The 111,715-nt window shown below is 46.4% G+C and overlaps 2 protein-coding genes across 3 annotated transcripts; one reads left to right on the forward strand and one right to left on the reverse strand.

Annotated features, from left to right (window-relative positions):
* Nucleotides 1–6,285: 6,285 nt before the first annotated feature.
* Nucleotides 6,286–104,818, reverse strand: WDFY4 (WDFY family member 4). The gene is made up of 62 exons (XM_087967700.1): nt 104,730–104,818; nt 101,286–101,578; nt 99,606–99,720; nt 98,938–99,044; nt 97,751–97,906; nt 97,020–97,209; nt 93,395–93,578; nt 91,449–91,609; nt 89,887–90,339; nt 89,155–89,259; nt 87,908–88,098; nt 83,687–84,288; nt 79,783–79,876; nt 76,936–77,150; nt 76,293–76,438; nt 75,770–75,965; nt 73,818–73,894; nt 72,518–72,736; nt 71,312–71,490; nt 68,902–69,133; nt 68,156–68,301; nt 66,750–66,861; nt 65,595–65,782; nt 64,128–64,280; nt 63,013–63,086; nt 62,202–62,363; nt 61,520–61,611; nt 59,822–59,921; nt 58,786–58,991; nt 57,783–57,952; nt 56,477–56,602; nt 55,539–55,700; nt 51,619–51,726; nt 50,956–51,070; nt 50,041–50,198; nt 49,216–49,445; nt 47,950–48,059; nt 47,098–47,289; nt 46,490–46,590; nt 42,553–42,630; nt 41,062–41,259; nt 40,168–40,222; nt 39,285–39,436; nt 38,560–38,708; nt 37,979–38,102; nt 37,228–37,313; nt 36,069–36,119; nt 26,156–26,198; nt 23,996–24,115; nt 23,729–23,846; nt 23,250–23,359; nt 20,106–20,259; nt 19,448–19,539; nt 18,922–19,134; nt 15,610–15,751; nt 15,235–15,392; nt 13,530–13,688; nt 12,623–12,802; nt 11,349–11,531; nt 9,848–9,932; nt 8,534–8,648; nt 6,286–6,937 (listed from the first exon to the last, which is right to left on the reverse strand). Exons 1-62 carry the CDS (start codon nt 104,758–104,760, stop codon nt 6,871–6,873), a joined length of 9,483 nt encoding a protein of 3,160 aa, XP_087823826.1. The 5' UTR covers nt 104,761–104,818; the 3' UTR covers nt 6,286–6,870.
* Nucleotides 27,068–32,056, forward strand: LRRC18 (leucine rich repeat containing 18). Of its 2 annotated transcripts, none has more exons than XM_026688548.2 (2): nt 27,068–27,161; nt 31,069–32,056. In XM_026688548.2, exon 2 carries the CDS (start codon nt 31,155–31,157, stop codon nt 31,923–31,925), a length of 771 nt encoding a protein of 256 aa, XP_026544333.1. In that variant the 5' UTR covers nt 27,068–27,161; nt 31,069–31,154; the 3' UTR covers nt 31,926–32,056. The 2 variants fall into 2 exon arrangements, with proteins under 2 accessions (XP_026544333.1, XP_087823784.1); XM_087967658.1 differs by lacking the exon at nt 27,068–27,161 and adding an exon at nt 29,332–29,394.
* Nucleotides 104,819–111,715: the final 6,897 nt, after the last annotated feature.

Consider the following 111,715-nt stretch of genomic DNA (forward strand, 5'->3'; position numbering starts at 1 on the left):
CACCCCAAAGTGCGGCTTGTGTGACAGAACTGCCTGCTCAGCGGTTGGCAAAAGAAGGAAAATGCGGAGGTCTCTGGCCTAGTCCCCTCTTGACCCCCAACATGCAAAGATGCCCGCGGGGGTCACATCCTGCCGTTGGAAATGGTCAATCGGCACAGATCAATTTCAGGAGCACTTTATCTGATCAATGTCCGATTTTAAAATGGAATCAGCCGGGCGGAGGTGTAGAGGGGAAACCTGGCAGAACCAAAATTATGAAAAAGGGAAACCTGTAAATATATATCACAGGAATTAACCTGTCAAAATATATAATTTCAATATTGACATGTATATTGTCCACACTTACAGATGAAATTCAATCTTGCAAATCATGGATGGATGGATAGATCTTCTAAAGTAACTTGAGTTCACCCGTCCTACTGCTGTGTAATTTATCCTTCCAAAATAGTCGTTCTTTTGATTAATCCCAAAAAGTATGAAAGTAATAGTAATTGATCACATTTATTACTTAAAACAGAAAATAACAAATACAGGTAAAGATGTAGGGGGGAAAAGAACATATAATCTCTGGTATTAGTGACATTTAAAAGGCCAGCAACTCACATAGTAGCCTCTACACTGGACCCATCCAAGCAATGAATTAAAAACTGGTCTGGGAGTAACTTAGGAATGCTTTCAGGAAAGTTTCATAGCTTTACAAAATTTTCAGTAGTACATTTTGCAGATTCAACATCATCAAGCTTGCTCGACGACCTAACAGGATATTTAATTTATATTGGGAAAGCCTAACTCTTTCGGACCTTGACTAAATCCCCCGGGGCCCATCCTTCAAGATGCCACTGTCTCTTGCTCAACTTTCAGCTTGCAAATCCCTGTTTACAAGTGTTACCTACATGCCCTTCAGGTTTCTGTCACTTTTTAGGAAGGTGGTTTTTTTTTTTTTTTTTTTTTGTAAGTTGAGGAGGATCCAGCTATTGGTAAGGTGTACCTGATGCCAGAGTGTACTCTATTTACTTATTTTAAGGGTCAGCAAACAATGATCCAACTTCAACCATTTAATTAACAATATTTGTGAGGCTAGCGAGATATTTCTGCTGTCCTTGTAGTCTTCAGGCAGATTCTTTGCAAATAAACAGGGCAAGAAGTTATGGCCCAGATTTTGCTTTGAAATGCATCCTGCCCTAGGAAAAGAGGTGGGGGGGAGAGAACTTGGGTAGATGGAGCTGCAGGAAGACAAAACACTGGGGTGTGTGTGTGTGTGTGTGTGTGTGTGTGTGCTGTCGGTTTATGCGTAGGATAATTGGGCCATGCAGCAATCAAATCTTCAGTGTGGTCATTGTCCAGCAGACCATCGCATAATCAACTCAACAATTTAATAAGATCAGAGTTTAGAAAGATAATGGAACAAGACAAAATGCTTATTTCCACCAATGCTAATGACTCTTGCATGGAAAAGCTACTCTGTTCAAGTTTCTCTGAGCAGCGCAACTTTGTAGGGTTCCAAATGGGTATTTTGTTCTTTTAGGGGAATCCTCCTCTGCCTTTACTTCACGCCGCGCGCCGGTTCCTTCCTCCAAGGGGGCTGGGGGGGGGGGGAGACAGGCAAAAAGACGCAGACAGAGAGGCTGTTTTGCCATCAGCAGAATTGAACCACCTTTGGTGGGTGTTTTTCCCATCAGCCAATCACACGCTGAAGTGGGAGGGAACAGAAACAGGATTCAACCAATCTCGTGTCTGATGTCAGCACGGCCCCCATGGGGGTGGGGTCGAGCGCGGGAGGGGGGAGTCTTGCTTCGACCTGGGGAAGGCAGGGGGGGGGGCTTAGCTGAAGGGGGAGAAGGGCCAAGTCAGGGGTCAGGTGAGAAGGCGGCGGCAGAGCCCCCCTGCCTTGCTCCCAGGCTGCACTCAAGCCCAGGCCGGGCAGGCGACCCCTCTCCCTCCTCCGGCCAAGTTGTGCGATGGCTGGCCCCGTGTGGAAGTGGGACCAGGCTCCGCCCACAGGGACCCTCCAGTCCTTCTGGCCCCCAGAAAAACCCCAGCCGCGTGTTTAAACAGCCTCAGGCAGACTAGATAGGGGGGGGGGCGGGGGCGGGGGGGGCTCCTCTAGGCGAGCTCAGCCGTCGGCGGGACGGCTGCGTTGTGCTGCTTCTGCCCATCCTTTCGCTCCCACTCCGGCCTTTATGGTTAGTCTTGCGTGTCCCGCCGTTGAGCGAGTTCAGCCTTGGACCTCTTTTACCGCTAAATGCGTCCTGTTCTTCCACATTAAATTTTACCGCCATCTGCAAACATCCTCAATCACATCAGTATGTCCACTTACAAGTGTGTGCGCGCACTGTGGGAGACAGGAGGTATCCCTGCCATAAAAACTACGCTGTGGTGCGACTGTCTAATAGGTTCGTTAGGCGTGGGAGCCATTTTGAGGTCGATGTAAGTGTATTTATTCATTTATTAGATAACTCTAATAGTCTCCTTAGGGTTGCCTCTATTAACTTACAGCAAGCTAGTATCTTATGAAACAGGATTCAGAATTAACCCAGTTAAATGTGGAGTTTATTTTCCTTGTCAATGTTGATATAGTTTTCCCATATTATATATCTAAGGAGTGAATTATACCCATTCAAAATGGGCATAATTATACTATTTGTAGTATAATAGTCGATACCATGAGCAAGGATAGGATTCTGCAAGAAACCTAACAATAAATTGGACCTGTCCTCTCAGATTGTTGATCCTAATCATTTATTATGGATAAAATCAGCTATAAAAATAATGCAAAAAAGGCTGGGTATTTTTGCGCATATAAAGGCCAGCGTGAAGGAGAAGAGAAGATGGGGAGGCAGAGAACTTTTCAGCATTTAGGGACTGATTGATCAGATCAAGCCAAGGCCCCAGCTGGCTGTAGAAACCAAGGCAAAACTCTCTGGGAACTCTGTTTAGCCCCTATCTCAAAATAGGATCATTTTAGGTAATGTTTTGCCAGTAAAATCACATTCTGAAGGGTCTGTGGTATCTTCACAGACTGAGTGATAGTTGGGTTGGTGTCTCGTAATACCATACCTGATCATTCTTGTACAGGCAGCCCCTGGACCACTTCAAGATGCCTTCTGGCTTTGAGGACACCGAATTCGGAGCTCCCAGGAAGGACGTCCGGGGTCATCTCTGGATGGAGGCCACCAGCTCTGTGTAGGTGAAGTGGCCTCCCCAGAAAAGTCCCACAGGGGTTAAACAAGAGGGAGACAAATGGCTGCGCCTCGGCTAAGGGAAGCCCCACCCCGGAGAGGTTAAGCTAGGAAGTTGCACCTCTGACACCTTTCACCTGCTCCAGCAAGGCGGCCAATCCAAACGCTAGAAATCTCAACAGGGCCACATTTCCTATCTCCTTCCAGGGAAAGGCCATTCATCTTAGGGCCAAAGCCGTGTCTGTGCAAAATGCGGGTGTAAAAATTGGTAGAAAGATTTGACATAATCTATTTTATCCACGTTAGTTCTGTTGCTGCACCACCATCTTCCCCAGCTTGTCTAAATATAGAATAGTGGACACCGATCACCAGTTGTTAACGTTGGCCGGATGGTAATGGCTTCTTAAATCAGGTAAGTGGCCACAGGAGTCCTGGCCAAAGAAACGTTTCTTGCCGTTTGCTAAGAAGGAGGAATCCATTCTACCTGGCCTCTGGGGGAGGGGAGGGGAGGGCCAGCCACTTGCAAGGAGTTTGGCAAGCCCAGTCCATAAATAAAGTGCCCATGGTAAACAAGGGAGACGAGGCGCCCCCATTCAGACAGCATGATTTGCAAAATAAAACTCAATCAATAGGAGCATTGCACGACGTGCGAATCTGAGGTGGGATGCCATGAATTCAGAGGAAAAGATTCCCCAGAACCGGAAGTCGGACATCAACTCAGCATGTCAGCTCAAGCAAGAAGGTGGTTAGTCAAGGCACGGGCCTCCCACAGCACAGGCTCTCCTTTGCTCCCATCCACACCTGGGATTCAAAAGGACCCAGCTGTTGGAGGCAAGGAAAGCGGGAAGGGGGTTAAAAGGGTGGTGGAGATGGCAACGTGGCCTCTCCAGACACCAACTCCGTTTTCTCTTCTGGTTCTCCCTTCACGTCCAATGGCAGGACAATTAGGGCTGAGGTGCTGCTGACCGACCAACCAGGACCCCCCCCCCCCAATATTAGGCCTGGAAGCGGAGGGCTGCACCCAGTCTGGCCCTCACCTGGTCTCCTAATTCGGGAGTGGGGGGGTGAGGCCTGCATTCTTTAGCTGCTGTAAGGCCCCGGGAGCTCCCGGCCTTTACACTCCTGGCCAAGGCAGGAGGAATCTCTTTGACCCAGAGGCGTCATCAACCACCAGCTGCAGTCGGTGCCTTTTCGGTGCAAAGAGCAGAGCTCTGGTTTCCCCACTGGCAGAAGCAGGCAGCCCTCCTGCCCCCAGAGCCAGAGGGGTGTTTCTCAGGGGCGCTGGGCAGGGCATCTACTAATAACATTTACCTTCCAGGTGCAATGTGGGAAGTGACTCCTGGCTGTCCTAGCCGTGGCCCCTCCCCACCCTCCTTTGGAAAGCCCAGTTTGCCCGCAGGGGGCGGCCACGCTCGGCTTCTGCACCTGGTGCTCCTCCTCCTCCTGCTGCTCCTCCATCCGGCAGAGGATCCAGCTGCCACAAGGACACGCGGACAGGGGGCGGCTGTCTTCTCGCAGACACCAAAGCCTGTTTTGGGGGGATCTGTGCCTGTCTTCCAACTACCCAGCTCGGCTGCCCCCTCAGTGGCGGGGCTGGAAGAAGAGCCGGCCAAGGAGGGCAGCTCCTGCCTGCAGGAGGGAGCCAAAGGCCTTCCTATCTCTCTCTATAAAAAATAACATTAATTGGCATGCTCTGCCATTTCCTGAACAACCCATAATTAGGTTAGATAAGAAACTAGCAGTGTCTAAGAGCTATAAATGTCTAAATTAAGTTATTTTGAAAGTGCCCAGCACTTTGGCATTTTGAGAGTTCACAGTAATTGCGGTATTGAGATCAAATTGCTTCTGTTATTTAAAAGGTCATTATTTTCTTCACTTAGATAGATGGAAACTATTTTCCACTCTAGTGAACCGTTGTGTTTGGGACAATTAGGCAGGCTCCAGTAGATTTCCCCCAGCCCGACTCCCACTGATCACAGCTCAGGCCGTGACACACACAAACGCTGAGAGAGAGAGAGAGAGAGAGAGGCAAAGGAGCCAATCTGCATTCCACTCACAGGCCAAGACCACCACCCGACCAACCGGATTTCCAGGCGGAGGGAGGAGAGGCTAAGTAACCCCGGGCAGCTGTGGAAGGATGCAGGTCAGCGGCTGGCTGGTTGGCTGGCTGATCAGCCCTTGTCCCGCTCCAGAAGAACAGCCAGGAAAGCAGGGACCAGCTGGCAGCTGCCACGCTTGGCCTCCCAGTCCTCCATGGGGAGACGGAGTCGAGGGGGCTCCCAGGGCCACCACTGTCTCAGCAGGGCTCCAGGGAGATCCAGCAAGGAGGCCCGGAGTGAGCTAATGCGAGAATGCAGCTGGGGACCCAGGACAAAGGGCGGGGGCTGGGGGGAAGAGGCAGGCACAACCTGCAGGAGTGTCCCTGACTTCTGACACAGGAGCCTTGCTGGAAGTCTAAGGATCAAGCTGGACACCTGCCTGCGGGAGGACTGCAGAGAGATGCCTCATGGCCACAGCCCAAATCCGCACCAGGGGCCAGAGATTAAAAACAAACAAACCCCCCCAACACGATGCATATCGGGCGGCCCCTTGAGGTGAGGTCGCAGCCTGGCTTCTTCTCTGGGCCTCTGGGGTGCCTGGGTGGCAGAAGGAGCCCCCGTTGGCTTTCCCTTCTGTGGACTATCGCAATGAACAGTTGTCGTTCAACCTTCTTTTTGCTGACAAGGCCATCCGGTCATCTACAGGCTGCCCAGATCAGACTTGGTGAGCTCAGTTTATTTTCCATAGCCAAAATAGCAACCGCGCAGCCTCTACCGAGAATCTCCCAGGGAAAAGCACCGCATCCAGCGCTAAACGGAGGTGCAGCTACCCCTGGGAGCTGAAGTGGGCTTGGCTGGGCAGAGAAAGGTCAAGACCGAAGTAGGGGCAACCCCAGAACCCCAAGGGTGGCTTTCCCGTCTCTCTCTCATCCTTCCCAAGAACCATTCTGGTGCAATTCAGTTTGGTTCCTGCTTCTGGTCCAGGAGACCGGAGTCAACTCAGACCGGCTCCTGGGCAAGCAGAGCAGCCACTCTGGTTGCTATTAGTCAGAAGAAGAAAAAAGGCCGAGTGGAAAACTTTAATTCCTCCACACAAACTCAGCAGGGTCTCAGTCAACATCTGTGGTTGTGTGGCCTTTTTTTTTTTTTAAGGGAGGGACAAAAGAAACTGCCAGAAATTCAGATATCAGGATGAATCCTGTGAAACTTAATCCTCCATTGCTAAAGTTTCAGGAAAGCAAAAATATTGATAATAAATAAGACCCAGCGTTATTCAATAATATTTAGGTAATACTAGTTGAGCTGAGCATTTTCATAGATTAATTTGTTCCTTGGTGCTGGGGAGGGCAGAAAGAGGCTCTCAAAGATCGGAGAATTTTCGCCCCTGTCTCAGTTGCCAGTTCATCACCGGAGAAATCGGGGGCCCCGATCCCCTGGGCCTGGGCCCTTCTGAAAACTCCAGGGGGAACTTGCTATCTCAGCCTGGCAAGGCCCCAGAGGAGAGGCTTTGGGGCCAAATAGTCCTGAACATTTCTCCCACCTGCCCTACCCAAGGTAATCATTTCTTGACTAAGGTGAGTCAGATCCATCCCATCCTTGACTCGGCTAAGGAGCTTTTGCTGGGATTTAAATTTACGCCGTACTTCTTCCTTCTACTCATCAATTGACCAACAGATGATCTTCCCGTCCTCATTGCCAGCCAGAAGCTTGGAATAATTCCTAGGGAGGAAGTAGAGACAGAAGAGAAAAAAAAAGAATTTTAGGAGTAATATGGCTGAGAGCACTGCAATCGCCTGGGACGCTTCTGCCCAAAATCATTACTACAATGGGAGGACGATGCCATCCATGACATTTTAAAGTCAGATCCATATTTGAAAACCTCTGGAGCAGCTTTGGAAGAAATACTAGCTGAAATAATCTTTAGATTGTAGTATCTCCCCTCTGTTCTTCAATACTTAGTCATATATTCTAATCCAGTCCATCTTGAAAATACTTATTTGGTAAGAGGTTAACCAGAGATGCAGCTCAGAGGCGCTAACCTTTCTGTAGAAATGGGGGACTCCCGACTTTACAGGAGAGTATTGTGTTTGCATTCTGGTGTTTTCACGAGGTCTCATAATATCACAGGCCATTTGTGTTTCTTTGAAAAACTGTTTTCACCCCGACTATGGTCAAGGACTTCCAGGCTCACCTTTTGGGAGTTGTTTTGCTTTGTGTTGATAGCATATTTGCATTTAAGAAGAAACTAGTAGGCTCAGATAATTTGGGGGCTGTGGCTCCTAGAATGGAAACTGTACAGTAGGACGTGGTTGCGTTCTAAAGGGGTTCCCTTTAGGTCAAGTAACACTTTATGCCTTAATTTGGAGATAGCTGATTGATTTTGAAAAGGCTAAATAAGGCCAGTTCTGTTTAGCATTTGAAATCAGGTCTAAATCAGGTTACAGGCTAGACTGGGGAAAGATAATGAAAAATTATAAACAGAAAATAAATACCAGAGACAAATTGTTAGGCTTAAGCATACACATAAAAATTCAAAAATCACCACAACCTCACAATATCTCTGTCGTTATTTTCCCTATGATGGCAGAGATCCCTGCTAGGTGGAAGCAGATTTCTCCGTCCCCTCCAGAGGGTCCCTGGGGATCCGAAGGCCGCTGGGCCGCTGGAAGGAGCCGGCCTCTCCCCTCCGCCTTGGCTCCCCGCAGGGGCTGCCCTGCTTTCCAGAAGGCCGGGCAGGAGAGGCTCCTTCCCCCTGGAGGGCCCGGCCAAGGCCTCCGCTCAAAGCCACGTTCTGTGAGACGGGTGGCCGGATGCATCCGTTAAGCGGGTCAAGAAGAGGTGGGAGCTGGGCTTGCCGGCCGATTGACTCCATTGCGAAGTTCAACCGTAGTTCTCCTCCTGCTCTAAAACCCCCATTTTGCTTTTCAGCTAAAAAGGCAGCAAGGCTTAAAGGCCTCCCGCTCGGGGCGGGTTTCTCTCACCCGTCAGAGGGGCATCTTCTTGCTTGCTGCAAGAGGCCACGGGAGGCCCTGGGTGGACCCCCTCGGCTCCTTCCCTATTCTTACCCAAACTGCGGGAGACGACGGGGCCGTCGAATGGCTGCTGTGGGCTGTTCCCATAAAGGGGAAACACTCGGGGAGGGGGGGAGGCTCTGCGGGGGAGGGGGGGGGCTGGCTAGGCCCTACTGGGCAGCCCCCCCTTCCCACTTGCGGCCGGCTGGGGAGAAACACCAGCGGCTTCCCCGCCGGAGCCGCTGAGGGTGCAGCTCGCCTGCCCTCTAGCGAGCTGAGCGGGTACTGCAGGGGGAAGGCTTACCTGGACGCCGCCAGGGCTGTGACGGGCGAGGCGGGTCGCTGGGCTCCCTCCGCGGGGCTCGTGGGAAGCAGCAGCTCTCGGTGCAGGACAAAGGCCGCTTTCTCCGCTCGGCCGCCTGCCGGGAGGATGGGAAGGGAACGTGAAATGAGGGGGGGGGGGGTCATTTTGGAGATGAGAAGATACTGTGATTTATAACCCGTTAACCAGAGAAGCAACGTGTTTCATCCCCGCCTGCGTGGCTGCCAGAAGGGCCGGCCGGTCCCGGTTGAATCTTCAGCCCGTGATACGGGTGCTGACGGGGGCTGTGTCAATTGTGGCCAAATTGGATTTGTGTATTATTGCTTTCTAAATTGCGTGCCTACTTCAGCAGAATTCTTCGTCAGCCCTGACTGTTTCAGGGCTTAAGAAGCTGTCCCAGAATCCCTGGCTGTCAGGTTATGATGCAGCCCATAATTGCCCGGTTAAAACACATTGCCTAAAGTCCTGGTTATTGTCAACCTACCTAAATCTGCTCCTTGAACAATCAGTAATTAAATGCCAAGAATACTGTGCAAATAATGTAATTCAATCATGGTTACTTCAGCTTTATATTTAGTGCTCCTGTTTAGGACCATCCTCTTTCCAGTGTTGCAAAACAGAGGGGTGGATGTCCGGCTGCGGCCGCGGCTGCTGCAAATCCCGCAAGGCCACCTTGCTTGGATGAGGCCTGCTTGCTATTCAAAGATGCACCCGCGCCATCTTTGGATTGGAGGCCCGTTAAGAACGGGTGGTCTCCGCAGCGAGGCAAGGCAGAGGCCCGGCTGACCGCTGCTCCCCGGCTGAGCCGATCCTAAACCTTCTGTAGATGCTACGCAGCTGAGGAAATGAGCCTCTTCTGAACAGGGGCTGAACTTGGGCCGCAAACATGAACCGCCGCCATTGATGGCTACGTGTCGGGGGCAACTCTTGGCAACCACACAGATAGATTTTTCCCCATGAATCTCCAGCTGACCATCTATGTTCGTTCATTCACGTGTTGTGGTGTGCACATTTGCCTTGCGGAGGGGGGAGGAATTGCTTGCTGGAACGGGCGCGATCAGCTCCCAAACAGGCGTGCGCATGCGTCTTAAATAGGCGACCGCCCAGACCCAGCAGTCCCGGTTGCGTCTGCGGGGCCTTGCTTGAGGCCGCTGCCTCCCCCCGCCCCCCCCCCCAGCCTTTCCCTTGGCGCGGAGTGGGCAAAACCTAGGCCGAGGGAGCCCCCTGCTGGCCGCTTGCAGGCCGGCAGCCCTCTCCTCTCCCGCTAAGCTTCCCGCGCCTGGTTTGTGCCCTTACCCTGCTGGGCTTGGCGCTTGCCGGCCTCTTCGCCCACCGGCTCCTCTCCCGGCCTCTCTGGGGAAGCGGCGTCGAGCTTCCAGACCTGAAACGTCCAGGAAAACCGGTCACAAGTGCCAATCCGGGGCATAAACCTTTCCATAAACCTGAATAGATGTTAATTCTCAGTTGGTGAATTGTGTCAGCCGGGAGGACTGGGAGCTGCTGAAGGCCACTTTTAAACACTGCTAGGCGGGAGGGAAGAAAAGGGTTAAGTTAGCTAAAAGCACTTGGGGGAATCCGCCGGCTTAGAGCCATTTGTTTAGTGACAGTTTGAACAGCATTGAAAAAAGTGATTTGCAATTGGTCCTCACACTTATGGCCACAGTCACGTAATCGCAATTCAGATGCTTGTCATGCATTTATGACGGCTGCAGCCCCCCGGGTCACTTTTTGTGACCTTCCTGGCCGGCTTCCAGCAAGCCAAGCCAACAGGGGAAGACGGACTTGCTTAATGACTGGGTGATTCATTTTACAACTGCAGAGAATCACAAAAAAAGTCATAAAATGAGGCATGGCTCACTTAACAGCCACCTCGCTTAGCAAGAGGAAGTCTGGTCCCAATTATGGCCATAAGTCAAGGACTACCTGTGCTCTGAAAATGGAGGACAGAGAAGGGCCCTGAAGGAAACCTGATTCCCCACCCCCACCATGAGGCTTGGATTCCAAACACACGCAGCCCTCGGAGGGAGACCCCCATTGCGGTCTTCATGCCTGTCCTTTAAAATAAGAGTTCAGCAAAAGAAAGCCCCCCCCCCCGGATTTCAGCTGGGTGGGGTGGGGGGTCTGGCAGGTGGGCCTCTGCACCTTTCCCTGATCAGGGCAGGGATGCTGCCAGGGCGGCCTTGCCTGGTTTCTTCAAAAACTCCTTCCCGATAAATCAGAAACACTTAAAATACCTTCCCGATTTTAAACCAATTCCGTGAGTTAGTAGAAGGAAACGCAACGCAGGCTGAGAACGTGCCATTGTGTGGAATTTCAAGGGCAAAACTCTGCATCCTCCTGAGCGGTTCTACTCAAAAGGGTGGGTGGGCTCTTTTGGGAGAGTCATTGGTCAGACCACCAGGGCTCCCCACCTGGCACTTGGAGGAGGAGCCCCGCCCGACCGACTGGAACTGGGGGGGCGGCCCCCCCTCCCAACACGGCCTTGGTGGGCTGAAAGCAAGCCCCCCACTGGGGAGGAGGAGGAGGAGGAGGAAGAACGCTCCATCCGGTCTCCCCACAGAGACAGCAGCGTCTCCAGGTCATCTTTGGCTTCAGAACCCCCAGCCCCCCCGCAGCCCCTCCCCACCTAAAGAAGAGGAGAGGACAGGGAAGAAGGTGCCCTTGTCCAGGCCTTCTGAGGAGCTGCCCCTGCTGTGCTCCCCTCCCACACAGGCGGACGCCATCTCTGCTCCTGGGACAGAACAGGGCGTTCCTGGAGAGGGGGGGGGCCTTTCTCCCGCCCCTTGGAGGGTCCTACCTGCACGCAGCCACCTGTGTCCCCCGTGACAAGGAGACCCTGTGCGTCCCAGTCCTTCACCTCGAAGAAGCAGCAGCAGGAGAGGCTCCCTCCGGGCCTTAAGGGGGCCCTTCCTTTGGCCAGGGGCTGCCCGTTGACGGTCCAGAGGCTCAGGGTCTCTCCAGCGCACGAAGCCACCTCGCCCTGCAAAAGGCCCCCAAGCAGCTCAGGCCTCTCCATCGCGCACAGAAGGCCAGGCGGCCAGCCTGCCCGCAGGCGGGAGAGAGGGCTGGGTCATGCGGGAGGAGCCCAGGCAGGGGACACAGAGGAGAGGTTGCCCCCAAAGGAAGAACTCCACGTGAACCCAGCCTGCCCCTTTCAGGGAAGGGGGTGCGGGAAGCGGGGTGCATGGCTGCTTCGGGGGCCTTGGATGAAACCCCGAGTCCCTTCCAGTCAGGATTCGGGTCCAGGTGTGGGACAGGAACAGCCTTGGTGGCCCCTGGCGAGAGCGGGATGGGGGGGGGCCCACACCGCACCTGTCCCCGTTCTCCTTGGCCTCTTAGCAGCCTTTGATGTCATTGACTAGGACGTCCTTTGGGGGGCAGGCTGTGGCGTTTGAAGCTGGGGCTGGGTGGCAGAGTTTGGGACTGATTTGGCTCCTTTCTCCAAGGTCGGTCCCCGTCGTTGTTGATAGGGAGTGAGAGGTCCGATGGATGGAAGGGAGGACTAGTGGGCCAGTCCTTCCCCTTTTGGCTCCTTCCCAGCTCCAAAGCCTCTGCCTCGATCTTCACTGGTTTTATCCACCCCAATCACTTCCCTGCAAGTACGTTTCCCCGCTTCAACTCACGCATTTCTCTGGGAGTCTCTGCTGCTTTCCAGGCACTAGCAACTAGGAGGGGACTTTCGTCTCCCAAGAGGAACCTGGACGATGCAGACAATGGGAGGGAACCCTGGGGGTGGGGGGGAGACTTCTGCTCCTTCACCCACTGGCACCCAACCGTGGCCTCTGGAGGGCTGCATGCAGCCGAACACACCAGAGGGCAAACGCTCTCAAAAGCCGAACGCCCTCAGGGGTAACAGGCCCCCCCTCCTCCTCCTCCTCCGCTCTGACTCAGAAATTGCTTTTAGTGCCCCTCTCAACATCCAGGATCCTATTAAAAACCTCAGTAAAAAGAGAGAGAAAATCAATCGGTCGCGCCTCGGAATGGTTTCTCACGGAGAAGAGCTCCCATTAAGCCATCATGAAACGTTCAAAGTGGCTCTGTCAGGAGGAGGGTGATGGATGAAGGCCTTACCGTGGAATCATTGATGGCAACCGCCGAGAGGCCGGCCTCCTGTGCAGGAAGCCGGGTGAGGCACCTCAGCTGGTTCAGGTCCCAGAAGAGGCAGGATCCGTCCGCAGAGCCGCTCACCAGGAGGCCAAAGGCCGTGGAGGCGGCCAGGCAGGTCACTGGCTGCGTGTGTCCATACAGAGGCTGGGGAGCAAGGCAGGCAGTGAGCACACACACACACACACACACACACACAGAGGAGAGGGGAGTGGGAGCGAGTCCCAAGGCAGAGCCTGAGCTGCAGGATCACGGGCCCTGCCAGGTGCCCTGCGGAGAAACCCAAGTACAGTGGAAGGCCCTCCAGGGTCACCTACAAGGGAGAGGAGTGGCCGTGTAAGTCAGGTGGATGAAATAAGGCGCTCCTCCCTGATGCACAAGGACACACACACACACACACACACACACACACACACACACCCGCTTGCACGAGGCCCATGATCCCTCCTTAGTTTTCACACACAGTCCTCCCTCCACTGATGGGCGGGTGCAGAAAGTCCAAGGAAACCTTCTTTGGCAACTGCTGAAGGCCGAACGGCCAGAGTCATCCAAACGGCCCCTGGAGGGTCTTATGGAAGCGCAGCAGCAGCAGCCGCCGCCTGGGTTCCAGCAGTGCCCCTGGAAAGCGGCTCCCCCTGGCTGAAGAACACCTGGGCTGGGCCAGCTACCTATCTGGCTTTCTTCTGCAACGATGCAGAATCTTCTTTGCCGGAACCCGCTTCACACAATTGCCTTCCTATCGGCCACTCCACTAAGCCAGGTCTTGGTTGCCTCGCCAGCATCGTTCGTCTTCATAACAGGCCACATTTAATCCATGACTGTACGTGCAGAAGACACCGGAACTAATCAAGCCAGTGAAACTTCTAAGACCCACCTGCTTCAGAAGTAAGGCCGGGGGCCCCGTTGGGCTCCTGCAGAGGTCCCAGACACACACCACGGCGCTGCTTCCGGACGTGATGAGGCTGCTGGGTGTGGGAGACACAGCGCAGAGGCAGTCGCCCCAGTCAGCCGGAGCCTCCAGGACAGCCACCTTCTGCGTGGGCCACGGAGGGGAGCAGAGAAGAGGGAAGAGGGAGGGGCAGTGAAATGGAGGCAACGCTTACAGGCACGCATCCTGACACGCTTTTATATTTATGTGGAATTTTAATTGAGTTAAGGCTTTAAAAAAAGAAATACAAAACAGTTGAAAAGCAAATACGAATTTTGAAACAATTTATTACTGTTTTTTTGCCAGATCTTCTGTAAAATGTGGTCTACCAAATTATTTCTGAATGTAAAGTCTATGCTTTCCTTCTGCAGCCTCCACTGATAACGGCTTTTTTGTCCAAGTCTCAAACACTAGCGAGAGACCAACAAACAATTTATAGTATTAACCAATACTAGTGAATTCATAATAATGAATATATTCCTTTCAAAATATACTCGGAATGTTTCCTGTTGCTTATTAACCTGAAAAGGGCATCTATCTCACCTGCGCTGCTGAACGAGGGGAGGAGATTTTTCACTCATCCAGTTAACTTCTCGTAACTTGCCTTCATTCCAGCATTTAACGCCAGCTTCTCTTTTGGGCTTCTGACCCCCAGGAGAACCACCATCCCCCCCCCCCACTTCCCTGCTGGCTCCCCTGGCCCAGAGCGTTGCTCAGGAGGGGAGAAGAGGAGGAGGAGGAGGAGGAGGAGGAGGCCATGCTGGGTGGGGCCAAGGCACCCTCCATCACCCCCTACCCCTGAAATGAATGGAGGCACAAATAAAAATGAAATGCTGCTGAATTCTTCCGAAGGAGAACAGCCGGGCTTCCCAAGAGGTATGAAATCAAAGTCCCAGGCGATTTTAATTACTGCGACATCTGACAAATTCTAAGAAAGCATGAAGTCCTTTCGGGAAATTTCTGGCTTCCTTTAATGGCAAAGAAGTCAGAGAATGACCCTCGATCCTTGTATCAACCACGGTTTAGTTCAGGAAGTGGAAGAAGAAAGAACATGGGTGGAAAGAGAGGGCAGCACCCCAACATTTTAAGGGAGGCTCAGACCGAATGTAATCAAATGCGTATTTTTATTATGTAGATGTTAATATAGTCAGAACAGTGATTGACAGGACTCTCTGGCAGGAAAAGCTGATGAGAGAAGGAGCTGCCACTCTGCTCTTTGCCCCACACAATCCCCCCTATAAAATTGTGGCCGTAACTTTTGCACATTGTTTAAACACTAACTGACGTTACTCATCTATGTTTTGCACACGAGGAGAAACGACGCTGCAGAAAGCGAATGACACGGTCTCCTGTATGTAATGTATTCAAGTACAAAGAGAAAGATCCAGATTGAAGTTATTATTACTTTTAATTATGTCTTGCCTTTCCGTCCAATATAAGTTGCAGACAACTATATTGATGATTTTGTTCAAGAACTTTTGGTGCACTTGCTAAGTTCTGCAGACCTTTCCACCTGTGGGTGGACCTAAGGCATGTTCCCTCTGGCAGAAGAGGAGGCGAGACAGGGACAAATGGTGGAATGCACCCCACGGATGGAGGGAGGGATCGGCCTGCTCATCGCTGAGCGGCCCAACCTGTAGTTCATCCTTACCTTGTCTGATCCAGAATCAGCCAGGCAGCAGGTGAAGTCACTGAATCCCCAGCAAAAGGTTTTATTCCACAGCGGAGGAAGCAACAGACTTTTCTTCTCCACAGCCAAAATCCCCCTTTCTGTACATACGATATGACCCACAGGCCCATGTGGTGCCTCTACAGAAGAGAAATAAAACAACTTCAGAACACATTTTAAAGTGGGGGGAGGAAATCTGCTACTTGAATTTGTCCCAGAAAGTTTTGTGCCATCTAATGTCTAGAATTCTCTTTCTCCCCTAATTCCCCTCTTAGAAACTGCTCTGTGTGCCAAAAGAAAGGGCCCTGGACCAGGTGCTATAATGTTCTTTGTGCACCATTTATGAGGTCTATATACCTTTGGGAATAACCGATGACGGTTTCAGATTATACAGATTACTGACGGAGAGAGCCGGAGAAGGAAAAAGGACGCTGTTTTTCCCCATTGAGTGTTTCCTCAGGCTCACAGCATTTCTGGAAGGATGTGGTTTTGTAAAAAGCTGAGAATGAAAAAGAACCATAAACAAACAAATTGCAGCAAATCAATGGATCCTGTAAAGTAACATACATAGGCAGCACTGCATATTTTTAAAATACCTGTTTTCTTACAAATTACCTTTTACTTCTCACTGCAAAGGAGTTATAGTAGCAACCAAAAACCTCTGAAAAAATTTCAGTAAGTACAGTATTAACAAAATAAGGCAGAAATTAAAACTCTAAATGAATAAAAGAGTAAAATTATATTGTGTCCCAGGGTGGGAACACCAGGCCTCCATCGCTGATGAGAACAGGTGGGCGATCCTTGCTTTCTTTCAGAAAGACCATCAAAGAGGAGAGAAGGGCCAAGGGGAGAATTCAAGGGCAGAAAACTGGTCAAGCCCAGGCCAGAGAATTACTCATGGTTTGGTCCAAGAATAGCCTGGCATCGTGAAAGGCCCCTGCTGCTCCCCCACCATCTTCGCTGATGTTCGGCTGAGCTTTCGGTGAGCACCGGGCATTGATACTCCGCGGCTCTGCCTTTGCCTGTGGCTGAAGCAAAATGCTCCGGGTGCCAATGCTTTAGGTGGGCGCTGGTTAGCCCCAAGAGAGAGAAATGACTCCTTAGCGGATAATTTGGGCTCATTTGCTTGGAGAAATGCACGAATGGCTTGGAGGCTACTAATTCATCCTTGGCTTTCAGGGTCGTTACCCATCCAGCCTGCCAAAGTTATCCAGAGTGAACGGGTCTTTCATGACAACCTACGCTGGAAGGAGAAAGTCCCTTGTGCTCCCCAGGAGGAGAACCATGCGACCGAAGGAGTTAAGCTTCGTCTCCACAGGCCAGAATAATTCTCAACCATCTCCCCTCTTAAGGGGTCCTGGAAAGAGAGCACTCTTGGCTCTTCAACACCAGGGAATTTCTTCCAAGAAGCAGTGAGACGTTTCTCACGGGAAGAGAAACTCACGGGAAAGTCACTCTGTATAGGAGACAGTTTCTGAAAAGTGCCTAAACTCACAACTGCAAGCTGCTCCCCGCAAACTATCCACAGAAGCAGCCCAGGTGGCCGTATGAGACCCGAGTGAAGGAGGGTTGGACTTTGGGCCTTGAAACGACTTCTTTGAGATTGATGAGTTGTTAGCCTCCACTCCTTCCTGGAGAGCTGCTCTGGGTGCCTGCCTGTCATGGCCCTGCTGGAGTCTGATTCCGAGGGGGAGGCCAAGCAGCTGACAGGGAAGGGGAGTGTGTCTCCGGAGGCTGTGGAAGAAACGGGGGAAGGGCACAGTCTGGCTGGGCCTTCAGAGGAAGACCCAAGGCCACCCCCTCTTCATCCTAGGGCACGCAGGGAGGAGTGGAGAAGGGAGCAACATGAGTTGCATGGGTTACGGGGGAGAAAAGGGCCCTGATTTCCTTCATCAGCTGCAGCTGGGAAAACAGGATTTAAAAAGGGTGTTTGCGCACAGCACCTTGCTGGAAGCAAAGCGTGAATGATCTTTGTCAAGTCTTATCTGGGTTCTGGCATCCTCCCAATTGTGTGTGTTTCATTATCTTGTGAAGTCTGCAATTCCTTATCCTGCCCTGTGTCGTTAATTGCTGCAGTGTGGTTTGTATTGGTTTTTATTTATAATTTATATGTACTTTGGCGTCGGACTGAATTTCTTCCCTGTTCTTGGGAGAGTTTTTTTCTCCAGGCGATAACTGGACATTGGAGGCCAAGTTGGAGGTATTAAAGGGACTTTACCTACTGTTGTGACTTTGTTGCTGTTGTGCAATGCCCCTTTGGGTCATCACACTGCCCTTCTTACAAAAGCTGACCTCCACCTCCTGTACACCTGGATACACATCCACGGCTTTGGCTTACAGTAGTCACTGGATGGAACACTCTAACCCATTAAATGTATTTATGTTATAATGTTTCTTTGTGTTACATTATTGTGTTATAAGAGACATATTTGCTGGAGCAGGGGTTGCCAACCTCAGGGACCACCAAACTCATAATTTTAAATCCCATGGACCGGAGACACTGGGAAAATCCCCAAAAAGGTCTGCAGGAAAATTCCCCACCCCGTTTTCCTACTGAACATTCTTTGGGATCACAGGATACCGTCTCCAGCTCCGTTTTCAGGGGGGGGGGGAGAGAGACTTTGGGCTTCATGCAAGGAAAGCAGCAGAAGCAGCAGAAGTCTTTCTTTCTCTCCCCCCAAACTCCACCAGAAATGAGTCTTTGCCGGTGCAGCCTCTTGGAGCAGGAGGCCTTGCAGGGTCCCAAAGACTCATTTCTGGCAGAGTTTGGGGGAGAGAAAGAAAGACTTTGGCTGCTTTCCTTACGTGCAGCCAAAAGCAGAAGAAAGAAGTGGAAAGAAGCAGTCCAGTGGCCAGGCCAGGCGCGTGGGGCGAGTGGGGCAAATTCCCCCCTCCGTCCTTTCCCCCCTCCCCTCACTACCTCATGTTGTTCGCAATGCAAGCGACACAAGCCTTGTGTTCTCATGGGCCATGTGAGTGGCGCAGCCTTGTGTTCCTGTGGAGCCCGGATTAATTGCTTTGGGAGTGACATTTCTCTGCGGACCATCAAAATTTTCTCGCGGACCACCAGTGGTCCCTGGCCCACTGGTTGGCAACCACTGTGCTGGAGGGTGCAAGGAAGGAGACTCCTGCCTGCTTCTACGATACCTCTTGCTCTGCCAACCCTCAATGGCCGGACGTTTCTCTACACAGGAATTGCTCCTCCTTACCCAGGGATTGACAGAGTGAGGTGTAAGCATTCACATGAAAAGCCTTTTAGAAACTTGGAAGAAGAAAAGATTCAAGTCCAATGAAGGAGCTAAACAAGTAAACAATAGCACCTTAATAAGTTTGATTAATCTATTAGAATGGGGTTAAACTCACAGAGATTATCAGAAAAGTTAGCACATAAATGCAGACACAGGCGGGATCTTTGCTTGTACCTCTTCTAGAGTCACCCAACCATCATTGGATGAATTAATGTTCTATTAATAAGGATAGGTTTTCGCGTTGCTTCAGGGGTGGCTGGAACAAATATTCTCAAACCAACCGGGTTACTTTTTCAAGAAATCCCATCATGATAACACACCTCAACATGAGATCAAAATGCTAACAAAATTAACAAAATGCTAACAAAATGCAATCCATGGTTGCTTGAGGGCACCTGCCTGGCCATTGTTTGCATCGTACCTGCTGTGGGATCTGTCCGAAATTGCTGACAAACCCCAGGACGGTGCTCTTGAGCAGAGGGTCCTCGGGGCTGCCCACTTGCCCTTGATGGCTGTAGAAATAGGGGTGGAAGACGTTCACGGCCTTCACGGCGGCTGAGCCCTGCTGCTTGAAGCCGAAGATGAGGTCGATCCAGTGGTGGAGGTGGCTGCTGACGAAATCACTCTCCAGGGCCTGAAACCCAACCAGCCCCATTCAGCCGCCTGGCTGGCAGGGAGGCGTCATGCCCCGTCTTGCAGGTGTGGGGGGCGGCGGCTAAGCAGCGGGGGGGGGCTTCAGGAAGTCTACAGGCCTGGTTACCACCAGTGGACTCGTGTATAACTTCCACCACAAACTATAAAAGCTATGAGTAAAGCCTGCCACAAGGGAGTCCTTTTTCTTTTTGGAGATTTCTCCTTATCTTTATTTTAGATTAAAGCAAATATTTTGAGACTATCAGACTTGATCTCTGACTTGGGGTCCTTCCCAGCTGCCCTTTCATACAGACCTGCCTGTGCAGCCTAATGAAGCGGTGAGGATTTCCTCCTGCCCAAGGTGGCAAATCCACATCATTCAGCCGGGTCCCATCCTGCAAGCATCCTGCAAGGGACGGGAGAGAAGGCCTGGGTGGCACAAAAGAGCCGACACACACAGAGGAGCTTTCCTCCCTCCAAGGACCAATAAAAACGCCTGTACACAGGGATGTAAGGGTGTAGAAGCAACTGGGACTTGGTGACAGAAGCCGCTGGCAACAGTGACAGAGTCTGGAAGGCAAGAGTGGGCCAAGATCCTCAGTGATCACCCCGGGTTCAAAACCTGTGATGTGGGCTTCAAGCAGGTTTAGCTGCCGAGCTGATAATCCCTGTGACCTGTCCAGCTTTTGTCTAGACAGAATCCGTTGATGAGGAAAAACAGATTTAGCCCTGGACAAATCTTACAAGGGAGGGGTGTTGAGGCAGGAGCACCTTTCCCATAAAGGGAAGCTTTTAATGGGATGTCCAGCCAGCTCAAAATACCAACATTATTTGAGTGCTTGAGCGCTAGTTCGTCTAGAATGCTTTGATTTTGACTCTTTCACTCAAGAGGCAAATCCATCTCCATCATTCTAAAATGGTGCAGAGCCCATGATTCCAAATGGGAGCCCAACACAGCGAATGCCCACTCACCAAAGTCAATGTGGTTGTGGTTTGTTAAAAATTCAGGGAGATAAAAGAATTCAGGTATCAGTTCCCGGACATCCGTCATGTTGTCTCTGGAGGCTGACTCCCAGGTGCTCCTCACGCTGTGGAACATGCGCTCTGCGACATCCAGGTCCCCGCCCTGTGGAGAGGGCGAGAAGAGAAGCCATGCCACCACCCAGAGCTTTAGGCCACAGCCACCGGGAACCAACCACCCGCTGGAACTGCCGGCTGGGATTGGGACAAAACATTTCGGAAGGCTTTGGAGGGCTAGGAGGACAGAGCGCTCTGGAATGCCTGGACAAACCCCGGCCAGGCCCCTTGGGAGGAAACGGCATGAAGCACGTGGAGAAACGAATTCCTTGCCAACCATTAACCCTGGAGGCTTCTGTCGTGCTTCTGGAGAGAGTGTGGCGGTGCTGATGTGCACAGAAAATATTGTACAGGTGGAAGCAAGTGTGGCTTCACTAAGTTTCACGTTTTGCAAGGGGGACACGCTTAGCTGGGCAGAAGAAACATTGACATGCTGTTCTTCCACCCCCCAAAAGAATGATGCCAAGTATCGACTAGAAGGTGGTTCCGATTCTTGCACCTTCCATGTTCGTTGTTCCGTTATTTTGAATCGTGGGGATGCTTTCAGATTTGCAGAGCTGGGCCAGGCAGAAGGTTGTGGCACCAGCTGCTGTCCGCTTTAGAGTTTCTTCAAACTTACACTCCCATCAGTGAGGCCAAAACATCCGCATGGAACTGCACTCCCTCCAAAGGGAAGCAAATGGTGCTCCCAGGACGCCCCCCTGGAAATCCGCAAGGGGAGTCCTGCCCCAAAGTAAGGATCAGCCTCCTTCTCCCTAACTGCCCTGCGCTCTGCCCTGCCTTGGGAATAAATCCAAAGCGGTGGGGTTGTGTAAGGGCAAGGCACCGTGAGCAGTTCAGCGGGGGTGTTGCAAAGTCATTGTTGCTGAGTTGGGGAGTTCATCCCTTGGAGGCAGCACCCCCCCCCCAAGCTATTTTCCAGTCAAAACTGCGGTGGCTCCAAAGCTGAGTCAACCCTGCAGAAAGCGCCAGCTAACAAGGAGCCTCTCTCGGAAAGGCCTTCAGCCACATATATACGACGTGGCGGCCAGAATACGCGACGGAGACATTTTCCTCTGCTTTTTACATTTTTATGAGAGCCGATGGTGTTCTCTAGAGAGACAATGTGATTTGTAATAAAAAGGTTATCTGTATTAAATAAAAACAATATCTACATAGAAAATGTTGTTAGTGCCCCAAATCTGGTTAAAGATATTACCATCCAGAAAAATGTAATTTTTTTGCAGCTGTCTAATGCATTTTGGAGAAAGTAATATCTCTAAAACGCACGCCTGTATTATTTATAGAGAAAGCAATAACTGATTTGCAGCATTTCTTATATTAATAACTGTATTTGCATACATTTGTATCAGAATTAGTGGGCTTTCTTCCTCTCAGAATGTGAGGATGGCAGAGGGAAGGAGGGGCAGCTATGGAACATGCTGGTGGCTCTTCTCTGCGGCCCTGGGTGCAAGGCGGCCTGGGAAGGAGCAGCCCCATTGGCTCTCTGACCCTGCAGAGCCCAGAGCTGGCAACGGGCTCTGGTGGCTTGCCAAAGGAGAAACGGACGTGTCGTCTTCACGATCACAGCGGATCAAAGCTCCCTTCAAGGGAGTTCAAGGATTATGAAACTCCAGCCTGGGAGAATTGTTCTTACGATGCACGTGAACTTCATCTGCAACGGTTGCCTCTCCTGCAGCCCACTTCCGTTGTCTTTCTGCCTGTCACAGTTTTTAATGTCTCAAAAGATTTTTCTTTACTTTTTTCTATAACACTAATGGAAAATGAGAGCTTTTTCTTTAGTTCCCTTTGTTAAACCAATCTTATGACTGGGAAGGATTTGCAGCTGAAGGTCTCCGATTCCTTTCATGTCTTTTGACCTGCGGCTTGCGCCCTGCCTCTGTAGGCACCCACCCACGCGCCCGTGTTCTCCCTTCACACTTAGGAAAGCAGGTTTAGCAGTTGTGCTTTACTCCTAAGAGAGTGGCTTATTTCTGCTATTAGTTGAAGCATCACTGGGGGGTTTCCCCCCCAAGGATTATTTTCTTGCATTTATAGTGCTGGAGTGAACTATTCCATTTATTTATTTAGTTAGTTAGTTTTAAAAGCACTTATGCTTTTAAACCTTTTTAACCCTGTTAACCGTACAGAAATGAGATGCTGCCAGACAGCCACGCCAGTAACGATTACCAATTGAAATTGGCACAAGGGCTGGCCTGACCTTGAACTCGGCTCCTCCAGGAGGCCCAGATCAAAGGGAGGAGGGGGTGAAGGGGCCCAGGCCCTCTGCTTCTGCTGGGCTAGCCCTCCTGATGCCCCCCCCCACCCCGCCCAATCCCTCCCCTGTTGCTGAAACTTCATTCAACTTTCATTCTTAGTTGTTGGTGGTTCTTTTCATTTGGGTTTCCTTTCCCTTTCCGGATGCCACGATCTGGTTGATGATGGGGGGGGGGGGAGGGGAGGGGCTGCCCAGTTCCTGTCAGGCACTTTAGAAAGCTGCACAAACATTTCCACACCGACAACCTCCCCCCCCAACACACACACACACTGTGCTCCATGGCTATTTTGGCAATGAAAATTGGACTCACAGAGACACTTCCCAAAGCATGGACTTCTTTTGAAAGAGCACCGGACTGACTTTTTAAAGTCCTGAACTGCACCAAAGGTGAATTTAAATCTAATTACTCTTCCGTTGTGTACTGTTCAGTACCTTAAAGGCTGTTTTGTGTTTGGTGCAGTGCATTTTTACTGGTAGGCAACAGAAAAAGGATGAAAGAAAAAAAAAAAGAGGTAGTGGGGGGGCAGAGAAGTTAAGGATGAAGACTGAATAACTGTCACATGAACCCCTCTCAGCCCTCGGACACAACCCTTCCACGGGGCTTCCCAATTCCTTTCCGCCTGCACAGTCCCTTGCGGTGCCCTCTGCCCTCTGCTGATCCGTTTCCCGCCAGGAGCGTTCAGGGCAGAGTCCCGAGGGAGGGCCTGTGCAGCTCAGGGGCTCCAGGTCTGGCCAGGGTGCCGCCACCCATCTTTGCTAGGCTCCACCCAAGTTCAGCCCACCTGCAAAGTCCGAAAGGTTTCTGTGAAGGGCTCCAGGCGGACCAGATAGGAAGCCACGATCATGGCGGAGGAGTAGTGGGTACAGTAGTGACTCTGAGCTGAGAGGTTACCTACAAAGAAGGAAGGAATCCACAGTTTATGGACTTCATTTCTGGATAAATCAATTCGTTTCGATTTCTTCAAAATGAAACAATCCCTGAAATGTGTAATAATGTGCCTTATCGAGCAACTTCCCATACGCATCTTTAACCAAAGATTCACACCCCTGATCAGGGCTAACCGATGACTCGGGGAGATGCCAGAACAAGCCAGTTCTAGCGGTCTTTGTTTGCTCATTTCCCCCATGCCCCCCCATTCACCCCAGCCCCTAATTCCCCCTGGGTTCTGTGAGGGCGACCTTTGGGCTGCTTCCACAGTTCTGCTCTGGAGGGGGCGAGATTTGGGGTACCCCCTGTTGATGCTGGAAATGAGGTTGGTACCTTCGGTCTTCTCCACTTCTTTGAAGCGCTGGATGAATTTCTCTCTCCTGCCCTCCGTCTGAGCCCCCATGGGCTTGGAGAGGTCACGGAAGGTGCTTGGATGGGTCAGGTCCAGAGTCTGGAAGGCAAACGCAACATGTCCCTTGACTCAGCGGCCAAGCGACTTCCGGCGGCTGACCTGACCCACTTCCTGTAGGCCGCCGTGTCCTCCTGCCCCCTTCCTCTTTCAGCAAAGCTCCAGTCCAGCCTCACAGAGAAATGGCTCACCAGGGAATGGTAGTCTGCAAGGACCCACGGGAACACTGGGTACTGCATGAGGTCGCTGGGCGTCCGTCCCGCCAGAGAGTTCAGGTACATGAGGTACTCGAAGTTGCTGATCTCTCTCCTCTGCCGGGAAGGGAAAAGAAGGATGGTGGTGGGCTCAGTGGCTGGGCTGCCTCCCAGGCAATGAACACGTCCGTCCGTTGCCTCGTTCTCTAAATCTCTTTTTCCAGGACGGGGGGGGGGGGCGCTAGTTTCTGCTGGTTACCCTCGTTTCCTTTCGTGCCTCTTTCTATGGATGCCTGTAGTCCGGATGGCATCTCCCTCCCTCCCTCCCTCCCTCCCTCTCCCCCCTCCCTCTTTGGAGGCCAGAGTCCCAGAGGCTTAATACTTATACTTTCCCTTACAATCATCTCACAACCCTTGGATCTCTAAGTCACGGTGTATGACGTGGTGGCTTTTGCTCTCTCCCCGTGTGACCATCGCAGCAGGCCTCAGTCTCTGGGCCTGGGCTGCGTAGTCCATAGGGCGAGAGGGGGCTGTAAAAGAAGCCGGGCTTGCAATTCTGTGCAAGCTTCCAACGTTTCTCCTGATTCCAGTTGGGAAATCGGCTTCCTTCCATCTCGGAGGGTGCGAGAGGGAGCCGTTCTGGTAATAGGTCTGATGAGGAGCTTATTTCCAGAAGCTGCTGCAAAGATGGAACACAAATATCTCTCCCAAATGTCTGCTAAAACCCCACGGTTGACTGTGGGTCCCTTGTGTAACAAGCCCCCTTCTAATCCAACGCCAAAAACCAGCAGAAGTTTTCTGCATAACAGCTGATCTCACTTGCTATCAATTTTCTTTCAGGCTGCTCATCTTTTTATTTCCAGTGAAGGCTTCATGTATGTTGTATGTTCTGCTGGCACAACGTTTGTGGAGGAACGGGGCAGCTCCCCTCCCCCTCCTCTCCCCCCCGAGCCTTGCAGACGGGGCTTTTTTGATGTCTTCCTGCGTTCACGATCAAAGTGGCGTTTCCAATGGACGCCTGCAACACCTCCGAATGTGGCCTCAATGCAGGATCCCAGGGGGTTGGATCCATCAGCTGACATGCTGGCTGACTTAACTTGGTGACCCCTGAACCTAGTGAGCCAGACCTGCCCCCTGCCCAGCCAAGGAAGACCACCAAAGCCTCGGCTGGCCCTTTTCCCACCCAATAATAAAGCTGGATTGGAATCAACCGGTTGAAAGTTCAAGTTAGGAGCTTGAAGATAGCGTCAGACTTGGAACACGTCTACTGAATAAACTGCTTACGTCGGACTACAAGGTAATAGGTGGCTATCTTAATCTCACCTTGTTCATTTTGAATCCTTTCTGCAGTCTATTTGCCATTTGGGCAAAGCACGGCCCTCCTTTACATCACAAAGTCCATCTTTTGATTCCAACCCAAAGTATAATTACCCCCAGCACTCTCCATCCAGTGGGGATACACTGTCAAACCACACGTGCAGCCTAGTGCCGTTCGATCTCCCCGAAGCATTGAACTCCCCTGCTAGGACAGCAGCAGATGCTTCTGGATAAGCCCACAAAAATAGCTCTTTCCGTCATTCCAAGTTATCCCCAGGTAATTTTCCCTTAGCTGCTAGCCATGGTGGAGGAGTGCAGATATTAACATCCAGAAAGTATTTAATTTGAATATATATGGCTAATTAGAAACAAATCGGCTCAGGACTGTAATCCAGCAAGGAAAGCTTTGTGTGGGAGAAAGACTTTTGGGATATCCCTTTGGCCAAATTTCACGGGTGCTGGAAGTGGCTTCAACAGAGCCATTTCATTTGAATGTCGCTCAGGGCTTTTGACACCAGAGTCAGCAGCAGCCTGGATCAGGCCAGAGAGCAGCTTCTAACCAGCAGGCCAAGATTTTAGGAGAGCTCCCACCGCTTCCTCCTCCTGCTAGCCAGACCCAGAGGGCTCCCCAGCTTCCTTCCTGGTTTTCCATACAAAATTCTCCACTGTGAGGCTTACAGAGAACAGGCACTGTCCTTCCTGGCTCAGGTGAGACAGGGTAGCACTTTTTGTAAAGTTCCGTATGGATAGAATACTCCACTGTGAAGAAAATAATCTTTAAAAATTAATTGACGATGGATTGATTGATTTCAGTGGAACAGCACCAAGAAAAGATTTTACCTGCCACTTCAACAGGAAGGACTTTTTTTCCTCTGATTGTTTTCTGCAAAAATAAATAAAAAATAACATTGTGTCACTCACATTTCCGTTTCTAATGGGAACAAAAACTGTGCAAATTGACCTTGATTTCATTGGAGATCTGAGATTCAAAGAAGGCCTGATTCAATTTGTGTCTGAAATCTAGATGCAAACTTGGTCAGTTTAATCCCCACTCCCTACCAGCACTGATGATGTGGCCTGGTTGGGTCATGAAACATCTGCAAGAAAACCACCCAGCTCAGAGAGCGCTGAGGGCCCCTCACTTCAACCCTGAGCTGCAAACATTCTTGAGACTGTAAGTCCATTGCAGTCATGTGATGTCATGCTTAAGGACGGGGCCTCTTAGCAGAACGGCCAGTCCTAATTGGGGTCATTAAGGGAGGACTCCCTGCAAATGTATGCAGTACAAATGGGGAAGAAGTGTGTGTGTGTGTGGGGGTGTTGGTTTGGCAATGGTACGCGTGGAAAGGATTTTAGGTCCCTGGGAAAATGAGAGTCAGCACTGTGTGACGTGGCATCAAACAGGCCAGTGCAATTCTGCCTACAAGAATGCCACCCCTTTTCCAGAGGGTGGGGGGGCTCTTCCTCACTGGGAGGGTCCCAGCAGAAGCCATGGGTGGGGGGGGGCTTCTATTCGCCTCCCTGCTCTGAGCCTGTGACTCTCCTTCTGCTGGCATGGAGGGCAAAGGACCACACTGGCTGCCACAGGCAGGCGTGTCCCGGGCACTTCTTGGCTGCGTCCACAGATCTGGTGGAGTTTCCTGTAGGCCCCTCTGGAATGGTTGCAGCACCAGTCCACCAGTCCAGTAGTATGAATAGGCTGCTTTCCCAGGCCCGGCAGGTGGAGCTGGCGTTGGGAACGAGGCCTGTGTTGTGCGATCTCCAAGGGCTCAGAATTTCCTGTCGCTTAGATACCAAGTTTCACAGGCGGCATCACAACAGCTGACTACAATCTCACAGGAACCGGGTAAGTCACCCTCTCTTGAAGCAAGCAGGTTGCCAGTTGTTCAAAATTGTTGTTTCAGTTTTAGAATTCGCGGGCCAGCAAAAAACCAGATGAGAGTTTTCCATGCAGTTCAAAGATTTATCTCCAAACACTGGCAGAGAAGTCAGAGAAGATTTCTGGAAGAATGGGTTTGCCACGAAAGCGTGAGGCCAGGCCCACTAGAAGTAACTTAGCTGGCGTGCAATTCCGTTGAATGTTATGTAGTTTCCTTTTTAAACCACACACACACCTTGTTTTCTGGTTGATTCTCTGTGTACAGTAGAATTTACAAGTCCGGATTGGGAACAGCAGACTCCATTTAATTTAAAGCAGCTTGTTATTAGGAAATAAAGCTGTAAGTATAAAGTTACTCAGCTACGCCGCAGTCTCCGAGATTCAGCAATCTAGTCAGCTTGCAAGGGAGGGAGGGAGGGAGGTTTACATCACTCTTGGGCCAGACAGGGGCTCTCAATGGGCTGTAATCCTTCATGGTTGTCCTGATGTGTCGAAGTTCTGCTCAGGGCTGTGTCGTTCCCCCCCGTCCGTCCTCCCCCCAGGAAAGCCGCTCTGAAGCCTTTCTTGGCCACTCAGGTTCCAACTGGACGAGGTGCAGCATTTCCCTCATCCAGAGGAAAGGAAAAGAACTGCCAGGCCCTGGAGACGGGCTTAGGATTTGGGCTTTGAGGGAAAGTACCCGGCTGCACACTGGCTTAGGGAGTCTAGCATTTAAACAAACGGCAGGTCTACAAAGGAGAAAGTCCAAATATGACCTATTGTCTAATTCAGAAATCTTACTTTTCTGACCCAGCCGCCTAGCACACCTCCAGGCCTCTTAATTTAGGTCTGCCCAAACACACTCAGCAGCCCTGAGGCAGGTGTTAGACTAACAATTCTTACTCTCTTTGTTCATCTTATTAATTTTGATTAAAAAGATGAGCGATTAAAAGATCACAGCAGATTTCAGACAAAGTGGGGCATTTGTAAAAAGGTTTTCTCATACTTCTAAAACTCTCGCTCAACAGGAGCCATCTCCTCGCCAGAACGTGACCCAAGAATGCCCTTGCCCCCAAAATCTTTTTACTTCCTCTGAATAAATTTTGGGGCGAGGGGAGGAACACACACACACACACACACACACACACACACACACACACACACACCTGCCATGTGTGGTGTTCCAATGGGCTATTGAGATGAACTCAAAGCCATCGCTTCCTCGGATCTTCCTGGATTTGTACATGATTAATGAGCAGCCGAAAAGCCCGAAGCGCTTGTAATGAAAGCCTCCTAATGGAGAAGTGTGTTCCAAACAAATCTATGTTCTTTTACAAACAATCATTTATCAAAACAGTGATTTGACTCCTCACAATTAAATGTGGAGGGTTTGGATCAGCTGGGGCTAAGCCAAGCGGAACCTCCTCCTCCTCCTCCTCCTCCTTGGTTCTTGCAAAGCAGCTGGCAGCCGCCCCTGCCTTTCCTGGCCTTTTGTCGGGGGAGGGGGAGCAGAGTGTAGTGGGGTCGGATGGGGGGCTGCTTCTTGAAAACTGTCCTGCCCTGGGAGCCCCCGAGAGCCCTGCCCGCCTCCAGGAGCCCGGCTGAGGGCCGAGGGAGCGCAAGGCATCCTGGCATTCAGTGGCTGAAGGCAGAGAGCCGCCTGGGGGGGGGGGTGACAGCTGTCAGGGGAGCAAGCGGGGGGGGCTACAGGGAGTCCCTGCCTTATGGCGGCAATTGGGATCACTAAGCAATGCAGTTACAAAGCAGGACGTCGCGTGACTGCACCTCTTAGCGACAGAAACCCCAGCAAGCAGCCTAGGTCATCCTCATGCGGGAGACTGGGGGAGTCCCAGGTAAGGAGAGTGAGGGGAACGGGGGGTAGGATTAGGGCATCCCTCCTCCTCCGAGGCCTTTTTCCGACTCCTTCCTCGGGGCAGGGGGGTAGCACCCAAAGCAGGACAGCTTAGTCAAGGGGAGCTCTGAGCAAGGCAGGCAAAGGGGAGGAGGCCCTGGTGTGGCATTATGAGGTGGCAGTGAGGTGTGGCAGCCCTGGCCAACAACCTCACAGATGCTTCCTACTCATGTCCTCCCTAGGCACAAATATCGAGGGCAGGCTGGGGGACCCGGAGGGCCAGGTCGGTGCTGCTGCTGCTGCTGCTGTTGCTGCTGCTGCCGCTGCCGCCAGGGAAAGGTGTGGCGAGCCGAGCCAGAAGCAGTCCAGGTGCGCTCGGCCTCCTCACGCTGGCTTCCTGCCTGCTGCTCTCCTAACCCTTAGCAAGCCTCCGAGTCTGGTGATTTACCTCACGTAACAAGCCCTACGGCAGGCTGAGTGCGAGGCGCCTCCCAGTTTGTGGGGCCATAAAGTCTGGCAGGCGTTTCACTTGTTCTTTCCGGGGACTTTGGGCCCCCGGAAGCAGGGAAGGGAGGGGAAGCCCCCTGAGCAGGCCTGGCTCTAGTCTTCCCGGGACTAGGAGGCGGGTGAGGAGAAGGGCCCAGCTGGACGAGGACGCCAGACATAGCCAGAAGGCGGCAATGGCAAACCACCTGGATCGTGTTTTGAGAAAATAGCATAATTTGTGACGATGTCGCTAGGACACAAGTCTCAAGCGGAAGGAAACCTTATTCTGACATGGCAAAACTGTTGCATAAACACTGAAAGAGATCTAGTATATTTATAAAAAAAGAATCCTTGGAAATCTGGAAGCTTCTATCTCTGCTGGCCAAGTGGTGGATCCATGATCTGTGATAAAGGACTCTGCTTGCCCTATAAATCCTTTAATTATGAATGCGCCTCCTCGCTGTGCTATGGGGGAGCAAAAACCAGCCCTGAATTGCTGCAATGTACACAGGAGGAACATAAAACGAAGCAGGGGCGACACCTACACGAGCCAGTACTTTTCCTTCCTGTGGAAAGTGTATGCGCTCCCACTAAATTTGTCTAATGACAGGAGCATATAATGCTTTCCTCAAAGGTTTAGTATAAACATACCAAACTGGCTAGCTCTTTTTTTGCTACAATAAAGAAATCCTTTTATTGGCTGGCTATAATCCATGGGTTTGCGGCAGAGAGCAGTTCTACTTGCTGCTTTAACCACAGAGATCAAGCATGAAAACATCTGATATGATAGTATGTCGGAGGACTGACTGTCTGTTGTGTGTAAATTAGTGTCATTGAAAAGTAAGTATCTGAATATGACTTTAATTCATATATATATTAGGTACAAATTTCCCTTCCTTTGCTTTAGCCAGTGAGCGAGCCTTATAAACTATAAAGCCCATTGAGGTGGGGCAGCAGCTGTAATTCCAAGTCAGTTACATGTCAGTTAAAATAACAAGCTCTTCTGGTGGCTGTACAATTTTTGTTTCATTTAAGACTCCTTCGGATAAAATAATATTATTCTAATTCTACCCCAATCCAAGCTTTGAAACAATAAACACTTTCCGATGAAGATCACTGCAGCACTAATATATATCCATGCATCATATATTTTCAAAGCGTTTGGGAACCTGGTAACAAGGTAGATGTCAAAGTCGCTTTATAGGTGACATTTCCTTCACTGGGGCTGCCTCGCTTGGAGGAAAACAACGGAGACATTTGCACAGATATTGATTAGAAACTGTAGGGAGGACGGAGCGTGTGTTTATAGAAGAGGTATGATTGCATGAGAAGCGACATCAAGGACCAGGTGTCAGGATCTTGAGGATGTCCAACCCATTTGAGCAGCTCCCCCAAACAGGCAGAGAAATCAGGGGTCTCCCCCCCCTCTCTCTTCTTGTCTGATCAGAAAGAACAATGCTGCCCCCCCCCCCTGCTGCAGCCGGCCTTAGCAGCCCTGCGGACGGGGCAGGGGGCTGTCCTCTCCCCCACTTAACTCTGCTGCCTGTCTGCTTTCAGGGTCCAACACCAAGCACCGCCTGCAGGCTTCCTTCCACAGAGCACCTCTTCAAGCCCCCTGAGCTGCTCTGCTTTCCGTGAGGCGGATGGCCAAGGGAGGCGCAAAACCCCCCAAGGGGAAAAAGGTCACCCTGAAGGTGGCCAAGACCTGCATAAAGATCACCTTTGACGGGAAGCGCCGCCTTGACCTGAGCAAGATGGGCATCACGACATTCCCCAGGTGCATCCTGAAACTGGAGGACATCGATGAGCTGGACCTCAGCAGAAACATGATTAAGAAGATCCCGGAGGCGATCGATAAATTCCAGAACCTGCGCTGGATGGACTTGCACAGCAACCAGATCGATAAGCTGCCGGAAACCATAGGGAACCTGCAGAACCTCATTTTCCTGAATCTCTCAAACAACAAGCTCACCGCCCGGAGCTTGCCCATGGAGCTCAACCAGCTCAAGAGCCTGCGAAATCTGAACCTCGGCCTCAACCACATCGACAACCTCCCAACCACCCTGGGAGCTTTGAAGGAGCTCCAGGAAGTTGGGGTGTTTGATAACCTGCTGACCCTGATCCCGAACAGCATCGCAAAGCTCCCCAAACTGAAGAAGTTGAACGCCAAGAGGAACCCCTTTCCCGGGCCCACCGAAGAGGAAATCTTTATCGATAACATCAAGCGCCTCGAGACGCTCTACTTGGTAGAAGAGAAAGACCTTTGCCCGCCATGCTTGAGGAAATGTCAAGAAGAGAGGGACAAGCTCAACAAGCTGAAGAATACAGTGCCCCCACCCCTCAGAAAGGCAAACTTTTCAAGCCTCATGACCCCCAACTCCCTGGCAAAGGAGAACCAAGCCGACTGGAGGTGAAGAGGCCGGCAGGCCCAGCCCCACCTGAACGACTCAGCGGTGGGGGGAGGGGGGGAGGGGTGGCACGACAGAGCGACTCCGCTTCCCTTCCTTAGGAGCGATCCCCATGAATAAAACAGCTCTGGGCCACATACAGCTCTACGACTCTCACAGACACGTGTCAATCCGCCACAGGCTCTGAAATCGCTTCTCCCCAGCCTGCCCCTGGAAGCAGGCCTCGTGAGCTTCCCCTAGGGAGCCTAGGTCCAGGGGAGACCTCCCCTTCCCTCTTCTGACCCAGCGGAGGTGGGCTGAGCCCAAGGGAGCCCGGTGCTGGAGGCATCCTCCCTTCTACTTCTCAGAGGAGTTCCCAAGGGGGTCGCATGCTAGGGGCAAGAGGCTACCAACACCAAATGGAAGGGGCAACTCTGCATTTCAGAACCAGGCTGGTTTCCCTTCCCGGTTCCAGGCGGAGCTTGGGAAGAAGGGCCAAGGATCGTCCCCTGGGTCCCAAACCTTCCCAACACCACCAGTATTTAGGAGCCCGAGTTAGCAAAACCACAGAGTCCATTCATTCTCCTGAGGATTCTTGCTCCCGGCTCAATCCAGTCGGGGCCCAAGGATGATTAGAGATTCTTGGCTCCTTTCAAAATGCTTCAGATATTTGGCCTGAGGAAAAATCTCTGACTCCATTTTGAATTTTACTTGACAGAGTATTTCCGCCTCTCTTTGATTGTGAATCTTTAGCATCACATCAATCACTGAAATGTTCCTGGATGTGGTGGCACTGTGCCTTTTCTTGCCTTGCCCTTGTAAAAGTTAATGCCGGCAACCTTGGTAATTGCATATGGAAGTTACTATTTAAATTGTCCTATTTTATGCCTGAGCTCAACCCATAATGGAGTTTTGCAGTTTCTCTGCATCTTAGAGTGTCAGATGAATTAGTACATTGAGAATTTCCAAATGAGTTCCTTCTCTAGCATTTAAACACAACATTGGCCAGGACACAAAAACTTCACAAACTCAAAAGATGCATCATTGCAAGTAGAACAAAAGAGGTTTACAGACTGGGGCCTAAGACAGCATTCAGGTTATAAAGATGGATTAAGGATGCCTCCTCCCCTATTTGATCATTTGCAATCTAGAGTCACCTGACTTTGCAGTGCATGCAGAATGTGAGTCTCCAATAGGGATACGTGATGGAGATCTGCAGTGGTGGGATTCAAAAAAAATTACCACCAGTTCTGTGGGTGTGGCTTGGTGGGTGTGGCGTGGCTTGGTGGGCGTGGCTTGGTGGGCATGGCAGGGGAAGGTTATTGCAAAATCCCCATTCCCTCCCCACCCCACTAACCTGCTTTCCAGCTCCGTTCTCCTGTGCAGGGCAACCAAAGGAGACCCAGACAATCAACTGGGACGCAATGGGAGGCAGAGAAGAGATGGGGTTGGTGGGGCCAGTCAGGGGTGGTATTGGCCGGTTCTCCCAACTACTCAAAATTTCCGCTACCGGTTCTCCAGAACTGGTCAGAACCTGCTGAATGCCACCTCTGGAGATAGGTTGCACATTTGTTGTGTGAGCAGTTGTGAGGGTTCTTGGCTTATGCTGCCACTATGACAAACTGGGCAATCCCTAGTATTAGTCCCCCTAGGTACACCAGACCAGGAAAACAACTCCACAAGAAGGATAAAGCTACATTTTGAGATTGCCCATAACCGCAGAATATCGAAAATCTAGTTGTGCTGTTTCTCCTCCTCATCGAGGTGGACATGCATGATTCTGAGTCACTGGACATTTGGCTGTCTTCCGTAAAAACCAAGCCACCTCTGCCCAGAGCATGTCCCTACAGATTGTCCTCTCAAAGGAGCAGCCAAGGAGTTCCAAAGCACATGAGGCACTCCTTCCCCACATCCCAGGGAGGCTGCTTCAGGGGTTCCTGGGATAAAAGAAGATCGCTGGGCATAGGGCAAAAAATGGAATGTAATCATCATAAGTCACTCAAGGAGCAATGAGCTTCTGTGCTATGAAGAAGGTATAGCTTCCCAAAATCTTTTAAAGAGGCAAATGTAAATGAAATCTAAGTCAATAATTGTACAAATTTGTCTGCTAAGTAGTGCAAATACAGGACTCCTATTATCTCTGTACTGCCAATTTAAGATACTAACACTGAAAGCCCTAAATGGCTCAGGAGCTCATGTTGTCAACCAAGCTAGTTGTTAAGATTGGCAGGAAAGGCTCTCCGTCTCTCCAGCCTGGTCTTGTCCTGAGCTTCTCCAAGGCTTTGGGATGTGTTTGCATTTCCTCCTCTGCCTCCTCCAAGCCTCTAACGTTTGGCTGGGAAATTATTTTAGTTTTAATATAATGCTTCTACTTTTTACATGCATCCTGCTTTCTGTGTTCTGTTAGCTCTTTTGAGTACTTGTTGGAAAGCAAATGCAGGCTATGTAACTGATGATTAGATTAGGATTAGATTAGGATTAGATTAGAATAGATTAGATTGGATGAAGGGAAGGGAAGGGAGAAAAATATTAAGTAAACCATATACATTGAAGCCAAACATGCTTCTAAGTCTCAGGTTTCAAAGAATAAAGCAAAACAGTGTGAATTGGGCATTCTTAATAGCTACAGCCTGGGTTTTTTTCCCAGTTGGGTGTGGTAGTCAAGGCCAGGAGAGCGAGAGGCCCATGCCAGCAGGGTCTCCTTGGGCCTGACCCTCCCTCTCAGCCCTCAGGGGAAGAAGGCAAGGGCAAAGGGTAGCCATGGAAACTGCAGGGGTTTGCTCAGGTGTTGCCAAGGGCCAAAGGCACACAGCACAGCGGAAACTAAGCCAGAGCCTAAAGCTCCAATGATGGCTGGATGGAGGACCTGGGTCCATCAGAGGCTGGTTTCAGAAATGAGCAGCACGGTAAATGTGGCGATTCTCTTCACTGAACTTTCTTTTCGGAATATCCAGATATTTTTGTTACTGTAATACTGTATTTTACACTTATTTTAAAAAAATAAAAAATAAAAAAGGAGAAATTTAATCAGCTCCACTAGAAACCGCAAATGTTCTCTGTCTTCTGCTACATGAGTCTCTAAATGACACTAGGCCAGAAACTCCTCTTTGTGGGGGGAAATGTCTTTCGGTTCCTTCTTCAAACGCTTCCACGTGCTCTGCACTCATCCGGTTCCTCTATTAACTGGAAATCCCCTCGTTTGTTATTTAAGCATAATTTTAAAATACCCAAATAATAAATGGTACTGGAAGAACAAAATCTGAACAGCAGGCTAGCATCTGAGAATGCAAACCAATTTACTTTATAGCTGTACCAGTAGTCCTCAACTTATGACTGTTTATTTGTGGTTCACAGTTATAACGGCCTTGGAAAAAGTGATTTACAACCTGCCCTTGAAGTTATAACTATTGCTACACACACACACACGCGCACACACAGCGTAGTCATGTGATCCCAATTTGTGACCTTTCAGCTGGCTGCCAACAAGGAAAGTCAGTTGGGGAAGCCAGATTCACTTAATGTCCATGTGATTCATGTTAGGAATGATAGTCACCTAACAGTTGGGTTGGCAATATATAAACCAGGATAGTAATTTAATACTGTATCTTTAAGACAATGCTGTAATTGTGATTGGCTGAGGTTCCTCCAACGGCCATAAGATGGAGCCAGAAACTTGGTTTGTTCTGCTTGCATTTCCTTTTTGCCAGTATTGCCTGCTTGTGGTTCTGCTCGGATTGCTGTGAGTTTTGCAACTGTTAGCAAACTCTGTTTACTGAACCCTGTTTATGATACTTAACTTCGTTTTTGGATTATCCCTGGACTGATACTAATTGCTTTGACCGTGTATGATTTGGACTGTTTGTTGGACTTTGTTTACCCGTTTACTGGAAGTAAAACCTACATTTTACTATTCAGTGTATCTGTATGCTGGTTGTGTGTTATTCAACACCACTCTCACTACGTTTCCCTGAGTGCACTCATCCTCCTAACGGGGAATACCTTAACAATTCACTTAACAACTGCAGTAAAAATGATTGCAAGAGAAAGAAGCATCTATCCCCAAAAGTTGGAATCCAGTGTTTCTGAGGTAAATGCCAAGCAAGTGCTAATACAAAAGGCTACAACATTTAATTAATTAGTTTTCTTATATATTAGGACATGCAAAAATACCTTATATTAGTAGACTCATCTGTGGCACCTTTTGATTTCACTGAAGAAAATCTGAGGGAGAAAAAATAGTTAACTTTATTCCCCTGAAAGGTGAGAGCTTTAGACAATTTATTCTGAAAGCTTCTGTGTGTTTATGAGGGACACACACCGTAATGCCCCCCGCCCCATTGATAGGACTGAAGTCACTTTGGGGGTGCTATTTCTAAAAAGAGCGCACAAATATGCAGCCCCCCCCACACCCACATATGCCAAAGTAAACAGGGTGGGGGGAGCCTGCAGGAGGTGCCCTTGGGCATTGCCCCTCCCCCACCCTCCCCCACTTATGCTCCTATGCAGCATAAGGAGACCCTCCAAGGCTGCCTAGGTCCCCCTTGGGTCATGTGACCAGGAAAGATCCACGGAGGGGGGCTGTGAATGGAGCAGCCTCCTCAGCCTTCCTCTCACCTGGCCAGGGAGGCACGGAGTGGGGGGAGGTATTTACAGCATAAACTGGCCTTTTTAAAACTTAATTTTCCTGATTTCCCCTAAATTTGGTCACATTATGTTTAGTCTATAGAAAGTTCATCTGTTGATAAACAGGCCTCAACTTTCTTAAATAATTTCTTTCTAGAAATCCATTGGGTTAGAAACAATTAAGAAACGATAACATAATTGGTCTTTTCTTCAAGAGTTATTTATTTTTTAGGTCCACTTGATTTTTCATATCTCACAGTTATTTTAGTGTTCACTCTAACCAGGCCAGAAAGAGCAATTCCTCAAGCCTGCCGGGTTTTTCACGAAGCCAACCTGCTAGGCTCAGCTCTACACGACTAAGGCCAGAATGGGTTTGGGCTTAGCGATGGTCTGTCTTAATATTCTGCAGATATAAGAGAAACAACAAAGAAGAAGGTCTTGGAAATCTACCCGTCCTATGAATATAACTAGAACAAGCAGATTAATCTGGGCACCTTCCTAGAATGTTTAATAGTGAGGCCCAAAGGAGCAACAGCCGGTGATGGGACACCTGGTTCTGTGGCCCAGAATGAAAGTTTTTCAAACAGTGCAAGCAGCCAGGTGTGCCATCTATGATGGAGAGGTAAGATTTCTAATGAACTCTTGAAGAAAACACTTTGGGAGCAGGCAGGAAGCAAAGCTTCTGCATAGCTTCTGCAAAAGGTACCTTGTCAAGAATTTTTTCCTGTCGCTGTTGTGGAATACAAGGAAAATGGAATAGCCGTTGTTTAAGAAGACCTCCAGTGCTATATCCTGTGGAGACAAACCAAATGGGCCCCGGTCACCTTGCAAAAGAAAGGAGAAAACGCTTCTTTCTCTAAGCAATTTCAACGGTAAACATCTAGCCAATCGGACAAGATCCAGGGATCTCGGGATCCCCATGCTGCTATCCCTAGAATTCATTGTCGTGTTAATAGCACGTGTACACACACACACACACACACACACACCCTGCTCAGGCAGTCAATCAATTATCCTGAAGCTGAAAACCTTATAAGGTTTCTGCTCGAAGAACCATCGTTTCTGTGGAGCTGGCTCCTCTAGGCGATTCCAGATCTGCTATTGCTTAAAGCATCCCCCACTGACAGGAAGACTCAAGCTTGGAGGAACTGCCAAAATCAGAAACCACTTTAGCCTGGCAAAACCCAGACAGGATACAAATTTGGGGGTTTATTGAATGCTTATACTTCCCTGGTTTATCGCTGCTATTACTCTTGGTCTGTCCCCGGTCAAGTTGTAGATTTAGAGCACACTATTCAACTCAAAGGCAGGTATGGCATTCATTCCGATATTTCAGAATTCTGCCATCCAAGGAAGCATTGAACAGCTGGTGCATTTATATAATGGTTGTCGATTTCTTTCATTCTAACCTGTTGAGCATCCATTGAAAACTTTACAGACAGGCAGCTGGTTCCTACCTGCAGAAGGAAATGCATCGGCCGGATCTCCTTGATGTCACTGAAGGAATGGCAGGAACACATGGGCTCTCCAGCCGTGGCTTCCGTGGCATAGCACAAGTTGTAAATGAATGGCTCCCTGATGCTGGAAAGATGAGAGAACGGCTGAATTGCAATGAACCAAGCAGAGGTAAATGAAAAACATGGCCCTCCCTCCCTCCCTCCCTCCCTCCCTCTGTAACGGGGACTGCAATATCTTGCACCTTTTGGTGATAGAAATGCCCCCAAAGGCTGTGGTGTAACTAGGATCGGTTGTACTTGACACTTGTATCTCTTAGGTTTTTCCCTCCCAGAAGTGTTTCCTTTCTGCACGTCTGTCAGCCCTTCAGAATGGACCAGAATAAGAAACCTCCTCCTCCCCCTCCTCCTCGCATGCCCTCAGGTTACAGTTCTGCCTGAACCCCTCCCCTTTTCTTTACCTCAGCCCCTTCCCATTACAAACTGGGAGGAACTGGCCCCGTGTGGACAGGGCCTCCTTTATCAGTAGCCAGCAGTAGGCTGGGCAGCCCCCGAGTGCCGCTCAGGTAGGGGGAACGACTCACCAGGACAAGCAATGGCTGGTGCAATAAACCTCCCCCAGGTGGGACAGAGTGAAGTGCCTGCAGACGTAGAAGTGGTCCCGGCCAAGGAGAAGCGCCCCTTCCGACACCACGTGTCCATCAACCATCACCACAGACAGGCGGCAAGTAACCTAAACGGGCAAGATGGTGACGACGGCCGTGCTAACTTTGTCTCCAGGGCTCAATATTTCACAAATAAAGAATCCTCACGGACAGAGCCCTCCTCAACGGCCTTCCTCCCATCACGTAGCCTTATTCATACTAAGGTAATTTCCCTGCTTCTCTTCCATAGCTTAGTCTGTGGCAGAGTTAATCCACCCTGAGCATAAAAAGACTAGGGGGCGAATTCAGCAGGGGGGCCAATTCAGCAGGTTCTGACCGGTTCTGGAGAACCGGAAGCGGAAACTTTGAGGGGTTCGGAGAACCGGCCAATCCCACCTCTGACTGGAGGCTTGACAGTCTCCTTCCCCTGCCACGCCCACCAAGCCACGCCCACAGAACCGGTGGTAGAAAAATTGGAATCCCAACGCTGCTTCCTTGATGAACAGTTTGCCTCCTGACTGGAATGGGGGGGGCCCGCCTGGCCCCCTTCATTTTGCAACAGGAGAACATCCAAATTCGGGCCTGGAGGGAGCTCTGACCAGAGCCCTGCCCAGGTGCTCCGGACAAGAAGCAGAGCGGCTGAGCTGCTTCTCTTCTGCTTGTACCTTTTCGCCTCGGACTAATTCCTGCAGGATGATTTTCCTTTCCACACAAACTTCCAAGATTTCCTCCGAATGGAGGTGTTCATGCAGGGCAGGAAAAAATGTCAGCTGATCCCGACCTGCTTCTCCTTCTCTAGTCAGGGCTGGTCGTTCACCTGCATTAAAATAAAAAGCAGAAATTGTGCAGCACCTTATTAGCAGAGGATTGTCCAAGAACACGAAGATCCTTATATTAGACTATAAAGCCCATACAGTGTATTAGATTATATATTAATGAAAAGAAGGACCAGGGGAGACAGGATAGCAGCCTTCCAATATCTCAGGGGCTGCCCCAAAGAAGAGGGAGTCAAGCTATTCTCCAAAGCACCAGAAGGCAGGACAAGAAGCAGCAAAGGATGGAAGCTAATCAAGGAGAGAAGCAACCTAGAACTAAGGAGAAATTTTCCTCACAGTGAGAACAATTAACCAGTGGAACAACTGGCCTCCAGAAGTTGTGAATGCTCCAACACTGGAAGTTCTTAAGAAGAGGTTGGACAACCATTTGTCTGAAGTGGTGTAGGGTTTCCTGTTTAAGCAGGGGGGTGGACTAGAAGACCTCTAAGGTCCCAACTCTGTTGCTCCATTCTATTCTATTCTAGACGCTCCGTTCTTTAACTGAAAATATAATCTTTGTTTTTATCATGTAGCTTAGGGACTCTGCCATATGAAAATAAAATTATTATTTTTAAAACAAAGCGTTTGCTGCCCACTCTTACAAAACACGCCAGCAGGTGGGAAGGTGAGGGTTGGAAATGTTGGGTTTAGTAAAGACTGCCAGGCCTGTGTGGCCCCTGGGGTCAGGCCGGCATCTTCTGTTTAATCCCAGCCTCTCATCTGGGGACATTACCTGGATTTTCCAAAAGAGCTGGAGCAGCAGATGCATCCTTCTGGGTCTGTTGGGCCTAGAAAAAGAAAAGGGTTGAGCTGTAAGCACAGAAGGCATGGAAGGTGGAGACCTGGCATCCGGAGATGGAGCCAGGCGGCTTCTGCACAGGGGAAGGACTCGGATGTACCTGGAACCACAGCCAGCAGCCAACAGCAAGAGCCCTTACTGTAGACTTATATACTGCTCTACGGGGCTTTATGGCCCCTCTCCAAGCGGTTTACAGAGTCAGCCTGTTGCCCCCAACAATCTGGGTCCTCATTTGACCCACCTCAGAAGGACAGAAGGCTGAGTCAACCTGGAGCCGGTCAGGATTGAACTCCTGGCTGTGGGCAGAGTTAGCCTGCAATGCTGCACTCTAACCACTGCGCTGTCCCATCCGCTTATTTCCTTCATGGAAATCCTTCATTTCCTTCCTCCAACATCACCTCAGCCAGCGGCAGGGGATTCTGCTTCCTGCCCTCTTCTCTTTTGTAATTGCTCTGCATCCCACGATCAGTTTACTGGCCCATTTTGTGCCTTTCTTGGCCTAAAATTCTGCACCGTTATCCTAGGCCTAACCAGGGACTGCAGTAACCGCTTCCCCTCCCAAATACCAGCATCGTCAACAGGCAGCAAGGCTCCCGGCCTGCCAGCTCAGAAGACTAAAAAACACACCTTGAGCTCTTTTATAGCACCAAGCCTGGCTCTTTCCTGGCTGGCGCTGGCGGCACCGGAAGGCAGAATTTTAAACTTGTAGTTGCCATCAGCGCAACGAAGTGGCCGGTGATTTGGGGCAGTCTCAGTTGACGAGACCCCCTGGGCAAGAGGAAACTGGATCCCATTTTCTCGTGTCCTCCTGCCCCGAAGGCAACTCACCTTGTTCTGCGAGGTTTCCGTGTGGGCGGTTCTGACCCGGATCCTCTTCCTCATCCGAGCAGGACCTTCATAGGCATCCAGGACCCACCTGGTGACAGGAGAAGCTACCGCAGACCCCCACGGGCCCCCCTCCCTAAAGAGCCTGTCTTCCAGGTCTGTCCAGGCTTTGGCAGACTTCGAGTGGAGGCACAGCAGCCTCTGTAGCAGGAAAGAGAGAGAGAATCCCTGGCAGCCGAGGCTTCATCCCTCCATCCCTCCTCCTCCTCCTCCTCCTCCACTTACCCAGGAGTTGCCCCTGGGCCTCGAAAGGCAAAGGAGCGCCTTACTTCTTAGAGGTGTGCAAATACCCAAGTGACCTACCTGCAGGAGCTCCAGGGGGTGCCCTGAGTGCCCCCTCCTCCCCCCCCTCCCTTCTCCACAAGAGGCAGGTTGGGCTGAGAGGAAAACTCAAAACTGCCCCGTAGGGAAGGCTGGACTTGAACGTCGCTTTCCCCCTCCTTCTACCCCAGCAGCTTAACCAGGGCCGGCCGGTCAGCATCTATTGTGGAATTATTTCTGTGAGAAGGCAGCAACTGACGATTTCGTTGGGGCTGAGGGAGGCCTATTGCTTTTGAAGGGCTACCAGGACTCTTGATTGAACTGGCCTGCCTTGGTTATATTTAAATTCAATCAAAACTAAATAAATTGAAGGTAGTAGAGATGACTGCATTTAGTACTTTGCTCTACAAAACTCCACCTAGGCAGAATGGGAGATCGTGAGGGTCAATTCCTCTTAGAGCTACTCTTTCCTGTAATTACTTGGAGAGCAATAACTCCGTCACTTGACTCTATTTTAAGCAGACAAATATCAAATCCCCCACTAGAAGCAAATTCCGGTAGTGACTGCTGCTATATCCCTGTTATCCGAGTGTCACGGAGAAGGAAATGTAGATATTAATGCATTTGGGGCTCGAAGGTTTCCATAAAAATAAAATAAAGTAGTATTTTGTAACAGAGAGGGATAAAATGGGAAGAAAGCCACAGAAGGACAAATAAGCATGGAATAGATCACCGGATCAGAGATTGGCTGAAACCTTGATCAGAAGGATTTGCTGTTAGCAGAGAAAATGCACTGCAAAGGTTCGGTTTCATCTAAATCTCTGCCTGCAAGGGAAACCAAGTCACTCAAAATAAAGAGGGATCTCCCTGCTCAGACAACGTCTTCTTTAAAAGAAGACCAGGAAAGAGAGTTAAGGGTTCAAGGGAATCTGATGCGTGACAACTCTACTGGATGAGCACAATCATGATTTTATAACTATGAATTATTTCCTCAATCTTACCGTCTTCTTTCTTTCCCCATTTTTACTAATGTAAATTTCTCAGGGTCTCATCGTGATGGTTGCAGGTATAAATGCGATCAATGTAACCAATCAGCCAATAAAACAATCCCCTCTCCTTTCTTTGATGCGTCCAATCACGCTTTGTTTTCCCTGCCACTTTTTAGTTTCTTACCTCAACGTGATCCTTGCATAAAACCGCGTACAGTTCTTGGCCAGTTCTCCTGCATTTTTCTAAATATGACGTAAAATCCTGATTTAAAACAAAAATTACTATTAAATTGATGTCTGTAACAAAACATTTGTGCTTCACATTTGATGAGTAAAACTTGAATGAGTTTTAAAATTGTGCTAAGAAGTCTTGGGGTGAGAATCTTGCAATCTTTTCTGTCATGGACCAAACTTTTCCAGGTCCCCACCCTCGACAGACTGGGAAAACCGGGCGCGCGTGTGTGTGTGTGTGTGTGTGTGTGTGTGTGCTTCAAGGAGAGTGATGGCACAGGTAGAAAAGAAAAAAGATCAAAGGAGGGGGGGAATAAAGAAGAGCAGAAGGTAGAAAGTGAAAAAAATGAAGAAAGAAAAAGGATAACAGGATAACAGAAGGGGCCTCGGACCTTGTAGCTCTGCTGGAGAATGAGGCCCTAGAGAATTTGAGAGAAACGGCTCTCCGATCTCTTTTTGTAAACCTCTGGGAGGGGGGTGGGGGGGAGGCCCTTCCACCAGTTGACGGAGAGGTAGAATCGGGAAAGAGGCAGAGCCAAAGAAAGAGGAGCTAAGATGGGTAGAAGATGGGGCTGAAAGGTGGCAGCAGGAACCCAAATTCAAGGTGGCAGCATTAGCCTATTTCAGTAAGAATAGAATGTAAAAAAAAGTAGAAAGAATTTGTTCCACAGCAGTGTCAAAGTTCGAGATCCATACCAGGATATAATAAAGCAACCGGCAGAGTATTTTGGCTTCAAAGATTTGCAGCAGAAAGAACAAATGTTTTCCTCTTTATGAAATTAAAATGCAACGATGCCCTTAGTGTTATCGGTGCCACTCTGTGGTCTGATCTAAGTGCTGGGAACGCTTTTCCTGCATCGACAGAAATAATCCAGATTTAGCAGTAAAATCAGTAGTTTTAAAGAAATGCCGCTTCTAGATATCAAAAAAGGCATTCGTGTTGCAGTGGGAAAAAAGTTAATATACATCATTAAAAGCAAATCGTCTGATTGCACTGAAAGAAAAAATGGGTTGCCATGAACGGTTCTGAAATGAATATCAGATTCAAAAGTCCCCCTGTGTATTTAATGGCATGCTAATTTACATTTTAATTACTTCCTAAGAAATCAAAGCATTTGTTGACAGTGGAACATAATGTCAGCCTCATAGAGCACTGTCGGTAGATGCTTAATGAATTTAATTAGATAATCAGTGGTGTTAATTATCTTTCTATTATGAAGATTAAGATGTTACACAAATGATTAGCAGAAATATAATTAATTATAAATTTGCTTGTTTGGTCTCTTGAAATCAAAACAATACACAGGGCATTATGATAAGTGATTTAAAAAGGATGCTGACATTGCGCCCTTCACATACTGGTGAAGCACCGGCTATGAAAAGGATGGCAGGCAAAACACCTCACATTTGGACAGATGACTTCCTAACGCAGCCACTGGAAATTCTTGTGAACTCAGAACAATCGACTTTTGCCAAAGTATGTCTAGGGGGCCACTACACACACGTCACAGGAGCATTATGTGCTTCCTTCAAAACGTGGTACACAAGGGGTCACAGACACCATATTAATAAATGAGTTGCAGTAGATGTGACTGTGAGTTGTGTCGCCTCAACTTCCTTTGATCTGTCTGGGTGGGCAAAGGGGACTTGCAACCTTTCACTAATTGCAGCCACCGTGTTAAGAAGCAAAGAGATTGACATGAATATTAAGGCAGGCACCCAAAAACATACGCGCAGAGGAACAGTTAAAAGTTACCAGAAAATTATTAGTTATATGTACAAGAACTTCTGCTTGGATTGTAAAAACAACTATTTCCCCTTTTCTGTTTGGGGAAATAAATATGGTCTGTTTTTAAAGGTAAATTTGGACATTTTCCTCTTTGAAGTCCCTGCCAGCGGGGAGAATAGCTGAATGCTATGAAAATGCTCCGTGTTGAGAGTTGCACTAGTGAGTGAAGAAACTTTATGACAATTTCTCCTGGTGACAAATCATTTCCACCTAGGATGAGAGAAGCTCTCATTCAGACATGCCAGTGGAAAGGCATTTATTTTGAGAGGAAACCCTCCAGGGAAGCTTTGGGTCCAGGGTGAGGGAAGATCTATAAAGATCAGGGCAAAGTCACGAGTTTTGGCAAGGAAGAAGAGGCAGCAGAAACAGACATTTGGTGCAGAAGACCAACCTCTCCAAGGGAAAGGCCACTTCCAGACCACACCGGTTGGAAAGTCAGATCATGTGAGGCATCATCTGCTCAGTCTCAGATACACACCAGTTCATTCTTTGGGGTCAGATATTTTCAAATATCTTCTAATTAAAAGATCCATATATTGGTTTTAATAAGGAGTTATTTCTCTTTTTTTAACACGATCTTATAGCTGCAATGCCTGACTTCCCTCTATCTTGGTCCCCTGAGATCTATCCCAGGGGATGCCTAACAGATGTGGGGGGGGGAACCAAACCTCTAATTGGGAAAGTTTCTGGCAACGAGGAGAGGATCAACGGCACTTGCTTAGATTAAGGAAGATAGGAAAAGGCAAGAAACCTGGCCATGGATTTTTGTAGCAGTGCCACTCAGCTCCTGTACACTTCCTAGCCCTGGAAGTCACCATCTGTCCGCCTGGGCATCCACCATCCACCTCCACCCGCCCCCCCACCCACCCGCTGTCTCTGTAGGGGCTGAGGGCCGAGTTTGGGGAAGCAAAGCAGCAGGGGACGACAAGGGCCCCCCCTCAAGGACCCTCTGCAAGCAGGCCAGGTTAATTCCCCAAAGGAGGCTTTGGCCAGGCAGGGCTGACCTCGTAAGGCTCCGCAAAGGGCCAGCTTGTCCTCCTGCCCTCTCTTGCTTATTATTGCTAAGGTCCTTCAGTGGGAAAGGCTGAGTGGGAAAACGAAACAATCTAGGAGGGAGCGGAAAATATAAATCACCCGCGCTCTGGATTTCTTTTCTTTCCAAGGTGCACAAAAGGGAAAAAGCGCCTGGGTGCACCAGAGCTATAAAGAATGTATCCGCCTGTCTATCTGTCTGTCTGTCTGTGGATCTGGAAGTCCCAGAGATCTCCTGTCAGTCACTGAGTCCGCTGTACAACTAATTTTCTCGAAAAGCAGAGAAAAAAACACACAATTGCCTGGAGCAGAAAGAGAGCCAAGAGTTGGAGGCTCAGTTGCACGCCACACACTGCAGGGACGAGTCTATCAGATCTTGTAGTTGCTGACATTACCCAAAACAACACAAAATGAGTAATGTTCCCCTCCTTTAATTACAAGCATCTTCTTTGTAGAAAAGAAAGACAGAAGATGCAGAAAGCTCAATTTCATGCACTTGTGCCTGAATAATGCGTCTACACGGCCTTTTCCAGATGGCATCCTTTCCTACTATGAGAACTAATGATGTGGGCACATTTAGGGAAAAACCAATAATAGTCTTTAACCTTCAACAGCAAATACAAGTTGTACAAAATGTTCCTTGGGATACATTAACAAATATCAATTACTTTGCTCAGTGATGTGTAATCAGCTGTAATAATCAAAATTAATTTTAAGAAATAATTAAACAGACCCCAAGGCAAATGGATGGTGCCAGCATTGAACAGTAATGTGCATTCCCATCACACCTGGAAGGAAGTTACTTAGGCTGAATCTCTTTCTCAGCCAACAAAAGCAGCTACGAAACCAGCCTCGAGTTTGTCCACCGACCGTTCGCTGCCCTTGGCACTCTCCCCAGGAGGGAAAAGGGAGCCCTGGTTATTCGAGCCACGTTGCATGTCAGCAAATAGACCAGCACTAGGACTTCAAGCTCAAGATATTACCCTGCACTCTTTTTTTTTTTTTGGGGGGGCACCTGAGGTTCCCATAGGGGTTTGGAAAGGCAGTTTCAGACAGTTTTGTGTATCACCTGTTTCAGGTTCCTGCCAGGAGTCAGGCTTTCATTCAAAGCACTCGTCTTGCTGGAAGCATTGACGAGAATTTTGCTCTGGGAGTTTTTCTTTTCTGACGCTGGAAGCACAGAGAGAAAAGGAGCAACAAGCACCGTTAAAGTTATTGTTATGTTGTTCCACTTCAGGTGCCACACAACCTCTATTCCTGACCATTGATGCCACCTTGGTGGCTTCAATGTTATCCCACAAAGAGCACAGGCTTGGCAAGGCCCAGGGCAAAGCTGGCATCCCAGCCAGTGGCTGCCAGTTGCTTTTTCCTCTGCCCTGGACGTTTGTGTTCTCCAAATAGCAATCTATAAGACTCTTTCTACTGTTGAGCAATAGACAGTAGTGCATCCAGCTAGGTGGCATTTGGGGCATCTCTGAATCCCACCTGTCATCACCAGTTACAGTCCACCAAATGAATGAAGAAGCTCGGGCCACGATGGAGCCTGTGGACCCTCGCTTGGGAGCACCTTTCCTGGTTACGGACAGTTCCTGGGCCGACCCATCCCCCCAAGGCCAAGGAGAGCTGTGCGGTGAAGCCACTTCCGTTAAAGCCTCTGAGTACTTTAAGAGCAGAGACCTAGAAAGCCCTGCCAGGTCTTCCTCATGACCTCTTCCCAAAGAGGAGCCACATCAGCCATCTTCATGGTCTCTTCTCCATCGCCCTTCTCTTTAAATAAAGAGGTTTTATAGGCATCCTCTAAATCCTTTCTTCTTCTAGAAAGAAGGCAGAGCCAGATTTCCTCAGCTGCCCTCTGGATCTCTTGCTGAACTGAAAATAAACAAAGAGCAAGCATGTTTTGGGGTGAAAATATTACAGCAACAAAAGGGCCAGGCATCACTTCCAGACTGAAGGGCCTTCCAAGGTCAGTCTGATCAGCAGCTTTGCGGATATTTAAGGACCCTTCAATCCTTAAAGCAAAATCACTCGCAGCATTCCAGATTTTGATGCTGCCTGTCCAGAATGTATGCAGAAATCAGAGCAGACATGACTAAAATAATAAATGACCCATATCTCTCCACGTATCTCATGTAACATTGTCTTTTTTTGTTGCTATGCAATAAATTATAAGCAATTTGGGTGACAAGGTTTCTATATCTAGTTACAAAATGCACCCATGTTTTAAAGAGACTATAGTAGGTGAGTGTTGAGCTTAGGTCCTTAGTACAAAAGTCATCATAATCCATGTGGGCTGCATTGGCCTGGATGCAATATCTGTTGCTTGGAAGCCATTAATCCATTACTGCGTATTTCTTTTAGTCTAAGTTCCAGGTGAAACACCGTCCTTTCCCTGCGAGCTTTTGGACTAGTTCCCTAGGTGCTTGGAGGAAGTACGCAGTTTTTGGAGGCATCTACAGCAGCCGCCTCCCTTCCTTCTCTTGACCGACCTCCATTCTGCCTCCTTTTCCACACCCATCGTGTCATGTTTACCATCCTTCAGGCCAGGAAGATCACCGGTCCTCTCCTCCTCTTTTCCCGGCCCAAGAAAAATGGGGGAACTCGAAGTCGTCATCCATTTTGCCTCACCCTTTTCATGGTAGCTGTAATACAGAAAATAAACAAACCTCTGGCTAAAATAGAAGCAGATTCATTAAGACCACTATCTGAGAAAAAAACATTGGGCTGTGGATTATTTAATGCAACTTAATCCTAATATATTTCTTTTTAAAGAATTTTCTAAAATACATGCTGATTGTTAAGAAGTCTAATAACCAAGATCAACAACTAAAAGACATACTTCTTCAATATCTGCTATTTGGGGATTTACTTTGGCCAAACACAGCATTTCGTGGTGAAAGAAGTGTTTGTCCCTATGTCCCTAGGATGGATTCCATGTATGGATCCATTTTTCCCCCTTTGTCCTTCAAACTAGACGTGGTGCTATTGTTCTACCAGTGAGGGATTGATGCTGTCATTTCCAAGCTGGAGAAACCTTCCAAATCTAAACGGAAACAGCTTCTGGGTTCTTCTTGAAGGCAAAATGGCCTTCTACCCAGCTAGCAGAGTTCTTTGTTGCCACGTGTATCATTTCATCTTTTGGACTTTCCTCCTGGTGCCACAGAAGGTTGCAACCTTCTGATAAAACTCCGCTGCCCAAGACCAAACAGAGTTCTTAAGACTTTCCAAGGAAATGGCAAACTGGCCCAGTAAACTACCCAAGAAACAAACCAGAATAAAGCAAGAGGCAATTGGGGTCAAGAAATATGCCACACTTGTGGTTCGACAGGAAGTAGGTGACACTATTTATTCACCAGGAACAATCATAGATTGACTGAAAGTTTACTCTCTTGTGACGGGGACTTCATAGTTCCATACATACATAGTTCCATACCTGATGTTGGAATAACCCCTGGCCCCCACCCCTTCCAATTCAGGAACGTCAAAAACTTCTTCCCTCCAGATTTAAAATAAGCTTTAAAGATGAACAGCCTCTCTTTGAAACATGACTGGAAACAAACTGGTCCTTATGGGAGTCATTGAAACTGCGGGACATATCCAGCATATTTGTTCCTGTGTTCTAGATTAAAGTCCTCGAGTTTCTTCAAGATCAAATCTACACTGACCATGCTGAAATCATTCAGTGAGTATTGTTGAAATGCATACCCCCGAGGAAACATATTGTCTCTGAAAAAAGTTTCTGTAAATTTCTGTCCCCTTGCCTAACAGCTCTGCCAGAGTAAGAAAACACTGCCGTACCTCATAGATTTCAGTTGTAGTAGGCAATACAAAAGGCTTGTGATGAAATCCAGGCTCGAATTGTGCACCGCAAAGATGATATCCCACTGCATCTGAAGAGTTTGTAGAACTTCCAGAAGACTTTGGGACCCAGAAGAAGAATTCGATAAATAGTACAGGATGCTGCGGTTCAAACAGTTGTACAAATTGCTCATCATGGATTCTTTGTGGGGAAAAAGTTTTCTTGTCACCTATTAAAAATAGTCAAGAGGCTCAGAATGCATCGTGTTTAGGGATAAGACTCACAATGTCATAAAAATATGAAAAATTTAAAAATAATCCTAATCTAAGACACTTAAAAGTAATTATGCATCCAGTTTTGCAACAAAATGTTACAGAATGAGGAAGGAATTTGTTTTTGCTTGTGCTTACAGACATTCAGCCACACGCAAATATAAATGAAAATGTTTCTTCTTTTTGTCTGTTGTTTTTAATCTGTGGCATGTGAGATTGTGCACTGAAATGCATATCTAATAATGATTCTTAAATGCCCGTTTGCCTTGTGCAAAATGTTCTCTAATCCAACTACTTTCCTTCTCCAACAAGCTTGAGCATGTGTGAGCATTCAAGCTATCAATCCCCTCACAATGAAAATTAAATCCATTACAAAGAGAATTTAGGGTAATTATTTGTTGTCACAGAAGTAGCATCCCTGGGGTGGGAACCATCCCTAATAAGCTTACAGCGGCATCACTTGGTACATCTGCTGCTATCTGGAAATGGCTGAGAATGGCACCTGGGGGGGAGGGGGAGGAGGAGGAGGAGGAGGAGGAGGAGAGCCCTTACCAGTTGCACTTGCTCTGAGATGAAAAGGATGGTCTTCCTCGGCTCTGTGACAAACACTCCCTCGTGAAGTTTGCTTACCAGCTTCTGAGTAAAATAGCAAACATTTACTAGAAAATAAGGCCTTGCAGATTCCAAAACATTCCTGGTATCACCGTTTCCTGCAAGGGGGAAGAGAAGGTTGCACTTCTAAAATGCAATCAAATGCTAGATTATATTTACTAATAAATATACTGCTAAATCTAATAAATAAAATATAGGTAAACATCAATCCTCATACTTGGCAATCAAGCAGTTTAAACTGTTAGAAAAATGTACACCTTCAGTGAAGAAACTTTCATTTCTACAAATAATGTTTTGATTAAGAGGTTATTGTGTTATTTATGAGTAAGCAAGGTATCCACAGCTTCCTACTGTCTAAGCTCCACTGTACTTGGTCAAAGACACAAATGGTCAGGAACACACAACCCACAAGGTTCAAAGGGGTTGGGGAGTGGGGGAGACCCCTGGGCCTCTGTCCCACCCTGCCACCTGCTCAACGCAGGGACCCTGACTGGAGCAGGCAGGGGGAGGTTGCAGGCAGACTAGACTCTACTGCAGCCCATCTGGTGGGGAGGAGCCCAGGCCCCCCCCCCACCATAGGGCCCCAGGAGGACTTGCTGAATTAGTTCAAGGTTGATTAGATACGGTGTTCTTTACAAGACTTCCAGCAAAGTGACTTGTATTGCTGTTACCGGCTCCCCAGATATTCAGGTTAGAACATACGGCTAAATTGCAACTTCCAACACTTCGCATGACTGTTTGAAAAAAACTGCTGGGACCTGCAGTTCAGCAATACCTGCAGGGACCTCACGGTATGTTCTGTGCATCTCAGGCAGGTTCAGGTGGAAAGATGGCTGAACTGCAGGTGATACTCACCTGTTAAACTGGAGGTTTCCTTGTAATTTTGATCAAGGACAATCTCTATAATGGAAAGCAATAGCTCTGTCTGGAAGCACATCTTTTGCTCAATAGCTGCATTCTCTGGAGAGGCCTGTATTGCGATAATATATAAACGATGGATAGTCTTCAGGGAACACTATTGGTTAGTGTTATTAGCAACCTCAACCCCCAAACCCCCATGTTCTTAGGAAGGTTACATTAGAGTGAAAACATTTTCAGAGAATGTTTTAAAAGAATGAGACAATAAGAATAAGATGGCAGTTTCCAGAACCAGGCCTTTCCCTCAGTAAAAGGTTGGTGGTAATACTCTAATACTCTATAGTTCCCTGTCGAGGCTGCAGTATGGCACAGAGAGTCATACTTGTACATCATAAGTTCCCTAAGGAAATTAATCTTGCAAAATCTTCCAAAAACTCTGGAATGCACGGGGTGTACAGCAAAAAGTGGGCAAAAGCACCCGCTTCCTCTCTGTTTCATCAAACTTTTCTACTTACAGGGTTCTCCTAAGTAACAATGCAAATAACAAGGGACAGGATGTGTGTCAGTGGGCAAGTAAGGGATAATCCTGGAGCTGCCAATCCTGGAGCTCCCTCCCGCCATCTCACCCCACAACGGAAGGGACAGACAAATGCATCAGACCTCAAGCATGAACTCCAGTGGGTGCCAACTTTTGTCCCTCCAGTCCAGCAGCATTATTCCCCTCAGGAGAAGGTGAATCAAGTCCCAAACTTCTTTCCTAACTGGAGGCTGAAATCACAAGAATCACAAAGGGCAGTGTGGTTATTTCCCTGGGAGGAGGCAACAGCTGTGCTGTGGGGACAAGGCCACCCGCTCCCTCCGCCATCTTGGAAAAACAGGAAAGCATCAGCAATCCCAGCGGGGGACCGGCAGGTTGTGTTGTATTTCCACAGCTATGTTTTATCCCCCATCAGGAAAACAATAGATCAACAACTGAAATATCAACTGTATAAACATAAAACCACAAATAAGACAGATTGCTAAAATGTAATAAAGCAGCAGTCGTGATGTTAGATGAAATTGCATACAGAAAATGAGCAAGGGCAGAAATAAAGGATGCTAGAAATTAAAAGCCCTTTGAAACCATTTCTGGTGGGAAAGAGACAAAGATGGGTTTTGTCAGAAAGAGTATCCCAGAGCCCCACTCTGTAAGCGAGCTCATCCTTTGTGGGAAAATCCAGAGGCCTCTTCCCCAACTGGCACTTTGGACTCGCTCAGAATCGTTTCTCCGGGCTCCAAGAGCACATTAGGGCCCCCCGGGCTCCTCACTTGGCTAATGTTCCCATCGTCGGATCGTGGAGAGCAATCGCCAGAGCAATGGGGAGTCCTTCCTGAGCAGTGGCCAGCATCGATGATGACGTGTTGCTTTTTTGTCCTCCCCACTTCCTCCCATCATTTGAAAAATAAAATAATTATCATTATAATAATAATCTGGTCTCCTGATTTCTGAGATGGCTTTACACTTTTCAGGTTGCAGCTACAGATTATTTAACTCCAAGAATCTGCTTCTCCCTTTTAGAAATTCTGAGCACAAGTTGCTTGTAGTGTGGCTTCCTGGCATTTCCCACCCTGGGGTTTAAATGAAGAGCAGCTTGTAGGATGAGAGAAGCAACTTCCTTCCCTGAACCAGGAAGAGAAACAGGTAAGAAGGACAACTTTTTCAATTTATGGAATACAAATTAAAGAACCCTTTTCCAACAGTGACCACAGCATGATTGACTTTTGTTTCAACATACATCCACACACAAAAATCAAGACAGCAAAGTGATCCCCAGTTATAACTTCAAAAAAGGTAACTATGATCTTATAGACAACGATCTCTCATCCTTTGATTGGCAATTTCTATTCACTGGATGCAATACTGTTGAAGACCATTACAACATATTTTTACTTGAAGTCAAAAGAGTCATCAAACTATATGTACCAATAACAACTCCAAAAACCAGAAAAAACAGATTACCCATAACAATAAGGAAGCTTCAATCCAAAAAGAGATCACTTTGGTGGAAAAACAAATCTGGTCACGTTGCCAACTTCAAAAGCGGATCCAAAAATTTATGCCACCAGATAAAGACTGAATGCACCAATTATCACATTAAACAAGAGGAAAACCTTCTACGCACCAATTCCACCCGTGCTTTCTACAATTTTGTAAATAACAAACTAAAAGACTCAAGGTCCATCCCAACCCTGAAAGGACCTAATGGTAAAGACTGCAATGATGACACCATTAAAGCCAACCTCTTTAACACATTCTTTGGCTCAGTATTTGTAAACAGCAATGGATCATGCCCAGTATTTCCTAGCTGTACCACAGATAACAACAATGATCTAATACATATCGATTTTACAGAAGACAATGTTGAAAAAGCACTACACAATCTAAAACCATCTCTATCTATTGGACCAGATGGAATATGTGCCTACTTCTTAAAAAAGCTATCCACTGTCATAGCCGAACCTCTAAGCATAATCTTTGAAAAATCTTTCAGGACCAGCTCCTTGCCAAAACTATGGTCACAAGCCACGATCATCCCTATCTTCAAAAAGGGAGACCCCAGCCTAGTTGAAAATTACCGATCAATCTCTTTATGCTGCATCACCTGTAAAGTCATAGAATCAATTATTAACCAATCCATTATCCTCCACTTAGAGACAAACAACCTACTCTCTAATAAACAATTTGGTTTCAGAAAAAAACTATCCTGTAATCTGCAACTCTTACACTGCAAAAACATATGGACTACACAACTCGATCAGGGCAAAGCAATAGACGCAATCTACATAGACTTCTGTAAAGCCTTTGATTCAGTGGTACACAACAAACTACTCCTAAAACTAAAATCTTATGGTATCTCTGGACACCTGCATAACTGGATAGAAGCATTCCTGTCAAACAGACAACAAATGGTCAAAATTGGGAGAGTCCTATCAAATTCTTTACCTGTCAACAGTGGTGTCCCCCAAGGCAGTGTTCTAGAACCAACTCTCTTCATACTCTACATAAATGACCTCTCTGATCATATCAAGAGCAACTGCGTTCTCTTCGCTGATGATGTAAAGCTATTCAACACCACAGACAATACTGCTACCCTCCAAAAAGACCTTGACTATGTTTGATCAGAATGATGAAACAAATGGTAACTTCAAATCTCAACAAATAAATGCTCTGTCTTACATATTGGCAAAAAAAAAATCAGAAAATAAAATACAGGCTGAATTGTCAAGACCTTGTTGATGATCCAAACTCTGTCAAGGACCTTGGAGTACTCATCTCTAATGATCTAAGTGCTAGAGCCCACTGTAACTACATAGCCAAAAAGGCATTAAGAGTTGTTAACCTAATCTTATGTAGCTTTTTCTCTGGTAATATCACACTACTAACTAGAGCATACAAAACATTTGCTAGACCAATACTCGAATACAGCTCATCAGTCTGGAACCCACATTACGTATCTGATATTAACACAGTTGAGAAAGTCCAGAAATATTTCACAAGAAGAGTTCTCCACTCCTCTACTTGTTGTACAATACCTTATGCCACCAGACTTGAAATTCTAGACCTAGAAAACCTAGAACAATGCTGCCTTCGGTCCGGTCTAAGTATAGTATATAAAATCATACATTGCAATGTCCTACCTGTCAATGAATACTTCAGTTTCAACCATAACAATACAAGAGCAAACAATAGATACAAACTCATGGACAACCTTCCTAAGAGGTCTGTAGGGGGCGTGCATAAGCACACCAACGTGCCTACCGTCCCTGTCCTATTGTTTCTTATATTTTTTCTTATATGAATCCATGTATTCATGACTATGTTTTTACTTATACTTATTATCTTGAAAGCAATTGACAAACCAAAATAAATAAATAAATAAATAAATAAATAAATAAATAAATAAATAAATAAATAAATAAATAAATAAATAAATAAATAAATAAATAAATAAATAAATAAATAAATAAATAAATAAAAACTTGTAGCTGGTCAAAAATGAGCATTTCCCCATATATTAGAAATAGCCTTATAATGTCTAGACCATTTATATGTTGCCTAAAAAGTACATCCTAGGCTTAGATGCAAAATTAGACCAAGCACAGTTGAAAGTATGAATCATTTATTGATTCATTTTATGGTCTGTCTTTTCCTTCAAACTGTTTCTCAAGGCAGTTAGCATTTCTTTCATTTGCCTTCTGACTGACTGAAGACTTCAGTTCAATTGGGATTAGGCATCAATTTGTTTTCTATCATCTAATCATCTGGTACGATTTGAATATCGTCCTTGAATGTCAAATTTCAGATTCAGCCATAAGAGGAATAATACCGTCTGGATCTTAGATTTATCCAATTAAAAAAAATCAAGTATTCCAATTCCTCAAGGTCTTGTCTGCCTCTGTACCAACTCCTGGTCTGTTCCATCACCCCAATTATCTTTGCTTCTATGGGGCTGGCTGCTTGCTGAACCAGCCTATTGAACGGAACCGAGCGGAGCGGAACGGAATCCGTTCCAACTGGACAGAACAGCAGCCCTTCCTACCTGGGGTGGCCCAGAGGGGAAGGCAGCCAAGGCCAGGGCTCGGAGGAAGGGGGAGCTGGACCAGAGTGGGTCCTGAGGGTATCTGTGGTACAGCTGACGGACAAAGTGCAGGACGTCCATTAGGAAGCTGGTTTGCCAGGAATCCTCTCCCTCAGCTGGAATCTAAAGGAGAACGTAAAACGTAGTCATGAAGTTTTATCAAACAGCCATTCAATTATTTAGGTTTTACTTTGATTGAGAGAACAGAAAATAAATGAGTGGAAAGTAGACATAATAGCAGATAAAGAAAAGCTTGGACCCTTTGGAAGAACTTGAGAACGGCTTCCTGCCACTGAGCTGAAAACTGAACTTGGCTCTTCTTTCTTCTTCCCCTTTCAGGGCAATCTGTCTTTCTTTTCTCACTCCTTATTTCCATCCTGTTGTGTTTTTTTTGGGGGGGGGTGTTTCCTCCTCCTTGTGCGTACTTTGCTCCCTCCCCCCCCCACCCTGTTTAGTTTTATTTTAACTGAATTTTTACACTTGCGACCTTTATTGTTTCAATGTTTTATACTGCATTTATTCAATGTCTAGGATCACGTTTGGCAAGAAGGGCAGCAAATAAGTTTGGCTAAATAAAATAAACAAACTACCGCATGTAACCGAAACCCAGTTGACAAACAGGGACTGGCATCCTAAACAAACGTGCCTCCCTCCAAATGCGTTCTGCAGGGCAGAGGCTCCGGTCTGAGAGTGACCCTGCAGACCAGGTTTCCCGCCTGTTACTCGCATGTCCTTTAACCCTTTTCCTTTTCTTTTGTTCTAAAATTTGTACTAAATTCTCAAAATGGCCTGAGCTCAGATGTGCGTCCATGGAGGCCGGTCCCTGCCACTGGGGCTGCTTCACCCTCCCAAGCGGCTGTGGGGCTCCATCCTGCAAGAGGCCCAGGACAGGAACTCACCTGCCTGGTGAGGGACGAGACCATCTCCAGCAACAGGACGGCGGCCTCTGCACACAAGCCGGCTTGGACTGCTGCCTCCGTGGGGGGGTGGCACAGCAGCCACTGTAGCCTCGCACCCAGGCCGGCCTGGAAAAGGAACGTCTCTCTCGTGAGACCGCAGAAAGTGTCCCGAAGGACGAGCCACACCCCACCGCTCAGCAACGGTGCGGGGGTGGCTCCTCCTGAAGCAGTTAGGCCTGCTGCCTTCCCTGGGGGGGGGGACGGGGGGGGACGGGGACCTAGGACTCTAAGGAAAAAAAGATACTTCCAAAACCGTCATCGGATTCCAACGGGATTTCTGCTTCTAAATTCTATCCAAAACATGGGCAAAGGAGGGAACCTGAATCCAGATACTGTGAGGCAGATTCTTAGGACACCAAAATAAGTAAATCAGGAGCAGACCTCGCACCGTCTTATCACAATACACATTTGAGAAAGACTCCTTTGATGTGGATAGCCAGAATGAAGAAAACACTGCTCAATTTGTTGTTCCTTAAGTTTCTTTGTGTTAATAAAAAGTATTCATTGGTACATTTTTGAAAAAGAAAATCAAAGAAAGAAAAATGTGACAGAAGGACTATTTATATCAGCATTTTTTCTGTTATGCTTACTTTGTAGATGCACATCATCATCTCAAAAAATTAAACAAGATATACCTGAACGTGTACCAACACACAAAGATTTTGTGCGGTTGAATCACTAACTATCTGGGAGAGGTGGATTGCGTGGCATAGAATCCTAGAGAGTGACTGAAACTTCCATTTGTTAACCTTCAGGCGACGGGGAAGGGGAACATATTCCCTCATGGGACAATTAATTCTACAGGCTGGAAATTCCCCCAACTATTTTTAACAGGTGCCATTCTTTTTTAACTCTAAATTGTATGAGCTGGTCCTGTTTCAAATGAAGTTTTGATAGCTGATAGACATGAGATGTAAACAATACACATGAATAATTGTGATCATGTACAATGGGAGTTTTGAAACCCTTCCCCAAAATGAGCTTCAGCACAGATTTGATTCCCAGGAAAGGGGCTGGGGCTAATCTAGGCAGGGGCTGCTGTGCTCTCTGCCATGAAGTGGCTCTCGCCAGCTTAAGGAAGATTCTGCTATTGAATATTGGCATTTCTTGTTCTGTTGCCTTTTCTGTGAATGTTTCCTTTGGAAGGTTTACTCAAAGTCTCTGTCCTTTCGCTTTACTCAATGAACTATTTCAGCTTCTACAAACTTTTTCCCCCACCCTTTACCGTGTCAGCGCAGTGGCTTACTTGAGTTTCATCAGGTGGGTCGGACACTGGTGTGTCCAGAAGGAGTCCTGAGAGAAGGAGGTAAATCTCAGGGATGTGGGCTGAGCTGCTCAGGAACATCTTTAGCTCCGTCAATCCAGAGAGCTGATATGGGTGGCACTCAAACAACTGCGGGGAACTCTTCAAATTGTCTAAAACAAAGAACGAGAAGATTTTTTCAGGCTCTCTCTGAACTGACTTACAGGATAAAAGAAGAACAAGTCCCCAGGAAGGGACTACACTGATCTTATTTACCCGAGGAAATGCTACACAGTGCAGCCTTCGGGGGTGGCTGGTCCCAGCAGAGAAGCTCCTACAGGGTGGCAGCAGGGGGCCCGCTAGGCCCTCCGGGGGTCTCCTTAGCTGGGATTCTCACAGGCTGCTCTGAGGGACAGAAGCTCACCCGCCATGGGGGGTGGGGGTGGGGCGGAGTTTGCCACTTTCTCTGGCTGAATGAAGGGTGGGGTGACCTACCAGTTGGATACGCTCCCCAAGACCCCACTGCACACTCTTCCCTTTCGATGTTGGCTCTGCTGAGTTAAACTTTCCTACTTTCATTACTGTCTCCATTAATACCCAAAATAAAACAATGTCTCAACATGGATTGCTTGAAGGTTTATCAACTAAATAACCAGAATTAAATTGTATTGGCCAGCAAATAAGACACCAAAACCAGGGCTCTCTCCTTTTGATTCAGCCGCTAAAGAGCTCAAACCTGAAGCATGAAAGATCAGGCCCAGAGAGGAGGCAAGAGCTGGGCTGCTGGCTTTTGCTCACATTGGGTCAGGGTTGTTTTTAACAAAAGGCAAACACATCTTAAAATAATTAATAAATTCTACAGAAATCAAACAGAGACAAACAGACGAGAGACCGGGGGGTGGGTGGGGGGGGAGGAGAGATGATAGATTTATTGAAATAATTAGCCACGATCCACAGCCAGTCTCAGCATCTCATTGCAAGCCAACCAGACGCACGGAGGGCCTACCAGTCAAAATATTCAGCCCCTCTAAGCTGTTTCTCAGCCAGCGGCCCGCCATCATCCCCTCTCTGAACTCATGCAGGTGAGCACGCTTGTGCAGGAAATGGAAGAGCAGTTTGGCTGCCAGCACAATTGTGGTTTCATGGACGTGACTTTGCATAAACATCAGGAACCAGTCAGGGCCCAAGGCCTGGAACATTTCTTCTTGGATCCTGTGAGGGAAACACCGGATTGAAAGACACGACACTTTTATGTTGTTTGTTGTAACTGTATACTACATGGTGGACTTACTAGGACAGCAGAAAGGGAAAAAAATTGCTAGCTCCTGAGCTCCTGTTGTGCTTTTAAAACCCCTCAGTTATCCCAAACGTGACAGAGATCCAGTTACAGTCTAATCTTAATCTTGTTCACATAGAAACGAATTCCTCTGATTAAGTAAAAGCAACACAAGGTGGAAATGGATTTTGAGGTTTGCGCATCTCTGAAGCAAAGGAGGGCTCCCCCACTCAAGGGGTCAAGGCTGGAGAGGGGCTTGGCTCCCCTTCCCCGGAAGAAAAGTTTTCCCTGCAGCTTCGGGGATCCTGGTGGGAGACGGAATCCAGGGCCCTGCAGGCTCTTTATGGATTGCGGGGTGGGGTGGGGGTTAAAAAATCTATATACTGCCAATTCTGACACCCCTGGGCAATTCATAAGAATCCTGCTTGGATCTGTCATAAGATCCAAACACTATTTATCTCATCTCATCTCACCTCATCTCATCTTTATTACAGACTGTAGAGCAGAAAACATTCGGGACAGAAAACAGAGCAAAAAGCTTGGTTGTTCTCCCATTCCCCCCTTAACTTTCCCTATTTCAATATCTGTGTCATTTTCTGATGATTAAACAGTTTATTATTTTAGATAAAGTGATTTATGGCTTTGATTACTGGACAGGTTAGATAATAGAAAAAAAGTGTTAGAATAAGAAGTAAATTTATCACTGTACTTTTAACTGCTGTATACACAGAAGATTGTATACACACAGACACACGTTCTTACTTACTCAGAGGACAAATGAAGTTTCTCCGGTTGTATTACATCTAGCAGCATGCTTAACAACTGATTTCGAAGCCAGACCGTTTTCCCAGGTGCCTGAGTTAAGTCTAAAAATCAGACAATCCAAAGAATGTATGTGAAATTCTGCATTTGAATATGCTGGACTTCTAGTGAATGCATGATACAAAACAAAGTGAGATTCAGCAGATAATTCCCCTGAACTGGTAGTAAGAAACTCTTCAAATATGAGATTTATCCCTTGTTTTACTTTACCATGTCCAGCTAATACGTGGTTTTTCAAGAGGAGGAATGGACACTGGGTGACCGGGCTTTATTCTTAAGTTTATGGTCTGCCTGCCAAGGAAATGTCCTTTTCAGCCAAAGACTTTTCTTTGCAGGAGGCAGCCTGTTTGGGCCCCACTGTTAGATACGTCCTAAGGTACCTGGCCCCCCGGGGGTTTCCTGTCAGGTGAAGCATCCCTGCCATCTCTCTTTGGGCAGAGAGGCAGGAATGTTGGGGCTGCCCCCCTCCCCACCCCATGGCAGCCATTCCTGAGGGCAAAGCAAGCGGCAGAAAGCATCTTGTGGCACCATAACTTTCTGTCTTCTTTCCATTCCTGCAAAATGGAGTTCAAGATTTCTTTTTATACATAGACACTTTGAGCTACTAGCTACTAGCAGAGCAGCGAGTAATAAAAAAGAAACAAGCAGCTTTTGGAAGTTTTTCCATATATTTCAATTTTGGTTCCAAGGAGGAGATTTTTTTTAAAAAACTCCAAGCAAGTTTAGACAGAGAGGCATTTTTATGCTCTTCCTCTTCCTCTTCCTCTTCTTCTTCCAGTTTCCCTTCAGATGGGGAGCTAGTGGAGCCTGCAGGGGAGGCTCCAAAAGAGATGGTGAGGGAAGCATTACCTGACCTACCAGGTCTGGGCAATGTTTGCTTCCCTGCCTGGCTGAGCAACTGCTCCAGCTCCTGCCGTTTTCGGGTTTGGTGCTCCCTTAAGAGCTGAAAGGGGGATATGTGCTGCTCCAGTCTCCTCCTCCTTCTCTCCACCACTCCACCTGATGCGAACTTAGGTCTGGTACTTATTAGGCAGGAACACAGACCCCCTACAAGCCTTGCTGTCACAACCGTAGAGTGGCATCTGCTCCCATTTCTTATGAGAGACAAGCACCAGCAAGTCCTTCATTCTCTGCTGCAGGGGTGATGCCTTCATGCTCCATTCTCTCAGCCCAACTTATATTTTTTCAAGAGTTACAGGACTAGAGTTTGGTGTTGAGAGGCAGAATATCAGCAATAAGTAGCTACAGATGCCAAGAAGGACACGGGTGAGACATGAGGGGTACAGGACTCTTATATCGCATGCTATTTCTTGACGTGTAACCTGAGCAGACCACAGCAACATAAACCAGGCAATCCATTAACTAAGGTTTGTATGTAAACTCCAAGCCACTGTTCGAACAAGCAGACTGCTTGAAAACGAGGCATGATGCAGTGAGGCGTGTTCTGTGACGTCACATTGTCCTTCCATTGTGATGTCCCACGCAAATATTTCAGGGTTTGAGTCTGTATTGCAATGCATGTTTTATCACTTGTCCACTTCCAGATGTCAAAGATGCAAGCCATTGTGTGCCTTATTTTTATATTACAGGTAAATAAAAATATTCTAAAATATTTTTAGCAACATACAATTCTGCTTCATACCTTGTCCAAATGGCTGTGAAATATTATTGGAGAAGATCTCATTTTCATTAATAGATGCAGGACATAAAGTGTAAACCAAGAATAAGCCAATCCTGAACAAGGAAAAGTAAATTGGTTAGATCAAATTGCAAACATGAAGACCTTCAAATCACTTTTAGAAGGAACCCCTAACTAATATTTTACAGGTGGCTCACAGGAGAAATAAATATTTCCCTACTTCCTCACCAAGAAGGAAGGTGAGGCTACTCGTGAATCTAAAATAGGAAGTTTGTCATAAAGAGAAGCTAAGCCTCCTCTGAGGTTGCAAAGCAGGGCTTCTCCTCCTCACCAGCTTCAGCTCCTAGAAGTGCGCAGGCAGGAATTAATGTCCCCATTTTTTAAAGTTGCTAACACTTCGGTAGAAAGAAGAAGGGAGACCCAAGGGAACCCAGGGGGGAGCAGAGGCATTGATGTACAGGGGCAGCCCCCACCCAGTTCCTCTGGGGTTGACCTAGCATGGATGAACTGCCCCTCTGCTCCCCCCGCCACTGATGGAGCTGGTGAAGTTGTGGGGGGGGGGGAGTCCTTCGTTTTGTGGCTGGAAAAAAGCAAACTCTGCACTGAGGAAAAAATATTTTGGCTTAAGCTTCAGGGACACAGGGGCTCCATTTGCTGATGGGCTGCAGGAGCCGAGTGGAAATACCAGCACAAATCTTTGAGGCTGAAGTGGCCCTGGAGTGAATGGCGGAGGAGGAGAGAGATCCGACGGACGCGAGAGGCCGGGATCCCAGGATCCCCAAGGAGAAGGAGAAGCTTGGGCACCATCCGGACCTGCTGGATGAGGGCCACGGCCGAACTCTTTCCTCTATGAAAGACAAAGAGATGGGTTTTTTTAAAAAAAAAAGAAGAGAGAGAGAGAGAGAGGTTTTTCTTTTCCTGAGGTTAACATAGCCACAACATTATTTGCATTTCTACTTTTGAATTTTTGGCTTCTGATGTTGTCTTGGCTGCTCTCAAGGTACCAGCCATCCGATCAGATTCTCATCCAGGTCACCTTCTGCTCCGCATCGACTCTGCTCTTCTCTTGAATGTTGCCCAGCAAAGAGCGTTCAAATCAAACCCATTATTGGTTCCTGGAGCTGCACAGCACAGGAAGTAAGTGCTGCCTTGACAAAAACCACTCTGCTATCAGAATCCTGGAGAGTCTCTCAATAGAAAAGAAATGGCATTCACAAATCTTCAGGGTTTTTACATTTACAAAGCAGGAATGCCATTCTGGAATCTCCGGTCACTGCATCGGGCTTCCATAAGCACGTGCAGAAGGATAGGGATAAATGTGAAAAGGTGCAGTGAAGTCCGGGGTGGTTTGTTTTTTTTTTAGAAAGGGAAAGGCATTATTCCTATGGAGTGATAGATGCCATAATGAAGAGTTTTGTCCCTGGCATGGCTGCCATGGGAGCCCAGGAGGACAGGTGCCATTGCTGGCCCCCTTAGCTGAAGAGGCCTCTCTGTACCTGGAGGGCTGGAGGACTTCCGTGAGGTGTTTGAAGAGAGGCAGGTCCAGGTTTTCCAAGGCGGGGCTCCACAGCTGAAAGCCAGAGGGAAGCAAAGCAACAAAGAGAGGCCGTTGGGTCTGCATGCTCGAGAGGTGTGCGGGGTCCCCTAGGAAGGGGGAGCAAACGGGCATCTCTTTCTGCCTTCCAGTTCTCCAGGGGGTTGCAGCTCAGTTATGGTCTCCCTAAACACGAAGACTCCGCAGGAAGGATTCTTGTTAGAAAACTGGCAGGGAACTGTGGGGAAATCCAGGACTCCTGGCAATATTTTGTGTCAGGGGCTTATTTTTATAGAGAGGATCATTCCATTACAGTCGCCTCGATGACATGGGTGAGGCAGAAGTCTAATAAACAATATATAATATGATATATGATATAATATGACCAGTGATGGGATTCATTTTTTTTTTTACTACCTGTTCTGTGGGCGTGGTTGGTGGGCATGGCAGGGGAAGGTTATTGCAAAATCTCCACTCCCTCCCTCCCCCCCACTACCCTGCTTTCCAGCTCTGTTCTCCTGTGCAGGGCAACCAAAGGAGACCCAGCCAATCAGCTGGGACTCAATGGGAGGCGGAGAATAGATGAGGTTGGCTGGGCCAGTCAGAGGTGGGATTTGCCGGTTCTCCGAACAACTCAAAATTTCCGCTACTGGCTCTCCAGAACCGGTCAGAACCGGCTGAATTCGCCACCTCTGAATGCGCCCTGAGTTTCTGTCTTGGGTTCTGCTGTCTCATATATACTGAATAGGCTTCCCAGGAAGGAGACATCTCTGTATGCCCGAAGTTTTTTTTCCTCCCCAATATGTACTTTGAGACGCTGATTGTCATGGCATAGAGTAATTTTAATTAATGATGCTTCAAAAGTGAGCAGGTTCACAGTATTATTATTATTTTTTACTGCCAAAAAAGGTTGGGGAATTTTCTCTACATTTATTGAGAGTCTATCATCAAATTCTGGAAGTAAAATTTTAGAAAGATTGTGTTCTCCAGGGGCTAAAACAATGCATCAGCCACAGGTTACTCATACCTTGCTGCCAATAAATAAACAAGCAAATAAATGAATAATGGCATCATTACCTCAAAATTGCAGACAATATGTTGGAAGATCTTCAAGTTCTTGATTGTCGACTGTTCTAAGCCAGCTTCTGTGGTGCCACCAATGGAAAGAACGAGATGTAGAATTCTGCTGTTTAATAGGTGAGCCTTTGTTTTCAACAGATATGCCAGAATCTGTAAGAGAATATTACCCAAAATCACAACAAAGAGAGGCTTATTCCACAGTGTTTTATTTCCATCACTGGGTAAGCCATCAATAGCCAACTATTCAAATCCATGTTATTGCAGAATATAGACATTTAATTAATTGTATGGAAAACCCGCAGCATTATGAAGATTCAAGGTAGTCGCAATACATGGAAAGTAATGATACTTGTCAACTTTGACCTCATTCAGAATTCTCTAAGCATTCCCATTTTTCAAAGATCAAAGGACAAGAACTCTGCTTGTCCCCTTTAGCTCCACACTTTCTTTTTAAGCAGAGCTTCAGCCACCAAACAAGGACTTGGGGAAATCCATCCTGTTAGGAATGTAAGTCACCTAACATTTGGGTTGGAAAATATATAAACCAGGATAGACATTTTAATACTGTCTCTTTAAGGGAATGCTAAAATTGTAATTGGGCGTGGTTCCTCAAACAGCCATAAGATGGAGCCAGAAACCTGGGTTGTTTAGTCCTGTTCTGTTGTTGCTGAGAGTGTTGCCATTCCTACGTTTTCCTATTGACTGTTACTGATCATTGTTAGTCTTGGATTTGATGTAAGTCTGTTACTGAACTGTTTATGATACTGGACTTTGTTATTTGGATTATTCCTGGACTGAAAACTGACTGCTTTAACTGTGAATGACTTGGACTATTTTGTTGAACTTTGCTTAACCGTTTTTACTGGAAGTAAAAACCTACATTTTACTATACAGTGTGGCTGTGTGCTGTGTGTGTGTTATTCTTCACTACTCTCACTACGTCTCCCTGTGTGCGCTCATTCTCCTAACGGGGAATTACCTCAACACATCCCTTCTGGGAAATGAGACTAACTGGCCTTTTGACTTCCCTCCCGGTCTGACTGGCTCATCCACTGGAGGAATTAAAAGAAAATGACTCGGGCTTTCTGGTTACAATAAAAGCAAACAAAGGGAATTCTTACCATCAAGATTACTATTGGAAGGGGAAGGTTTCTATTATTAAGAGGACTCCAAATTCCAAGTTCCAAAACTTTTGGGAGTGACTGGGGAAAATGCCTTATCTCCTCCTCCAACAATAGAACAAAATGATCGTGAAAATTCATATTAATTTTGAATATGAAAATATTGAAAGAATGTGACAATCCACATTTTTGCAATGGATTTCCATGCAAGCCACAAATTGGATTGCCAAACCTACTTGCTGTCCAAGTACTGCATTTCTGAATCAATGCACAAGCACTGCCGGCCTAAGAATCAGAATTTTAAGCTCCGATTCTAAGAGCTGCAGAGACAAAGCTGCCTCACCTGATACCCTTCATCCCCCATCAGGCGGTCACTCACTGCGCTGCAGCTCAGGACAGTCTGCAAGGCCTTGACGGCCGCATAAACTGTGTGGTCATCCTGAGCCCTGGCCAGCAGAGCCAGCAGAAGGGAAGGGCCGCCCAGGTAGCTCAGGCTGACCACTGCCGGACAAGACTGGAAGACCCGGGCACCTGGACACGGAGAGAGAAAAGGCGGGCAGGAATTGAACTATCACTGAAAACCTGCCCAGGATAAGATGAGCAGCCAAAAACTTTTCAGTAATGTGTAGAAACAACAAAAAATAAGAAGACTAATAATTTAGAAAATCAAATATTTTCTCATGCTACATGCAGATTTACAGAAGTCTAGTAAACCTTTTACACCAGTAATGCAAATCAGGCCTCAAATGCTGATTATTAGAAAGATCAGTTGTTAAAGGAACATGTTTTTGCCCTGTATTTAACAAGAAACCCACACTTGTGCTTTTTAGGACAATTATTTCTACTTCATGGGCTTTTTACCCCTTGTGTAAAATCCTAACATGAATCTGACTACTTAATCACCAGCAAAAAGCTAGTCTGATTAAAATGCCTGTCCCAAAGACAACAATCCACTCACAGTTCTTTCCAGAGCAGGGGCAACCCTTCCATGTAAGCAGACCAAAAAAAAACCCACCCCAACCTAGCAGATCACAGAATTGTCCAGGTCGGTTGCATTACGGGAATTACAAATATTGTAATAAGGCCTTTTCAAATATTGCTCTCACCACACAGCAGCGTTTTCTTCTTTCTTTCTGAATGCCTCCCTCAGGATCAGGACAACCTTACATTTCCTGACCAGCCTAGCAATCTAGAGGTTCCTGACCACAGAACTGGCATCCTTTCCTGATGGCAAAGTCTTCGCCTTCTTCTCTGTCCTTTTTGGGGGCAGGCAGTGGAACGAGGGCTAGGGTTAGGCGTGGGGCTAAATTCATGTTAAGAAGCTGCAATTTCTGTATAGGACGCAGCTCTGCATTTCTTTTATATTTCTGTCCTTTCGTTTTACAGATTTTACTTATCTATTCACTCATCACATTTCTACCCTGCCCATCTCACCCAAGTGCCTCTGGGTGGCTCCCACTTCATAAATGTGGGCTCATCGGGATGCATTTCGGCTTACCTTGCTGGCCCACCACAACAGCACCGATCGTTCTTAAGCACCCAGGGAGTTTTGCAGCAGTATTTTGAGCCATGAAAACAGGCACTGTAGCATCACGAGAGGACAGCTTCAGCTAGAAAAAGAAAGAAAGAAAGAAAGAAAAAGGCATGGTGTATTAGGAGACCAAAAAAAAAAAAATGGAAAACATGTTTCGGTTTGTTTCTTAAACATTTCAGATATTATGCTGTGTGATTTATATGTTTACAATCTATTCATTTTGATTTTATAAGAAATAGTTTAGATGTTCACCAAGAATTTCAGATTAAATCCTGAGCTACATGGAAAGTGATTTTTGCATAATTGGCATGCAAAGAAACCAGAGTGAAGTTACAGTTTCTGTGGCACCCAATTCTCTTATTTTCCAGATAATGCCAAGAGATTCTGGAGTCTTTGCGAGGCCTACAGCTTTCCCGCAGAGCTGCTGCCCACCCAAAGTGTCCAGCTTTGAGCTCACAGGAGGTGGGGAGGCCACTCGGTCTCAGCTGCATTCACCAAGCGCCCTGAGCCTTTGGGACGAATGCGCCACTCTAAGGCTGGGTGGGTGGCACACAGCTGGCTTTTGTAATGTTAATGGTCACATCTCAGCGGTTGCCATACCAGCGAAGAAGTGTAGATTTCTCACACAAAATGCCAATTTTATGACATTGAGCACCAGTATATCCAACTGGGGGGAAAAAAAGCTGCACTGGGATAGCCCGGAAAGGCCTCCGTGAGCCTCCATTCCTCAGACCAAGGATTAGATTAATCAGCTGTACTAATAAAGCACCTATTGAATCTAAATATGTCATGTCTAGGGAAACGCTCTTTCCCAAATGTTTTTTAACAAGAAAACCTCCCACTCTTCTTATCTACTGTATCTTATGACCTGGCTGACTTTGTGTGAATTACAATCAAAATAAGTTGAGGCCAAACCGAACCCGAAAGTTGAAAAACAGGGTAAGAGAAGCGAATGGCAAATAACTTCTGTATTGTTGGGAGGAAAATAATATCAGCCCCTCCTTGCTTAGAATCTCAGCACTGAGGTGGCCTAGACATATGTGCAATAATAAATTGTCAGCCTTTACTTTTTCCCTCCCTGTCACCTTCCTCCTGGAGTAGAAAGCCAAGACTGCAAAACTGCTAGAAAAGGGGTGGCTTACATTTTACAATACTTTGTAGTGAGAACATGGGAACAAGTTTAATTCCACAATCCTGGAGTCCCTCAACATCAGGCTCTTTTTAAGGCTGCTGCTGCTGCTTGGACAAATCGTGTCTCTCATACTCAGTGAAGGCAGCCTGGCCAATCCTCCATGCCTAACTAGCCTCAGCTCTCTGAGGAACGGGACCCCTCTCGTTCTTCTGTGCACCAAATGATGCAAAGGTCCCACCTCTTTAGCCACCAGGCGCCCATCCACTTCGCCATAGCTGTCTTTTAGGTCTTTAACTGTTGTATAAGAGGAGCATCTGGTGTTGATCCCGAAGGAAATCTTCTCTGGTGCAACCAAAGGAGCCATCGGCCTGTGGCCGCAGGAGCCTTGAAGGAAGAAGGGACAATGCAAGGGATCAAAAGAAGCCAGAAGTTCTCTGCTAATCAGTCTCCAATTCCAAAAATCAACAAACTCCTTGATTTACTTGACCTCCCCCCACACTTAACAAGGCAGGCGATGCTCCGAGCCAAAATTATGTTTCCTCAAAGCAGGTGCCCGCATTTATTTGGACTGATTTCAACCATCACATATTAATGGTTGCAAGTCCTTTGGGGGGGGGGGGGAGAAATTGTAGTTGGCGGGTCAATGGCTGGCATATTGCCCAGACTTAATTAAACCTAATTTTTTTCTTCCACAATAGTCTATTTTTATTTCATTGAACATTTCCATCTCGCAGCCTTGTTTTCTGGATGCTTAGAGAATTCCATGGTACTAAAGTCTGCATTGTTGCTTGTGAGAGTTACCTGTTCTTCTGTACATTGTGTCAAAATAATTCCACAGCTGGATCTGCTTTCTCTACCTTCCCATGACTGAATACAACACAGGTTGAAAGACAAATAGACTATAGGAACAGTTGCACAACCAGATCGAGTGAGTTCTCAATCACACGAGAGTTTTTGCGAAGTCCCTGCAGTTATAAGTCCTACCTCTAAGCTCCACAGCCTGGAAATTGCTGTAGTATCTCGGACCAAGTTTTTCCATAAGCTGCAGAGTTTTCACGGAGAGAACTTCTTCAAATAAGAACATGGGGCCTTGGCGCCAAGACAAGGAAGACCTCTTTTTCCACATCAGCGGTGTAGCTACAAAGCCAAAGACATCAATAAAAGAAGCGGGGTCCATGGAAGTGAAGCTCCCTGGCAGCGACCGGATGTACTGCATCTGTAGTAGAAGACAAAGGAGTGGCTGAAATCCTTGTGGTGCTTTCTCTGTGGAAGGCAGGACAAGAAGCAACAGATGGAAACGAATCAAGGAGAGATCCAACCTACAGTAGGATTGAAGAGAAACTTCCGGACAGTGAGACCTATCAACCAGTGGAACAGCTTGCCACAAGAAAGTTGTGGGTGCTCTACCACTGGAGGTTTTCAAGAAGAGACTGAACAGCCATTTGTCTGAAATGGTATAGGGTTCTCCTGCTTAAGCAGGGGGTTGGACTAGAAGACCTCAAGCTATTTTCTAAAGCACCCGAAGGCCAGACAAGGAACAATGGATGGAAACTGAACAAGGAGAGATTCAACCTGGAAATAAGGAGGAATTCTCTGACAGTGAGAACAATCAACCCATGGAACAGAAGTTGCCTTCAGAAGTTGTGGGAGCTTCATCACTGGAAGCTTTCAAGAAGAGATTGGACTCCCATCTGTCAGAAATGGTGTAGGGTCTCCCGCTTGTACAGGTGGTTGGACTAGATGACCTACAAGGTCCCTTCCAACTCTGATTATCTGTATATCTGTGTATCTCCATTTTGCTTCAACTCATGTTTTTGAACGTTCCAGGGGACAGACACCACTATGCTAAACCTCCAAGGTCCCTTCCAACTCTATTCTGATTGAACTAGCTGGAATATTGCAGCCTATCATATATTTTTGAATTGCCCGCTCCTCCATACAAGACAATCTGAAAAGAAATATTGTGGCATGAAAAGTGACCCAATTAGCAAACCCTTCTTTTTTTTCAGTCCTGATCTTTGTCATGAAGCAGAGCTTAAGACACCTTGAATCTCCAAATACCTACACAAGGGTCCTCTTTGTATACTTCAGTTCAGCATTCAATACCATCATTCCAGACATTCTTCTAACTAAACTAAATCAGCTAGTAGTAGATAAACACACTTGTAAGTGGTTCTTAAGCTTCCTAACAGACAGGAAGCAGCAGGTGAAGCTAGGCAGAATCACATCTGATACCTGTACAATTAGCGCAGGGCCCCCCCAAGGCTGTGTGCTTTCTCCACTTCTCTTCTCCCTATATACCAATGACTGCATCTCAAACGATCCATCTGTTAAAATACTGAAGTTTGCAGATGACACAACAATGATTGGTCTCATTCAAGACAACAATGAATCCGCATACAGATGGGAGGTTAAAAAACTTGCCTCGTGGGTGTAATCAGAACAATCTGGAACTGAACCCACTCAAAACCGTAGAAATGGTGGTAAGACTTTAGGAGAAACCCTCCCATACTACCACCTTACAATACTAAACAACACAGTACCAACAGTAGAGACCTTCAAATTTCTAGATTCTATCATATTCCAAGACCTAAAATGGACACCTAACATCAAAAACATCATCAAAAAAGCACAGCAAAGAATGTTCTTTCTGCGCCAACTCAGAAAGCTCAAACTGCCCAAGTAGCTGCGGATACAATTCTATAGAGGAATTATTGAGTCTGTCATCTGCACCTCTATAACCGTCTGGTTTGGTTCTGCAACCCAACACGACAGACACAGACTTCAGAGAGTAATTAGGACTGCAGAAAAAACAACTACTACCAACCTGCCTTCCATGGAGGACCTCAAAAAGGGGGTTGTGAAAATATTTACAGACCCCTCATATCCTGGACATAAACTATTTCAACTCCTTCCCTCAAAACGATGCTATAGAGCACTGCACACCAGAACAACTTGACACAAGGACAGTTTTTCCCCTGAATGCCATCACTCTGCTAAACAAGTGATTCCCTCAACACTGTCCAGCTATTGACAAAGTCTGCACTACTGTTACTATTAATCTTCTCATCACTCCTTATCGCCCATCCCCTCCCACTTGTGACTGTATGACCGTAACTTTGTCGCTTGTATCCTTACAATTTATATTGATTGTTTCCTAGTATGATTTGATTGCTTATTGTACTCTATGACTATCATTAAGTGTTGTACATAATGATTCTTGACTCTTGATGAAGGTATCTTTTCTTTTATGTACACTGAGAGTATTTGCACCAAAGACAAATTCCTTGTGTGTCCAATCACACTTGGCCAATAAAGGATTCTATTCTATTCTGTTCTGTTCTAAAAGTCCAAAGCCAAAGGAAGAAAGGCCCTCGTTCTGCCGATGTCCCACCTTCGCAGAGCCCACCAGGCTGCCATTCAGGTAGGCTGAAACGGTGCAGATCTGCTTTGTTTCTTTTGCCACAGTCACAGCAAGATGATGCCACTGTCCCGTCACGAGCAGAGGAGCACATCTGAACTGAACTTGGCACAGGAGAGAGGTCTCATCTTCAAATTCGGGTACCATCGTGTCTGTATTGTCACAAAAAATGGAATAATTTGCCACATTATAGTGAAACCAAAGGCAAAAGTTTTACCACAAGACCTGGGAAAAATGTGTGGGCCAGATGGTGACAGAGTCTCTAGAAAAATAAAATTCTTTCCCTTTTGAACACTGGAGGGCTACTTTTTGGATGTCAACCAAGGACAGCCCCAAAGCACACAAACGCGCGCACACCCAAACATCCCAGGCAATGCCTTTCCAAGTAAGAGCAGCCACTGACAAGGCTAGATAGAGTTTGGATTTAGAGGAAATTGGGACATGATGAGGGCAGAGGATCTTTTCGGTTTTTCCATGCCAAGATAATTAGGGATTTGGATTCAAGTCCTAAAAGGGCTTTCGCAGAGAGGCACGGAAGCAGCACCTGGGCGGAACTCTTTACACAGCGGCTCAGGTGCTGCTGCTTGAAAAGGATGGGAGGTGGGTGCCAGGCTTGGGCTCACTCCAAAGGGAGACCTGGTAGTCTTGAAGCAAGCCCATTGTATGCTCTGACGGTCTAGGGACAGGTGTAAGTGCCGCTTCCACAATTGCAAAAGGGCCCAATGCAGCCCTGAGAGAGAGAGGGAGGGAGGGAGGGAGGGAGAGAGACGGGGGAGGGGGGAGAGAGAAAGCGCATTACTGCAATCTGAGCAATGACCAGGAATGGTTCATTCAGTCCCTTCATGGAATGAAGGACGGGCATCACGTGCTCCAGAAATGCACTCGGAAAGCAGCTCTCCAACCACAGGGGTCACTGAAGCTTCAAGTATTTGCCTGGCCATGCCTTGACTACAAAACTGCAAGGAGACCTAACACAGGGTTTGAAAAGCCCGTGGCTGGTGCGTGTATGTATGCCTGTGTTGAAGAATGGAAGCTGTTTTCTGGGCACAACTTCAGAGGTTGGTTTTAATCTTCCAAGAAACTCAGGGCTTGAGGACGTCGCGTTTTCTCCACCTCGGGCCTTCGTCAGCCTGCTTTCCCTGAGGCCGTTCATGGGCCCTCTGGCCCCGAGACCCTTACCCAAAGCCTCGAATGCCACTTCCTCCGTCGAGATGGTGAGACAACCTTCTAGGGGAGAAAACCTCACAGCAAAGCAAGCAAAGGCTTCTTCGGTTCTCGCCATGTGGCGCATCAAGGTAAGGAAACGCAGCGGGTGGTAGTCACAAGCAGAACACATCTTGTTGATCAGGAACCAGGAGGTGAAAGTGAGGCCATCTGGTGGGGGGAACCGCCTGATGCCTAAGAGGGCAGAGAAAGGGATGAAGCAGAGACTGCGGGGAGATGCTGCCCAAGCCAGGGGGAAGAAGGCTCAAAGGACACACGGCCCCTTAGAAAGGGTGGCTGCACCACAGGGACCACCTCCACTTTGGCACAGGAGGAACAGAGCGTATGGCGGATACATCCAGTTCCTTCTATGAAAACTAAGCATTTCAAAGCCTTGAATCAAAAATAAACTCTCCAATGAATTCGTGAAGTTTTTAGGTCCAGACAATGATCTCCAAAGGTTATTGCTGATCCCATGATCTCAAAATCTCAAGGGGAATCACTGAACAACTTACATATATCCCCACACCAGAGGTGGCCTTCAGCAGCAGGTTCTGACCAGTTCCGGAGAACCAGTAGTGGAAATTTTGAGTGGTTGTCACATACCACCTCAGACTAGAGATTTTACCTGCCACACCCACCAAGCCACACCCACAGAACCAGTAGTAAAAAAAATTGAATACCACCACTGCCCCACCCCCAGAGCGATACCCACATAGACTTTATAAACACTACACGCACACACACACATACACACACACACACATAGATACACATATGCATACACCCCCAGGCGATACCCACATAGACTTTATAAACACTACACACACACACACACACACACACACACACACATAGATACACATATGCATACACCCCCAGGGCGATACCCACATAGACTTTATAAACACTACACGCACACACACACATACACACACACACATAGATACACATATGCATACACCCCCAGGGCGATACCCACATAGACTTTATAAACACTACACACACACACACACACACACACACACACACAGATACACATATGCATACACCCCCAGGGCGATACCCACATAGACTTTATAAACACTACACGCACACACACATACACACACACACACACACACACACACAGATACACATATGCATACACATCCATCTATATGTACACAATCTGATTATAACTTAGGCCTCAGGCCTTCAGACCTCTGAGCCGTACATGAACTGCTCTCCACAGCATTACGGCCAACATTTTGAAGACAGTATTTTAAAAATCTACCTTTTCCGGTTCCTCCCAAGACGGACCGTTCAGTGCTTTGGCCTAGAATGGTGGCCATACTTGGGATAAACAAACAACTGCAAACACAAGAAAATAAAAAACAGTAATAGGCGCATTTCTTTGTGAAGGAATAGAAATAGACATAAATGATTATAAACTTCCCCAACAAAAAGCTAAATCTCTCTCTCCCAATTCCTCCTGAATCATCCCCTTCCATTCTGTAATCCCTCTGATTACTCAATGGAAATGTCAGATACATCTTTTGAAGAGTGGCAGTTCCCCACTCTACAGTTTCACAGATAAGGGTGCCGTGTGAAATTTTAAACGAAATACTCCAATTTACTTCTCAAAGCAGACAATTCCCCCACCCCCCGTTTTTACCCAAGGCGAAGGCCCTGTGTTGTTTCGCAGCTTTGAAGCCCCCTCGGCCTTTTCCCACAAATGTACCCCCAAGAAAGAAGAGCCTCCATGGTCCGGGGGGTCCCTTCCATGGGTGGGGCAACCTTGGAGCGCTGGCCAAAGCTACCAAGATTGGAGCTGGCTCTGGACCAGGTTTGGCAAGAACGGCAGTCAGGAGAAGGCCAGCGCACGTCCACAGCACTTGCCAAGAGTGCGGAAGGTAAACACAGCACACCCTGGAACCTGCACCTGGGAGAGGATCCCACGGGGGGGGACCATCCTGTCCTGGGCGCTGGGCAGCCTTGGTGAACGCGGAAGCTCCCCCAGGGGTTGGTGTGGGTTATGACAGCCCCACAATGTGTTCTCGACATAGGGAGGCTGGACACACACACAGACACACAGACTTAGGCAGAAGAAAAGGTCTTCTAGGTTGGGTAGCTCCACCGACTCCACTCGTGCAGAAGCAAGGCCTCTAAATGGGAGTGCGCACCCATTCTTCAGCCACCGAGGAGTAGCTGAATTGTTTGCTATTCACCCCAAATAAACAGCAACTGCACTAACCGATATGTTGCCTAACATATTAGGTAACAAACCTAAAATATTTTGTTTAGCTAGTCTGACCATTCAAAGATTGACACAGTATTTATTTTGTACTTCTCTGGATTCTGCCATTCCATGCTCCCTGTTCCCCTTTATAGCAAAATGTGCATTAAAAGTTGCATAATTACATCCGAACACATGAGGAAGTGATACGAACTGACTAACTTCCTTGCTGTTTAGTAATAGTTATTCAGTATTGTAACTGCAAGAGCTACAAAAAATATTCTTTCCATCTTTTAAATGAAATTCAAAGGGCTACATAATTTGACATCCATCTGGTACCATTTCATCCCTGAGGTTAAATGTAACTCCCACCCCTCACCTTAATGGGCCCCACCAGTGATCCAAATATTGCCAGCAAAATATGTAGTTCTCCCCTTAAATACGTGGGGGGTGGGGAAATAAAATTAACTATATTTAAATGTAAGTGTTCAAAAATTTAATTAAGGTCAAATTACATTTTAATCTATCCCTACTCAATCCTTCATCTTAATCGTACCCTTTCAGCGAGGGGGCCTTCCCAGACCACACTCAAAAATACAACAATCAGCTCAAAGCAATTGTGCATCTCTGGCCTGCACTAAGCAACGTTGGCTCAAAACACGTTAAGGAGGACATGTATGTAAACAGCACTAGGTATGTAAGGATCCCCTCAATGACTTAACAAGAGGGGTACTTCCTTGCATGTTTCCCATTACACATTACAGAACTATGAGCAATAATGAAAAGGGAAAATGAGAAATCTCTGTCCGTGAAGTTGCCGTGAACTACATTTGTTATCTAATTTGCCCCATAAATGGGCAATATTCCTTCAGATGACAAAGCATAAGGTATCTAAACAACATGATTGATCGATCGATTTTTGAACTAGACTCCGTGGAACCAAAGGCAAAAGATCTGGAGGCTGAGATGAGGAAGGTTGCAAGGGGAAGCCGAAGAGCCTCCTAAATTACCCGTATCCTTCGAGGGACATGTCAAACTCCACGAAGGAAGGGGCCAGGCAGGCACTGTGCAGATGCAGGCTGCGTGGGCTTATCAAGGAAACGAGGCTCATGGCCGTCTGGAGAGCCATTGCAGAAGACTCCGGGGGGTCAGAGCTCAAGCAAAGCGTGTCCCTTGGGCTCTCCTTCCATGCAGCTATTCCAGAACCTAATACAAGAAACATACCAAGTTAGTGACACTACGGCAGGTTCCAAACTGGGAACTTTGAGAGGCAAGGCAGAAAGAAGAGAAGTAACGAGAAAAACGTCAACCAGGCATCCCACAGTTGAGAGTTGAAAGCTTCATTCAGCACCCTCATAATTTCAAATGGTCCCTGAACGAACGGATGTTAAGTGAGGTCTGCCTGTATTGACTTTTTCAACTCAGGCAATAGAGAATATGTCCATCCCCTCTGCCCTCTGAGAATTCTTCATGTATTTGAACACTACTCCCACACGCCGCGGCCTCGATCATCTTTTTGTAGACTAAACAGACCTTTTAGCAGTTTCTCGCAGGGTTTGGGTTGCAGGGTCACCCTCTTCTGGGCTGCCCCCCTCTGGACTCGATCCAATTCCTCTCTGCCACACTTGTGCTTTTTAGGAGCGATGGGAAGGGGCATCATCCGTAGGCACAGGAATTGCCTGAAAGAGATCGAGCGAAGGACAAATGTCCCACGGCAAAGGAAAAGGAAGGCCTGGATGAGGCAGCTATGCAGGAGGTGCATGGCGGAGGTCAGGGGGGAGGTCCTAGAATTGCCCCAAAGTCTTCACTGCATGTTCTGAGGCTGCCGGAGGCACTGGCCAAGGTCTCTTGAGCACAGGAGCCTTGGAAGATGCTGCCACAAGTTTTAGCGGAGTTTCAGAGCCTTACCAGCTGCATCTCTGCAGCACGTTACCAACACTGTACTCCACAGTGAAGAAAAAGAAAATAAGAAATAGCAATTACTATACGAGATGCGTTGGACATGTTCGCTGCCTTGAGCCACTTGTGCAAACAATAAAGACAGGGTACAAACATATCAATGAATAGGTCAGCCCTGAAGACACCAGCCAGAGTTGCTGGGGAGACATTTGGGAACCCAAGTCCTGAAGCCCCAGACTGCCCAGCAGGTACTGGCTGTGATACCCTGACACATCACCTTAAGACCTCGGGCTGAATGGACTGGGAGGCGAGCTTCTCGAAGAGCCGGATCAGAGGCGGGTGGAGGGGGCTGCTGGCATCGTGCAGGACTTCCGGGCAGGAGCTGGTGAGGCTGCCCAGCAGGCCAGCTGCACAAGCCCCTTGGCGGTTTTTCTCCAAGCCCATCAAGGATTGAATGTGGTCAGCCACAGCGAATTGGATCTCCAGGGATAACTGAAACAAGCCAAGGCAGGGCAAGCAGGACAGGCATGAGTGGAGGGCAACTAGTAACCGGCAGCCATCATGGACACAGAGAAGCCCTGGATCACGGCAGAAATCAGAGTCCTCTGGCCCTCTGGACAAAAACTTAAGAAGAAATGATGCAGGAACCCAGAGTGGTCTGGCTACAAGGCACAGTGAATAAATAAGGTTACAAATAGCATATAAAATTTCCAAATGCTCATTCATTGCTCCATGTTAGATTTTATTGAAATTAGTTGCCTCTTCGTGTGTTATCTCCATTGTGCGCTAATTTTACTGGAGAATTTTAGAGTTACAAGCTGGGCTGGGAACCCAAGTCCTGAATATTTAATTTGTGGTTGATATTAGCACAATTAGAAATAGGGCATCTGAATTCACCTTTGTATATGATATTAATGTTTATAAAATACAACAGACAGGAAATAAATTCAATTTTTAAATGAAAAAGGCTAAGATAACAAATGTGATCCGATAAGTCAAACACAACAGCAGAATACGTTCAGAGGTGTTTATGTTCATTGTACCGTAGCATGCTGTCTCCAAAAGGATGCTAGGTAGGTTGAAAATCAAGATCAATTAATTAGGTAACAATTACGTTGCTGGATGCGGTGAGTTCTCCTTCCCCACTTTAGGCATGAAGAACCAGCCAGGCCGGTCACTGTTTGTCAGCCCACCTCACAGGGTTCTTGTAGGGAAAACAGGAGGAAGGAGGAGTATCGGGTACCTTCACCCCCAAGTTGTATATGAAAAAAGGCAGTATAAAAACTTAAAGCAAACAAATAAGCCAAGTTTGATTTAGGTTTCTAAATATGATAAAACCGGGTCCTATTTCCCGGGGAATGAAAGGGGAATAGAGGGTGATGGGTGACGTCTGTCATATTCTTCTGATATCCTTGACTCAACCTGGGTTGCTCAGAGCAGCGGACTCCAACCTGGGCCCCTTTAAGACTTGTGGACTTCAACTCCTGGAAAAAGCTAGCTGAGGAATTCTGGGAGTTGAAGTCCACAAGTCATGAAGGGGCCAAGGTGGTCCACCCACCCGTGACCCAGAGCATGTCTTCCGTTGTAGGAAGGTAGGGATTCTGGCAGCTAAGCGGAAAACTGGTAACTTGTGCCAATTAGAAAGAATTGCTAGTTTAAAACTTGGGAAAGTAGAGAATATGCAGAAACTAACTGAATACATGTTTTAAAGAAAAAAATGGAGATAGTTATGGCCATCTTCATACTAATTTAACTGGTGGGGGTGGGAATCAACTTGAATTTATTTAGTATATAAATAAAAATTGTGCCAAGAAGTATAGAACTATAATAAATGGGGTAGTTTGGGCAAATCTGTTTGCTAAAATTATAAACCTGAAAAATAAAACGATGGCATTATGGGATATCCGGCACACAGGCGATCAAGCCGAGATGAAGGTCGGCCACATTGTTCTCTGCTCAGCCTAAGACCAGCAGCGCAAGTGTCTGTCCATGTTTTAGCCCTGATCCTGCTTGAGAACCAAAGAAATGGGAGGGAGGGAGGGATACCTAAAGGTCTGCCGTGCCGGTTCCTCGGTCATCTGTGACGGGCTTTGGATGGATCATGGCCAGCACCAAGCCAGCTCAGACCCGCCTGAGTGGGAGGAGCGAACGTTGTCACAGGGACCGTTTCCATTCAGGGCCATTTCCTCCGGGTCCCTTCAGTCGGGGCTGCAAAGGGCTCTCATGAACTGGGGCCTCTAATTCACCAGCAGTTGAGAAAGTGCCGTCTAGATTTTCTAAGTAGACCGTAATGCCTTTTGTACCTTAAATATTGCTCTTCCTAATAATAATAATTTATTTCAGCAAAAAAGCAAGGTTAAGGGGAAGAATGACACCGCTCAGTAAATCCGCATTGCCCTCACAATTCAATAGAGAGCCATAATGGAGTACAAGGAATTGATTGTTCGCATTATGACAGCAGTCCTGCCAATATTGAGATTGCCTTGTTTTGAATAAAATGTGCCGTTTTCAGAGATGCTCGTTCCAGGAAAAAAGGGTTTTAGTGAAAAAAAATTAATGGTGACAGGAAAGTAGTCTCTGTTTCCCCAGCTGTTATGGATTGATTTCCCTGCACATCCCTCCCAGAGTCTGACAGGGGCACAGGAGATGCAATTACACTCAGCAAATAAGCCCACAACTTTGCGTCAGGATGAAGTCCGAGGGCAAACATGTCAGTCGGTCCATCCACCCCACGCCCGCCCTTCCTGTCTCCTCTCACCAGCAGACTCCATACTTGGGAGTGCCTTGCAGATTACACCTGGTATATAACTTGGGCTGCAGATGAGGATGCTAATATTCAACTCCGTATTACTTTGTTTTGTAGTTGGGTGGCTTTATTTGTTTAACTAAATAAATAAGTATTAAGTGAATGTGAATACAGATGAAAGAGGGGACTGTAAATAGGAGGGGTGCAGAATAGATTTCTTTTTTGCTTTCATTTTCTTTCATTACTTTTCTCTTTTGCATAATACTATTTATTTTGAAAGGAATAATGAGTATAATGCCAGGCTATGCTATATAATCTCGCCTGCGTGAAGTTGAATCTCCCTCATGGGCCTCCCTCCGTCGTCCCCTGTTGTCTTACCTCAGGGCAAGCTTCACTGTAGAGTTTGCCCATCAACGTCACCATGACACAGAGGGCTCCAGGACACACAATCACCGAGTCCTCCCCTCGTGGCCTTCAGAGAAAAGACAAGGGGAAAAACACCTGTGGCATTTCTGGACACGCAAGACAAAAGAGCAGAAACCAGGCCCGAGAGTGGGAACTTCTCTCTCATCCATTCCTGCATCAAAACAGGAAGGCAAATACTTCTGGGAGGGGAGGAAAATTTGCAACCTCCTTGGAGCCAAGGGTACCCCCCCCCCCCCAAAAAAAAAGAAGGCCCTCCCAGACACCCACAGGGAAGCTAAAGCTCCACAATGCATTTTCCCTCGGGAGAGACAGGGAAGGAACAAGTTTTGTGTTTCAGATCTTCCTTCCTGAAGCAGGGAAAAAACCCAAACAAACTAATTCTGTAGTATTCTGTAAGAATTGGCTTGCATTTCATTGGGTCTGAATAGAAAGGCTTATTTCCTCCAGGTTACCAAAGAAGGCATTCTGATCTGAGATCTCAGTTTTTCCAACATTTCGAGAAGTGTCTGCTTATTTGGAATTTCCACACAACAAAATTAATGAATGGAAATTTTAATTGCCTTTTCCCCCCATAATTTTGTGAATGAATTATGGCTCCCAAGGTGAAAGAAAAACAGCAAAGAGAGAAAGAACGTTCCTGTTTGGTGTCTCTCATTATGAGAAATTATTTTGAATCAAAATTGTTGGTCCTTATTTGACTTGTTATGGGCTGCTAAATATTGGCTATTTCGTCATTTAGAGCCAACTTTAAATATCTATAATTTTGTTAATGAACAGTCCATCTATGCAATCAAAGACTTCCCATATATCTAGACAACATATGCAGCTGAATCTAAAAAAGAAAAGAAAAAGGGGGGGGTTTCCTCAAGAAAAGATTACACACTCTGGAGACTTAAGCAATGTACAAGAAAGAAACTCCCATAATAATCCCATCTTAATTTTAATTAGTAGAAACTTGGACAGGCTTCCAGGAATGATGGGGGGGGGTTCTCCTTTCTGACCTCACCTACATCAGGGGGCTGAGAGGGGCTGAGAGTCCAGGGAATCTCCACCTGAGCAACTTTATGATGTGTAGATGTAACCCCGGCTGGGGAATTCTGGCAGGTGAAATCCATGCGTCTTGCCAAAGTGAGGGACACTAATTTAGATTGGTATGCATGTATAATTTCACTTATAATTAAGCATTATTGGAAAGCAGAAAGATCCAGAAGGCTGCGAAAAAAATGCCAGACAGTTTGATCGGAGCTTCATTTACACATGAATTGGAATGAACTTCCATGGGGTTCAGAATCTAAGTCCAGCTGCAAGCCACCCTTTTGTCCTATCCAGGGTGTTCTTCAAACCACTTTTCTCTAAAGGAGTGGGAAAATACTTTAGAAGAGGAGCTGCTGATGGCAAGTGATAGCAAAGAAATTTTGTCAATAACCTCCTTTGCACTTGAAATAATTGTGCCCCTTCCTTGTGACTAACACAGGTATACTTAGGTCTGCTATTAACATGAAATCATTTGAACTTGTCTTCTAGGTAAATCCACATTGTAATGATCTATAAATGTGTACACTCGTGAAAATATAGTCCCCAATATGTGTAAGAAATGGGATAATTAGGGGGATTTCCGGTTTGTCGGCTTTGCGAGCGGTAGGGATTCGCGAAGCTGCGCGATCCCTGCCGCGCTAGCCGTTTTTTGGGGCTCCGATCCGAAAGGGTGCGGAGCAAGGCTGCCCTGCAGGGCAGCTGAAGGTAGGGGGGATCCGGGAAAGGGTTTGGGGGTGCTGCAGACCCCCTCCCTAGCCAGCAGAACCTCCTTTTACCAAGACGGTGCAGCGGCGGTCCGTAATGGCCGCCACAAAGAAGCCGGCAGCTGGGCAAGTATGCGCTGGAGGAAGAGGAGAAAGTTTTTAAAAGTGAAAGTCTTCTTGGTCGACCCAGGACTCTAAGATATATTTAATTTAATTCCTGAAAATGATGGCTTTTTGGGTGATTCTTTCCACAAGAGAAAATAAGCGGCAATTCTGAGGTGCTGAAAGGAAAGTTTACTCTCCCCCCCCGACGGAATTAATAAATGGATATTGAGAAACCTGTTTTTTTCAGGTAAAACTAGCTTTTTGGGATAAGTCGGAAGGGAGAGGACAAAAAATATATTTATCTGGTTGGACTTTGTTGGAGGAGATGCCTTAAGGATTTGAAAACAGAAATAAAATCTTAATAAGGCTTCAGAACACAGATTTGAATTTTCTTTTTTTCTTTGTCTGATACTACCCCTGGAAGAGAAAGGGGGAATTTTGGCTTGGCTTGGATTGATTGAGGATTGTGGACTTTGGGATTGTCTTATTTTTCTTTTGGAATATTTTGGTTGGTGTGAGAAGAAAGAGGGAAAAAAGAAAAGAAAAGATCTACAATGGCTTTTTCCTTTGAGGAACTGAGGGATGAATATGAGCAAACAAAAGCAGCCTGTAAAGATGGTATGGAAAAGGCTTTTCTTTTTTTAGAAATGGCGTTGGTTAACTACGAACAGACAATACAGATGGAAGTAGAAGAACAACAAGAAGAAGATGAAGACGCCATCTTCAATGAATCCCAAAGTTCATTTAAGAAAGAAGGAAGGAAGAAAGCGAGGAAAATGAAGGACTTAAGATCTAAAAAAACATTTAAGAAAGAGAAAAATATGATGCAAAATAAATACAATGATAGCAAACAAGAGAAAAAGGGAATACAACAGAGAAGGGATGCCGGCAAGACAGCGGTTAGAAGAAGGAGGGGTAGGAAGATTTGGTGGGGGAAGAAAGAAAGGGGAAAGGCGGAGAAAAGCCACAAAGTTTTAAAATTAGATGGGAAAAGAGGAATCTTTTTTAGGGATAATGGGTAAAGCATAAATTTTCTTAAAAAAGATTCTGCAAGGTACACAAAATGGTATTGTAACATTTGTATTAGAAATAGAAAATTAGAATGGCTTAAGAGTTAATAAGAAATTAAAATGTTGAAATGTTTAATAATGATTGATTTTTAAAATGTAATAAAATATTGAAGGGAAAGGCAATGAGAATGCTATAAGATTTATTATTTAGATTTATTATTTAACTACGTATTTAGGAGGATACTATGTATTTAAACATTTTTGATTTTTACTCTGTTTTTATTGTTACTAAAAGTAAAAATTAGTAGATAGAATGTACCAAGCAGAATCAAATTGGGTATTAGGTGTTTATAAATGTTAATTTAATTAATTTAGGGAGAGGATAGAAAGGCATCATGCTCTGATTAGTGATTTCAGGAGAAATTCTTTTTTTTTTTTTTTTTTTCATTATAAGGAATGAGATAGAGGGATAATAAAGGATGGGCAAAAGATACAAATATAATGATTTAAATTAAGATGGATTGAATAAGATAGAATTATGAAGAGTGAAATGTGTGGAGAAGTTTATATAGAAGATACAGAATGGTAAATAAAATAGGTAATGATCTGTAAGATGAGCATGAATATAATTAAAGCCCATATAAAGAGAGATACCTGGGGCCAAGTTACTTTACTAAAAGATTTTTATATGTATGTTTGTGTCTGTTTATGTCTTTGAGAGTATTGGTGAAACCTTGTAGAAACATAGAAAGAGAGTGACGATAATCAAGTCAGAAAGAAATAGATGAAATAATATAGAAATGTATTGTATAAGATAAGGTTTTATCTGACTTGTTAAATCTATAATGGAAAAAGGTTCAAATGTGTAATGGTTGATGATGATTTGTTTGTTTTTGAAATTAATAAAACTTGCTTAAAAAAAAAAAAAAGAAATGGGATAATTAGAACATCCAAATTAGCACTTCTAACTTTCTATATCATAACCATCAACGAACGGCCTACCTGCTCTGGGGTTCCGGCAGCTGGACGGCAGCCACTTTGTTAGGCTTTCTATGGTCCCAAAGATTTCCTGGAGAATCTTCTTGTGGGTTTTCTGTCCCATCCCAAATGCCCAGTATGGGAGGATCTGTTTCTTCCAAGCAGCTCTTGAGGTCGAAGGGGTTCATCTTGGCCATGGAATCCAGGAAGCTGAATATCCTGATGCAGCTTTTTAGCCCAGGTGGGAAAAGCTCAGGGGAGCAAACAGCTGTATCTGAAAGCTCAACAAAGGATCGAGGTTTGTTGATCTGCCTAGGAATTTGTCCCCATCTTTGTGCTGAAAAGCAGCCAAGCATGCCAAGGTCCTCCGCCATCCTCTCAAAGAGGCCGTTCTTCTGGAAGAAGTCCTGGTTGGCAGGGTCCAAGTGCAGAGCGGCTGCCATTGTCTGGAGGATGCGTAGGATCAGCCCTAGTATGTGGCTGTGATCAAAGGAGGCCCAGGCGCCCAAAGGCGGATCCTGCAAGGCGCCTTCCATGTCGGCCAGAAGGGAAAACAGCCCGTTGAAGCCACCGCTGGTTCTGAAGGCGGAGCGACCCTTGGGGCTCACCAGGGTCTTCAGCAGAGACTAGCGTTGGAGACAAAGGGAAGAAGAACTCATCACCCACTGCGCCCACTAGAAAGTTTACGAAGAACAGCAGCCGGCTCCAGAAGGAAGCTGGTCTTGACCAAAGTCCTTCAAATGAAGAGTTTGCTAGGCTAACGATGAATCATTCCCAGGAGGGCTCAGCCAACCCTTCGGTGGAAAGTCGTTTTTTCAACAACACGGGTACCATCATGGTAGAAAAACAACACCTCCTGGTCTCGGTTAGGCACCTGAGGCAGCTTCTCCCTAAAGGCTCCCTCAAACAGGTTGACTCGGGTCAGCATAGGTGGCCCTGCAGCATCCACGCACAGTAAGTATTAATTTGCCTGGGATTCTATACATAATAACAAGCATTTTGAATTGTACCTGAAAACCTATCAGCAACCAATCCATAAGAAGCCCTAGGCCCAATCTTGGGCCTTAAAATGGGTTTTTTTATGATTGCAGTGGCTAGGACCAACCAAGGAGCTGACTGCTGCCTTTTGAGCTGACAATGGCTTATGGGCAGGCTTCAAAGGCAACTCCCTGTTGAGTGCTTTGAAGTAGTCTAATTGCATGAAGTTAATGGCTTGAGTCATTATAGCCAGGACTTTTGGTCCATACAATGTCAGACCACAAGCTACAGCTACCACATCATAAGACAAAACGAATTATCCTTTCATCAGAAGGCACCATGGCGGCGCAGTGGTTAGAGTGCAGTCCTGCAGGCTACTTCTGTTGCCTGCCGGCTGCCTGAAATTTGGCAGTTCAATCCTGACCGGCTCAAGGTTGACACAGCCTTCCATCCTTCTGAGGTGGGTAAAATGAGGACCCAGATTGTTGAGGGAGCAACATGCTGACTCTATAAACCGCGGTGTGAAGGCTGTAAAGGGAAGGCTGTAAAGCGGTGTATAAGTCAATGTGCTATTATTGCTATTGCTATCTGGTCATACCTTTTCAGAGTAACATGCTTTATCAGAAGGCATAGTCTCTTGTGAACTAAAGCTTCCTTCATCAGAAGGTATAGTCTTTTGTGAGCTTAGGAGGATGTGACCTATGTGTTTGCCTGTATAAGGGCTTTTAATTTTTTTAAGTTATGTGATTTCAAAATGCCATCCTCTACAAACTTCTCTCTGATCCCACCGATTCTGCCCCTTCTTCCCCCTCGCACGCACACACCTACCTACCTTCCTCATCCTCCGAAAGAGGGTAGGGGTGCCAGAGACACAAGGAGGAAACCGAGTTACTGCCATTCAGTTTGCATGCTAATGTATCACACCAGGCAGCAGCTCCTGAACAGGCCTAAACCTAATAAACTGGACCTTGATGTATCAGAATGGCTTTGACACAATCTGGAGAGGTCAGGCGTAACCCCATTTCTTGTGGCTCTAACTCGGTTACAATTTAATTGTCTATTCTTCTGGCTTTAATCTGTAACAGGCCTGCCTGGAGTGGAAATCCCTAACTAAGTTATAGCTAACAGAATTTATTTCTGCATGGCTCTCTTCGTTATTCCTCATAATTGCCCACCGCCTGCCGCTCTGGAACTCTATAGCACTTGCACTTGGGGTTTAACAGCTAAATATAAATTAGCAAATCAATCTGAATTTGAACATAATATAATCATGATCCCAAAGGCTACAGCTAGTAAATTCATTCTCTTATATTATGTATTAATATAGTTATAATTTGTCAGAATTAGGCATCAAGGCTGCATTAGTTTTTATATCAGTTCAGGCAAGCAGCAAACTTAGCCATAAGAAGAATTTTAGATTAGCCGTAGCTGTGGCAGCCGCCTTCTCTTCACTGGATGGAGAGTATCCATGGGTGGGGGTGGGGGAGTTACTTCCTCCCTCCCTCCCTCCCTCTCTAATGCAGGGGCTATGGCTTTAAATTTTTCCCCTGCAGCCTTCAAGGGAAAATGAAAAAGGAATAAAAAGAACCAGGAGCGTACAAGAAAAATGTTCATCAATGGGGTTCAAATTATTCTGAGCAAAGACTCTGGAGGTGGAATCCCTCCCAGAACTAATCATTCAGCAATAAGAGATTCTGTATAGAAACTGCCTCTTTTCACATTTCCTCAGGAAAGCAGACTTGCGTCCAAATTATTTTCCCTGTCAGTAGGTATCATGGACTAGAAGCAGCATCAGCCTCTATGTGGGTGAACTTACTTAAGGTAAATTACTTTCTGCTGGATGTTACATCCTGCTGGATGATTGGACTCCTGAAAAATTCCCCTCAACGGGTGCTATTTTCTTTATATAATTATATATATAATTAGGTTTATAGCAATACCAATGCATGTAGACTTCTCTACCGCCCCATATTGCTTTACAGCACACTCTGGAAAGTTTTGCATCTTGCACCCAACAATCTGGGTCCTCATTTTACTGTCTTAGGAAGGATGGAAGTCAACCTTGAGCCAGTCAGGATCAACTCCTGGCTGTGGGCAGAATTAGCCTGTAATACTGCATTTTAACCACTGCACCACCATGGCTCCTATCCCAAACATGAGAAGTTAAATCTAACTTCCTAACTGTTTACTATGTACTTGGTTACTTAATTCTGTTTTGCATTTTGCCTGACACACTCACCCTCTTCACAACCTAATCAAATTGTCATTATGAACAACCATCTCTACATAAAGCTTTTAGTGCAATATGGCAATAGAGTATTATATTAAAAATCTGAGATTCTACTAATCGGTTACTAACTGCTCTCTTTCTACAGCTTCTTCCTTAGATTTAAGAGTCTCCTGCCCAAGAACAGACACATGGTAGGTCACAGATCAAAGGGCCTCTTGACTAACTTCCTGTTCTTCACTGTGGCCTAATGGATCCTGTGGAAATTGGACAAGGAGGTCATGTCCCGGAGAGCAGCCTCCTCTTCTTCTCTACCACTTCATATTTTGAGGCCTCCTGATAACGGTAGACTGAAATAAAAATAGCCACACCAGCTAAATCTTCTCTCTCTCCTCCAATAATCATTCTCATCTTATTTTAAGCCTTCTTGGCCTTATAAAAGCTCCAGATTGGGATCCCTGAGGACTGTATCAAACCTTGGCTGTTCATGAGGCCACTGAAAAGGATAATCGCTCTTGAGGGTCTTCGCCTGTGATCCCTTTAATGGACCGTTGACCTCCTTTAGGTAGTTATTGACCACTGCAGCAGCAGGAAACTTTTTAGAGGCCAAGAAACGTATCCGATATTGGATCATATCTTCAGGGACAGCACTTGCCAGATGCACAGGTACACCTCATTCACCGAGAAATCTCTTTGTGCAAACCCCTGATCCCTGCAGGATCTACTAGAGATTTTAGAATGGGTACCCACCCACCCTCTTTGGGAAGATTTTCAAGGAAGGCAGACACATCACTTCACAAGACAACCCACTCTCAGGCAGGACTTACGACCAGGTAATTCTTCCTAATGGCCAATTGTATTTTCAGTCTTCAGTTAGAGTCAGTTTTAGGGTTTTCTATAGACTCTATAGAGTCAGTTTTCTATATTTCCATAGTTTAGAACTTCCCTCTGATTCATGGCCACGTGGAGGAACAAAGCCCAACCATTGATTCCCCCCCCCCCCCCAAATAAGATAGATCTTGGCATTTACTATTCCTTACTTTAAGTAGATCCAGCTTGAAGTGTAGTTCACCCTGAGTAGAGGAGCAGAGAGCCCCAACAATGGAGCTCATGTACTCCTCAGGGTTGACGATGGACAACTGCTCCAGGATCTTCACGGCGTCTCTTCGGTACAGCTCGCTATCCACATAAATCTTGATGTAGGGCACCATGCCGTAGTCCCTGAGAATCACTGAGAAATCGCACATATAACTTGCTATTAAGCCATGTTCTAAGCAGAATGTGAAGGATGGTCACTTGATGACAATAATTTCAAAGATTATTTTATAATATATGACCAGATTCATAGATCAGTTACAAGAATAATTAAATTTCATTGAGGGATACAATGAATGCAGCATTGTACGAAAGGCTTAAGGCTTACGTGAAATCTTAAGATATTTATTCCCCCACTCCTGAAAAATTGGTGTTGTTAATATATGCCAAAGTTGTGGTGCTACCTCCTTCTCAACCTTTTGCTCTAAGTATTTCCTCCTTGGAGTAAGCCACCGTGGCTGATGCTGCTGTGGCCACCCTGTTAATACTTCCAGAGTATTTAGCTCTGGGGTCCTAAGGATCCCACAGTTCTTTGTAGACCACCTCTGCTCTTCCTGTCTCACTGTATGAATTCTTTCCACTGAAAGATGGGAAAGCATCTCTGGATGGCCTGCCATGGCCATTCTAATGTCCATGAAAATGTTTTCAATTCTGCCCCTCTTTCAAGGTGGTTTTTTGTTTTTTTTTTCTGATTAAGAAAACTTAGGAAAATGTTGAAAAATGAAGGGAAAGACACAAATGGAGACCAAAATAGCATTGTGTTATCTGGGCCTTCTTTAAGATTTCATGAAAAGGAAAAAGGAATTGCTTTTCCTCTGTTGAATTAGCCTAACCCAACATTAGCATGCTTTATGGTGCACAAATTAATCTGTAATCGCCTTACAGTTTCTCTAAAATTGTAAGATTTTTCTGAATCCACAGCCAGGTCCCTAAGTCCCTACGCTTGCTGGGAAATTGTCTTTAGAAAGCAAGGAGGGAAAAGGTTGCCTCTCTTCCTTTCCGGCGGCCTGTCCTTGTTTTCATGGGGAGGTTCCTGAATCGTGAATCTTCCACAGACCAGAGCAGTGCAAAGACTGGAAAAGCAAATATCCACCAGGGGACAGGACTATCCGCTCGCTTCAGGCTCAGCAGGAGGACGTTTCCCATGAACTAGTATTCTGCCACCCTCACCTTGTGGCCAGTGAAGCTTTACCTGTGTTCCTGACAGATCCCACCACCAGAGTGGCTGCCATCTTCAGAATCCATTTGAGGAGGAGACCCTCAGGTTCCAACACCCCAGGACCTGATTGAGTGCTTCCTGCATGACAAGAAACCAGGCCCATTTCCTCATGACCAGCGTTGGGTGGGGGCGGCTGCCCTTCCCACAACCAGGAAAATAAATCCTCAGAATGACAGAGCTCCCTTGGACCTGCTGCCTCAGGAGGAGGTGAGGAGAGGCAGCAGATTTGGAAAAGAAGAAACGCCAGGGTTTGGTTAAGGAAATTGGGGGGAGGGAAGCTAAAATGGGACCTAAAAAGAGGGGGAGGGTTGTGGGAAAGTAACAAAAGTACAAGGATGGTGGGGAGGGGAAGGATCCAATGAAGGTCTGAGCAGGTAACATCTCAGATTAGCCCCTGACAGGCAGCTGCTTTTATACCGTGAATGGTGGAGGGAAAGGAGAAGGAAGCGAGAGTTTCTCTGTGCAAATGTTCCATTCCCCTAAAAAGCGAGCAGGGTGTCCAACCTCTGCTGGCACTAAAAGAAGGTCCAGCGGGAGGAAGCAGCACGTCCCACGGGGCAGATTGTCTAGGTGTGGGGTCAAAGCGGGGCTCTTACAGACCAGAGGCAACCAGAGAAAGAGGTGGAGCTGCGGGCAATCCATTCCCAGCAGGAAGAGTTTGGAAAAGATTTAGAAAAGCCTGCATTTATGGAATATGCACGATACCTTTCTTTATCAGCCTTTTGGCTTCTTTACGCAACTGAACAAGCAGCATTCCTAAAAGTCCAGAGTCCCTGAAGACATCCGTCAAGAGGGGGTCTCTCTGGGCGATGCTGTGGAGGCAGCCCAAGGCAAGCGAGGCGCAGGAGGGCTCGGCGTTCTCATGGATCAGGCCCTGGACCTTCTTCAGGATCTCGTGGGGGATGTAAGACAGGTCCTCCACCACGGACTCCACCAGCTGGAAGAACTGAGCCTGGACCTGGAAGGGCTTCAGAGGGATGATCCCCACAAACTGGCAGATGGGCTGCAGAGACCCCTCAAGCAGGAAGAAGTTCATGGGGTCCCACGTCCAGATGGATTTCAGGACAAGCAAAATGTACTGGCAGAGATTTGGGTTGTTGGATCTCTGAAAAAGCAGTTCTAGTACTTGGAAAGCTTTCAGGTTCCTTATTCTTTTTCCTGTGGAAACAATGCTCCTGTCAACAATTTCTGTGACAATTTTAAAATTATCGTCGCTCCCTTCCTTGTGCTAAATCTAGGAAAATGTATTATATTGCAGCCGTTTGTCTTCGTCTGGGTCTCTAGAGCGGAAAGCAAGGAAAGCAAGCCTGTCTTCCATGAGGTCCTCCTGGTGGCCCTTGCTAATCTTCCCCAGGTGAAGCCTGCATGTCCTTTTCAAGGGGCCCTCATAGAGCGTCTCTTGGTCAGGACCCTTTTCCGGACCCTTTTCCACCCGCCCACATTCTCTTTAAGCACAGCATGAAGGAAAGTCCCTTTGCACTTTACTTTCAGCAGGGGCCCTTCAGACTTATAGACCGCTTCACGGTGCTTCACAGCCCTCTCTAAACTGTTTACAGAGTCAGCCTGTTGCCCCCACCCCCACCCCAACCATCTTCATTTGACCCACCTCGGAAGGATGGAAGTCTGGGTTAACCTTGAGCCGGCCAGGATCAAACTGCTGGCAGTGGGCAGAGTTAGCCTGTAATACTGCATTCTCACCATGGCACCACCACAGCTCTTACATGTTCAATAAATACAACCTATTCTATAAGCTGTTATTTAATTGTACGATAATCTTTTTTTTAAAGAACAATTTAATTGAATTTGGGAATCTTTATTTAGAAGTATATTTTTACCTGGTGCTACTGGTGACAGAGATAAAGGACACTTATTGTTTTATCTAATTTATGTCCCATTTTTACTTTTATAAACACTCAAGGCAGAGTAATCATCTGTATTGCCATTTTTTGTAATAAAATAATCTCTGCTCAAGTCTATTCTAAAGAATTCAGCTTTTAATTTCCATTTTATAAGGAACAATGAAACCAGAAAATGTAAATGCAATGTAAAAATGTAATTCTCTTGAAACAAAATTATGTTGCATTTCTTGAATAGTCATGTTTGTGGTCAGTAAGCCAACAATACATGGCATTTTGCATTATTGGCAGTTTCTCCCCCACCCCTTTCCATTTATTAGACTATATTAAAATATTCTATATGACATATTTTATTATATTTGCATGCCATTGATTTAAATGTCCTAACTCACTCCTATCTGAGTTACTTACCAGAAGAAAGGGGCAGTTTCTCATTAAACTGTGGCAGTTGTGGATATACTATATTGCCTGAAACAGTCAGCTCAGTTTCCCCACAAAGTGTCAATTGTGTCAGTAAGTCCAATGTTTCTTTTATGCTGGCATTTTCTTTTTTGTCCAGTGGCCCTTCAAATCTGGAAACACAACTGGAATACTTAATAGGCGGAAGAACCAGTTTGCACGCAAGCATGGAATATAGAAGCCATACACAATGACCGAACTGGTAAGGGCGTCAGAGGCCTCTCTAGTCCCAGCCCTGCTCAAGGCAGGAGACCCTATACTGCTATCCCAGTGAAAAGGCTGCCGCCTATTTCTGAAAACCGCCCGTGATGGAGCACCCACAATCCTGGGAAGTAAACTATTCCATTGACTCTCACGGTCAGGACATATCTCCTTCGTTCTAGGTTGGATCTCTCTCTTTTGCAAGCATTCCCCCCTTTCCTTCTTCCCCTGTCCCTCAAGAGTTTTGGAGAATAAGTCCATCCCCTCTTCTCTGTGGCCGCCTCTCAATACGGGAAGACAGTTACGTGTTGTCCCCCACAATCCTCCTCTTTGATAGGCTAGACATACCTCCCTTAACCTCCCTTCAGCCCCCTCATTTTATCGTTGTTGCTGTTCTCTGCACTCTTTTTCTAGGATTTAACCTCTTAGTTGTATCATGGTGACCAGAACTGGACACTGTGTTCAAGTGTGACCTCACTAGTGCAGTATAAGGTGATATTATCACTTCTCACACTCTGTGAAGCCCTAGAACAGTGGTGGCTAACCTTTTTTGGGCTCCTGTGGCAAAAACTGTGCACACGCTTGCACTCTTGCGCTCATGTACCAGCACTTAGAAGGCAATGTGTGCCCCCCTGTCCCCTACGCATGCATGTGCAATCCCCATTCACCCCTACCCACCCACCCCACCCCCTCATACCTGATTTTTGCACCTCATACCTGATTTTTGGCTGGTTTGAGGCCTTTTTTGGCCTCCCAGAGGCTTGAGGAAGGCTTCTGCAGGCTTTGCAGGCCAAAAACTAGCCCTGTTTCGTCACTTCTGGTATTTTCAGAAAAACAGGAAGTGACAAAACAGGGCTAGTTTTCGGCCTGCAAAGCCTGCAGAAGCCTTCCTCAAGCCTCTGGGAGGCCGAAAAAGGCCTCAAACCCACCGAAAATCAGTTGTGAGGTGTGCGCATGCACAGTGAGGTAAGTTTGCCCGCTGCTCGCATGCCAGCACAAATGGCTTATGTGCCATAGGTTCGCTATCATGGCCCTAGAAGAATACCTCTTTGTCCTTAAAGTTTGGTTGATCAGGAGGCTGCTGGTTTTGGGGAAAGGGTTGGTGTCTTCCTGAAGTGAGTTTTGGAAGGGGCGAAGGGTTAGGTTTCCCTCTCAAAGAGATTCTGCTCAGATTCTCTGATTTCCCGGTGCCCCTGATGGAGAAGGAGTCCTAGTGTCGCATTAGGACAGTTTATTTGGGCGGGGGGAAGCCCCATGGTATGCACTGTTCAGCTTTAGCCAGGATGAGCCTACAGTTGTTGATCTACTGATATTATGAACCATTGTGTTCTTTTGGTCTGTCCTGAACACGTGACAAACGTGCCTAGAAAAAGGCACAAGCTTTGATTTATGTTTGCAAGAAGTGTGGGATAAAGATATTAAAGTCTATCCTTGAAGAACAATTGTCCAGAGTTTAAAGGGAAAGTCCATAGAAGAAAACTGAATAATCTGCATTTAAGATGCACCATGTTATTGCAGTCTTTGTCCAGAATGGTTTAACCAACAATCTGAATTCCATCGCTGGAAAGAAATGTGCATTTACAAGGATACATGAATGTTAAAAGATACTTGAAAGTATTTCCCCCCCAAATAAAACAGTGAGGCAAAAATCTCTTAGCGGCACATCTTGGCAGCTACTATACTATCAATTGACTTGCCTTAAAAAAAATTTCAACAGCAGCTGGTGGCCCCCATTGTTCTCAAACTCCAAAAGCAAGGCTGGGGAAATCAGATAGGAATTCCTCACAAAATGCAGGATAATATTGATGGATTCACATACTTCCCAAGTAGGCAAGGAATCATCAAGCTCTGACAAATTGTGGATAGACATTTTGATGGAATCTGTAGATAGAAAAGTATTGCATGTAATAAGTAATGGCCACATGTAAGATTATAGTCATCCTCACTCTGTTTTATAGAAATTTCTACTTATTCTTCCGGCACCATAAGGTGAATTTACATTAAGCTTCAGAGATACCAAAATATAACCTACAACCTCTGAACTGGAAAAAGATAATGTTTAAATCAAGAAAGGATAAGTGTAAGAATATAATTAGAGCCTTACTGGATCCAGTCAAAGGGTCAGCACCCTGCTGGATTGCTCAGATTGGATTAATCTAATCCGAACTCTATGAAAAGTTGGGAAGCAGCCCAAAGCTAAAAGAGAAATAACGCCAACTGTCAACCGTTCAACGCCTGGGGTGGCAGCCAGCTTAAGAAACTTTTCCCATCACACAGCATGAAAGACCAGCAAGAGAGATGGTGAACCTGCAGTTGTGGCTTGCAAGCTTGTAATGGTACTTGAAGAAAATGACCACCAAATATGGCCATGTTTCAGCTGATGAAAAAAAATGTAAAAGTATTTTTCAGGGGTGGGATTCTACCGGTTCGGGCCGGTTCGGTAGAACCAGTTGTTCAGAGTTTGTTCAGAGAACCGGTAAATTGCACCCCTGGCTGGCCCCGGCCCTTCCTGCCCGCCCACTCACCCTGCCCCACCCAGTTATTCCTCATCTCGCCTGCCATTGCTAACCTGCCTTCGCCTGCCATTGCTGCCTGCTTCCCACCATGGCCCTGATCTCCTTGGGTGAATGAGCCTACAAGCATGGCCCGGTCGAGTCGACTCCTGGGCCAGTCTAGGCCGCTGCGATGTCCCTCCTGCCCGTCCCTGGGCATGACTGGCTTGCTTCGCCATGTCCTAGCTAGCTAGCTGCCTCCCCACTGCAAGGCCAGAAGGGAATGTTCTCTTTCTCCCCCAGCCACAAAGAAGCCGCAGGGCCATGGCAGTGTTGGCTGGGAGACAAGGGAACGTTCTCTCTCTGTGTGTGTGTGTGTGTGTGTGTGTGTGTGTGTGTCCCTCAAAGCCATGGCTGGGCCAAGCCACCAAGCCATCATTACAAGATGAGAGAAAAAGGATAGGAGATAAACCATCTTTTTACCTACAAGACAGATATGCAAAGGATTGGTCATTAAAGAAGAACTTCATCTCAAATGTGAGTTATGAGGATACCTGATGAACCAATAAAAGTACTTTGTTATGGATGTTTTGTGGAGTTTATCTATTTGCATCTGTACAGGATACAGAATAGTAAAAAGATGGTTATTTGAAGTCCTGAAGCCTATCAGTATAAAGACAGTTAATTTGGATTTCTATTAAAGCAAAGTAATGTTGAAGGCAGGAGTGAATGTGGAATGCTAAGCTCTGTGCCTCAGTTTGAATTGCAGGGAGTGGCAAGAATCCTCCCCTTCCCCTTTTATGGAAGAGACTTTTCAAATATCCTATGCTTTGGCTTTCAAAGGCAATCAAATTTGCCTCCTTCGATCCTTTTTTTTTTCCTCTTCCTTTACTGAGGCAGGATTCCTTTGTCTTCGTATCAAGCCAGGAAGGGACAAATTCCCCCTCCTTTTCTCTTCAGCGAAAGAAGTCCTCTCGTGACTGGCATCTGTGGTGGGGTGGGGGGTGCACATGCACGGGGAAACGCTCCTCAAGTGAATGCCAAAGCACAGAAAAAGTGGGTGCGGGGCGGGTGGCTGTTCGCTTGAGGAGCATCCCCGCGCGTGTGCACCCCCCCTGCCCCACCACAGCTGCTAGTCATGAGAGGAGGAGGAGGAGGATCGCCCAAAGGGATGCTTCCACTGTGGCTGGCGATCGTTGTTCAGCCAGTCTGGATTCCAAAAAGAAGAAATGAAAGAAGTAGCAAAGAACGCCAAGGAGAGCTTGCTGGCTTGGCCCAGCCATGTCTTTGAAAGAGAGAGAGAGACAGAGAGACAGAGGGGGAGAGAGAGGGGAAGATAGGGAGAGGGGCAGAGAGAGAGACACACACAGAGAGATATGGGGGGGAGAGCCATAGAGAGTCACACAGATAGAGAGAGAGGGGGGGGAGAGAGAAAAAGAGAGGGAAAGAGAGAAAAAGAAGAAATGAGAGAGGGAAAGAGAAAGAAAGAAAGAAAGAAAGAAAGAAAGAAAGAAAGAAAGAAAGAAAGAAAGAAAGAAAGAAAGAAAGAAAGAAAGAAAGAAAGAAAGAAAGAAAGAAATTGTACCTTTATTTATCATATATTAATATTTTGCACTGTCCCTACACCTAGAGTGATTTTACTGCTTATCTTTTGCCCAGGTATTTTTCAGGGTTTACATGTCTATAGTCCAGAGCATAAATACATGTGTGTTTAACAGAGTTAAAAGGGATTATGGAGGTCTTCTAGTCCAACCCCCTGCTCAGGCAGGAAAACTGAGGATGCCAAACTCTGAGTGAAGATCCTGGGAAAGGTGTCAGAATAACACCTAGAAGAGACCTTGGGGGGAACCCTATACCATTTCAGAGAAATGGCTGTCCAGTCTTTTCTTTAAAACCTCCAGTGTTGGAGCACCCAGAACTTCTGGAGACAAGCAGGTCCACTGGTTAATTGTTCTCACTGTCAGGAAATGTTTCCTTAGTTTTAGGTTGCTGCTTCTTTGTTCAGTTTCCATCCATTGCTTCTTGTTTGCCTTCTGGTGCTTTGGAAAATACATTGCCCCCCCCCCCCTCCCCCTCTTTCTGGCAGCCCCTTAAAAGCCTGTTGCCTATCACACTCTTGAGCAAAGCATGTGAGCCATTTCCTCCCTTCAGTGGCCCATGAAAGTACATCTATAGCACGTAGATAATAAAGTCAAAAAATGGTGAACAGCATTTTTACAGAACTATAAAGTTGAGGCTGGGTGTGACAAGGAATGCTGGGAGGGGCCAGGTGAGGCACAGGTTGGTCACACCCACCCAGTCACATGAGCACCAAGCCACGCCCAGCCAGCAAGCCACACCCACACATTAAGCCACATTCACAGAACCGGTTGTTAAGACATTTGAATCCCATCCCTGGTTTTTATCAATTCCAAGAGCGGAGTGCCAGGTAAGTGGATAACAGAAACAACTTCCATGAATGCAGTCCAGCAAAGAAGCTTCCTCCCTGCATGGAAGTAACATCCACAAAGCAAGAGGCGCAGAAAATGTTTTGCACAGAAAATTTAGAAACAATTATCAGGCTCTTGCAGGTAAAACGGAACCTGCGCATTTCAGGAAAGAAAAACACATAATGCAAAACAGAGAGAGGACAGTGGATGGAAAGGCGAGAGGGGATGCAATTGTGCTCCATTAGAAAACAAAGAATCATTTGTAATTATGAAGAATTAAGACAAAGACGTCTTGACAAGCCCCCCTCCCTCCCATGGGTCATGAAGGGAGCAAGGATGAGGGGCTCCACAGAGGCTGAGTCCTCATGAACTGAGGACAGGGGAAGTTAGGGCCCCGTTACCTTGCAGGTATGAAATGGTGGTCTCCGAAAGGGCCTTTGAAATCGTCCGTAGCACTTGGCTTGTAGGCTGTTTCCAAGCAGGGCTGCCTTGATCCCAGAGGGAGGATCTGGCTAGGATCAAAGATTTAAGATGGCTGGACATGAGAAGCATCTCTACTCCTTGTTTCTCTGCATAAATATTGACCATTGTCTAAAAGTAAATAAGAACAATAATGCCACTATTTGATTCAAATAAAACTTGCCAAGCAAATCCTGGATATTTTTTTTAAAGGACAATGTCAACTCATAAAACATTTTGTATACATGTTTTATAGTTGTCAACAGAAAGGGGGGGGGAGTTTCAAAGAGCAGGCAGCAGTGTGGAATCGAAAGTACATTCCATTCATATTTTCTTCAGAGACTGATTAGATGACTGAAGCTTCTGCCATGCAAAAATCTAACTGGAGAGCATGATTGATGACTCTTGGCTGTGGATGTGTTTTGTTGGATGATACACCCAGAGGGGTGGGGGGGAAAGCAGGATCAAGGGTGACAGTGAATTATGTATCTCAAAGTCGGCTACACCCAGGCTAATGCCGGCATGTTAACTTCTAATAAATTCTTTCAAGTTTTGGGAGTATGGCTCGAGGTTCATGATTTAATTGGAGTAACTGCCGGAATCCTAACAAACAAAACATCTTTTTCTAGTCTATTTTTAGATGGCCTTTCAAGGTCCAGCTGCCACTACCCACCTGCACCAGCATGTCTTGGGTCTTCTGTGGGGCCTGGTCCTCCTCTTCCCTGCCCCCAGGAGCTGCTTCCAGGGGAGACACGAAGAAGAGGTGGAGGCACTGCAGCATCGTCACAGGCAACCCAGACTTGATTAAACTCCAGCGGACTTCCTGTTCCTGCCCCAAAGAAAAAGCACGCCATGTTTGATGCTAATTTCAGAATCTTCCCAGGGAGCATTTTTAGTGAGAAAAAATAAGACTGATCAGAAAAGCGGTACAGATCATTGTTCTGGATTTTTTTATTGACCTCCTCTTGCAATTTTTCCTTTGGTACTTTTTCCAAAGTTTGGTGTCCACCTTCTTCTCTGTTTTCTTCCATTATTTGCCGGTTCTTTCCTCTTTCTTTCTTTTTTTTTTTTTTGTAGTACGTTTTTATTTTACAGCATATGAAGTTTTCAATTTCAATTTCAATTGAAAATTTGTTCTTTATTTCTGTGTTTCCTGTCCTGACTAATCTTTTTTTTTTTTTTTGAATTTCACCCCAGACTAGTAGCTTCTCCTTCTCAGAGCTGCTGATCTGCAACTTGTTTGGTATTCTGAGTGTCTAAACATTCCAAATCACTATTCCAGCTTCATTATCACAACAGAAACCCAATAAACTCTAGAATTAAAAAAAACACATTTATATATGGGGGTGGGGATCACATACAGTGATCTTAAAAGTTCTGTACCTTCATGGAAAGTGTTTAAATGGAAGTGGCTTGTTGTTCATCAGGCTCTCTTATTCTCCAAAATTGACTGGACTGTTAAAGAAATTTGGACAGTTGGCACTTAAAGCTCCTTCATGGTGTGGAGTTGCCTGATTGCTTGTGCATTGCCTCCCCGCTCAACTCCCGAGCAATAATCCAGAAAACTCAACTCTGTCCTACTCTATGCAGCCAAGGCAGCCGTACTTTCCAGAACACCTACTGGTCTTAAAAGAGCCCTCAGTAATAACGGAAGACAAGCTGGCACAGCTGCCATACTACTAAAACCGTGGCTTTTGCCCCAAGAGTCACTCTTGGAGCATCGATGCCCATAAGATGGAGCAGGTCTCTTGTTTCAAACAACTGGGGAGATAATCCTCCATTTTGCCAGCAGTAGGAAAGCCCACAGGGACTATGTTGTTGAAAATGCACATCCTTAAATTCTTTAAGTCTTTCTCTTACCGAGGTGTAGAGTGAAAGAGAGTAGATTGATTTTAGCAGCAGGTAACCATCAGATTCCAGCTCTCCCTTCCACTGCAGAAATTGCCACACAAGCAGTCGAGCGTCTTCTGTTCTTGTGGCAGCCAATATTCACACCATGCAAGAAAGGAACAAGAGGGTCAGTGAATGGCAGAGGGGCCAGTGGAGATGGACTCCAGGCAAACATGAAGAACCACGCGGCTGCAGAACACCATTACGCTCTGCATGCGTGCTTACCACCAACCATTCAGAAATCCATTCAACACACCAGAAATAACTGCCGTATAAAACAGCCACCACATTACAGCCGTTCTGGGAAAGCAGCATAATTTCCTGGCTCCTTGCCAACTCTGAGAATTTCCCCTGCAGCCATATCTAGTACTATATTAATCTTCTTGTCCTGTTCCGCTATTAGTCTGTGGCTGCTTACAATTTTTACAGAATTCTCCCGTTCCGTATCCTCATCGTTCCTTCTGTCGTGCCCTAAAGGAATGAACTGGTATCCTGACCCGGCCTGAACAAAACAGAGCTATAAAGGCAAGAGTTTTTAATGCCTGCTGGTGGACACGGCTGGCACGGATCTTTTCAACAAGAAGATAAATCAGAAAGCAGAGGGGGGGGCTGCAGGTCAAATACATAAAGAGGCTCACCTACTGAGTTTCCATTCATTTTCTTCTTGATTTCTTTCACCAGAAAACTCGAAGTTTCACTTGCTAAAAGCTGGATATTTGGAAAATAGATGCTGCCATCTGACTGCTCACAGGCCTAAAACGTTTTTTGTAATGTCAAAAAAAAAAATGTCATTCAATGCATTGACTTGGTAATTTTCCCTACCAGAATGATTTTTTTCCCTGACTGATTTTTATTCTCAGCTGGAAGCTTCTTAATTCAGGATTGTCCTTCTTTGAGGAAAGTAGGATAACTACCATGGCTTTCTAACAACTACTGCATTCCCAGCACCTTCCAGGATGGGTTCTCCTGGAGCCAGAGAAGCCAACTAGGTCATCCAAACAGCCATCTTCAATTGGACATCCCTACTCAGGCCAGGCTCAGCACCTGGACCGTCCCAGTGGCTGCTTTCCCCAGGGCCTTCTTCTCAATTTAAAGGCACGCTGAGGAGGCCCAACCCATCTTTATAGCCTTTGAGGATCTGTAGCTCACCAGCAGGTGTCCATCAAACAGCTTTGAACTGGTGAACAATAGAGAGAAAGGAGACATGCAGCCCCATTTCTCCATATACACTGGGTGTTAATTCAAATATGCCCTAACACTTTAAATAAGTTAATTAATTTTTAGGCCAGTAACTCCCAACACAATTGCTGGTCTGGTCAGCTGTACTTTTACAGTTGTTTTTTGGTTACGAGCCATCAGTATAAAAATACAACAGACTACAACAGAAAACCACCAAAGCTTAAATCGTCACAAATCAGATCAAGCAAAAGGAGAATATTCTGAAATGTTAGTGGCATGAAACGTTTGTGTGCTGTCATTTAGGTGCAGCGTTCTCTTAGGTCCATGCTGGATTTAAGGAACTTTTTGTACAAAGAACTTGGAAGTTGGTCAGCAAGTTTAGGCAGAGGGAGTGCAAATTGCTCCTTCGTTGCTAATTAGAAGCCACAGCTAAGCAACATTGCCACATTCTGTTAATGAACCCTTAACAACAACCCCTGTTCAGCTCCATCTGATCCATGGCATCATTTGTAGCAAAAATACTTCTGAGGTGTTATGAAGCTGAGCTTGCATGATCCTCAACAACTCAGCTGCCATAATCATACCGTTATCCCAAAATCAATCTTAAAAGGAACAACTGATACAAAAATAAGTTTAAAATCAAGTGCAAATGTAGCTGACTTGAAAATCGGTGTTTTTTGGCTTCACCTCAGCAAAAGGTTGACACTTCCACAGCACCAATCACGGGTGAAGTAAGTCTAGGTCCCTTTACATAGGCCTGAATGTTGTCCTGTGTTAAAGTAAATGAAGTAACAACAATGACAGGAGAGATCGCAAGAGTGGAGTGGAACTAAAGAAATTCTGCAGCACTATCTGAAGGCAGCTTTAGTTTCCTCTCTCTGCTAAACATTTCCAAGACTTCCAGTGTTCCCTCTATGGGTCCTTGTTCCATCAAGCAGTTCTTAAACAATCCACTGAATGACGCTGCCTCCCAACCTGAAACCAGCTGCTGATTCCAAATGGACGTAAAACACCACCTTCCCTGAGGCCCTTTCAGGTAGCCATTTCCTTTCTGCTTTTTTCCTTTTTTCTTTGTTGTTATGGATATCAGCTGGACGTCCTTCTGTTGAAAATATCCAATAATGTGAAATCCAACTAACCTTCAGAAAAGTGGTCAGAATGGCAAGCCATCGCCTCTGCTGTTCTTCTGGACTCAGGAAAAGAGCCACCTCCATGTACTCCAAGATCTGCTGGTCCAGGGTCTCCTGTCGGAAGGAGAGCTGCTGGCACGGAGGCTCTTCGCCACAGTGTGAAGGCTGCCCTTTGACCGCTGCCCCGTTGCCTCCTTTGGGACAGGTGAGATCCTGGCTTCCATGCTCACCTGGTGAGTCCGCTTTCTCTTCCAAGGCCTTTGGTAGCTCTAGCACAGGTTCCATGCTTTGGACAAAATGATCTGGAAGAAAACAGAACAAAAACATAGAATAACAGAATTGGAAGGGAGGTCTTCTAGTCCAACCAATGGTGGGATTCAATTTTTTTTTACTACCGGTTCTATGGACATGGCTTGGTGGGCATGGCAGGGGAAGGATACTGTAAAACCTCCAGTCAGAGGTGGGATTTTCTGGTTCTCCGAACTACTCAAGAATTCCGCTATCGGTTCTCCAGAAGTGGTCAGAACCTGCTGAATATGCCACATCTGAGTCCAACTCCTCGCCCATGGCAGGAGAGCCTATACCATTCTGGATAAATGGCTGTACAGTCTCTTCTTGAAGACCTCCAGTGTTGGAGCACCCACAACTACTGGAGCCAAGCTGGTTAATTGTCTCAGTATCAGGAAATTTCTCCTTAATTCTAGGTTGGGTCTCTCCTTGATAAGTTTCCATCTCTCTTTAAAGATCTGCCAGCTTGCTTGATAGTTTGAAGAATAGGCCAACAAGCCCTCTTCTCTGGGACAGCCCCTCAAGTACTGAAAGACAGCTATCGTGACACCTCTAATCCTTCTCTTTGACAGGACAGATATACCTACTTTCCACAACTCTTCATCATACAGTTTAGCCTCCAGAAGCCCAGTCATCTTTATCGCTCTTTTCTTCACTCTTTCTAGCATCTCAACACATTTTTTTATCACTGTGACCCAAACTAGAAGCAACATTCCAAGTGTGTCTTCACCAGTTCAGTATAAAGCAGTATCAACACTTCACGTGATCTTCATATATCTAAGGTTGGTAGCAATTGTTTTTCCTGCAGTTCTAATTATTTGTTGAAGTCTGTGTCTGTCTTGTTTGGTTGCAGAGCGAAACCAGACCCTTATAGAGGTGCAGATGACAAACTCAATAATTCCTCTGTAGAACTGGATCAGCAGCTCCTTGGGCAGTTTGAACTTTCTGAGTTGGTGCAGAAAAAAAAATCTTTATTGTGCTTTTTTGATGACGTTTTTGATGTTAGGTGTCCATTTTAAGTCTTGAGATATGATAGAACCTAGAAACTTGAAGGTCTCTACTGTTGATACTGTGTTGTCTAGTATTGTAAGTGGTGGTGGTGGTATAGGAGGGTTTCTCCTAAAACCTACCACAATTTCTATGGTTTTGAGTGTATTTACTTCAACATTGTTCTGGTTGCACCACAAGGCTAGTTGTTCAACCTCCTGTCTGTATGCAGATACATCATCATCTCGAATGAGACCAATCACTGTTGTATCATCTGCAAACTTCAGTATTTTAACAGAGGGTTCTTTTGAGATGCAGTCATTGGTATAGAGAGAAGATATGCACATACACATATACATATACATACGTGTGTGTGTGTGTGTGTGTGTGTATGTGTATGTGTGTGTATGAAACTTAATGTCTAACAAATAGCTGTTTCCATGAGTGTTTGCACCCACCATTTGATAAGACTCGTTTCATTCTGAGCTAGTCCTGTATGGCCTTCCCCTTTCTTTGAGTTTCATAAACACACAAGACGTCTTCTTCTTTTTATATTCTTTTTCCAAGTCAAGACTTGGTCTTTCATATGCCAGACTCATCACCAGATAGGCCATGAATACCACTAAATCATGGTTTCCACCTAACACATTTTAGTACAAATGAGAAGAAGCAGAATAGCATATCAGCACAGCTAATTTTATCCCAGGCATGTTCTAAAGATCTTGCAAACCGACCTCCTGCTGCCTGCAATGTACCATTTGTCACATTGCTCACTTGCATTTTGTATTATCACCAGCCACCCTGTGGCTTCACCAAGAAAAGACGGTCAGTGTAAATGGCTAAACATGGTTTCTGATTTACGTTTGTAACTTGGGCAAAAAAAAGTGAACTATAGACATGTCAGCAATTTCTCAAGTAACTCTGTGCAAAATCAGATTAACGTTAACTAAGATGAAAACAAGAAGATAGCTACAAAACAGTAAAAACAATAACAACAACATCCCATAGACATCACTGTACAGGGGAAGGAAACCTCAAGAACCAAGAAATAAAACCCCAGCTTCAGAACCCCACTTTAAGGACAGGCTCTGTGCTCTGTGCAAGACTTTCTGCCCTGCACACAAGTTCCTATGGGTTAAAACTTGAGCATCCTGATTTTCCCTGGCAAATTATTTGTCTTTGTAATTTGAATGTTTGCCTTTTGTTATCATCTTCTGCAAGTAACACTGAATCACCGTAATATTTAAAAGCATGTCTGAGGAGGATGTTAGAATTCCAAAATGAAGAGCCATTTAGAACCTCTAATATTTCTATTTTAGTGGAGAGCAAACAAGGCTTGAAAGGAGACAGTGTAATTTGGCCAAGTTCCTTTCTCAAACCAAAGAATTCCAAGATAAACTAAACATTTAAATATCTACACCCACAACTGCTGGAGGCAAGTCATTCCCTTGGTTCATTGTTCTCATGGTCAGGAAATTCCTCCGTAGTTGTAGGTTGGTTCTCTCCTTGATGAGCTTCCATCAGTTGCTTCTTCTCCTGCCTTCAGGGGCTTTGGAAAATAGGTGGACCCCTTCCTCTTCTTTGGGGCAGCCCCTCACGTACTGGAACGCTGCTATCATGTCACTCCTAGTCCTTCTTTTCATTAGATTAGACACACCTAGTTCCCACAACCATTTATCATACAGTTTAGCCTCCAGACTCCTGGAGACCATCTTTGTTGCTCTTCTCCACACTCTTTCCAGAGCATCTTTTCTGTATTCTGGTGACCAAGACTGGACACAGTCCCGGATGCAGTACGGATGCAGGAGAGAGCTGTGAGGCCGGATCTAGAGCTAGGGGTCTTCAGAGTTGCATCTCCCCCACCACTTTCTCACTAATGCCCCCTACCTCACAGAAATGTTAACCACAGCACAACCACACTTTCCTCCCCCAGAGGCTTTAACCAGGCAGGAGGGACATAGACTTAAACACAGGTGGTTGGGCCAACAGCACCAGTGACCTCTCCAATTCCACAGAACTAGCAAGTTCAACTCCTCCCAGGTGACAGCTCAAAACCACCTCTCTTGTTTTACACAGCAACACCAGCTTCTTTCCAAATGTTTAATTTGGAAGCAACTCTACAAGCATTACAGAGACAGCAATTTCTGAAGACCCCAAGGAGGGCAAATTTGGACCTACCTGTGCAAGTTTTGTCCTGAGCTGGTTGCATTTCTAAGCAAGAAAAGGAAAGCAGTTTTTGACAACTTTCCTGTTATTCATTTGACTAGGCAGCCGTGCTTATTTCCTGGCGAAAGCAGAAGTTCAAGAACGCAAATAAATCATAGCTCGGCTGGAGGTAGTAAAGGCAATGGGGGAAGTATTATCTGGCCAGGCTTTGCGGAACTGACCGTATTGAAACAAATGACTGGGCCGAGACCCATGGTCATCAACTGGGAATCCCTGGGTGGGATCCTTTCTCGGAGGAAGCCGACTATCTTCCTGGCTAGGATTTTCTTTCTTTCACTTTGAAATGGTTCCTCCATTTCTTTACTGTGGCAGGGAGCTTCTCAGAGTTTCTCCATTCTTGAAATAACCCAGAGCTTTTAACAGGGGTGTTGCTTTTCTTGGCAAAGAGGCCCACCCACCCATCACCTTAGAAGTCCCAACAGCCAGGCATTCCCTGTCTGCCTGAATTTTTATGTAAATAGTTACCTGTCCATGCAACAATCATGTGACTGCCAGCCGAGCCAAGCAAATAATTCTTCTTCCCCGTTTAAGGAAATGCAGAAGGAGATGAAAAAGAAAAGAGAGACTGACTGCTGCACCACAAAATCTGCCCAAATAGCCAATCCGTTAGTTGATAACTCCAGTATTGGTCACTTCTCCCCATAGCACCTTGAAAGGTGGAGAATTTTATCATCATCTTCTCCTCACTAAAAGGTTACTTTGTTGAGTGAAATTAATATATAGTTTTCAATCAGCTGCTCTAATTTCCTTCACCTGTTCAAACTTGCTCTCTTGCCCCATCTCATCCCTTTTTAAGGTATTTGTTAAAATGGTGGGAGAACAAATATATTGAAACCTAAATTATGAACACTGGTTACATCATTCCCAATTGCACCCTTTTGTACAGGATTGCCTGGGCTTGGATGTTCAGAATATATCAATAGCATTTAGACTTATATATCGCCGCATAGCGCTCTACAGCACTCTCTGAGAAGATTACCAATGTCAGCATGCTGCCCCCAATAATCTGGGTCTTCATTTTAGTGACCTCAGAAGGATGGAAAGCTGAGTCAACCTTGAGTCCCATTGGGGTCGAACTCCTAGCAGCGGGCAGAGTTTGCCTGCAATGCTGCATTCTAACCACTGCACCACCACGGCTCCTCTTCAGTCTTCCAGTGCCACTCTCTGGATATGAATTTTTGGGTACTGAAAGGCTGCAATCCAGTTCACCACCCTCTCAAGGGCAACTCTCCTCCATAGGACAAGCAGCCTCCCACAGCCCCAGGTGATTCAGAATAATTGGAGGATACGAATTCCACCTGGATGGTGGAGCTGGCTGAGCCATGCATGAGAGGACTTGGCGCTGGGATTTTGATGCAAAAGAGCCACTCTTCATGCACCAGAGTCTATTCACATGTAAATGGGAGATTGTGTTCACAGTGTGGTCATTACACAGCATTTCAGTTGTACAATTTTAGCACGCCAGGCCCATAAGCAAAAGAAAGAAGAAGTCTAGAGTGATGGTCAAGAGCCGAGGACCATGGCGAGCTGAATGTGAACCAATATAAACAATAGTGGGAATTCCACATTTTGAGCAAGACTGAAATTGTGGTGAAACTGGAAGATGAGACAGCTATATTAAAAGTTGCCTCTAAGCTTTACTCCAGTTCTGCTGCTGGCATTCAAGCCTTCAAGGGGCCAAATTTCACAATTTAAAATTTCTCCTCTGTTGACCTCCCAGGAGAATGTCTTCCCCAGTCTTTCATTCAGTCATGGAGGCTCTCAGCTCATAGTGAGTCTCTCTGTTCCATGCCAAGCACCCACGGTGCTTCCACTTGGCCTGCATGTGGGTGTGTGGCTGGGGCTAGGTGACTCACCCTGGGTTTCCCCCCAGGCCTCGATCATCTGCTTGTCCTGAAGCCCTCCTGCCTTCCTTGGTCAGGCGATCCTCCCGCAGAGTAGTTGAGATGGGTAAATTCCCAAATGCTTCTAATCATTTCCAAGCAGAGATTGATGGTGCCATCAAGTTGATGGTCAGTGTAATGAGGTCAGTGTAATGAAGTGTTTTGAGGGATTAAGCCCAGATTTTGCAGATCAGCCATCATGTAGCAGACTCTGCTAGGTAAGGAATGGCCAGGCCAATTCAGTTACAGTAAGATGGTTTTACAAAGCTCTCTTATTAGCCGCTCTGGTTTAACCATAGCCTTCCCAAGATCCTCAAGGTCTCCCCAGCTAAGCTGGAAGACATTAATAGGCCAAGGAAGAAAACTGGCTCATTTGCAGGATGATCTTTTAAGTTTCTTTCGGCCTGGGCTGCAAAAAATGTAAGATTCCCATGAAGGATGCTACTGTATACATAAAACTTTTTCAAAACTCAAGCTAACAATATAAAATTACCTCTGTTTATGGTGGTGTCAATCTTTATGGTTTTTTTGAAAGTACTTTGAGAGCTAGTTTGGTGTAGTGGTTAAGGCAAGGATCTTGTGGACTTCAACTCCCAGAATTCCTCAGCTAAAATGACTGGAGGAGGAATTCTGGGAGTTGAAGTCCACAAGTCTTAAAACTGTCAAGTTTGAGGATTCCTGGGTTAAGACATCAGGCTAGAAACCAGGAGACTCTCAGCTCTATTGCCATGTTGGGTATGATGATTGCTGGGTGACCTTGGGCCAGTCACTTCTTTCAGCACCAGGAAGGAGGCAATCATTTCTGAAAAAAACTGCCAAGAAAATACATCCAGGAAGTCTCCAAAAATTGGATTCAGTTGAACAGAAGCAAAAAAAAAAAAAAGCACTTTGGTGTGTTGAAAGGCTGCTTAAAATGCCTTTCTTCTGAGGATTCAATTTTCCCGCTGGGAGAACTCCGGTGCAAGGATACAGACAACTGCTTGGAAGCTGGTTCTTTTTATTTTTCAGGAAGGCGAGAGATAGCAAGAAGTCTGCGTTCCTGGGGCTAGCTAGCTTTGTATGAAAAGCCCCCTGATTTATATACCTTTTTCTCATTTTGTGTGTGTGTGCTTGTGTTTGTATTTCTTAATGTTTTAAATCCTTTCAGGGGTTGTCTTCATTTCCGCCGGAGGGTAAACTCCTTGGGGTGCAGAAGGCAAACTTTGCAGGATGGTTTGATTGGATTATCAGTTTCCTAATGTTTTCTTGTGGCAATCTCCTGTCTGTCTCCTTTGCAATATATTTTGTGTCTTTTGTCTGTTTGTTTAGCTGATTTGGCATGTCTTGTGTTTATAAGGGTTTTCTTTTCTTGTTTCCTTAGTTTTCTTAATTACTTGGCTTTTGTCTAGGGGGCTTCTTTCAATACCTTTTATTAAATCTCTTTTCCTATGCAAGTTTGTTTTATGGCTGGCCTGATGTTCCCTTTGGGCTTTTCCTGCTTGGGTGTCACCACTGTCCTCATGAAGTTCCCTTTCCACAGGTGGATAAAATTAACACTGGTTTTTTTGTATATTAAAGCATACAAAAATTGTTCAGTTTGCAGAAAGATCTCTTGGAAAATACACTAAAACCTTATTTCATCAAATGTAGGTAAAGTTGTTGCAAGAAGTTAATCTGACGCTCTCTGCCATGGCCAGAATGTTCTGCTTTTACAGGGAAAATGCAGGTATAGAGAGCATTCACACGCTTCTTTCATGGTTCAGTGAACAAATTTTATCATCCCATTCTATTTTCACTTCTACAAAAAAAATCTGCATGATCACATATTTGTGCAATGCAGGTAACATAAGTGAGGAAGGGAGCAGAGGATTGTCCCCCATGAAGGTCTGATATTCATTCAGCTGGGCGCCCCTTCCTAATCAGGAATGGCTCAAGGCCTGCAGGTGCCCTGCTCAGCCTGGGGAGGAGAAAGCCCACCAGGGCAAGAGACCCCCCTGAGGCTCTCCTCAGTTGGCTCCGAGCACAACAGGAAGGCAAGTTCTGCCTGCTTTGCTTCATAAATGTGTAAATCATAAATCTGCCTCCAAAACACACAGCCTGTCTGTAGTGAGTCATCCTCAGGCAGGTTGAGGGGCCCCTCTGCTTCTGTCCCCCTCCCCTTCTCTAAGCCCCCCACCCAGGTGCCCCCGCTTTTCAGGGCCGTTTGCCTTTGGGCAGCACTTGTCAGGTGCCAGAAAGCCACACCTTCCTCTTTGGGGGATGGCTGGAGAAGTGGAGGTGGGGAGGAGAGGATGATGGTCTCTGGGGTGCCAGCAGCGTCAGATAAATGATGCCAAAGGAAGGAGGGCTTGGAGCCCACTAGCTGGGTTTCTCTAGGCATCCCAGGCAAGTCAGTCTGGAAGGCCAGGTCATTCTTCTTGACTAAGACAATCCTGACATCTTGTGGCCAGGCTGGCTCATTACAACAAGCATTTTATAGCAATTGAGCCTGAGTCCAATTGGCTATTCTGCATTTAAAAAAAAAAAAAAAAAAAGGCTGCATCGGGCAAAGGAATAGGAAGGGAGATTTCAGGGGAAGCCTGGTTTCAGCTGCCTTTCAGAAAGGGTGGCTTAACTTTAAGTTTCTATTTCATCCTTCGGCCAAAAGGCCTGTCACCTTCACTTTGACATGATTTCCCCCTCTCCCCGTGAATCTTTGGGCAGCCCACAGACCCCACCTGGGCGGCTCTAGTGGGGAGCAGGAGACCGAGCTAAGCCTCTGAATGAAACCGGAGAAGGGCAACCTCTCTGCCCTCAACTCTTAGGGCGTGGAGCCCTAACCTCTGCTGGGCTCAGGGTAAAGTGGGAGGGAGCCTGGGCAAGGAGGTCATCTCTGACATGAAACATCCCCTCTCAAACTTATTTCGTTTCGTATAACATTTCTGTGAGTCAGCTATTTTTTGAATTATCACAGTAAAGCAGAATTAGTAGCTGTGGGGCTTCAGGTTGGGCAGGATATGGAGATGAGAGTTTTGTGGGTTGGTAAGAAATGCCCCTCTGGAGAAGCAAATGTCAGTTTGTTGATGTAGAAGAAATGTACAATAAAGGGACTGAGTGGGCCTCAGTTGGGTTTTGTACAGTTATGGAGCTGGATCAGAGGTGGCATTCAGCCGGTTCTGACCAGTTCTGGAGAACCGGGACTGGAAATTTTGTGTACTTCCGAGAACTGGCCAATGCCACCTCTGTCTGGCCCCACCAACCCCATTTCTTCTCTGCCTCCCATTGAGTCCCAGCTGATCGGCTGGGTCTCCTTTAGTTGTCCTGCACAGGAGAACGGAGCTGGGAAGCAGGCTTCTTCCTTCCCCTGCCACGCCCACCAAGCCACGCCCACAGAGCTGGTAGTAAATTTTTTTGAATCCCACCACTGAACTGGATATTCTTTGCTCAAATTCAGAAATGATGATAGATGGATACAAAGAATAAATTTAATATTTAATTCAGCACTAAACCAGGCCTTGGTTGCTTGTTTCATGCATTTATAGATAAAGGTGCAAAGAATGCTTACTGACGGTGTGATGGGGCGTGTTGATTGAGGGTGTGAATTTGTCTGTGTTTGTGTATGCATCTCCTATGAACCCAAATGACCTGCAGCAAATGTTAGGTTATATGATAGGAGAGGCAGTGTGGATCTATCAAAGACCAAAAAAGAAAACCATTTTGGAAGAGAAAATGGATAACAAATGCAGGTAATTGATAAATTGTAACAATGAGAGAAAATATACTACTGTGACCTTAATGCAACTGTAGTTGCCTTGGTGCAACTGTAGCAGTATCCCAACCTCAGCCATTTCTAGCTAAATGAACTTCAGATCCCAGACTTCCACAGCCAGTAGAGCTATTGATGAGAATTCTGGCAGTTGAAGTCCAGACAGCTGGACATTGCCAAAGTAAGGAAAAGGCTGCTTAAGGTTTACTAAAGAAAATAATGGATGGAGGAATTTTAAGGGATGCCACTTTAGGGAGGAGGTTCGGAGTAGTATATGGTCTTTTTTGGGAAATCAAAAGTTTGTTTGGAAGAAATGAAGACAGCTGTGGATAAATGGGCTTTTGCTCACAGTCATATAATGCTTCCTGTTTTAATCTCATACTTTTATTTCTTTAGCTGACTATTATTCCTTTTCTGAGCCTTGTGTAATGCTGCGTACATCAAACTGGATAACATGACATCTGTGTATGTATCCATCAGGTCAAAACACGTCCCTGGATAGGAGTTTACATGGTAAATTATAGAGGGGGATAATTGGCTTATTTTGACATTTTAGTTTTCCCAGAATGTAGAAAAACTAAGTCTGTTGGCCTCTTTACTTTTTGTTGTGCCCAGACTGGATACAATTCCCGATCCAACTCTCCACGAATTGGGTGCTTGTGTGGGATGCTGGCCTCCGTGGCCTCTACTGATGTCAGCATCTCTGAGAAGATGCCAGGGCTTGGACCAGAGTCCTTGAGATGGGGTGATGGGCTGGTGTGGAGGGACGCTGGCCCAGACACACACACCCTGCTCAGAGCTTTACAGATTACAGATGACAGATAATCAGAGTTGGAAGGGACCTTGTAGGTCATCTAGTCCAACCCCCCGCCCAAGCGGGAGACCCTACACCATTTCTGACAAATGGCAGTCCAATCTCTTCTTGAAAGTCTCAACTGATGGCGCTCCCACAATTTCCTCTCTGGTTCCTCTCACGTGAAGGAATCCCCAGAAAGGCTGACTTCCTTCTTCCTGCTCCGATGACAGAATGATTATCGTCATAACCCTGGCAAGGCTGTGGCTTCTTTTGAGAGAGGCTCCTGCTCTCGCTCCCATTAACAAAAGAGCTTCTCCCTCCGGCTGTTTGGCAATTTGCTACTATGATTCTCCTCCTGCCTGAGCTGAACCGACTCTGGTGAGCAGCTGCTTCCTTGACAGCTTAAGGCCTGGAGCATCAACCAGGATAATTGGGAGGTGAGCAGCAGGAGAGCCCTTCCTTGGGCACATAAGGAAGGCGCTGGCTACAGCAACCAAGGGCTGTGGCAGATTTGCCACGAAATGCTTCAGCAACC

Source organism: Notechis scutatus, chromosome 5 (assembly GCF_049901735.1).
Source record: "Notechis scutatus isolate UNSWTSFEM ecotype Mainland chromosome 5, rNotScu1.2, whole genome shotgun sequence".
NCBI lineage: Eukaryota > Metazoa > Chordata > Lepidosauria > Squamata > Elapidae > Notechis > Notechis scutatus.

Coding starts and splice junctions, on each gene's coding strand:
- LRRC18 (XM_026688548.2), top strand. CDS start 31,155: ATGGCCAAGGGAGGCGCAAAACCCCCCAAGGGGAAAAAGGTCACCCTG.
- WDFY4 (XM_087967700.1), bottom strand. CDS start 104,760: ATGCAACCAGCTCAGGACAAAACTTGCACAG. Junction 88,099..89,154: donor GGGATCTGTCAGGAACACAG/GTAAAGCTTCAC, acceptor GCGATTTCTCAG/TGATTCTCAGGGACTACGGC. Junction 19,135..19,447: donor TCATTAGGCTGCACAGGCAG/GTCTGTATGAAA, acceptor GTTGGGTTTCAG/GCCCTGGAGAGTGATTTCGT.